Raw genomic sequence first — 144,179 nt, forward strand, 5'->3', positions numbered from 1 at the left:
TTGCATTTATCTTCAGATAGAGCAGGAGGGAGAAAGGAAGGAAGAGAGAAACATTGATGTGAGAGTGACACATTGAGTGGCTGCCACCCACACGACCCTAACCAGGGCCGGGGGACAAACTGCAACCGAGGTAGGTGCCCTTTGGCGGGAACCGAACCCGGGACTCTCTGGTCCGCAGGCTGACATGCTAACTGCTGAGCCAAGCCAGGTGGGGGGGGGGGGGGCGGAGGTAGCCCTTTTGCAAGGCAGTCGTCATCTTCTGCTGTGGTCTTCAAACTTGGCTGCACATTGGAATCACCTGGGGATACCCACTCCCTGAAAATTGATTTAATGATCAGCCTGGGCATTGGGATTGTTTTTTCCCTGAAGATTTTATTTTTTTAGAGCAGTTTTAGATTCACAGCAACATCGGGAGGCAAGTACAGAGATTTCCCACATCCTGCCCCCGCCACCCCCGACCTCCACACATGCATAGCCTTCTCCCTTGCCAACCTCTCCTATTTGAGGCGTACATTTGTTACAATTGATGAGCCTCTGTTGACTCGTCATAATCAGCCCAAGCCCATCGCTGACGTCACAGTAATGTGTGCCTTGGTTTCCATCTGCATTTCCCTATGACGTGATGTGGAGCGTCTTCTCAGATGCTTACTCGCCATCTGTGTATCTTCTCTGGTGAGGTGTCTGGTGAGATCTTTGGCTCATTTTTTAATTGAGTTGTTTGTTAGTGTTGAGTTTTAAGAGTTCTTTGAATATTTTGGACAACGGCCTTTTTCAGAGATGTCATTTGCAAATATTTTCTCCCTGTCTCTGGTTTATCTAATTCTCTTCAGGCAGGGGGATTTAAAATCTTCCCAAGTGGTTGTAATAGCCACTGAGTTTGCGAGTCAAGGGGCTAAAATATCAAGGGCACCTGAAGGAGCCAAGGAGGAGGGTGGGTGAGGCCGGGAGGGAAAGGCCCAGTCACCGCCCTGAGGCGCAGGCTCTGCACAGCTGGTCCCCAGCCGCCGTCACTGAGGGCCTGCTCTCCTCCCCAGAGCAAGACCTGCACTGGGTCCTTCTCAGCATCTTGTCCCATGGGACAGAGTTGGCCTCCCATCTCTGGGGCAGCCTTCCCACCTTGCCCTGGGGACTAGGAAGCTGACAGTAAGTAAATGACTTGCAGGTCTTTCTCATATTTTTTCATCCTCACCCGAGGATATGTTTTTACTGATTTTAGAGAGAAAGGAAGGGAGAGAGAGAGAGAGAAATATCGATGCGTTGCCTCCCATACATGCCCCCATGGAGATCGAACTGGTAACTTTTCAGTGCAAGGGAAGATGCTCCAACCAACTGAGCCACACCGGCCAGGGCCTTTCCAATTTTAATCAATACAAGCCATGGCTTTTTTTAAAAAAGGGTTCAAAAGAGGCTTATAATCAAGAGCTACTATCCCGGTCCCATCCATGACCCCAAACTTTCAAGCATTTTTTTTAGTTGTTTTGTTGGTTAGTTCCATATCTCTAAATATTATGTTACCTGCTTATTAGTGCTTTTTGTTGTTTTTTGTTGTAGCTGTTAAGAAAAAAAAGAACAAGAGAGAGAAGAGTCACTTAAATAGAAAGGGCAGGTCTTTCTATGTTGCCTACCCGTTAAACATGTATTATGTCATGTGTTTATTTTTTTGACTCCTTAATGCTTCCCTCACTAGGATGTAAAGCATCATTATTTATTTTAATAGTATTTATTACTTTTTAAAGAGCTTATATTTATTATCCTTTAGCCTCAAGTGCTTATATTCATTCTTTAACTTTCTCGTTCCATCAACTTTCAGCAGTAGCTCTCGACTCTATGAGAATATTTCTTCTCATTCCCTCTTCTTTCCCTGCCCCCTCCCCAACGGTTTTTTCTACCGAATCTTTTCTTTTACATTTCAAAGTAGATGCTGTTTACATTTTGTTTGTGACATATCTACAGATCGAATCTAAAACTACTAAATAGCATTTACTTTATGAATTTGTAAATAAACAACCCAAAGTGAAAAACTTGCCCCTGCTCACTAACTCATCCATCCCTTGTTCTCCATCGCAACTCTCAACATGTCCTTTCAGAACCTGGGGTTTAAGAAGAGATGTAAGCGTTTGAGAACTTGGGTTGAAAAAGAGGATGCAGAGGGGAGGGAGGCAGAAACTCTGCTTTTATACGTGCAGAAGCTGCGGCGGTGGGGAAGGGCGTCCGGGGGTTTCACATGCAAACCCTCAAGTAATTCCCTCCCACGTGCCTGTTGACTCACCCTGGAGCCTCTCCTGGTGTCCTGAACCCATGAGCACCCTCAGCTGCCCCGATCCCGCCCCACCCCTCACCGTGCGTTCCCGGCTGAGGCTTCCAACTTCTCGACCTTTCAGTCAAGTGTTGAAATCCTTTGTCTTCCGGTCGTTTCCATCCTGTTCTCTTCATTGCCGTGGGTTTATGTTGATGCAAAGCCCCCTATCACTGTGAAGCCTGCTTGGTCCACACTTCAGTGCAGCACCTGAACTGTCTCCCTTCCCTCCGGCAGCTGCGTCCCCGTAGCACTTGATTGCAAGAAGATTGGGGATTTCTGCATTGCAGAGGAGACCTTGCTTAGCTAACTTTTCATGCGGGTTGGTGGGGAGAGGGAAGGGAGGAGCAGAATGTGATAGTGTAAAATAATGTCCACGTGCGGTTGTCTGGGTAACAGCCCTTCTCTGTCAATAACACCTGGGGAGGTTGAGGGATCAGAGAGCTATTGTCAGCTGGTCTGGCAGGGGGTTGATGGGAAAAGGGGAGGTAATCACCAGATTGGAACCCCTCAGTGCTAGGACCAGCTAGGTGGCTGGGAACAAAGTGACACCTGCCAGCGGTATCCGTAGGGTCCCAAACCTGTTCAGTCACGCAAGCAAAGACTCGGGAGTTATTTGAGCCAAGAGAACAGGCAGCAGCTACATCATCCTTTACCCCCCATTAGAGGGGCTCCTTGACCCTCTCTTCTCCTTTTCTCGGCATCCCAGGAAATGACCCCCATGTTGTCAGTCTACGGCTACCTAAAATAGCCAAGGTAGCCCTGGCCGGTTTGGCTCAGCGGTTAGAGCGTCGGCCTGCGGTCCGGAGAGACCCGGGTTCGGTTCCCGCTAAGGGCATGTACCTCGGTTGCAGTTTGTCCCCGGCCCTGGTTGGTCGTGTGGGTGGCAGCCACTCGATGTGTCCCTTTCACATCGATGTTTCTCTCTCTCTCTCTGTTCCTCTCTCTCCCTCCTACTCTACCTGAACAAAAAAATGGGAAAATGTCCTCGGGTGAGGATAAAAACAAAAACAAAAACAAAAAAAATAAAAATAAAAAATAAAATAGCCCAGGTAATGCCTCCCCTTTTCTAACCGGGACATGGGTTTTCATTCCATGTTAGAGATAAAGCTTAAGTCCAGATCCCGAGAGAGGGCGGAGCCTGGTGTCGTGGCCCAGGAGTGAGTTGCTGGGAGGTAGATCCGGACATGGGTGCTCGGGGGAAGAGTGGGCGTGATGGAAGAGGCAGGAGGGGACCCTGCAGAGAAAGGAAAGGAACAGAATGGGACCTTGAAACCATCGAGATAGGTGTTCCTTCACCATTTGTCTATGCTTGGCTGTTCTGAAGGGATAGTCCGAGTTCCAGTGGAGAGAAAGGGATGATTTGAGGATTAGCAGTAGAACCACCTGGAGAGGGTAGACGGGGGCACCGGGAGACAAGGGTGCCCATGGGCAAAATGGGAGAGAGAGGATGGAAGTTGGGATACAGAGAGAATGAGAGAAAGGAAGGGAGAAGGAGAAAGAAATCTGGAAGGTAAGGGAGCTTCCTGCAGAGCATTTAAAGACATGGGATGAGAGACGAGGATGAATGCGGATGTGCCACCCAGCATGGCCCTAGAACTCTGCGGAGCACACGCACCTTCAGAGGTGGCAGAAGAACCTGCTGTTTGGGGTTGAAGGAGAGATGCACCTGTGCAAGTCCACGCAGAACCCTGCCGCCGTGTGGTTATTAAACACCACACACGTGCAGGCACTTGGTACTAGCAGCGGGAGCCAGTTATCTTTCTGGGGGTTTCCTACAAGGAACCCATTAATTTGATTGCTCTCCCAGGACAGAGAAGGAAACAGAAGCAAGAGAAAGACAACCCCTGTCAAGGGGCACATGGCAAGCCAATGACAACTGAGTGGTGTCACTCAGCACACCGGCTCCACAGTCTGATTACTAGGACAGCTCTTAGCATGAAGTATCCTGGGGCACTTAATTCACCGAGGCAAGCCTGAGGGTAAGGGGCGGGGGGCTGGGGGCAGACGGCTGGGGTTTGAAGCCCAGCTCTGGCACGCTCAGCTGGGTAGACGGGCAAGTCTCTTCGGCAGTCTCTGCCTCCACTTCCCATTGTAAGATGAGGTAATACTGGTAAGTTCCCAGGAAGATCACCGAAGTTACATGACATCAGGCAACACTTGGGAGAAGGCAACCCTGGAGCCCCATCCTCATCATAGAACAGATGAGGACAGCACCTCCTGTTCAAGTAGAGGGAATGAAAGGTGCTCCCCATCCAGCCTCACCTTCCTCTCTGGCCTCATTTTCCTCCCTGCCACCTATGGCCCCGCAGATCCCTCCCCCGGCTGTCTCTGTTCCTCCAACCTCAGACTTCTCTAGGCTCTCATCGTTCTGACCCACCCTGTCCAGAGGGGTCTCCATCTCCCCACCCCACCTCCTGAGTAGCCTCTACACACTCTCATGTCTCCACTTAAATGTCACTTCTTCAGGGGAATCTGCCATTTTTTCCCAAAGTGTTTCTTTGTCATCCCCTGCTCATAGCATCCTGTACTTTCTCCATCATACACTTATCACAATTGTCAGCGTACATAAGTGCTCTTTGTGCCATTGTTTGTGTCACATGTGCCCCTTCACCCACAATGGTAAGTTGAATGGGGCCAGGGACTGTGTCTGGGTTCCCATGGCCTGGGGTCCCCATGGCCTGGTACGTAGTGATGCTCAGGAAAGCGTTTAATACTAAATAACACTGCGTGCAAGTGCTTCGGCCAGTGGAAAGGTGCTCTGCAGATGAGTTTTCACCTTCATTTTATTGCTGTCCACGGGGCTACCAAATAATAAAGGAACTGTCTGTGGCAGCTGGTGCTTCCGGAAGAGTCAGGCGACACGGGTCGTCAGGAGAAGTCTCAGCTACATGGGATCTTGCAGTGTGGCTGTTTCTGAAGGAAGGACAGAGACAAGTGACCCCGAAGAGGTAGCTTGTACTCAGTCTTGATAAACAACCTGAATTTAGCATCCTGAGATTGTCAGTGTGATGATCTGAAAGCCAGGAGGTGAAGAAAAAACAAAAAAAAGGAATGAACACCCTAGGGAATGGCTTGCAATCAGTCTCTGGGTTTATTTTTGCTTAAGCTAGTCGGTTGCTACGGTGTTGATGACACCCTGCCTTCGGTGTGTGCTCAAGAGGGTGTGCAGTTCCCAGGATCCTACCAGAAAAAGCCCTTCTCTGACCCCAGTTTCTTTCAGTTCTGTGGGACTCTTTCCAACACTCCTGTTCCCACACCTCCGCTCGGCTCCCCCTGACCTCACCATCATCCACACCTTTGCCACAATCCTGAGCGCTGTCCCTCTGTCCTCTGTAAGCCCAGCCTGGTCTCCAGTGCCCATCCATTCAGCTGCTTCCCAGGTCCTCCCACCTGACCATCCTGCCTGTCCTAGTAGGTCACCCTCCAGGGGATGCACCTTATGGATCACTTCCTCAAGCACTCTTCCAAACATCACTTTATTGGGCACTTACTGTTCGCCAGGGACTGTATAAAGCTGGGGCTGTAAAGCGAATCAGCCACTGTGCGTTTGCTCTCAGGTTTCCCAGTTGAGTGGGGAAAGGACCCACAGAGAGGGACGGTTCCACGCGATCACTGCTGTGGTGTGTGCATGGTGCTCCGTGAGCTCGGCCAAGAGTTCACTCAATGTGGCAGGGTGATATTTGGGCACAGCATGGGTAGGGTTGCTCCAGGAACACAAAGGGGACAGTATTACCAGCAGATGAGCTGTATGTGGTGAACTGGGTGATCACCCCAACCTGTGAGGCTGCGGGATGGGGTGCAGTTTCTGGGAGTGGATGGACATGAGGTGGGAAGACAGATGTAGGTCTGATGTGGGGGCTGTATGACGACCTTGGGCTTTAATCTTTGGGCAGTGGAGAGCTATTAAAAAATGTCTTTAAGACAGGAGAATAAAATGATCAGATGTATTTTAGAAATGCCAGGAGAAGGATGGATTAGAGAAGATGTAGGAAGGTGGCAGAGAGGGTATTTGGGGGCTGTTGGGACTTCATTCATTCACTCATTCATTCGTTCAAGCATGTTCAGTGAGCGATGCCACAGATGCCGTGGCTCCCTCCCCTGCTGCTGCAGTGGGGTAGGAGGAGGCAGACTCGGGGCACATAGGGATACCCAGGACCTAAGCTAAGGTCATGTGGGTGAAGAAGAGGGGGACTGCAATATTTCCAGGACAGTCTTACCTTTCTCCTGTGCACCACCTTGACGCTGGTCCCAGCCTTCACCATGTTTCCCATGGGACCTGATCGCATAGCGAGGCCTTGGAAGGGGGTGAAAGAGAAAGAACAAGTCCAGCCTTAGAGAACCTCCTGAGCACAGGCACAAGGGTGGAAGTCACCAAGATTTTCCCAGGCCTCAGTCCCAATCACGTTTTCTGGCAGTGCAAAGGCAATCCGAGCAAATCTTGGACCTGTGAGCACAGTGGAAGCTGGCCCTTCCCCCTTTCTGCAGCTTTGTCAGAGAAAGCGCAAACTGATCCATAGAGTCAAAAGATCCCTAGCAAAGCCTGTGCTTGGTTTTGCTTCTTGTTTTGTCTCAAAGAAATACTTGTCTTATAAAACTAAACAAGGACGGGGGTAGGCCGTGGGCGCAGACCCTCCACCTCAGTTCTGGCTGATCAGAATTTTTGCAGGAACTCTTGGCTCAATCCTAATGAGACCTACATTGTATTTCTCTTCAGGCTTTCTGAGGCCAAGCCTCCTAAATTGTCCCAAGACTTTCTGTCTGCCCATACCTGGGATCCTCATTTACAACTGAGGTGCTTGAAACAGATCCAGAGCTTAAAACAATTTACATGACAACTTGCAAAAAGAAAATGATTTTGTCATTGGTAATATAAAGCCTTGCTCTAAAAGCAACCTTCTTGCCCTGGCCAGTTTGGCTCAGTGGTTAGAACGTCAGCCCATGGACCAGAGAGTCCCGGGTTCGGTTCCTGCTAAGGGCACGTACCTCTGTTGCAGTTTGTCCCCAGCCCTGGTTGGGCTCTTGTGGGTGGCAGCCACTCGATGTGTCTCTCTCACATCGATGTTTCTCTCTCTCTCTCTCTCTCTCTCTCTCTCTCTCTCTCTCTCTCTCTTCCTCCCTCTCTCTCTCCCGCTCTATCCGAAGATATATGCAAAAGTGTCCTCAGGTGAGGATAAAAATAAATAAATAAATAAATAAATAAAAGCAACTTTCTTCCCACCAAGAAGGTTTTCCCTGTAAGGAGAGGGGTTCTATCGCCTCCCACACCCTCGGTGAGCAGTGATCAATCTCTCTCAGTTTACCCCAAGCAGGAGGAGGCAGCTCCTTACTATCCCAGCCTTGACCTCTTCCTTCATGGTCCTGGGCAGCTCTATCCAGGATGCATAGCCAATCAACTGCCTTGCCTACTCCTTTGAGCCCCAATGTGCCCTGACCCGGTGACATTGACAGGTATTGATGGCACTGTCTATCAAGTAGCCTGGGTGACTTGGAGACTGGGTCTACTATAAGCCCGAGAACGGCTGGGACCTTCCCCAGGCAGCCCTCTGCTCAGACCCGCTGACCTCCCACTTCCAGGCCCGTGGGAACTCCAGGTCATAACAAGGAGACAGAGCCTGGTCTGGGCTGGTTTTTCAGAACTCATTAAACCCGAGGTCCTTTCATCTGGACGGCGTAGAGAAAGGGAGAGGCAGAGGAATGCTTGACTGCGTCACGGTCCAGCCTCAGCACTCACACCGCGTTGGCTGGGGTGCCAGCCCTGGTCTGGGTTTCCATCTAACTACTCTGTGCAGGTAAAATCCAGTTCCTGGCCCAGGACTCCCCAGACCTGGGGGACTGTGGTGTTCTTGGCTGCTGGCACGATTGCATTTGTCAAGCGAATGCACTGTATTGTGTTGGTCATGTGGCTGCTGCTGTCAAGGTGCCAGCACTTCCCGCGGTGAGGACTTTATTGGTGTGTGTGGCTAAGGCTCATGGGCGGTGAGCATGGCCTCTGTGTGCCAGGTGCTGACAGTAGCTGAGCCACTCGGAAGGAAGGCAGGCGTGCCTCTGGGGATGAAGGTGAGGGCCCTCTTCCTTCCCATGACTCTCCTGTTCTCTTTCCTCATTCCTCCTCCCTGATCTCTCTCTCCACCCCCCCCCCCCCCAGTTCCTCCTCTTCAACCTTGCTCCCCCGGCTGGAGCCCAGACCTTGCCTTGTATCATTAGCATTCTGGATGGTTTCCCACCAATGCGCAAGCATAAGACTGCCCACATCTCTGTGATTCATTTGCTGTCGTTACACCTGAATGGACAGAGGTGTCTCTGGCCTCTGGCCTTATGGGGAGCCCGCTCTCCTCAGACTAAATGAAATCAGAGCTCTCCTTATGCAGCAAACACTGGCTCAACCCCTTGGAGGCTGGGCACTGAACTAGGCACCAGCTCCACCCATCCTCGGTGGGGACCGGGACTGGTTCGCAATCCCCTCCTTCCTCCAACCCCCAAGGCAGCCTGGCCCCCAGCTCTGCTCGCAGTGAAGGGACAGGATTCCAGTAGGGAAGGCCGGCAGCTGCCGCATGGTCCATCTGCGACTTTCTTTGTTCCTGATACAGAGTAATTACCTAATCACTCGAGGGGGAGAGCTGCTCCTTCGCCAGCCAGGCCCTGGCTTGCACAACTTCGCCGGCTGGGGCAGGATCCCCTTGCCCATTTGATAGAGTGAGGCTCAGTGATCGCTCCACAAGGTCACCTAGAAGGGCCTGGTCTCAAACACAAAACAAACAAACCACGGTAGCTGGGCACTCCGCAAAGCCCGGTCCCTGCCTGAGTGACCTTAGAAGAGTCATTTCCATTTTCTGGGCCTCAGTTTCCTCATCTGGCGGTGGAGGGAGTGTATGAACTGACCTGGGACTGATCTGACACCCGCAGGCCAGGATGGTCATCTTTCTCCAAACAGAATCAAAACCAGCTGAGACTGCACATGCAGCTGGTGGGAAACCCAGGGTCTGTCTCCACGCAGGCTCTGGTTCTCATTTATCTAAGACCCCAGGTGGGGGAGGGGCCGCTCATCAGTCCATGGCCCAGCTCCCTGGTTCCTCTTCCTCTCCTGCTTCCATTGCTTCCTTTCCCAGTCTTCCTGCTCTTCCTTCCCAGGCAGGGGAGCCGTCTGTCACCTTCTCCAGGGAGCTCACAAGCTGAGGGCTGATCACCTCCCTCCTCCCCCTTCCGTGTCCAGTGGGATTTGTGGCCGCCCACAGGGCCCTGAGCATCAAGACAGGAGACTTACTGGCGCGTGGAACCCCTCACAGGCTTGCCTGGGATTCAGAGACACGCCCTGTGTTTCTCCTGCTGGAGCGGGAAGGCAAGAGGAGAGGCAAGCACCCACAGCGTGCGTGGCCGCTCCGGGGGGTTTCCTATGATGGCACCTCGATAGCACGTGGTTCTGACTCTCAGCGTCTCATCACCTTTGGGTGAAGGAGGTGCTCACAGGGACAAGAGAAGAGAGAAAGCTTTGGACACGCAGCGTCGGAGTTCAGGAAGTTAGATCAGGGCGATGGCCTCGCCGTAGTGGACTTCATTAGTGTCTCAGTTTGGGCTGTTCTAAAGGAGTAGACTGGGGGGCATAGAGATCACGGAAATTTACTCCTTATGGTTCTGGAGGCTGGAAAGTCCAAGATCAGGGTGCCAGCGTGGTCAGGTTCCGGGGAAAACCCTCTTCTGAGTTGCAGATGGCCAGCTTCTCCTTGTGTCCCCACATGGCGGAAAGAGGCTGAGAGCTGTGGAGGGTCCCTATTATCAGGGCTCTAGTCTCATCCAGGAAGGCTCCAGCCTCATTGCCTAAATAGACAGGGATAATTTAAAGTTCCATCAGTCCTCCCCCCACCCCATACTCACAACACATGTGTAATGGCTGGTGGGCCAGTACTCACATTCCGGGTGGAGGCCACTCGCTGCTGGAGGAATGTGAAGGGATGAGCCTGAGAGATGAGAAAGGGTGACCATTTCAAACCCTAGAGCCCAGCTAATGTCCCTATGTAAATTTTTGTTTAGTTTAGTTTTGTTTTTTGGTACGTGCCCCTAGTGGGAACCGAACCCAGGACTCTGGTCCACAGGCCAATGCTCCAATCACTGAACCAAACGGCCAGGGTCCACTATGTAAATTTTTTTAAAAATATTTTTTACTGACCTTTAGAGAGAGAGAAAGGGAGAGGGAGGGAGAGAAACATCAATGTGAGAGCAGAGCATGGATCAGCTGCCCCCCACTGGGGACGGAGCTCACCACCCAGGCATATGCCCTGACCGGGAATCAAACCGGCAACCCTTCGGCGCCTGGGACAACACTCAACCAACTGAGCCACACCGGCCAGGGCACTATGTTAATTTTAAAGTTGTTAATTTTAGTGTAATTGGATTGTGGTCAGGCCTTACTTCCAATCTGATCTTCATACTTTTGAAAGGGTATCCATATTCCCAGCCTCCGTCTGTTCTTATCCCCGTGGGTGACTCCCAGATCTGAAACTCCTTGCCCGAGGGCTCGCAGGCAGCGCAGAACTAGAGCCCAGGCCTCCTGGCTCCCAGCCCGTGGCTTTCCTCCTCGACTGTGACAGCCCTATGGGGTCCAGGGATTATTCCTGCACCTGAGCTGTTGGAATACCACTTCTGTCATTTGTGAACGGGGAGATGCCGTCACCAGGGAGGGGCATTTTTCTCTGCCCTGCGAATGACTTTTTTATACCTCTGAGCACAACCTCTGTAAATGATTAGCCTCCATGGGAATAGAAGGAGGTAGCCGTGCGTACATTCCCTGGATAATGGGCCAGGTGCCTGGATGAGAAACAGGGCCGGGGAAAGGAAGTCGGGGAGCCTGAAATTTAAAGAGACTGAACGCAGGATTCCAATCAGACAGGACCTGTGAAATTCGCACACCTGGTTGGCATCTCTCAAAGGGAGGAACTAAGCAAGTACTGTGCACTGCACATTTGAATTTGCGAACGGTGGTCTGGAGCGTGGTACTTCTGAACGTATTCGTCCTGCCCAAATGTTATTTATTTTTGACAGGGTTAGGAAGTTGGCTCTGGGTCTGTAGGGATGTAGATGATGAGGGAGTCCCCGCCCTCACTGGCGTCCCTTCCATGTCAGAGATGAAGACAGGCCATGGAAGCTGAAACAAAGAGGGAGAAAGGGGACATGACATGGGGGGGGGGGGAGGAGACACAGCCTGACAGGTAAGCTAGTCTGGGGAGGAAAAGATGCACCAAGGAAGGCTTCTTGGATGATGAGGCATTTAGACTCAGACCTAAGGGGAATAAGTAAGACTCAGGGGAAGAGGAGAGGGAACGGCGTGTGGAGGCCCAGAGGCAAGGAGAATGTAACATTCCCGGTGACTGAAAGATGTATTGTTAATGGCTGGTGAATAGAGTCGAGGCAACCATGAGATCAGGGGCTGGAGAAGTTTAGAAGGGATGTCAGTCCCCAAGATGACTTAAGGGAGCAAAGTAAATCCAAGGAACTGGGAAAACTGAAAAAACAAAAGCAGGCAGTCAAGTGAGAGGGACGGGTGGGGGTGGGGACCTGCAACAGGAACCCCACAGGAGGTGACGGAGTGCGAGTCAGCCGCGTTGGAACCAAGGCTGCATTAGGACCCAGGCTCTATCCCTTTCTGTGTGTGATCTTGAGGAAGTCACTTCAGTTCTGCAAAATGGAAGGACAAGGAGGAAGCAGGCGCCTCCTGTTCACAGGTGCTGTGTCTCTCCACATGGAGGAATAGCTACGCCTACCTCGCAGTGTTGTGAAACTAAGTCAAACACCGGTGAGCGTTTGTGACCATGCCCAGCACATCCCAGGCTCTCAGTAAATGCCAGCTGAGCCGGACTATGGGCCTGGGAACAAGGCTTGGGCTTGGTCCCTGGAGCAAGGAAGAGCCCAGTCTAGCAAGGGGAGTGGGAGGTCAGAGCAATGCTGAGGATGCAAATAGGCTCCGCCCCGAGTGCCAGCTCCAGGTGATTGGCAGCGGCTCTGGGGGTGCTGTTTGAGAAGGTTCTTGTTTTTACGTTCACCAGGAAAGAAATGGTGGAGATTGATGATCAATGTCTGTGCAAGACGGGTCAATAGTAGTACTTATGATACATATTTACCATTTCTGGTCTAAAAGCAAGGTAATTTACTGCTGTGTCCTTTAGCTACAAACCTGGGGTCAGTGTCCCTGGCATGGGCTCACCCTGCAGGTAGGGAGTAAGTGGCCCCCTGTAAGGACCCCAAAGTTTGACAGGAAAGGTCTGAACACTGAGCTCCTTGAGGGTCAGCGGCTGTGTGCTTTTCATGACAGCGTATTAAATCTGGGCTCACACAGAGGAATCTCTGAATTCAGGAAGGCCTGTGGGGCCTGTGGGGCCTGTGGGCGCTGTACTGGGGGGGGGGTGGTGGTTTAGAGATGCAGGCTCTGCTTTGCAGAGCTTAGCCCCTGGCTAGGGTCTCTGCCCTTGAGAACACAGTCCATACAAAGCAAGCCCCCAATGGGGCCTCACCTTATTTAGCCACTAAAGTCATAACTGTCCTGATTTAGATTTTGAAAGAGGCTGACATTTTCTGTAATCCCAGGTTTCCTTCCTTAAAAAAGAGAAAATGAGAAGTTTCCCCGTGACTCTACAAAGGTCAAACGGAGTTGTCTTCACTCAGAGGGATTGAAATGCTGGCTTGCACACACTCCTTTGCACACCTGTGATCGGGAGGTGGACACCCAGGCTGAGCCCTGGGCAGGTGTAGCCTCTGCAGCCAGGGCTTTCTGTGGTGACCAGCACCCACACTGCACACGCAGGGACCCAGACTGCCCTGTCTCCCCAGCTTTGTGTGGATGTGAGGCTGCCGGAATTTCTCTGTGCTTTTCGGTATTGTGAGGAGGCCTGGGAAGTCTTTGTTCTCCCTGGCTGCTTATGTAATTTTCAAGAAAAAAGGCAGAGCAAAGACTGAACTGAACGCTCCCAGAGTATGCTTTTTGGGGAGGAGTTAACACCCTCTCTCCGGGGCCTGATATTCCTTCTGCTCGTTTCCTTCTTGCCTTCAGTACCTCTCCTCTCCTCCCCTCACGGTGAGATCAAAGCAACAGGGTCCCCTCCTGTGTCTTACTCTGCAGTGTCCCCACCAGCAAGCTCCGGAGGAAATGTTCCAGGAAAACAAGCCAGGGTGGGTGGCATCGCTGCCCTGTAGAGGCATTAAGATGGTTGCTCGTCGTGGGGAGGATGCTCACTGGGGCACAGGGGATCATGCCTGTCAGTGAGACACTGATTTTTGGCCAAGCAGTGCCTTTGACTTGGGTCACTTGCTGTCCTGCCAGCTGGTGTGGGAAGGGTTACCAAGGACCCCGGCTGGGCACGAGAGACACGGGCCACCGGAAGAGCCACCTGAGCACATGAGGGACAGCCATCTGCTTGTGCACGTGGGTTTTCACAGCAAGAAAGGGCTTCCGGGCACTGGGCACAGGCAGGTGACTTCGCATGAGCTCCAGCCGGCTCCCCTCCTGGGAGGAGGGGATGGTACTTCCTTTCAAAACTAGCAGACCAGCAAGAGTTGTTTCTCCTGAATCCCGGGAGGGTGAAGTCCATGCTGAGAATCGGACACAACAGCTCCTTCCTTGGTGAGAACCACCTTTCACCCTGCGCTCTCGTGGGGCCTGCGTGACATTCTCGCTGGAAACCCCCTTCAGCCCCCGCCCACCCTGGGGGAGTCAAAAGCTTTCATTTCTGGACCGTGGGGACATATTTTAATTTCTCTTTTCGTTTGGTCATACTTTGTCAAAACCCAAACCTCACATGTGGCCCCTCTTGTGTCTGCTGGTATTTGTTTATTGAGTCTCTGCCCTATTCCAGGTACTGGGCTAGACCCTGGGGCTGCATCAGTGAGAAAAAGAGAGGTAGAGTGCCCCCCTCCCCGAGGTTCTGTCCGGCTCTGGACCCTGATGAGATCCACGCGAGGTGAGACCCAGGAGTCCGGCCCAATGACTGCCCAAGGTCTCAGTCCAAGCCTGCCACTTCGCCTTCCTGGGGCAGTCAGAACTACAGGGCTCTGGGCCCCTCCTCCCCGTTAGTCATCTGCTGCCGTGTAACAAACACCCCCAATTAGCGGCTGAAACAGCATTTATTGTCACCTAGTTTCTGTGAGTCAGGAATCTGGGCTCAGCTTAGCCAGGTGCCTGCGACCTAAGGTCTCCTGTGACTTGAGTTGGGCTGTGGCCTGGGCTGCCATCCTCACGCTCACCTCGGAGAGGGTCTGCTCCCTGACATGGTGCTGGGACCTCAGCAGATCCACCCCCAAGAACTCACCCGGTCTCCCCGTGGGGCCGCTGCGTGATGTGCCCACCAGCCTCCCGGAGAGCGGTCACCCAAGATGGAAGCCGCAGTCTTTCCATTACCCAGTTTCAGAAGTAACATCTCATGACATCTGCCGTGTTCTGTTCCTCAGAAGGGAGTCAGTATGTCCAGCACATTGCGAGGGGGAGGAACTTGCACGTGGCTGAAGCCAGCAGGGTGATCGCTGGTGGCCACCTTCCCACGCTCCAGGCACCTTCTCTGACCTGCCTCATCCTAAGTCCTGTTCCAGGTGCAGTGGGGATCATCAGAGCTCCTGAATACTCTTGTTTGTCACTTATTGTCGTGGTTCTTCTCTCCCTATGGGATACAGGCTCCTGGAGGTCAGGTGCCTTCTCTTTATTTCCCACTTAGACCAGTCATGTACTCGAGCTAGTTACTCTCATTAGATAAGTCAGCCTCAAGTTAAAAAAAAAAAATAGACAGTAAAAATGTCTTAACAATTGGGCTTAACAATCTTACTTGGCAAGAACGCTGGAGGTAGGCATTTCCAGGCTTGGCTCAGCTACGGACAATGTTAGCGAGGCCCCAGGCTCATCTGCCAGCTCCGGCGTGCTGGCCTGTGTGCCCGGGTTTGTCCCCACATGGTCTCAAGGTGGCAGCGGCGGCACAACACCACCTCCTCGCACAAGTGTATTCAAAGACAGGGCGTAGAGGAGGAAAACGTTTCCCCTGAGGCCTCCCACGGGAGGATCCTTTAAGGCTCACTGTCCAGAACTGGATCAAGTGACCACCCCCAAACCAACCGCTGCCAAAGGGGAATTGAATTACCACGACTGGCTCAGACTCATGCCCTCAGCAGAGATGGGTGTGGGAGGCACCGCTGCCTCTAGGGCTCGGGCAGTGTGTGAGGCCGTCACAGCAACCAGCAAGCGCTGTTGGCATTTCGTGGGTCAGGACCAGGGCTGCTTAAACTCTCCCTAGTGCACTGCGCGGCTACCCACAGCCAGTGGCTCTTCTGCTGGGAGGCTGGTACTGTCTCTGCTGATTTCCATCAGCGGTTGTCAGCCGAGGGCGGTGCCGTGCCTCCCCCCCGGGTGGCAGCTGTGAAAGATGAGAGACATTTTGGTTGTCACAACTAAGGGGTGCTGCTGACATCGGGCAGGTAGAGGCCAGGGAGGCTGCTAAACATCCTACAGCTAAGGATGATCTTGCTCAAACTGCCAGTCGTGCTGAGGCTGAAACACCCTGGTTTAGACCCATCACGAGTCATCCCTGATTTGGGCTCAGAAACTCGATGGCTGACCCGACCTGGTGTCTGTTCACTCTGAGGAGGGGGAATGATGGCTGGGTTGGTGGCTGGTGTCAGCTGCAGGGCCTCTGCGAGTCAGCCAGCTGGACGAATGCTCAGCTCAGCTCAGCTCTAGAATGGTCAGTCCCCGCAGCCACTGGCTCCTGTGTATCTGAGGTGTGTCGCTGGAGAAGTCAAGAAATGGTTACAAGGCAGGGTTATGGTTGTTTGAACTTGGTGCTATGTTTTGTTTTTCTCAACTCTTACTCTCATATCAATGTTCTCTCAGTTTCTTTCTGTAAAGTAAGCTTATTAACCATGGCCTCCACACTGGAGCCGAATACAGGCTAAACAGTGGCTGCTTCTTGCTTTAATTTGGGAAGTACCACAAGGTGTGCCTGCCCCAAACGTGTCCTTTGCTAGGCCTGGGAGTCACACTGGGCCTAGACAGTTCGTGGAGAGTCACTCACATGGGCTCCGACCTTGTGTTACGATGATGAGAAGGGTGGGCTTTGGAGTCAGACAGACCTGCGTTTATATCCAGCTGGTGGTATGACTTTGTGTAAGTCACCTCCACTGAAGGCTTCGTGGGAGAATGATCACCTCATAGGACTCTTGTGATACTCAACTGAAGCAATCAGGCAAAGCCCTTGGCCCGTGGTAAACCCTGAGTCAGTGTACTTACCCTTCTCCAGCATGTTGTCTTCGCCACCTCTCCAGAAAGCCTCTGTTGCGATCCAAATGCCGTTTAGGAGTGAAGTGCGTCACCGGTACGTAGACTTGCAGAACTGGAAGGTAGCTCGCGGAGAGCAGAGAGCTGGGCCCTGAGTGCATGCAGCCTACAGGTGAGCTTGACTAAGCCTGGGTCCAAGCTCAGGGAACCTCTCTGGGGGAACAGTCCTGGGATAGCGCCACCTTGAGGGGCAATAGGCGGACTGAGTCCAGGAGGGAGGAGACGGTGCAGCAAGAGCTGGAAAGGGGCCTGGGTTACAACACTCTTAGGTGCCTACTCAGGAACAAGCTAGAGGGAGTTCCCACATGATCTAGAGCAGGGGTTGGCAAGCTACAGCCCCCAGGCCAAATCCGGCCCTCCACCTATTTTTGTAAATAAAGTTTTATTAGAATGCAGCCATGCCCTTCATTTGGGTATTTTCTGTGGCTGCTTTTGTGCCACAAAGGCGGGGTTGAGTGGTTGGGTTGAATAGTGGAAAAAGACACTGTATGCCCTACAAAGCCTAAGATATTTATCCTCTGGCCCTTTATAGAAAGTGTGCTGGTCTCTGGTCTGGAGGACTTCATTCACACAGATTGTAGTGACCAGGATGACAAATCTTAGATCACACAGACTTGACTCTGATGTGAATGGCGCCATCAGAATTGTGCAGTGCACAGCCTGTTCGCCTGTAACTAAATGTCAGCCCTGTTCACCTGTAAATAAACATCAGCCCTATCTGAGAAGGATTTCCTGCAAGTTTTTGGGTGCTCAGGAGAGGGAAGAGAGCAGTGTCTGTGAAATGTCAGCACCTCCCTGGGGGCCACAGTTCCTGCTGGAAGTGAACAGCATGAGGTTTGGGAGGATCTGAGCAGGCAGAGGAGGTGAGTCTAAATTTAGACTTTCCAAAGCTGCTTTGTAAATCAGAGCCTCAGGAATCCCAGAAAGGGACAGTTGGCACACACCCTCTTGTCTCTGGTTTGCCTCTACATTAAAAGGTTGGATGCATGCAAGGACAATTAATTGGCTTCAAATAAGATATTTTTGGAGAGTCGGTGAGAAATCGGTGGAGAGGTGAGGCTCCACTGTTGGGAGTTCTGGGGCGGATAGTTCTACCCGTATGCTGATGACGTTCACCATGCAGTAGTGGAGCCTGGGCCACCCTTGAAAGAATTCCGTGTCTTCTTCTTGCTGGGTGTTATTCAAGCACAGCTGAGCTGATGACCTTTCTCTCAAGGTGAATGCCAAGTCCCTGGTTTGAAGTCACACTAGTGACTCAGGGCAGCTCTCAGCCACCGGCTCCAAATGGAGACGGATTGTGCTTCTTCCCAAAGTTGCATCATGCCAAGAGCTGCCATGCTCAATCCTCTGCCCAGATGGGCACATCCAGATGCCAGGTCTGCCCCTCTCTGGGACAGAGGGGCCCACACCTCTGGCTGTATCATACAAGCAATGAACCACTGATCCGAGACTTCTTAGGTGTTCTGTAATCAGTCCATCTGTGGAAAAAGACAGAGGGTTGACAGTAGACATTATAGAAGAATTATAGAAAAAAAGTAGAAAAGAAAGAGGTTTGAGAAGAGATGAAGATAGCAAACACAAATGGGAACGAAGAAATGGTCAGATGAGGGCTGCCTGGTTAGTGTTGAAGTTCTAAGAGAGGCAGCATCGAAGAGAAGATGATGCTCGGTGGGTTGAAGTTCGGAAATACTGGTTTGTCTGAGTGGTTGGGGCTTGTCGTGAGAAGAGTCCTGTTGAACAAGTTGCTTTGGAGCAGCAAGCACAGGGAAGGGAGGCTGATCATCTAGGAAACGTGGGTATCACAATTATGGAGGCATAACCGATGTTCCTTGGGTACTTCCAAATCCAGTTATTTTCTCAGTGCTACTTTGAGCCCTGGACTTAAGCTGAAAGTTTACTTGGGAGATGGACATGTATAAAAATTTAAATAACAGCCCAAATGAGTGTATAGTAAGTGTCAAATGCAGTACACACTCGAATGCTGCAGGAGTTTGAAAGGGGAGACGTGTCACTGGGGACTGGGTTGATGCATCACAGAGGAAATGAGACTTCATCTGGATTCTGGATGATGAGCAGGATTGCAACAAGTGGGGAGGAAGTAGGAGAACAGTTCAGGAACCAGGAAGGTGCAAGCAGAGGAGCAAGGCAGGACTTGAAATCGTATATTGCCAGGCCCTGGCTGGTGTGGCTCAGTTGGTTATGCATCATCCTGTGCACCCAAAGCTCACCGTTTTGATTCTCGGTCAGGGCACATACTCAATCTTAGGTTCCATCCCCGGGAGGCAGCTAATCAATGTTTCTCTCTCTCTCTTGTCCCCTCTCCCTCTAAAATAAAAATGAATAAAGAGTATATAGGCAGGCCCACAGGCCCATGAGGAAGGTGGAGAGGCTGTGCAAGGTGACATGGTAACTACCCACTGAAGCCTTGACAGTTTGTTGGGAAGACACACACACACACACACACACACACACACACACACAGTCCCTTCCCCTGTAAGAGGAAAAGGAAAGAGTTTTAAACATAAATAGAGCACCTCTTAATTATTCACAGATTATCTGCATTGCAGCTGACCTCAAACAAATCCTGCTTTCGGCTTGCTGGTGATGTCATCTCCTCTCTGCTTAGGCACTCATTCCCGTCTCTGTTTACAACCCTGCGAGGGCTGGAAAGGGAAGAAGGCTTAAGTCTCTCCTCATAAAGCAAAATATATAAATATAAATGCCTCTGTTTGCTGTGCCCTTGGGAACCAAACCAGGCACATGGGTAGAAAGTAAAAGAAGCTCCAATTAGGTTCTGTTACCTGCCTTGGGCAGCAGGCGTCAGAGGAGGGATGGAACGGGGCACTGGGGTGCCTCTTTGGTTCCCCTGAATTAGATATCCAGGTGGACTTCACCAGCACAGATGTTAGACCCTAGCTCTGTGGGTGGTCCCAGCACTGACTTGAATTGGCTAGGAATCCTCAAACAGAGTGAATGGTATTCATGTATCACTTCATCAGATGTTTATTGACCCTCTCTGTGCTAGCACTGAGCTGGTGTTCCCGGAGCCTCAACGCCCTCATGTGCAAAGTGAGCACTTTGTCTCTCAGTGGGGGTGCTGGCATGTGGGGGTGGGTATCAGTTATTCACCAATGAAGATGCTCAGCAGGATGGTAAGCAAATCTGGCCCTGCCCATTAAAGGCCAGTACCAACTCCTCAAATGAGTTAAGGAGGGCAGAACCATCCTCAGTTAGGGACCACTGGACCTGTTCCCTACAACTGTGTCCCAGTCTGAGATTCTGCAAGTCTATGATTATTTTGCTGCTGGGCCCAATAAAAACATGCAGAGTAGAATTGCTGAAGATTTGATGAAACACCAGAAGAGCAGGTGCATCTTACTTAAGTGTAAGGGAATTTGCAACAACAGCAACAATAGGTAACATCTACTGAGCAAGTACTAGGTCCCAGACCCCTGGCAAATTTCTTTCATGAGAAGTTTTTAGAGGGGATCTGATTATTCACTATTTCATATCATCTGTGTCCCCTAATTTGCCTTCTTAATTTCAGAGCATTGAATATTGTTGTGCTTCATTCCTCATTTGCAGAGTTGTGCAGAGTTCAGACATGAAAGTGTCCCTACAGGAGATGCTCTAGTGTGATGGGACTGAAGAAAGTAGATCTGCCCTGGCAGGTTTTGCTCAGTGGTTAGAGCATCAGCCTGTGGACCAGAGAGTCCCGGGCTCGGTTCCTGCTAAGGGCACGTACCTGGGTTGCAGTTTGTCCCCGGCCCCGGTTGGGGTCATGCGGGTGGCAGCCACTTGGTGTGGCTCTCTCACATCGATGTTTCTCTCTCTCTTCCTTCCTCTCTCCCTCTCGCTCTATCTGAAGACAAAAATGCAAAAAAAAAAAAGTAAATAAATTTAAAAAAAGAAAGTAGATCCACTCCTTTGTTCCGGATGCAGTGTTTGTTCATTGTGTCTGTGGACTTAATAAACTCATAAAACCTGCCACTTCCTGAGAAACTATGATATTACTTCCTTTACTTCAGGGGCCTGAATGTCTACAGCTAGTTTGCAGTCTTCCTCTCCCCACTTGGGTCCTATGCCTGTAATTGGAGTCAGCAGTCACCAGGGAGCAGTCAGGATTAGATCTGACCCATTGCTTTGAAGAGCTAGGTCCCCATCGTCAAAAAGAATACAGTTCCCCATGCCCGTGCCGGTGTCACCCTGAGAAGTCTGTGCCCTGGTTTGCTGGGCAGAGAGTCCCTTTATCAGGGTGGCAATACAATTTCCTTGTAATTTGGTATGTGTGTTTATTTGCCACCTACGTGGAAAGCAAGAGATACCATTGTAATTAAATTGCTAATTTGAACGTGAACTTATCAAAATATTCAAAGACATTTGTCAAAGGAGGAAGAAAAGGGGTCCAAGGGGAAAGACAAGATTATTGATCCTTTATTTCTGTTGGCTACTAGTTACTTTTTATTCCAACCAGCTAGTGCTGATGTGTGTGTTCGGAGAGCTTAAAGAATGAATTTTGCAAAGGTCAGAGCTGACCATTCCCTCCTACAGTTTGCGAGGGTTAACCTTCGGGGAGCCGGCATTTACATAAAAGGCACACCGTCTGATGATCTGAGCGAATCAATCCATCTTCTCTCTCTTCCAGGGGCCGCTGCACACAGCAGGAGGGGTGGCTGGGCCCTGAGAAGCTGGAATCCCCTGAGCAAGCAGTGTTTCAGCTGGCTGGACAGATCAAATAACACCAGCGCTGGTTAACAAAAGACGCGCTAGCGGGACGGTGTTGGAAGCCGGAGTGTGGAAATTTACCCAACGTTATTTCTTTGACAGGGAAGGAGACTCGGTCTGAGAGATGCCGCGTCCCTGCAGCCTCTCGGAGCCCAGCAGCGCACAGTCTCATCCGACGTGGCATGGGTGAGGGCGTGACAGAGAATGCTGCCCCCACGGAGGCCTCCAGAGGAGCCTGGCCTGGAAGCTGAGCTCCCCTCGGACTTGGGACTCCAGGTGTAACTTGGTGTAGCGCTCATGGAAGGTGCTGGGGTGTCTCCAGCTTCTTCACTGATGCTCCCCAGGCTGCTTTGGGTTGCAGAATCTAAGGTGAGCTGGTAGAAAGCGGAGCTGGCAAAGGTAAAAAGAAGCCCCTAGAAGCCTCCAGAATCCATTGTCGGGATCCCTTCATTCTGCCCGGGACACAGGGAACAGCCACCAAGCTGCCAGAGGCTGTGATCAACTGAGCTTCGGACCATCCGTCAGTAAAGGAACACAGCTCGACAAAAGCATTTCAGCCCGAAGGAACTTCTTTTAACAAAGGAGTCAAAGGGAGAGTTTCTGCATCTTTGTGGTCCATTATGACAGAAAACTTGACGCTCCCATAGATGATGAGACTAGTTTCTCTTTCCAAGATGCTACATTTGAAAGCAGCATGAGCCATTCTAAGTGTGGAGCAGGGCTCAGGAGATGCAGGAGTTGGTGGACAGCCCTCCCAGTGCAGGATAAGAAAACAGCATGAGCCTCCAACTTCTGCAGCTCAGCAAGCATGGACATGTGCCACTCTCGTCTCCAGGGAGCTGGTGGCAGTGACATCACCACGAGAAAAAGCATCCCTCAGCTTTGGAACTTGACAGAATGAGGTGTGCTGGGGAAGCCACTAGCTGGGACTTGGCCTTTCCTGACTGCCCCTTCATCACACGGGCATCCCCTGACCACCACTGAGCCAACAATGGCCGAGAAGGGGGACTGCATTGCCAGTGTCTACGGGTATGACCTCGGTGGGCGCTTCATTGACTTGCAACCCCTGGGCTTTGGCGTTAATGGGCTGGTGCTGTCGGCCACGGACAGCAGGACCTGCAGGAAGGTGGCCGTGAAGAAGATCACCCTGAGCGACGCCCGCAGCATGAAGCACGCACTCCGGGAGATCAAGATCATCCGTCGCCTGGACCACGACAACATCGTGAAGGTGCACGAGGTGCTGGGGCCCAAGGGCACCAACCTGCAGGGCGAGCTGTTCAAGTTCAGCGTGGCCTACATTGTGCAGGAGTACATGGAGACCGACCTGGCCCGCCTGCTGGAGCAGGGCACACTGACGGAGGAGCACGCGAAGCTCTTCATGTACCAGCTGCTCCGCGGGCTCAAGTACATCCACTCCGCCAATGTGCTGCACAGGGACCTGAAGCCCGCCAACATCTTCATCAGCACAGAGGACCTCGTGCTCAAGATAGGGGACTTCGGGTTGGCGAGGATCGTTGATCAGCATTATTCGCACAAGGTATGTGTGGCTGGAGTGGCTGTTGAGGGTGGCCCATGGAATCCTCAAGGATGCTCATGGTGTTCGAGAGTGTATTCCTAGCTCCATGGGAGCCAGGGGACTGGGGTTTGTGTCTGGAGGAGACTGGACGGTGCTAGAAAGACCACTGGCCTGAAAAGTTGTTGAGAGGGTGGTTCTGGTCTTGATCTTGACTCTGCCATATGGCCATGACCAATAACTCCAGGTTGTGTAAGAGGGGGTTGGACTAGATTATCTCTAAGATTTCTTCCAGCTCCAAACTCTGTGGCTTTAAAATTGTGCAATTTGTGGATTTGCCTCTAACATCCCCTAACCACTTACTTTCCCTACTGCCTGCTCAGGACTCCTAATGAGGCTCCCCACCGTACCAGCCTTATGCTCTGGTTCATCTTGCCTCTTCCTCTTCCCAACAAAGTTGACCCACTCCGTGTCCCATTCTCTCTGTCTGTGGACAAGTGGCACAAACTGTTCATCTGATCAACTCATCCTCAATGTCCATCCTCCAGCAAATGGCTCAGCTCTCCCAGGTCCCACAATGCCCTCGGCCCTGAGTGTGATATAGCTATGGGTGTGTGGATGGTACTGTTGGGACCCCATCTGGTGGGTGGCTACATGCTCCACCAGCTGCAGAGATCAGAGCTGACCCAGCCATACTGGTGGAGATACTGACACTCCTCCAGACCTCTTTTACCTGATCCACTGTTTCCTTCAGGAGCTGGAGGTCCTCTGAAATTCTATTCCCTTCACCCCTGGTTTCTGCCCCTTTGGGGGAGCCTCTGAGATGCTCAACCTGAGCACACATCACCAGGGACCCCTCACCAGAGCTGGGGGAGGGGGTGTCATTTCCAGCCTCCTGCCAAAACCTCTGTGCCACAAATTTTTCTTAGAATGAAAGCATTCCCTGGAAAGTAGGTGTACCATAAGCTGTTATCAGCCAAGGGGCTTGGGTGGGTCATGAAAGAGAAGGGCAGCTCTGACCTTGAACATGCTTCAGCACCCTAATTGCCTGCAGCCAGAAGGTCACAGATGCACAGAAAGGCACTGACCTGTCTGGTGCAGCTGCAGTGGGAGGGTGGCAGGGGAGGGGAAGAGGGCTCCAGCCCAGATTTCAGAGCCCAAATCAGTTCAGCTGGCTCTCGTTCCTTGGTGCCACCTTAACCATGAGACTGCCCTCAGCTCCCCTCCTCCAGCCAGGCCATCTGTCAGAATGGACAGCCGACTCCACGGGCAGGAACGTCCATGGTAAAAAAGAAAGAGTGAGCCCTGGCTGGTTTGGCTCAGCGGCCAGAGCGTCGGCCTGCGGTCCAGAGAGACCCGGGTTCGGTTCCCGCTAAGGGCATGTACCTCGGCTGTACTTTGTCCCCAGCCCTGGTTCGGTCGTGTGGGTGGCAGCCACTCGATGTGTCCCTTTCACGTCAATGTTTCTCTCTCTTTCTCTCTCCCTCCCACTCTATCTGAACAAAAAATGAAAAAATGCCCTCGGGTGAGGATAAAAAAAAAGAAAGAAAAAGAAAAATAAGTCTTCCTGTCGTCTTAATGCCCTGTGCTGTGTCTAACTTCTCTTTCCTCGAAGGAGCAATGACTCCAGGCAGCTGAACCAAAGATTTTAACTCAAATCAGTTTGTATGTGGTAATAAGAGAGTCTGTGACACTCTTATTTCTGGGATACAAAAAATCACCTTCTGAATTGGAAGAAACCAGTACACGAGGAATAATCACAGGCCCTTCCTTGATTACAGAGTCTGAGTAAGTGCAGTATTACAGGGAAAGTGTTCAGAACAGTCCTTCCTTCAGGAAAGGCAGGGATGGTGATTTGTTGGGGCAAAGATTGGCTGTAGTACTGTTTCCTAGGAGGTCCACCGTGTAAGGAAGTAATACTATGTGAGCAGGCAGGGACCTGGGCTCATTTCTGATGGTGCTAGCTTGAGACATGGATGCCCCCCATCTGGGAGCCTCAGTTTCCCCTTCTTTGACAGGGAAGATAATACATGCTCTGTCTGTCCCAGTGGCGTACAGTTATGAATCAAAAATGGAGCATAAACATCAAGCACCTTGGAGAATAGTGAGGACCCCATCCTTTCATGAGTGTTTTCTGAGTGCACACCAGGCCCAGTAACGGGGCTGTTACCCCATTACTCAGGGCAGGAAGCCACGTCTCCAAATGGAACTTTCACGTTCCTGATAGAGGAGAATTTAAATGCTCTGACTTACTCTTCTTGGGCTCTCGTCAATAAAATGAGCTAGTGGAGGTTTTAAAAAAAATCACTGGAGCCTGTTTCAAGCCCAGTAGGTGTTCACATCAGCCCTGTGCTTGGCAGGCACCGCCTGTCCTCAACCACTTCCTCCACCACATACCTTCTGCTTTTAGCTTCTTCCCTTCTCTTCCCTGAGTGACGGCGGAAGGCTTTGTGTTTGGCGCTTTTATTTATCCAAAGTGCATTTAAGTCAGTTCTCATTTAATCCTCATAATGCTGGGAGGCACTAAGGAAAAGAGTCTATTTTATTTTATTTTATTTATTTTTTTATCCTCAACCGAGGACATTTTTTTCCATTTTTGGTTCAGACAGAGTGGGAGGGAGAGAGAGAGAGAGAAACATCGATGTGAAAGGGACACATCAAGTGGTTGCCACCCGCACAACCCAACCAGGGCCGGGGACAAACTACAACTGAGGTACGTGCCCTTAGCAGGAACCGAACCCGGGTCTCTCTAGACCGCAGGCCGACGCTCCAACCGCTGAGCCAAACCAGCCAGGGCAAGAGTCCATTTTAAAACAGAAACCTGACTTTCTCAAGATTCCTTGGCCAACAGTGGCCGAAGGGGCACTGGAACTGGGGCCTTCCTGTTTGGATGGGTAGCCTGTCCATGTGCTGTCTCCTTCATGAAGTCTTTCTGGGTACCCGGTTGGAACTGACCTTTCCTTCCTTTGAATTTCCATGTCACCTTTTCCCATCCCATAGCCCGGGTCTCTAGCACCGATGCCATTCTCTGCTCTGTCTCATAGGCATCTGGTCTTTTGTGCTCTCCTAGGCTGAGGGCCCCTTGGTTCCTTGCCGGCTGTCTCAGGTTCATCTTGGTTTCCTCCGAGAAGTCTGATCACTGTGCCTGAGACATGGCTAGTTGATTTGGTCGGCTGTCTTGAACAGATGAATGACTCGTCATTTACTAGCACATTACTGACAGGAAGCTAGCTGAGTTCATTGATTTCACACCCACTGATTTTTCTGAACCTCTCTTCTCAATGGTCTTTTCTGCCAAATGGGGTCATCGCTCCCATTCTAATCATTTCATAGGGATCTTGTGAGAGTCATTCGAAAGTGTGGATATCAGAGTGCTTTCAGATGTAAGCTAAATCACTAACAGAACTATTTGCCCAGTAAATGCCACTGAAATGGAACCAACTCCTGACATGATGACCAAAGTCATGAGGCCCTTCCTGAAGGGTGGCTTCCCAGCCTGTGGTCCTGATAGGAACCCCTTACTGCCCACCCCCGTGGCGGGCCTGCTAATTAGTTCCTTAGTTTATGTCGAGAAAGGGAGGATGAAGGATCAGAGCATGTTTTCCTTTGAATTTATCCTATTAGGAAGTAGATGATGTCAAAAGAGAGGGAAAAAATGTTGTTTAAGACTTCTGAGCTCTGTGTAAATTCTAAGAAATGTCAGGAGACCCAGGGAAACAGCAGAGGGCCCAGCAGCGCATGGACAGCTTGATCAGCTGTGTGAACACTCCCCTTCAGGAAGGCCTGTGCTGGCCAGGGGAGGGAGCTGCCTTTTGTCCTCGCTAGGGCTGCCAGGGGACTACCAGCAGACTTGCCTTTCCTGGGGGCAGTAGACAGAAAATACCCGGGGAAGAAAGCAAGATAGGAGCCCCATCAGAATTTGGGTAACCAGAGGCTCTTGTATTTTGGGGGATCGTTTGAGAAAGTGTGGCCTGCCTTTGGGTCCTGACCCCTCTCTACCTCGGAGCCCTCTGTTTTCTTACACCGGTCACAATCAGAATGCTTTCCCACTTTGCCTCCGTATCGCATGAAGATTCCTTAGAAATCAGCTAGCGCGGGGGTTCTCAAAGTGGGTGTTGGACCAAAGGCATCAGCTCCACCTGGAAACTTGTTCAAGATGCAAATTCTCAGGTTCCATCTCAGACCTACTGAATCAGGAACTCAGGGTGGGGCCCAGAAAGCTGTGTTCTAACAAGCCTCCAGGTGATTCTGATGCTTAATTTTTCAGAACTTACTGATCTGAAGACATGGAGTAGCTTGTGTGTGGACAGACAGCCGGTGCTCCTGGTGTGTTTGCTGATGCTTAAAGCTGTGATTCTCAAACACCAGTGCAATGAAGAAGGCTAAGAACACCTCCCAGATAACAGGTGTATTTGAAGCAGGTACTAAAAGGGGTAGTTAATAGTGGGGCTATCAGGTACTGTGACAGGGAACTGTGAAGATTGTTTTAGGAAGGATGACTTTTAGGTCCTCAATCACATGATTGCAAACTGCACGGTTGGTCAACCATCACTCAAGTTTGGCGGAAAGCTACACAAACCAGGGAATGTTGGTTCTGTTTGGGTTTGATTTTAACAATAGTTAGGTGATATAAACCATGATTTTAGAAAAGATACACTATTAACTCAGGTGTAAACTGCTTCACTAGATGTTGTTTAAAAACAGGGACATTGGTTTTCACAGTTCAGTGAGACTGAGTGTTTGATTGAGGGCTCACCAAGTTATTGTAGTTTGTTAAGGCATGTGGTTCAAGTCAGGGTCCCAAAGGGGGCAAAGAAGTACATGATGCTGAACACACACAGCCAGCTTCCAAAGACTTGGTGTGGAGTTTTGGTGGGCAGCGTTTGTGCTGGTTTAATTATGTTGATCAACCTCACTTCCTCCCTCTCCTGGCCACTCTGTCTTCCTTTGATGCCTTCTCTGTCTAGGCCATGATAACCTCCTCTGTCCACCAGGGAAGACACACAGAACGCTCCCCCAAAGCACACATTCCCTTGAAACTGAACCTGGGGGGAGGAATGTTCCTCTCTGGGCTGAAACAGGGTCTTTGCTCATGATCAAGGCAGTGTCCATTTGGTCTTCTATGTGCTTACATGCTGGATGGTCTCCACATTGCAAGTGGAAAACCTCAAAGTGTGAAGAGTAAGAAAGGGCTTCCCAGGATCCCAGAATAGAACTGGAGCCCACCGTGCTGGCACTGAAAGAGGCCCAGCCACACTCAGAGCCCAGGGTTTCATGAGAAAGTGGACTTGTGGAAGGACAACTTGCTGAGAGCCCAACTAGAAGTTCTTAAGCTGCTAAGCATGTTATTCCAAATCAGTGGAGCTGAAAAGATTTATTTAAAAGACTATGAAATATCCCTTTTTTAAAAGAGAAAATTTGACCTCAGGGATTAGAACGGAGGTTGTACTCGAGATCCAGTGTCCCCGAACACTCAGGCAGACTTGGAAAGCTAATTTGGTTGGCTTTCAGCACCTCCCTACCCCTCACTGCAGCCTCGTTCCCAGGAGTGAGGTCTTCATGCTATCCCTGGGCTTCCGGGGGTCCACTTCTATTCACTCCCCGAACACTACATCCAGGCTTCCCTTCCTTGGGAGCAACCTCACTTAGCTTTAACAACTGGCATGGCCCAGGCACCAACCAATCAGAAGGAAGTCTAGCCGGAGTCCCAAAGCAGAGTCCTGGAGGTGCCCTGCTTGCCAGGAATTGACCCTTTATTACTGGATCATGGGGAGGTCTGGGAGTATGTGGGAATAAGGCCAAGGTGATGAGTGAGAAAATCAAGGGTTTGGAGCAGTGGCTATTTTCCAACCAGTTTGCAGGTATTTCATTATTCTAACAACGGGCCTAGTTATACCAGTGCATACCAGCCATGTTTTGCTGCCTTCCTCTTCATATCAAAGCTTGCCCTCTTGCATGTGCCTGTGGGTTTGGTTCTCTGCTGGGAGTGAGTGGTTGATTAAATAGATCTTTAACTTGAGCAGCTTGATTGTGCTGTGCCCAGGTGTGGGTTTTGTTGTATGTGCCAACTTTGGGGTTCATTGAATTTCTTGGATCTGTAAGTTGATTTTTTTCTTCATCAAATTACAATGTAAACACGGGAATATCTGTCTATAGAGTAAGACAGTGTCATATTCCTGAGATATTTACTGGGAGTACCCAGGTAAAGAAACCGAGTCAAGGACACATTTTTTTTTCTGACCCACTTTCTTTCTTATTCTCTGGGCTCTGATTACATGTATGTTTTCTCAGCTGGGTATTGCCACAGAAGATCATCCAATCTTTTTTCTCTCCTTTTTCCAGAATGAATTAATTTTATGCCTCTGTCTTCAATTTCACTGATCCTTTCTTCTTCCATCTCTAATTTGCTCCCATTTGGTGAATTTTTCACTTTGGACAATGTAGTTTTCCCTCCTAGAATTTCTATTTGGTTCTTTGTTTTGCAGTTTAAAAATTTTTTTTATTGAATTTATAGGGGTCACACCGATTAATAAAATTATATAGGTTTCAGGTGTACAACATTGTATTGTGTATTCACCATCCAAAGTCAAGTTTTCATCACCATTTATCCCCCCTTAACCTTCTTCTACCTCCCACCACCCCCTTTCCCTCTTGTAATCACCATACTGTTGTTTGTGTCTATGATGTGTTGTTTTCTTTTTTTTAATCCTCACCCGAGAATATTTTTCCATTGATTTTTTATATAGAGAGTGGGGTGGGGGGGTAGAGAACCATTGATGTGAGAGACACATTGATTGGTTGCCTTCTGCATAACCCTGACCAGGGCCAGGGATCGAACCCACAACTGAGGTATATGCCCTTGACTGAGAATAGAAACCATGACTCTGGTCCGCAGGCCAGTGCTGTAACCACTGAGCAAAACCAGCCAGGGCTATGATACACGTATATATATTTTTTATCTTCACCCAACGACATTTTTGCATTTATCTTCAGATAGAGTGGGAAGGAGAGAGGGAGGGGTAGAGAGAGAAACATCAATGTGAGAAAGACACATCAACTGGCTGCCACCCACACAACCCCATGGGGTTGGGGGCAAACTGCGACCAAGGTACTAGCCTCTAGCGGGAACCGAACCAGGGACTCTCTGGTCCATGGGCCGATGCTCTAACCACTGAACAAAACCAGCCAGGGCGATGTTTTTTTTCTTAATCCCGTCACCTTTTTCACCCAACTCCCTAATCTTCCTCCCCTCTGACAGCTGTCAGTTTTCTGTATCTATGAGTTTATTTCTATTTTGTTTGTTTGTTTATTTTGGTCATTAGATTCCACATGTAAGTGTAATCATATGGGTATTTGTCTTTCTCTGACTGGCTCATTTCACTTAGCATAATATTCTGCAGGTCTATCCATGCTGTTGCAAAAGGTAAGATTTTCTTCTTTTTTACTACTGAGTAGTATTCCACTTGTGTAGATATACTACAGTGTTTTTTTCCACTCATCTACTGATAGGCACTAGGGCTGCTTACTGTAAATAACACTGCAGTGTACATAGTGTTTTGGGTTTCTTCAGATATATTTCCAGAAATGGAATCACTGGATCCTAAGCCAATTCCATTTTTAACTTTTTGAGGAAACTCTATGCTTTTTTCCACAGTGGCTGTACCAATCTATGTTCCCACCAACAGTATACAAGGGTTCCCTTTTCTCCACATTCTTGCCAACACTTGTTGTTTATTGATTTATTGACGATAGCCATTCTGACGGATATGAGGTGATATTTCATTGTGGTTTTAATTTGCATTTCTCTGATGATTAGTGACATTGAGCATCTTTTCATGTCTATTGGTCATCTGTATGTCCTCTATTTAGTTCTTTTTTACAGTTTCCATTTATTTGCTGAGATTCCTCATCTCTTCACTCATTGAGGACATGTTTTCCATTAAATCTTTGAACATTATTTTTAATAGTTGCTTTAAAGTCTTTGCTAATTCCAACATCTGGGACACCTCAGAGTCAGTTTTTTCTATTGACTACTTTTTTCCTTGAATTTAGGTCACATTTTTTTGCTCCTCCACATTTCTAGCAATGTTTGGTTGTTTGTAGACACTGAAGCCGATACTCTAAAAGGAGCCTGAATGATATTGTCTTTCTTTAATGAGTGTTGAATTTCATTCTGGCAAGCAGTTAATTTACTGATGGTTCTCCTTGATCCTGCTAAGGTTTGGTTTTAGGCTTTGATAGGCCAGGCCTAGAGTAGCTCTTCTAGAGTATGGTCCTTACTCCTAGGGCATGGCCTTTCTGTTGTCTCACTTGAATGCCTGAAATGTTAACAAGGTTTTCCCCCTCTATCTGGGCTGGGACTTCTACAACTCCAATGCCTTTGCAACCTCTAAGATCCCAGTTCTGCTCTTAGTTCCAAAATAACTCTTCTTTGCTAGACCTTGCCAGAATTTTACTCTGTGTATGTGTAGCATAGTCCTCAGCCAGAGATCGGTGGAGGAACTTCCCCCACACCCTCCAATAAACTTCTGGGACAAAGCTCCTTCCTTTCCAGAATTCTCTCCTGCCAGTTCCAGATGCTTTAGCAGCCCCTAACTCCAATCTCTATTTCCTCAGCTCAGTAGACAATACTATTCTGCTTTGCTCCACCACCCTGAGCTATGGTTGGGAAGTCACCCCAGGAGAGTGCCAGGGTGAACACTAAGTTCACCTGATGCATTTCCTTCCTCTCTGCCAGGGATCCTGTGTAGCCTGTTGTCCAGTGCCTGGAAACATCTGCTCAGTATGACTGTCCAGTTTTACAGCTGTTTACAACAGGAGGCAAATCCAATACCAGTTACTCCATCATGACCAGAAATGGCCAACCTTAACATGTAATGATGTAGTGTTCTATGTAGCTAATTATCTCTTAATGCTAGATTTTAAGCTCCTTGAAGGAAGTGTTGCTAACTTATCTCTACATCTCCTGTTAGCTTGCTTAATGAATACTATTAAATGGAATTAAGTGGGAGAGTCCGGGGGATAAATGTTGAATAATGTGCTCCTCCTTCCCTTTGTACCAAGTTGGTTTGCTGCTAAGGGAACTCCCTGTTAGATAGTATCTCCAGTCTTGATGGGAAGAGAGTCCCAACCTCCAGTCTTTGCTTCATAGCCTCTCCACTTGGGCACCCCTAGGTTGTAAATGTCTCAGGAACATGATACAGTCTTACTCTACAGACAGATATTCCTGTGTTTATACAGAAGAAGGATGATTAGAAAATTGAGTCAAATCCTTTCCAATTTTCTCCTGAAATGTGATTTCTTTATTCAGCCTTTGCTGTGGTTGCCTGTTGAGAAGACGGAGCGTAGGAATAGAAGACTCAGCGGGGAGTATCAGATTACTCTGATTATCCTGACGGTACTGGCTACCTTCCACATCAGTACCACTTCTCTGAGCCGGGAGAGACCAGCTCTTCTCTCCAGCTTCATCTGCTGCCACCCCCCTCACCTTGTGCTGTAAAGTCACTGACTGTCACGCAGCTCTGGTCCCACACACTGTTCTCGCTGCTCCCACATAAATTCCTACTTATCCCTGAAGATCCTGCGCCAAAGCCCCACCTCTGCAAAGCTGCACCCAGCTCCCCAGGGGAGAGTTAATTACACCTTCCTCTGATGCCCAATGCAGTTGCTATTGTGATTATCTGTTTACATGCTTCTCCCCCAATAGACTTTGGGGCTCTTAGGAAAGAGTATAGCTCTCATCCGTCTCTGTATTCCTAGCAGCTAGCACAGTATCTGACCATAATACATCCTCATTAAATGCTCTTGATGAAGAAGCCAAGCCTATGCCTTTATACTGAATAGAACGTGGTCCTTAGGAGCTTCTCAGGATAAAGCTTTCAAATATTTGAAGCCATTTATCATGCCCTTTTCCATCTCTGCAGCCCAGAACCCTTTGTCGTCACACAATAATATTCAGGCACTGTTCTAAGTGCTCGACAGGTGTAATCTACCTAATCCTCATAGCAATCTAATGAAATGTGTTGTCCCCTTTTACAGATGAAGACACTGAGGCACAGAGAGGAACCACGGTCACCCAGCTTGTAAATGGCAGAGTTGGGTTTCAAAGCCCAGCAATACCTTCAGGGGTCATGGTTTTAGCCACTGAGCACACTGCCTCACTGGCTATTCAGATGACAGTCTTCCAGATCTCACACTCTCCTGACTTCCTTTCATTGACTTCCTTCTACTTGTCAGACCCTTTCTTAAAATGTGTCTCCCGGAACAGGTGCTGTGTGGTTCAGCCAGCGGAGGTGGTTGGGAGCATGGCGTCTCTGCTCTGTACAGGGCTCGCTGTTCATGCTGCAGGTGGTTTGGCAGCCATGTCACACTGTTCGCTCACACTGTGCTGGTGGCCAACTAACTCCTTTTAAGCTCAAGTGTTCTCTATTTTACATCTATATGGTTGGGTTTTTAGCCTAAGTACAAGGCTTCACGCTTATCCCTGATAGGTTTCATCTTACTGGCTAGGCAAACATTCCTACCTGAAGAGATCTTTTTGGATCTTGGTTTTAGTACATAATTTTATCCCTTACAGCTTCATAATTTTAAGTCTGTCTTCTAGGACTACACCCATATCACTGATTTAAAAATTGTATAAAGAGATTAAATAAGAGGCTTAGCCTCATAGTTACTAGACCTCCCTCCAGGGTGACACTGACCTTAAGCGAGCATTCTTTGGGTTTAATTGTCTAACCAGTTGTGAATTTACATAACTATATAGTTGTCTGGCCCATGTTTCTTCATTGTCCCCACAGATGTCCTACGAGATTTAGCTCAACGCCTTGCTGTATTGAGATTCAGGGACATTGTCTATAGAATGCTCTCATTCTACCTCAATACAATGTAAAAGTTGTCTTGCCCTGACTGGTTTGGCTCAGCGGCTAGAGCGGCAGCCCGCGGACCAATGAGTTGTGGGTTAGATTCCAGTCAAGGGCATGTACCTTGGTTGCAATTCGTCCCCGGCCCTGGTCGGGGTCCTCCGGGAGGCAACCAGTTGATGTGTCCCTTTCACATCAATGTTTCTCTCTCTCTCCCTCCCTCCCACTCTATCTGCAGATAAATAGAAAAATATTTTCAAGTGAGGATTAAAAAACAAAACAAAAAACTCACCTCAAGTTTAAAAAGCCCAATTCAAACTGCATGACCAGCTGTGAAACCTTAATTTCTAGATACATGGAACTCAGATGTTGGCAGACACCCCCACTTGACTTAGAGAAAACCTGATACATAAAAATCTGAACTTCACAAATTCATCGTGAAGGTTAGGTCATCATGGTTAAGTAAAACTGGTTCATCTACTAAATAGAATGTTATACAACTATTTTCAATGGTGGTTTTGAAGAGTTTACAACAACACAGAAAATGTGTATGTAATAATGATTAGTTTTAAAAAGCAAGACGCAGAATTGTATGGATAGTAGTATCAAAACAGTTTAAAACAAAGAGAAACAAAGGACATACAAAAACTAGATTAAGCCGTGGCCAATTTGGCTCAGTGGTTGGAGCGACAGCCTGCAGACCTAAGAGTCATGGGTTCGATTCTGGTTAAGGGCAGGTACTTGGGTTGCGTTTCAGTCCCCGGCCCTGGTCAGGTCATGCGGGGGGCAGCCAGTCGATGTGTCTCTCTCACATCAGTGTCTCTCTGTCTCTCTCCCTCCGTCCCTCCTTCCCTCCCACTCAAGATAAATGGAAAAATATCCTTGGGTGAGGGGGAAAAAATAGATTAGAAGGAAAAACTCCAAAATGTTAACAATGGTTGGACAATGCATGGCTCCCCCCCCCTTCTTTTAATTTTTCCATAATTCCTCAAAATGTGCAACAAGAACATGCAGTTTTATCACAGTGAGCTTTTCAGGCGGAAGTTTGGGGCAGTTGCTGTAAGAGAAAGTTTACCGAGAACATGTTGATTACAAAAACTGTGTTAAGCCCGAGTTATCAGGCTCCTGAAAGAGAAGGGTCAAGCACGCCAGCATCTGGACCAGCAGATGTACAGGATGACCCTGGACTGCAGTCTGCTCCGCGGTGTCCACTGTGTCACCTGTAAGTCTCACCTCCCACCCAGAGTGACAGTCCTGCCTCGGCGGCTGCCTCCAGGAAGACCAAGGGACAGGCTTGATGGGTGTGCCATGCCACCTCTTCTAGGTTAGGTGGGCAGGTGCTGACCAGGGTCACGTGGCCCCCAGGAAGTTACTGCCTTGGGCTGGCTCCAGTCCCCGCGGAATAGTAGATCCTACTTTCTAGGGCTGTGTGAGGAGGGGCGCAATGTGTGTGAGATGCTCAGCACTGTCGGGCTCTGGGAAGCACTCGGTAAAGATTGGCTCTTTTTTTTTCCCCCCACTATGATTCTTTTTTTTTTTTTTTTTTATCCTCACCTGAGGATATTTTTCCATTTTTTGTACAGATAGAGTGGGAGGGAGAGAGAGGAAGGGAGAGAGAGAGAGAAACATCGACGTGAAGGGACACATCGAGTGGCCGCCACCCGCATGACCAACCAGGGCCGGGGACAAACTGCAACCGAAGTATGTGCCCTTAGCGGGAACCGAACCCAGGTCTCTCCGGACCGCAGGCAGACGCTCTAACTGCTGAGCCAAACTGGCCAGGGCCCCACTATGATTCTTTTTTTTATCCTCACCCGAGGACATTTTTCCATTTTTTGTTCAGGTAGAGTGGGGGGGAGGGAGAGGAACAGAGAGAGAGAAACATCGACGTGAAAGGAACACATCGAGTGGCTGCCACCCGCGCGACCAACCAGGGCCGGGGACAAACTGCAACCGAGGTACATGCCCTTAGCGGGAACCGAACCCGGGTCTCTCCAGACCGCAGGCCGACGCTCTAACCGCTGAGCCAAACAGGCCAGGGCCCCACTATGATTCTTAATCACTACTGGGGGGAGTGCTTTGTTCTCAGGTACCTAAAATCCCACCGGTCACAGTAAATTTTGAGGCAGTTGATCATGCTCTTCTAAGGCATGAAGAAGAGTGGGAACAAATGAGAAAACCTTTATTTGAATTACACTTGTCAAAATGAATTCATCAGGGAGCACAGGGCTTACCCCCAAAGGAAACCAAAATAGGTAGCCCCCCTAAATTTTGACACTTTTGCCATTTGGCCAAAGACTAGTTCTGGTACTGAGGTTACACTATGGGTGATATTCAAAATATTTAACAATCGGTAAGCTTTGGGGCCAGCCAATCAGAATATACATCAGGTGACCAATCAGAATGGATCCCTGCTGTGAGCAGCACCTCCCCCTCCCCCTGCACAGACTGGAGAGCAGGGCCCCGTCTCCCCAGGGGTGCCCATTTAGACCTCCGCCAGCAATTTCCACATCCGGGCACAAGGAGCAGCACCCAGAGATATGCCCTGGCACAGCCGGTTTGGGAGGCAGGCCCTTGTCCACAGCTGCCCGGACACTCTCATTCTAGCTTCCTTCTCCCTGTCCATGGTAGGTTTGCCCTCAGCTGTCCTTCCCACACCTGACAAGACCCCCTTGTTGTCTGAGGCAGCGGGAAAAGAGGAGCCATCCTTCCATCCTTCTTCTCCCTACTGCACCGTGCTAGCCCCTGCTGAGTGCCCAGATGAGCAGGGCGGCAGGTTTCTGGGGTGCGGGGAGTCTAGGGTGTGGCCATGAAGATGTCATGGGTCTTCCATGCAGAACTACTGCCATCTGGAGAGACCACGTGTCCTCCCAGCAGGGAGCTCCGTTAAGCCATTGTGATCTGCAGGACTCATCTTCTTGGGGAGAAACTTTCCCACTTTTAATCCCCGTGCCTTTATTTTGGAACTGGAGTGCGGGAGGACAAGCCTGCAAGCACAGAATGAGCTGCCTGACGTCACGGGCCGGAGGGATCACTGGCTCAGGAGGATGTGCTCAGTAGCTCACAAGCTGAGCTCAGAGGAGCCCGAGGCAGGAGGACTGAGTTTTGCGTCTGGTTCTCTGAAGGCTTTTTGTCTTAGCTACGTTCTGTGGTCACCAGCTGCCCCCATCCCTGACCCCAACTGATTGACAAATGCTGCAGGGGTCAGAAGTTAATGAGAGAGCGTGAACAGCCAGTGATTCCTGTATCTGGGGGATCAACGCTATCATATCTACCCTGACACTTTCCCTTCAGCTCACAGGAACGCACCCGAGAGTCCTCCCCGCCCCTGCTGGCTCTGGATCCTCACACCAACCCTCTGAGGGATGCAGGGCAGGTTCCTTATTGTCCCCACTTGATAGCAGAGGACTAGGGAGCCCCTGGGGTTACAAGCTTGTCTCAGGCCCTGCTGCTAACGAGAGGGACCTGGAGCAGCTGACGCATCTTGGCTCAGCTCCAGGACTGGAGGACTCCCTGGAACCTTCTGTGATGAGCGGAGAAAGGAGTCGTGAGGAAAGTTGGAGAACAGAGCCGTCCTGTGACCTTCCCTGGCCCCCTGGAGCCAGGAAGGAAATTCTAATCCCTGTGTCCTGGGCCCTCTGTGGGGCCCCGCACAACCTCCCACCCTCCTGCAGTGCCCCCACCTTCCCGGGTCCCCCCTCCTGTCCTCTCTGTCACTCCTGCAGGCTCTCTCTGTCCAGTCTCCCCACTGGAAACTTACTGAGGCCCAGGGCCTGCTCTTAGGGACACGGTTCCTGCTGAGGGACCAAGGGGGCTGCCTCCGTGCACAGCCAGTTAGAAAACGCTACCAGCTCGGGGACTCCTTTCAGTAAAATAAGGCTTTATATTTGCCTGTAAACTCTTTTTGAAAAAACACACCATACAATTTACCTATTTCAAGTGTACAACCAGTAGCTTTCAGTACATTCACAGAGTTGTGTATCTATCACCAGCATCAATTTTAGGACATCTTCATCACCCCAAGCACAAAGCTTACCCCCGACTCAGCACCTCCCCAGAGTCTCCATCCCCGCCAACTGTAGGCAATCACTAATCTACTTAAGTCGTCTCTATATTTACCTATTCTGGACACGTCACATAAATGGACTCACATAATATGTGGTCCTTTGTGCCTGACTTCTTTTACTTAGTGTGTTTTCAAGGTTTATTCACATGGCAGCCAGTATCAGTACTTTATTTCTTTTTATTGCCAAATAGCATTCCATTTGTGGGCATACCACATTTTGTTTAATCTGTTCCGTAGCTGATGGACATTTGGGTTGCATGTCCTTTTTGGCTATTATGAATAATGCTGATCTGAACATTCATGTACAAGTTTCTGTGTGGACATAGGTTTTCATTTCTCTTGGGTTGAATTCCAAGAAAAGGAAATTTCAGGCTTCAGCCAGCAGGTGGAGGCAGTATTTTTCAAGCAACCTTCCTGTTGCTCCAGATATCACACCACCTGTCACCTAGGTCTTGGGTATTCTCACCTGGAGCCTCCGTGCAGAGCCTCCCCCAGGCCTGGAGGAAACCTTCCATTACTCTCCAGGGACTAACCAGGCCCGCGAGTCTCTGTTGCAGGCCACTGTGCCTTTTGTAGGAGAGAATCCGGACATCCTGACTCAGCAGGGGGCACCTTAGATTCATTATCAAGAGCCCAAGAGAAAGAACTTTGGAGAGCAGCAGTCAGGGTACAGCCCTGATCCTGTTCCTCAATAATTGTGTGACCTTACCTGGCTGGTGTGGCTCAGTGGTTGATCATCGATCCAGGCACCAAGAGGTCGCCAGTTCGATTCCTGGTCAGGGCACATGCCTAGGTTGTGGGCCAAATCCCCAGTGGGGGGCATGCAGGAAGAGGCCAATCAATGTTCGCTCTCATTGGTGTTTCTCTCTCTCTCTCCCTCTCTATCAATAAAGAAAAGAAAAATATTTTTTTAATTGTGTTACCTTGAGCAAGTTATTTATCCTGTCTAAGCTCAGTTTTCCTACCTGCATTAAGGCAATAACGGCACCTCTTTTATGGGGTTGTTCTAAGGACGGATGAGATAAAGAGTGCACAGTGCCTAGCACGATGCTTAGCAGGGCGGGAGCTCTCAGTAGGCGGGAGCTCTTCTTACTGGTGGCACAGAAGGGCATGTGGGAGGAGAGAGAAAAGGACCAAAGCCCGCTGGAAGCTGAGGTTAGAGAACGTGGGGCAAGGACACCTATTCTGTCAACTCAGCTCCCATCCAGTGTCTCCTCTGCCGTCCCACATGGGACAGCACCAAGGAGAGTTGGCTGGCGACTCACAAGTGGGTAGAAGCTTTGGACTCTGTGAGGACCCCAATCCCTCTGTTGTGCAGCCTCATCCATCTGAGCCACAGGCAAGACAGAGATGAAAAAGATCCTGAGCTGCTAAGCAGATGGTGGATAGCCCAAGCGTGACGGGTCTGTGTTTCACCTGAGCCAGTATACCTTCACTTTACACACGATTCTAATAAACTTCATTATCTCGTTGTCAGATCCACAGCGGGATGAGACAAGCCCCCTTAGGGCAGAGAGACGTGACGGCTGATCGCCTGATAAGTAAGAGACAGAGAAAACATAGAGGCAGACAACGGAATTAACAGAAATCCCTCTGGTTTCTGAGAGCTGTGCGCGCGATGACTCAGCATCGTGACGTTCAAAGCCTTGACCCTGCAGGATGTGAAATTACAATCAGGACATTTTAAGGAGCCCGTTGTGTGTATAATGGGAATGATAATAGAACCTTGGGCTGGGGAGAACTCTCAAGTGTGCTCATACTTCTCACGTGTTTGCTTTCCATGTATGGGACCGTATCATTTGATTCCGTGAAGTCCTGTGACGTAGGTAGGGCTTGTATTGTTGTCTCCATTTTATAGATGAGGAAACTAAGGCTTAGAGAGATTTGCCTAGGCTTATGTAACTAGCGAGTGGCGAACCTGGGCTTTATTCCAGGACTAAGGTCCAATGCTCTTTCCACCGCAGATGTTTTAAAATTGTGTTCCCTGGAGCTCCTGACCCCCGTGTACCCAAGGTCCTTGGGCCACTCAGGGCCACTGATGCCTTTTACAATCTCTGTCCCCTGGGCCAAGCATGTTGGCCCTCACCTCTGGTGTTCTGCTTCCTCAAAGTCCCAACGAGAAACAACCGGCTAACTCCTAAATGATACGCAACTTAAAAAAAACATATTTCATGTGGTGTCCTCTCTGCCCAACAGAGCCCTGTGGTAAGGTGGGCTCATGTCTGCATGTCTGCCCCCAACTGGGAACACGTCATACTCACTGAATGAGTGACAGCTGTCCTTCTGCATTTTAACAGTGGCCTCCTGCACACCCAGATTATTTCCCCACATAATTTACTCGGAAGGTGGGGCTATCGGCCCCACAACAGGCTCTCAGGAAGTTGTTTGTATAGAGATGGTTTTGGTGAGACCGTACAGATGGCCAGTAATTCGCTGAGGAAGATCTGGCCCCTCTTTCCTCATTGCCGACCCCCGGCTCTGCTCCCTCCTTCACCCTGCACCCACACACCCAACTGCGAGACGGGAAGAGTGCCAACGTGGCATCCAGATGTTAGTCATTAACATCGCCTCTGTCAGCAGTGCCAGACACACACTGAAAGTGAAAACTCTTTGCTGAGCATTGTGAGAGGGAAATGACACCTCTCCTTCTCCCAGGCACCCTAAGAAATTCGTCTGAATCCACATGTCTGACAAAGGACAGGGTTTACTATTCTGCTGCTCCCTGCCTGTCAGGAATGATCAGTCTGGAAGGCGAGAGCATGGACTAAGATTTCAGCAAAGCAGACGAGCTGACACGTACCTGGTGGGAATGGCTGATCCAGGTGGGTCTTCTGTCAAAACTTTCCTTTCCTTTCCTCCCTTTCTGGCCCCATTTCTCCTCTAGGTTAGAGGTCATTTGGAAAGAGGACACCCTGAAGAGGTGAGGCATGAAGTGAGCCCTGCGGGATGTTGGGATCTCGATAGGAAGGGAGGGAGGGGGCATTCAGGTGAGGCAAAGGTGGTGGACATGTCCTACACAGTCCAGTGGACTCCAGGAGAGAAGAGAGTGGGCAGTCTAGGAGCGAGAGGAGACAGGAAGAACCTGAGAAATCAGGCTGGCAAATTGGACATAATAATAAGCCAAAGGGAAGCATTAAAATCTCCATCAAAACCGAGATGGAGAAAGGGAGGGCAGAGTAGCATCTCTATGCAGAGCAAGGTGCTTCTTGTTTGTTTTCTGTTTAATTCTGACAGCAGCCTTATGAAGTGCAATCTCTGTTCTGCAGATGAGGAGCCTGGAGCTCGGGAAGGTTAGGAAAATTGCTTTACGTCACCAGGAAGTAAGTTGCTGGCCCACGATTTTAACCCAGGTCCAGAGCTCATGTTTTTAACACAGAGACACAACATCTGAGCAATTGTCTGGCCGGGGAGTGCAGGCTGCACCGGGGAAGACCGGAGCCAGGTCATCCGGCTAAGAAAACCCAACAGTATTTCAGTGCATCCCAAGAGCCAGGGCACCAGCAGAACACGGACACCCAAAAGTTTTGGAAAGAGTTTGATTTTGGCTATTTAACAGAAATCAAAGTAATCATTGTGGGGAGAAAACCAGACCTCTGTTGGGCTTTGTATTAGTTTGCTAGGGCCTTAAACCACAGAAACCTGTTGGAAACCTGTTTCTCTGTTCTGGAGGCTGAAGTTCAGGAGCAAGGGGTCACCAGGTTTGGTTTCTTCTGGGGGCTGTGAGGGAGAATGTGTTCCATGCCTCTCTCCAGGCTTCTGGTAGTTAGTTGGCCATCTTTGGTCCTTGTCTGGTAGGTGCATCACCCTGACTCTGCCTTCATCTTCACATGGTGTTCTCTATGTAGCAGGTCTGTGTTCAGATTTCCCCTTTTTATAGACACTAGTCATACTGCATTAAGGCCCACCCTAATGACCTCATAATGTTTTATATCTGCAATGACCCTATTTCCAAATAAAGTCACGTTCACAGGTACTGGGCGTTAAGACTTCAACATATGAATTTTGGAGAACACAATTTAAAACAGATGTCCTTGCACTTATTTTATGGTTTGTAAGGGTTTTATTTGAATTACATACAGGAGAGGGGCGCCATGAATGGTATCAGTCCTAAGGACTTCTAAAGCGCTTTGCCTGCCCTGTGGACCCACTGAGCAGAGCAGATTGGGGAATACAGGTAATGAGGTCCCAGCTGTGAGGCAGGATGGGGCTCAGACACCTGAGAGCCAGGAGAGCATTATGGGATGATGCTCCCTGACACTGAATCCCTCCATCCAACTGGAGGGGCTGTTTAAGGGGCAATTGTGGGGCTTCCTGGGGAGATGCAAGAGTTATTCAGCAGAACCTGTGGGTCTGAGTGAACATGACCCAGTGACACTCACCCTGGAAGACTGTGTTGAATGAACTCAGTCTCTAGTCCTCCAATGCTCTAATCACATGGTTGGTCTTGGGACACAACCAGACCCATCTCAAAACTATCGAGGGGCCCACCATGAATAACAAAGACACTCCTATCATTCAGGGAATTCCAAGGGTTGAGAGGCTCCCTCCCAGGAACCAGGAATAAAGACCAGCCAAATTCTTTATTATACAACAGATAGCTAGAAGTAAGTCTAACAAAAGAATACTTAGAACCTCTTCACAGACTCCGATTGTAACTACACTGGAATACTATACAGCTGTGAAAAGGGATAAATGATAGGTTCACACAACTGTTGCCCGCATCACATTTTTGAAAATCAAATTCACTAGTAGTGCTTTGTTATAAATAGTGAAGTGAAGAGAGCTCTCTTCCGCAGAACCATCTGCCAAGGGTGGCAAGACCCACCAAGCCAGATAGTTGAAAATTGTGAAGAAGGCAGACTATCTTTGGGGCCCACTCCCACCTCTCATGCTCCTTTTCTTCCTCAGAGCCCCACTTCCCTCTAAGTGTCCTGGGCTCTTGCATTCTCCTGCCTCCCTTAGTGCTCCAAACACTTTTAAGATGCATTGCTGAGAGTGGAGAAGAAAATCACTGTATATTCTCCTGGGTGGGGGAGGGCCAGGAATTTGCTTTTTCAGCTGTTCCTCTAAAAGTAAAACGAAGTACTTGGGCCCTTGGTAAAGGAATCTAAGGGAGCAAGATGGCAAAGGGAGGAGATCAGTGACCTTTTCTGGTGGCTCAAAATCATACCAGTTTGTCAGTGTGAGGACAGAAAGAAACATCCTTCAGAACCACGCTGGCTTCTCGGTGACCATCCCCTACACGCACCTTCCTCCCAGGGCCCCTTCACAAGCTCTCCAGACAAGTTTTCTCAAGTCTGTGAGAAGACAGGCCCCGCCGTGCTTTACTTCGAGGTTCCCAGAATGTGTCCTCGCTTTCCCAGATGTCTCCCTGTCTTCCTTGGCCAGTCACCTCTTCTTTGGCCTTTTTACTCCTGGAGAGCCGGGTTTACCATGCAGTTCATGAAGGCCAGCTCAGCGCCTCTCGCTTGCACGGCCCTCCCAAGGCCCCGGGAGGGACCCCGACAATGTGTTCACATGGTCACGTACTGCTGAACATTTACAAAATAAGATATTTTGGCAGCTATGTGGTTTGTTTCCACCCTGACTTCCCCTCCACCACACTTCTGCTCGTGGTGGTGGTGGTGGTTGGCTGGGCATTGGGAGGGTCTGCCTAAGCAGAGGTTGAGCTAAGGGTATGTTTAGTTTGGATTTAATGGGATATGTTTATATGGTTTGCAGTTACTTCTACATACTCTTAAGTTATTGCCAGCTGCCTCGGTATAGAAATAACTTCTATTAGTCCTTGTGTGGCCCACCCTACCACCATAGGACCACAGCTGGGACATCATGGACAGCCTGGCTAATGAGCATCATCAGTTCTTAGAATAAGTTTAGTCATCACATAAGAAAACAGGAAATTCCACCAAATCTTACAAGTCATATACAAAAGAATACTTGCTAGGGTTTTCCCCACATTTGACAATAATCCTGCAAATGTATGACATTACCAAGAACTAGTTTGAAAGGTGAGAGAAATTTCTAAAATAGCCACTGTACGAAAGTGTCAACCATATTGCAGGAAAGACTAAGTTATCTTTCAAAGGCTAGATTCGCTTTAAATTCTGTCTCTGAAAATTATCTTACAAAATTGTCACGGGAGAGATACTCCCTGCAGTTTGCCAAGAAACTGATTAGTAAAAATGTTATTTTTACAAGTTTTGGGATGTTTGTGGTGTTTGCCAGCTTTTTAAAATCTGCTGCAATTTTCTGATTGAAAGATAAATATCAAGGCAAGAGGGGAGTGGGGATGGGAAGAAGGGGGTCGATGGGGGGGAAAAAAAGAACATCTGTAATACTTTCAACAATAAAAATAAATAAATAAATATCACTTTTATACCTAATTTTATGTTCATAATTTTGTATTTTTTAAGAGCTCCCCCTCCCAAACCTGGGTCTACCCTGGCCCTCTCTCTTTTCATCTTCACATGGTGTCGGCTCCATTCTTCCTCCCTCACCCAATGTTGACAGTCCCCTGATTTAATGACTGACCTTGCAGTTGAACCAGCAAAGTCACTGCCCAGACTAGGTCATAGCCCCCTGAGGACAGTCCCCCAACTGAGAGCACCGTACACAGGGCCAGACCCACTGGAAACAATAACACCTGTCAACAAAGCCTCTGGAATTGGACCCACATCCCCTGGGGCAGAGGACCGGGCATTCTTTTAGCACAAGGGCAACCTCAAAGTGGGGCACACTCCGGGCCCCGCAGTTTTTCTAGGAAGAGAACTGTTTCCGCTGAGAGATGTGGTCCCTGGTGGAAAATGTGACTGGGGTAGGCTGCCTGGCCACCAAGGAGGAAGCCCCCTCTCAAGGTCAGGGTCAGACAGCTGTGTTTATACCCTGACAGAAACAGCCTTGGAGAGGGGCTGGAGTGGATCTCGGGGCCTCTCTGCCATCCTCCACTTCATCCCCACAGCCTTCCTCCACCCCCTGGTGCCTCTGCTTCCTCCCTGCAAGGGTGGGGTGCTCAGTGCTCCTCACCCAGGACACCTGTACTCCCCACATCTCTAATGGCTTTTGTAACATGCAGCCACCTGCCGTTAGGTCTCAGAAGGCACAGCAAGTCCCATGGTCCCTGCCACAGGGGTTCAGAGATCAGTGGGGCAGGCGGGTGAGTTTCCACTCGCATGGAGCCCATCCAGCAGGAGTCGTGATGTTGGTCGTTGCCAGTGTAATAGAGGACAGTGGGCTCACAGCTCAGTGTGTTTTCTCCTCCAGGTAAACATGTTAGCAAGGCCCTTACTCAGTATTTCCTGAGTGTCCTGAGAAAGACTGGTCCCCAAGAGGCACCTAGAAAAAAGTGGTCATGTGGACACAGAGGTGTGGGGAGTGTTGCATCCTAGACCCTCATCGAGGAGATCTGAGACTATGAGCAAACTTACTGGATGTTGTCAGCCTGTCCTAAGGGTGTTTGGCCACACACTTTTCTCTTCCCCCATTAGCATCCTTGGGATGTGAACCCATTTGGGGAAACACTGTTCTAACTAAAAGCAGTGACTATAAACGAGACTTTTCAACACCAGGACGGGCAGGTAGCCAAATCCAGAGGGAGCAGGGCTTGTCTGGCTCCTTCTACCATGGTCTGGAGGTAGCTACTTCCTTCCCACAGACAGGCCAGGCCCTGGTCAGCGTCTTTCTGCAGCAGGAGCCCCGCACGGACCTGGCTCCTTCCCTTGGCAGGACCCCGTGAGAGAGGATCTTCTAACACCTTCGGGGCGCAGCTCTTTGGGGCACAGTGCCAGGCCCTCCCCACAGTCATCCGTATATTAAGCCACCTGGAGGCTCTACAGTCTGCCACGCCCGTCTAAGCGCCACCTGATCCTGCATCAGTGGAAAAAAGCAAGACCACGACAACGTGTCTCTCACTTTTCTTAGTCTGTTAATTCCATCTTAGTTACTTTCAACAAAGGTGGTGGTTTAGACTCCAGAGCCTTTTGAGAAAGGGAAGCCCAAGGAAGCTCCCTTTATCCTTTGGGCACACTCTGCACGCCGAAGGGGAATTCCTGCCCTCCGGTGAGGGCAGGGTGTGCAGGCAGCCGGGGGGAAGAGCAGAAATGGGTGGCTGGTGGCCCGAGAGGAACGTGGGGACTGAACTGTCTGCTGGTGGACTGAGTGACCTTGGTACTGTGTCTTTGACCTCCTGTCTCAGCTTCCCCCACCCCACAGCCTTCCCTGGTGCAGGGACAGTAACTGTGCCCACCTTGTGAGAGTGTCAAGAGAGTCAAATGGAAGAACACTGAGTGAGCTCAGGGTGGCACCCGGCAAACATACGTTACTATTACACACATGACTCCGAAGCGCTTTGGGATTGATATTCTCTTTCTCTTTGAAAGTGGAGGTGGAATGGATGCAATAAAGTGCTGAGCCTGACCTCCGGGCTGCTCCCCTGGCATGATCAGCGGCCCAAGGGGCCCAGCCACTGCACCGTAGCATCAAGATAATGTCAACTAGAGAGCCACAGCCACACCCACCCGAGGGAGCGCCTAGATCTCCAAGGACCGAACTTGAACGTGGCAACTACCTTTGTCCTGTGATTTTAACATGGCCAACAAACTTCAAAATAATCTCCTCTTGACTGGTGGTCAATTCCTGAAATTCCACCATGGGCCTGTCAATCATTCTTTTAGCTTAAGGTTCTTATCCCATCTGCGCACCACATTTAAACTGAATGTCTACCCTGCACACCGCAGACGGAGCTGAAGCAGCTGTCCCTGCCTTCAGGGCCTCCCCTACTGCCGAGTTGCGGATTTGGAGAGGAGGGGGTCCAGGAACACAAGGCGCTCGCCAGCTAAGCCAAGCAGAGGGGAGGGACCGGCAATAATCTCCCCAGATTTAAAATGAAAAAATAAAGACCTATCTTACGGGTTGTCATGAGGTCAGCTGAGCTAATGCTGGCAAAATCTCTTGAGTATAATGCTCCACAAATATTAGATTCCTCCCCCTCTCTGAGCTGTTCTCAGTTATTTATACCTGGATGTTAATGAGGGATCTGAGGGGAAGGTTTGCCAGGTGTGAGGAGGAAGATGAGAGCCCTCATATGGCCACAGGGTGCTGGGGGGACAAAAGGAAGACTTGGGGCTCAGAGATCAACTTCTCTGATGTTCACCCCCATGTAGGTCTCTCTGTGATTCACTTGCTCACATGTCCCCTGATCACAGAGGCCTTCCAGCCACCCAGCCAGACTGTCACTCTGTCTCCTCGCCCCACTTTATTTTTGTTCCTGGCCCTATCTCCACCAGACATATTACACGTTTATCTGGTCGGCTGTCTTTCCTACTAAAATGTATGCTCCATGGCTACAGGGGCTTTGTTCTGCTCACTGCCAGGATCTAATCGCAGGCCTGCCAATTAGTGCCTCATTTGGCCTTGGTCAAGCTATTCACCTCTCTACTTTCTTCATAGGGTCATTTTGATAATTAAATGCATGAATAATAAAGCAGCACCCGGCACAGGGCCTGGCATATGGTAAGTGCTCAGTAAATGGCAGCTATTGTTATTACTGGTTATATTCCAGTACATTTTTACTTCCTGTGGGTCAGCCATCTGGGGAAGACCTCTGGCTACTCAAGGCTTTATCTCATCTTGAATGAAGCTAGAAACAGAAGCCTGCACTAATCGGGGAACTAGGAAAAGACTGCTTGCTTACCTTTCCAAAGCAGGTGAAGCCAAGATCTCTAGGACACTGGTTCTTAAATGTGACTGCACATTGGGATCACCTGGGGAGTTTCAAAAATGGTGCCTGGATGTGCCCCCAGAGATTCCAGTGTAACTGGTGCAGCAGGGGTCCTGGACATCAGAAGTTTCTCAAGTTCCCCAGGTGCTTCTAAGGGGTAGCAGGTTTGAGAGCTGCTGCTCCAGGGTACCACCAGCTTTCCCCTTACAAGTCAGCGAGACAGATGTCTGCTTATGGCAGTTAATGCATCTTCCTAAAAGGAGCCATTTGCTCACAGACCGACTGGCCCATTAAAACGTAATCACTTTAGCCCAGCGGGCCCATCACTTAAAGGTGGCTGTTGATTGTGATGCAGCTTCCTAGGACGCTCGTGCCCCACAGAGGAAAGCTGGGAGGCCAGCAGCACAAGCAGATGGGGAAACCGAGGCTGGAGCCGCTTCCCCTCCACCCACCTCTCTAACCAACCCGGCAGCTGGTCCTGGCGAGGACGGTGGGATTAAGAGCAGGCGATCCCGGTACAGCTCCAGAGAAACAGAACATTAGGCCATGCCTCTGAACTGTAATGGAAGTCAGAGTTCGTGATGTGGACCCCATCCGGGTAATGCCCAAGCTCGTGGAGCGCTAGCTGAGTTAGAGGACTACTGCATTTCAAGAAAGTGCTTCCCAACAACAAGCTCAGCTCCATGGCCCCCCCTTTCCTGCTGTTTGAAAGTAAAGGGAAGTACCTTATGCTGAGTGATATAAGCCTGCCACCCAAGGACAAACACTGTGATTCCACTTACATGAGGTACCTGGAGGAATCAAACTCATAGAGACAGAGAGAAGAGTGCTTGCCAGGGCCCGAGGGAAGGGGGCCTGGAGAGTGTTTCGTGGCTGCAGACTCAGTTTTGCGAGACGAAAGGAGTCTGCAGATGGACGGGTGCAGGGTTTCAGTTTGGGGAGCTGAAAATTCTGCAGCTGGATGGTGGTGATGGTTGCACAACAATGCGGACGTGCTTAACGCCTGAGCCGTACACCTGAGATGGTTAAGATGTAAATTGTACGTTATGTGTGTTTTACCATATTTAAAAATAAATTAGTTTTTAAAAAGCTGTTCTAGCCCTGGCTGGTTTGGCTCTGGTTGGAGCGTCGGCCTGCGGACCAGAGAGTCCTGGGTTCAGTTCCTGCTAAGGGCAAGTACCAAAAATAAAAAAAAGTAAAAAAAAATTCTAGCCCTGGCCGGTTGCTAAGTGGTTAGAGCATCAGCCCGAGGAGCAAAGAATCTCGGGTTCAATTCCGGTCAAGGGCACGTACCTCGGTTGCAGTTTGTCCCTGGCCCTGGTCGAGGTTGTGTGGGAGGCAGCCAGTCCATGTGTCTCTCTCACATCAATGTTTCTCTTTCTCCCTCCCTCCCTCCCACTCTCTCTGAAGATAAATGGAAAAAATATCCCCGGGTGAGGATGGATATGTGTGTGTGTGTGTATACATATATATATACACATTTAGCAATTCTATATTTTTTAAGTAAAATGAACGCATGGGGGCTGCAGGAACTTAACTGGGCTTTCGGTTGATTTCCATGGAAACCAGGGAAGAGCTGGTGAGTTGCAGTGGGCAGAATCCCCAGAGCCTGCAGTGAGAAGGGGGGAGCAGCAGATCACCGTTCAGGGCACCTTAGAAGTTAATGAAAACTCAGTGCAGCTGATTTAACTGTGCTGTTTCTTCGCCCATGTGTATTTTAGCTGCATAAACAGAATGTACCAGATGCCTTACAAATGACTGTGCTGGGCTTTTAAGATTGTGCGTTCCTCTCCTCGGCTTGAGAGAGTCCCTGCTGCATATTTTCATGGAGATGAGTTTAATAGAATGAATTTGGAGTCAGCAAGAAGAAAGGCTATTTGGCTGTGGTGTCTTTTCTTTTTCAAAGGCTTCTAACATGTGCCTGATACAGATATTAGCACAATAAGAATCAGGCCCTCAGAGGAGGAAGACCGTGGAGAGGGAGGCCGGATATTTCTGGTTAAACTGGGCCTCTGGGATGGTGGTGTTTTTCTAAGTGGTATTTGGATGAGTGTGTGTAGCACACAGAATCAACCCTGTTACAGATCTGGCGGCTGCTGGGTTGGAGAATCTGCCTGGCCCCTGAGCAAGGCAATCATGACTCCGTGGGGCAGGGCACTGAGACCGTCCAGGGCCCGCCGGTCCGAGTCCGTCACCTTGTTCACCGCATGAAACGAAATCTGCATTTAAGCCAAGACCCTGAGTATTCGCGTGCACCCCAAAGTTTGAGAAGCTGTGCTCCAGCATCCACCAGGAGGGTGGTGTTGGCATGCCTCCCCGTGAAGCTGTCCATTCTGTGATGGGACGTCTCTGCCTACTTAGGACCCAGTCCTTGGACAGCCCTGATGGCTTTAGAGGGCTCTGTGAAAAGGAATAGAACCCCGCATTCAGATCAAAGGTGCTATACCCATGTAGCCTGGGGATGAACCCCGCTGTGCCAGTGGATCCTGGTGTGATGGTGGATAGGTTGCTTGTCCCCTGTGCCTCCGTCTCCTCACTGTAAGATGACTATGGTGAGAGAGTGCCTACCTCATGGGTTGCTGCAAGGATGAAATGAGTTAATCCATATAAAGCAGTTACAGCAGTTTGAGAAGTTCAATAAATGTTAGCTATTAGTATTCTCCTGCATAGCTATCTGTCTCATACTTTACCTCGTGCCTGTCCCCAGAGCCTTCGAGGACAAGCTTTACTCCTTGTCAATATGACAGCCTTGCAAATGTCTAACGGCAGCTCTCCCGGCTCCCGCCCATGTTCTCCAGGGTGAAAGTGCCCACTTTTCACCACTCTTCGTGTGACCGCCTTTGCCCGCCACGCACACCCACCCGGCATGCTCCACGCACCGCGCCCGTGCAACAGCCCCTTAGGCTAAACGTTTTACTTCCCCATAGCTTGATGTCTTTTTTACCTGACTTAGCTTCTTTCTTTTTTTTAAATCCTCACGTGAGGATACTTTTTTCCATTTATCATAAGATGGGGGGGGCATCGACTGGTTGCCTCCTGCACGTCAGGGCCAGGGACGAACTGCAACCAAGGTACATGCCCTTAACCAGAATCAAACCCGTGACTCTTTTGTCCGCAGGCCAACGCTCTACGGTTGAGCCAAACCAGCCAGAGCTGACAAAGTTGTTTTTAGATCAGACAACTGTAGACATTCCTATCCCCTCCCAAGGAAGCATGGTGCCCAAGGGCGCTCCTCAGCCCCTGAGCCCCTGCTATCCAGAGAGCAGCATCGAGGCTGCAGCCAGGCTTGCAAGCTTCTCCAGGCTGTGAGTGCAGAGTCTGCAACGGCCTTGCTGCAGGAATACCCTTCCCCCTGGTAAGAAGGGGCAAGGGCCCTTAGAGCCTGGGCTGAACCCCCATCCTGCCCACCATCCCTGCTCTGCACCCTGCAGCCCTTCACACTCCCTCTGTTCTTGCCAGGGCTCTCAGACGGGGATGGGGCTCATTTAAGATGGAGATGAGTAGCTCTGGGCAGTCCGCACATTTCACAAGCAGTTCCCCTGATTCTGATGCAGGGGATCCTTGGAGACCAGATTCTGAGCCCCTGTTCCATGTCCCATTTGTTCAGATGTGTCTTTCTCCTGAGCACACTCCAGGTCTTCCCTCCCCATCACCTGGCCCCGCATCACCACCTCCAGTGTTCCCCAGCACAGCTATCTGAGGTGTCCCCATTCATCAAGACCAACTCAAATCTGTGAAGCCTTTGCTGACCCACCTGAGAGCAAAGATCAACCCTCTGCCCTCTGAGCATACCTCGAGCCCTTGCTGCTGATCATTGACCCTAACTAGTATCCACAGTGGTGAGGTCCCACAGCATACAGGTTGGAGCATGGGCTCTGGAGCCAGACACCCTGGCCCAGTCACATGACTCTGGGCGAGTTGTGTTCCTACCCCGTGAAGAGCCTGCGTCGAGAGGCTGATGGGAGGATCGCTGAGGGAATTCATGTAAAAGGCAAAAATTCATGTAAAATTCGTGTGCAGTACAGACCACGTCCTACATAAATGTTGACCGAGAGGACTTCCCGGTCCTTCCGATCATCTTCTCATATCAAACTTTTTATCTCTCTAATCACATTAGATGCTCTTTGAAGTCAAGGAGGATCTTAATCATCTTCATTTCTGGGTCACAGGGAGGGACACACGGCTTCCAGGGCACATGCTGGAAAGTGAGGCTCTCAGAGCCCCCCACCATCCTAGCCTGGAAGCAGCTATTCAGTATGAGGGGGGAACAACCCTCCCCACCCTGTCACCCCACCACGACATGGGAAGGGAGAGAGAGAGAGAGAGAGAGAGAGAGAGAGAGAGCGCGCTCACTAGTTGACTGGCTTTTATTCTTCGGAGAATGTTGTCCCTGTTTAAATTCTCCCCATCCTGTGCGAGGCCAGGAGGTACATTATCATGATGGATGAAGCCGGAGGCTCACTGGATCATGCCTTCTCCCCCAGCCTTCCAACCCCCAGACCCACGCGGTCAGGCTCCAGGTGATGGAGGCACAGAACCGGACCGACCCAGGCTGGCTTGCTGGGGCAGCAGAGGGGCGAGCCCGAGGGAAGCGGCCCTGCATCTCCTGGCAGGCCTCCGGGAGTGAACCCCACTGCCCTGCTTCTTCTGAAGGAGGAGCGCTCGGGGCCTCGGTGACACCTCCCCTCTGGATCTGGTGTGGCCCCAACTGCCCTCCTCTCAGGACAGCTGCTGCTACATTGTCATTTCTCAAACACCTGTGAAGCTTTCAAAGTCAAAGCCTCCCATTGGATAGGACTCTGAGAGGACAGCAAAAGCCGAAGAAACCCCAAAGGCCCCCGCGACAGGGTCAAGACAGGCCGTGTCCAACTGCCTCCCGGCTTCTCCGCAGGAGCAAGGGTCCAGGTGGCGGAAGGAACGGACAGGCCATTCGTTTCGCCCCTCGTCTACGAGAGGGGCCTGGAGAACCGCAGCGTTGGCTTCGAGTCCTCGGGGGGGTGATGTCTGACAGCTCGCAGGACAGTGTGCCCTGTGTGAGCTGTGGTCCCACCCAGCCCTCCTCAGTCAGCCTGCCCATGCCAGAGCCCCGAGACCAGGTCTGACCCGAGGACGGGCCCCACCACCAGGTGGAGCGGAAACCATCTTCTCTGAGGGCTCGGCAGGAAAGCCATTTAGGGAATTCTGGGAGCCAGTGTACTGATTTATGAGCCCTTCTGGTAAAATTGAGCCTCCGCGCCCTGGCCGGTTCGGCTCAGCGTTAGAGCGTCAGCCCGAGAACCAAAGAGTCACAGGTTCAATTCCGGGCAAGGGCACGGACCTTGGTTGCAGTTAGCCCCCCGGCCCTGGATGGGGCTGTGCAGGAGGCAACCAGTCCTTTCTCACATCAATGTTTTTCTCCCCCCCGCCCCTACTCCCTCCCACTCTGAAGATAAATGGGAAAATATCCTTGGATGAGGATTTAAAAATTAATTAAGCCTCCACTCCTGGGTATTCTTTAAAGAATATTTTTTTCTAGAAAATTCTGTCTTTCACCCCATCTACTCAAATGAAACTCCTCACCTGAATTTAGACCACCAGTATCGTGTTGCAGACCTCAGCACCTCTCCTGCTCAGACTCCGGGGGCTCACCCTCCCGGGGCTCACCCCAGCCTCTTGCGTCTGTCCCACCCACCCAGGAAGAGAGCCCCTCGTTCACTCCCATCCCCCTTCCCCAGGATCCCACTGCTTCAGAACCGGCAAAGGCACAATACCTTCCCGAATTCCCCTCTGTCCCGAGGCTTCTGAAACACCGGGAAATCCCCTTTCCAAAGGGACAAGTAACCATAGGGAAGGAGCAGTAGTTCACAGAAATCCAGCAGGCTCTTGATTTTCATTCAAAGGTAAGGGAGAGCCAGGGGGGAGCTTTCTCCACTCCTATCAAGGCCCTGCCCATAATTCTGGCCCAGGGACAGCCTTGCCCAAATGACCATCTTTCTTTCCCTTTCAGAGGAGGGGTTTCAGAAGGAAGGCTGCCCCCCTCCACATCCCCTCTTCTCTTCAGCCCCAGACGCGGGCAGATAGGCAGGTGTCAATTATGGGGGATTCCATTCCCTAAACGACTGTTTATTTACATATCAAGGAAAAATTAAGTCACCCTCTGGGTCATCCTCTGACCATGTCAGCCTCTGCCTGGAAAATAAAATCAGACCATCCTTTATTTTTAACCCACCCACCCAGAAGTGACCTTCTACAGATGGTTTGGCTGGTCTCTGTAATTTTTAGAGTCAAACTTCAGCCCCTAGCAACATGGAGGAGTCTAAATGCATTATGCTAAATGAGGAATTTAGGCTCAAAAGGCTTCATGCTGCGATCCATTTACATGACATTCTGAATGAGGCAAAACTGGCCTGACCAGAAGGGGACACAGGGAACTGTTTGAGATGATGGATTTGTTCTATTATCTTGATTGTGATGGTGGTTAGGTGCTTCTATGCTTTTGTCAAAACTCAAGGCACTGTATGCTAAAAAGGGCAAATTTTACTATATGTAAGTTACCCTCAACACACCTGACTTACAAAACGGACTTACATTTGCCGGTTCTTTCTGGAACAAGGCAAGGCATCAATGGCTGTCAAATTCTGGGAACTCATCCACCTCTGAAAGTGGGAACTGGAACTCTCTGGAAAAGCAGGTATGTCCAAGAAGAGGGTCAGTGGTCTCTGCAAAAGGTGCCTCATTTTGAAAGGAGTTCAGACCACAGGAGACATTCCTTGTTGGTTCATTCATTTGTTCATTCTCTCATCCAGCAGTGTTTATTGATCACGTCCTAAGAGGCAGACTTGGGGCTAGGCAATGCAGAAATGGCTGAGGATGGATATACCGCTGTCCACGAGAGGGGTCAAGTCCAGTGGTCTGGGGAGCGAGGCCCTTCATAGAAGTAAAGAAACAGTAGCGAAACAGGGGCCATGGAGTTCCGGGGAGGGGCACCCGACCTCATCCCCGCGGATCGGGAAGCTTCTGAGAGGAAGCAGCCTGAGTGAGTCAGCCAGGCAGGGCAGTGGGTGTGAGGACCTCCTGCCCCCGGATGCACACATGTAGATGCCCAAAGGACGGAGAAAGGGCTACATTTAAAAACTGTAAAGAGTTCATTTGGGGGGAGCTTTGAGGCCGAAGAAGGGCTTTGCTGCAGTCATTTCTGGCTCGGGGTTTCCTCCTGTTCCTCCTTGCTCGCACCAGCTGAGGCCCCACTCTGAGGCAGTGTGTGCCACAGGAGAGAGAAAACCGCTGTCCTAATGCAGGGCTCTCGGAATGCTTGTAAACAATACATCTTGGCTCAAAAAAATGGGTACTTGGGCTTCTGAACTTTTCATACGTTTTAACCTGCGTAATATTTTTACATCAGTAAAAAGGGAAATTCAAATGCCAAACAGGGGATTACGTCAGCAAATAACAAAACCATCTCCAGAATCTCGCTCGGAGCCCCTTGATCTGAATTGTCTCCCCTTGAATCCCAAATGGGTCTATTTTCTCACTTTAGAGAGATCGTTCAGCTCATTGGAATGGACATTTCCCGGGTTTTACTGCTGGGTGAGCGTTCGGAATTACGTAAAGAACAATCTCCAAATTGCCTGGCTATCTTTTCTTGTCTGTGCTAAAACACCTATGTGGTCACTGTATCGTGTAAGGTGGGATCCCACCCCAGACCACAGGTCATTGAGCAGTGGCTGAAATCAAAAGCCGCGTGCCCTTTGCCACCGTGTGCTGTTACCGCCCTGCGCCTGCACCTGCGCCTTAGGAAGCTGGCCTTACCATTCTCCGCGGGGGCTGGGCTCTGGCATCGCAGCGCAGGCATTCTGACCCTCAGCACCAAAGCAACTGGCTTGATTTCAGATGTATGGCTATGTCTGAGATTCAGCCACTGCATAAATTAAATGCCAGTATCTTGTCATTATTCTGCTGATGGCGACAATGAACTTGAGTACGGCTCTTACTTGTCCATCTTCTTACTAGATGAGGGCAGATTTGTTTCGCATAGTTACATCAAGCCAGTGCAGGATATCACTTCTTCTAAAATATTGATAGTCTGAATCCCTTTCTACACAGGAGAACCCCAGGGCTTCTTGAGATTCCCCCACCAAAGCCTTTGAGCCCCACGAACTAATCTGATCCCCTATAATCAGACCGCGGTTCACTAATGCCCCTTCCAGATCAGCAGGAAAGGGTTGAGGGTGAAGGGATCCTGAAGGGGGTCCTGTTTCCAGGTGATAAGAAAGGAGAAGGGGGAGGGAGGGAATCGGCACCACGGATGGATGGAACTGGGGACGTTGTCTTCCAGGGTTACCTGTCGGAAGGCTTGGTAACGAAGTGGTACCGGTCACCACGCCTGCTCCTCTCCCCGAACAACTACACCAAAGCCATCGACATGTGGGCTGCTGGCTGCATCCTGGCCGAGATGCTCACCGGGAGGATGCTCTTTGCAGGTAAGCTGCTAACCACGCGCCTGCCTTCACTGCTGGTGTCACTGTAGAAAAAGGGAGAACAAAGTACACAAAACGTGCCAGACGTTCTCTCTGAAATAACCTCTGTGGCTTTTATGGCACTACTTGGAGGCACCTGCTATCATTTCAGGCAAAATGCTTGAAAGACTAAAAGTAATCTTTGAGGGCAGACCTTTCAAAATCAGGTAACCGCTTGTATTCAAACACCTTGAGATTGACCGCTGAAAACATCCACCCTACGTTTTCAGCCTCTTCCTGCTCCCTCCCTGCCACTCTGAGCACTTGGTCTAGAGTGCTCACTGGGAGAGGGGACCCCACAAGGGGTTCCCAGAGTCCCTGAACTGACTGTCCAGAGCCCACTGCGGGGAGAGGCCAAAGGGGCTCCTTGAAAGCAGACCCTGACGCTATAGGCACCACTTTCTGGGTTGGCATTCACAGCATTTATATATGCTTAGTGCCACACAGGGCATTGTGGGGCACACGGAAGAGCCATGCCCAGGCCACCAGCTCCGGCAGACGGGAACCCCATAGGTGGTGAGGGAGGCCCTCTGTGCAGCTGCACGAGTCAGGGCACTCCTGGAGGACAGAGGGGCTTGATCGAGGATTCACCCGGGCAGAGGAAGTGGAAAGGCTCCTCCTGCAAAGAGAGAACATGTAAGTAATGGAAGTAAGAGCAGCCTGGAGGTCAGAGCGGGACAGCAAGGAGACAGACTTGACCCACACCAGCAGCGCCAGGGCTCTGATACAGGGCTCAGTGTGGCCTGGGTCTGGAAGCTGAATTGAGTTTCAGAGACGCATAAAGGCTGATGCTTCTTACAGATGAGAAAGGTACTTGTTCATAGCATCCAGCATGATGCCTGGCAGGGAGAAGGTGCTCAACAAGTAACTCCTTGTTGAATGAATGAACGCCTGACTCCATCCTGATCCACAGACCCGGCACAGAGGCTGTGTGCTGAGGACACACCCCAAGCCCAATTTATTATTCCTGATTTTCCCCACTTCTAATTGGAATCCTCCTAATTGGAAACCAAGGGGCAAGGCTCCTTCCTAGCCGTGAAATCATTTCCTTCCCCAGCCTGGTAAAGAACATGCAGAGAGGCACATGGGGAGGAGCACTTGGAAAGCCTTGGGCCAGGCTGTTCCCGTCACGTAGGGCTGGCTGACTCAGTCTATAGCAGACTGCTCCACTGCAGAGGCAGAGACATTTGCAAAGCCAAGCCCCAGAGAGGGCAAGCAATCTGCTCAGAGTTATATAGCAAGTTAGCAGCAAAGTGAAGACCAGAGCCCAGGGCCCCTGACCCCCAGCCCAGTGCTGTCCCTCTGTCCTGTGTTGCCCCTCCCAGGCCTCCTGGAGCCACGTTGGGGCTTCCACACACCCGGTCACGTTGGCAGCACACTTAACCATGTGGCATCTGCCTTCCCAGGGGCTCACGAGCTGGAGCAGATGCAGCTCATACTAGAGACCATCCCTGTGATCCGGGAGGAGGACAAGGACGAGCTGCTCAAGGTGATGCCTTCCTTCATCAGCAGCACCTGGGAGGTGAAGCGGCCCCTACGCAAGCTGCTCCCTGAAGTGAACAGTGAAGGTACTGAGCCCGAAGGCCCAGCCAGCACCTGGAGGCCGCACTCTGGCATCACCTGTGGGCGGGGGCAGGTGGTCTCCTTCCGACAGGACCAAGCACAGACCCTAGCCACAGAGGCGAGGCCCTCCCTGGCAGCCGGCATTTGCCGGGGCCACTCCCAGGCTGAGGACTGGCCCCTGGAGTCTGGCCAGCAGGCCACCCTCAAGGCAGCCATCAGTGGTCCTTATTCCACCCCTGACTTGCTTCCTTTTCGTTCTCGTCTTTCTCACTTGCCTTCCTCCTTCTCTTCCTTGATCCCCTTTACCTTTTCCTTCTTGGAAGGCATGGTGCCGAGAGCGTGAGCTTTTTCAGCTTGAGAGCCAAAGCCAGGTTCAACTCCTAGTTCCACCAGGGACAAGCTGTTTGGCCCTGGGCAAGCTACTTAACTTCTCTACATCTCAGTTTCCTTAACTGCAAAATGGGTGTAATAATACATATCACACAGGGCCGTTGTGACAAGCGAGTAAAATAGAATTTGTAAAGCCCTGGGCACCGGACAGTGGCTCTGTCATCTTAGATATCACGTTATCGCTGGGCCTCATGCCTGTCAGAGGCTTCCTTAGGAAGCTTCTATATAAGTAGGATATAGGTTCCGCCAACTGTAAGAGAGACTCGCATTCTCAATGGCTCAAATTTAATTCTTACTTAAGAAAAAAGAAACTAAGACATTTTATATAATATATATAAATAATATAATCTTATATAATAATCTTATATAATAATTGAAAAGCAGGCATCCAAGGCCAATATGGTGGACCTGCTCTATAGGACCCAGGGGCCCAAGGCCCTTCTGTCTTGTTCTGCCACCTTAAGGTGTTGCCCTTACTACCTGGAAGAAGGTGAGGAAGGAGAGCAGGTCCCCTTGCCCTTCAGGTCATGAGGCAGAATTTGGACACCTCACCTCCACTCATGTCCTGTCACCAGAACTTAGTCTCATGGCCCCGCCTCACTGCAGTGGAGGCTGTGAATTGGATACTTCTTTCCATGACACTTTGTGTCTATTGTTATGAAAGAGAACAGACACGGGGCACAAACTAGCAGTCTCTGCCACACTCCTCCATCAAGAAACCAAGACCGTGGACTAACCGTGTCTTTGGCCATGACCCCATTCAGGCGGTAAACTGCCTCAGTTTCTCCATCATTCAAAAGGAGGAGGGGTTATTTGATTCACCACAAATTAAGACTCAGCATCCGTATTTATTTTAATTCCTAGGCCTTGGTAGAAGCCATCATGTGACAAGAGGTATGTTCACCTCTCAGGAATTCTGGATCAAGCATGTGTCTCCCATGTCCTCTCCCCCAAGCAACCACCCAGCAGCCGCCCCTGGGTGACTTGGTTCTGAGAGGGTGGGCCTGGCCTCAGCACAGTCAGAACTGTGCCTGATGTAAGAGAAAGTCCCGCGGATAGACGCATCAGCCACCTGTTATCCCTCCATGGCTAGAGAACCGTGCGAGGAATAGAAATTCAAAGAGGCAGAAGAGCTGGGAAGACAGGGAATACCCACCAGAGATGAGAACGAAGGTTCAGGGACATGTTCTAAGAGGCCAGTGAGCCCTCTGGGCACTTGGGGAGGGGGAAGGAGCCACCAAGAGCTGAGAGGGCCAGGCTGGCCCAGAGGAGCGGTGAGGGCTAGATCAGCGGGATGAATCACAACCCGAGTGCAGGGCATGAAGCTGAAGCGGGAAGAAGGGCAGAGAGGCTGCAGGGCTTAAATGCCCAGCTGATGACGTCGGACTCAGTCCTTAGCTGAACAGATGTTCACTGAAGCCAGGCTTGCCACACTGTCCCAACATACCAACTTCCTCCCAAATTCTCCCATCTGGGGCCTTGAGCAGTACCCTCATGCAGCCTCTGGCCTTAGGGTAACGAGGTATCTAAAGTGGAGTATCGGGGAGAAAGGGCATTCAAGCCCACCTGCCTAGGAGAGCCAGTTGGTGACCCCCGTTCACTCCCCCTGCTATGCTTTTGAGGCCCCACAGACCTGGGAAGCAGCAGGGGGTCTCAAAGGACACAGTCTAGGTGACCATGCCCTACAGCAGCTGGCACAGCCATCATACCACAGATGCAGGACAGGGAGGCAGGCCTGCGACCACAGTTCTGAGCTCCATTTACTATAAGAAGTAAATGCACCACCGGTGACAAATCAGATGAGGAAACCTAATATACAAAACAGATCAAAGGGGAGCTGGGGGAATCAGGGCCTCAGAGCCCTGTCCCTCCCCCTCCAGAGAGGCCCCTGAGAATCCTTCCAGAGCCTCTGGGATTCTGAGAATTCCAGCTGAGAATCCACTGGACCACGGGAAGGTGACAGGATGGTGCAGGTGACAGGATGGTGCAGGAGCCTCGTTATGTTAGAAACACCTTAACACCTGGGGAAGTTGAGTCCAGAACAAAAAGGCGTTGGGGAGGGGTGTGGTGGTTCCTGCATTAAGGTAAAGCCGGAGCTGTAGCAGACACACCTGAAATCCCTGTGGCTCACCCTGCAGCAGTGTTCTCACTGCGACCTCAAGGCCACAGAGTTGGGGAGCCTGACTCTCTGCCGGGGCCCAGGCCGTCAGAGCGCCTGCCAACTGCAACACATAGCTTTCAATGTCCCCAGGGCACCAAGTTCCCGCTGGAGCCAAGGGAAGAGAGAGCAGAGACTCTTGCAGGGGGTGTTACGGGCCAGGCCTGGAATTGGGGTACACACATCATTTGCACCCGCATTCCATGGCCGCTGTCACACTGCCACATCTAACTGCAGGGGCAGCTGGGAGACATAGCCAGGGTGTGCCAGGCAGAGAGGGGCTTCTGTGGGATTCGGTTGCCGTCCGGCAGCAGGAGAGGGGCAGGCCCGAGGAAGAGGGAACCCGCTGATGTGGGGGACCGTGGAGGGCAGAACCGGGCTCAGTGTGGAGGTTAAAGGGGACAGATGTAGGCTTGACAAAGGAAGGATTCTGACATTCGGCCTTCCCAGAAGCGTCGGGCACCTGTTAGAGGACAGCTGTCAGGGCGAGGAAAGAGGAGACGGGCACCGTACTCGCCAGGGGAGGGGCCCTCGGGTCAGTGCTGTCCAGCTTCAGGGTTTGCTGAGTCTTCATAAATAATGCCAATAACAGTGATGGCACCTGATGCTTAAGGCTTTAGCTTTCCAGTTCCTTGTCAAAAGGTCCAGTGTCAGAGGGTGGAGCCCAGGGAGGGACGAGAGGCCCAAAGAGGGAGATTTGCCCTGCCCAGAGCTGGGCTGAGGTCTGCTGTGCCCCGTCCTTCCCCGTCCCGGGGCCCTGGGAGACGGATCCCCTTTCAGGTCTGCAGCCCTGGCCCAGGAGCAGCCCCACCGCCCCAGAGCGTTTGGGGGCGATCAGAGTTACTACTACTTCACTGATCTCTCAGTCTAAGGTTACTGGGTCCTCCTGGGAGGCCACTGACCTTCAGAATCCATTGATTTCCTGAATCATTGATGAATCTTCCTGCAAAGAGATCCAGGGCTGGTGTGAGGGGCAGGGTCATGGTGCGGCTGAGGCCCACGCGGGAGCTCCTCTGCGGGGACGGCAGCCTGGGCCTCGAGCTCAGCTGCATCCCTCCGTTACTTGAGCTGTAACATGATTAGCCAAGTCATGATTTAAGTGGTGCCTCCAGGCCAGACCTTGCCCTGAGATAACGCAGCACCGAGTGCAGAGCACAGATGGGTGCCCCGACCCTACGTAGGAAAGAGCATCAGTATCTGTGCCCAGAGCCAATGTTCAGCCTGTGCACACCCAGAACACCTTACTGAAACCTGAATATACTTCCAGGCAAATACTGCTGACTGCTCAAGGCTTCTGAGTGTCCCTTCCTGTCTCCGAGTTCCAGATGCCAGGACCTCCCCCTTGGTCTAGCCAGTAAGGGTTTCTGCCAGGCACAGCCTGGGGCTTCAGCCTGGTGGTGAATTATTTTGAAGGTCTAGCCTTTGTCAAACCTCCCAGGGCAACATATGGTAGGAAGAGCTCTGGACTTAAACTAGGAGCTCTGGGCCACCCACCTGCCTCCACTGATCTTTCTCACTGAAGCTTTTTACTGCTGGCACCTGATGAAAGCAGGCTCCCCCACCCACCCCAGCAGCACTCAACCCAAGTCAAACGGGAGCAGGTGTAGAAATACCCCAGCACGACCCCTAAGTGAAGCTGCCTCTCAGGTGTGTCCCGCACAGTCTCCTGGAGGACCCCAGTGGAACTGAGCCCCAGGTGCCCCAGGGGGAACCCGTTCATAGGCACATCCTCAACTGGCTCCCTCCCCCCACTCCTCCCAGTACACTTTTGGGGATCACCACCACATAACTACCTACACCCCAATCCTTGTCTCTGGAGAAATCCAGCCTAAGGCAGAATTCTAGCCCTGGACCTCCTGTAGCCAATCATGACCTTGAGCATGTCCCTTTTCCCCAACCATGACCTTGAGCCTCTATTACTTAGATTTGTGAGAGCAAAAAAAGGTAGCATGCGCTCCAAATTTGTCACTGGATTGTGGTGAGAATCATTAGAAAAAAAATGGCTAAAAACCTTTCAACAAACGGAAAAGTACAAGCACCTGGGAACGTCACCATGCTGAGGGGTCTCCGTCTCAGGGTGGCAGTGGCAATAAATGACCTTCATGTCCTGCTCTGCTCCCCTAGCCATCGACTTTCTGGAGAAGATCCTGACCTTTAACCCCATGGATCGCCTAACAGCTGAGATGGGGCTGCAGCACCCCTACATGAGCCCATACTCATGCCCTGAGGATGAGCCCACCTCACAGCACCCCTTCCGCATTGAGGATGAGATTGACGACATCCTGCTGATGGCTGCCAACCAGAGCCAGCTCTCCAACTGGGACAGGTGTGGTTCCAGAAGGTGCCAGCCCTGAGTACAGAGCCCACATTCCTGTCCTCCCACGTCTGTTTTGCCTGATTCTTTGTGACCTTTCCCTCTGTCTCCCACATTGTATAGCCCAGGGGCGCTTTCCCCAGCTTACCTTCCTGCCTTTCTCCTGTCCCCTGACACTCCCAGTATAGGGCCAGCCTGTCTTCCACGTGTGGGTCAGGGGCCCTCCTTTGGGCACACAGCGACCACCAGCTTCCCTCCCACCCTCCTGCACTGGGCTCATGCGATGTTCCTCAAGCACTGAATGAGTACCCCCTGGAGGGGCTGACTTCCAGCAGGCTGGGAATTTGCCCTGGAAAAGTAAACTGCGGCAACACACAGCAAGAAAAGAGTGCAGCACATCATTTGTACTTCCGTAGGGAGCCATTAGGGGAGGTGCCATTGTTGGTATTGCCCACGGGCACATGAGGAAGCTACAGCTCAGAGAGGTTAGAGATTGGCATCGTGCCGCCCATCCAATATTTAGCCCTTCTGGGGTCCTCCCTAATCTGCATCCACTGCTAAGCAATCACAGGACTCTTTCCTGCTAAACTGAGCTGAGCATTAGAATCCTTCTCAACACAGTGTGCCCTGATGTCACTACCAATGAATCAGAGTTGAGTAGAAGATACTTTTTTAAAAAGATACTTTTAACAATCTCCAGGTAGGTAAGGCCGATAATGGTCTCTTAGGTCTTCCTATTCTGAAGTTCTTAGATCACACAACTAAACATTTGGGCATCACCACCTGCTAGTCCTGGGAGGGACAGCTGACAGCCGCTCAACTTAGTAATAAAGTCAAGGGCTTAGCAGCTAGGACTCCGAGGGGCCTAAGTGGGAGCCCCACTGTGGTGGGAATGTGACAGCTAGTTACATAAGTGACAGATGAGCAGTTCCTCCTTTTCAGTCACTTGACAGATAATGGGTTTCAGATTAAGGAGGCACCAGGGGAAGGTGCCACATTGCTATTTTGGACAGGTTTATTGGTTTGCCTACGTCAATTGTTGTTATCAAGAGTTGCCAGCAAATAGAGATTAATGAAGACTTTCTTCTGTTACCCACTGTGCTTGGCCTGCCCTTGACTGTGGTCCCTGCAGCACCCCCTCCCCCACTTCATAGCATTTGGGGTCTCAGCGAGGTTCACCCTGTGCTAAGCATGGCTATGGCATGGGGTTGGTGCCAAGAAAAACCGTAGCAGGGTTTTTTTGGCCGCTGCCCATCAACTCTGACCACTTCCAAACCTGGGGCACCCGGACTCCCAACCTTCCTCATCATACCCGTGTGAGGGAGGCAGGCGACAAAGGTGATGGCAAACACCTTCCTATAGGCCCTGCTGCTTTGGGCAAACTACTTAACCTCTGGACACCAGTGTCCTCATCTGAGCAGGTGATAACACTGAGTCCACAGGGCTGCTATGAAGCCTACAACTTACGCTTGGCCCTTGGTATGTAGCAGCCAAGGGTTAGGCTCTTCACAAGTTCTTCCTCCTAAAAATATTTGCAATTTTGAGGACCCCGGTGGGGGGGGCAGTGTTCACCTCTGGGAGTGACCCCTGCCCTAAAGCATCACTGGGAGGGCAGGCAGTACTGGGGCCTTCCCAGGCCTCACAAACCATGTCATGTGGGCTGCTGTCCTTGGTGTGTTGGTGTTTCCTGGGTGTGCATTAGGTGAGCAGCAGGCTGCTGGCTGTCGCCTCCTCTGCACTCCCTGCTTTACCTGCCCATCCCCCCAAAGGTTCTGCATAGAGCACCTGGCCCAGGGAAGGGAGGGCTCAGCCCGAGCTGAGGGCTGGCCCTCCCTCCTTCCTTCCTTCCTGCCTGCCTGCCCTTCATTTCCTCTTGGCTAGCTGACTGCTTTCTACGGCTGCAGGCCGTTGACAGAGGGCAGAATACCCAGGATCTCTGGCCTCTCCTGCAGGGTCCATAATCTTCCTGTAGGCCCCACCTGCTCTGCATCCATGCACTGTGCGGTGCTGCAGGGCATCCAACCAGACCCATGAGGGCAGGAGTTCTCCGCCCTGGCTGTACCTTAGAATCACTTGGTGAGGTTTTAAAACCATGCTGATGCAGGACCCCGCCCTAGACCTACTGAATTGGAACTGGGGTGTAGGGCAGGCATGGGATTTTTTTTTTTAAATTCCCTCGGGCGATTTTCATGTGAGCCAGGGCTGAGAAGCACTCATTAGGGCCGTTATTCAGTGTGGTCCCTGGATCAGCAGCAGCAGCGTCAGGTGGGAGCCAATTACAACTGCAGAACTCAAGACCCCAGCTCAGGTCTGCTGCACGGAGAGTTTATTTAAGCAGCTGATTTGTGTGTACGTCCCAGTTTAAGGAGCCCTGCATAGCTGCATCCACTGGAAAGTGACCTTCCTGAGGACAGCGATTTTGTTCTGTTTACTGCTGTTTCCAGTAATGCCTAGAACAGCTCCTGGTACAGAGTAGGTGCTCAAGAAATATTTGTAGGTTATTGAATGAATACAAAAGAATCCAAGGGTTAAGTCAAACAGTCCCTCTACCTGAGCACTGGAGGCTCACCATTACTTTGTCCCAACACCCTCCCCCCTTGGAGCAGGGTGGGCAGGAGTCGGAGGGACTGGACTGGGGATCCCATCACCATTCCGTCTGTACCCTTGCAGGTACCCTGTGAGCCTGTCATCCGACCTGGAGTGGCGGCCTGACCGGGGCCAGGACGCGAGCGAGGCCCAGCGGGACCCGCGCGCGGGCTCGGCGCCGCTGGCCGAGGACGTGCAGGTGGACCCGCGCAAGGACTCGCAGAGCAGCTCGGAGCGCTTCCTGGAGCAGTCGCACTCGTCCATGGAGCGCGCCTTCGAGACCGACTACGGCCGCTCCTGCGACTACAAGGTGGGCTCGCCGTCCTACCTGGACAAACTGCTGTGGCGCGACAACAAGCCGCACCACTACTCGGAGCCCAAGCTCATCCTGGACCTGTCGCACTGGAAACAGGCGGCCGGCGCGCCCCCGACCGCCGCCGTGGGCGCGGGAGCCGGGGCGCGCGACGACGAGCCGGCCAGCCTCTTCCTGGAGATCGCGCAGTGGGTCAAGAGCACGCAGGGCGGCCCGGAGCGCGCCAGCCCGCCCCCGGCGGTGCCCGAGGGCCGCCTGCCTGCCTCCCCACCTGGCCTCCCCGCCGCCCACGACAGCGGCGCCAGCCCCCAGTTCGACCTGGACGTGTTCATCTCCCGCGCCCTGAAGCTTTGCACCAAGCCCGAAGACCTGCCAGACAACAAACTGGGCGACCTCAATGGCACGTGCATCTCCGAGCACCCTGGAGAGCTCGTGCAGACGGAGGCCTTCTCCAAAGAAAGATGGTGAGGGCGGAGGGGGCGCCCCGGCACCCCCCACCCTCTGCAGGAGGCCACCCAGGAGGGCCAGGCCTGGCAGGAGGCGGGAGCCTCCCTGGCACCTCCACCACCCCGGGGGTTAGCAGGACACAGGAAGGATCGGAGGAGCGAGAGGAATGTCCATTTCTTAATCTGCCTTAATAACTAGCCTTTAACCTCTGGGAGCGGGATTAAATGGGAGCCTAGTTTGGGGGTTGATCACTTTCCCAGGGAAGAGGAGGACCTTGCGTTTTATAAGTAGTGGCTGCAGGAAGAAACGTGTCTTGGACGGCAGTCCCAGGCCCTGCCTCGGTGGGTAGAGGCAGAGGAATCTTGCAGGCATGGTGTTGAAACCAAGTAGCCCCAATAGCCTCATCTGACAGATGAGGAAAGGGAACCAGAGAAGCAAAGCCCAGCCAGCGTCAGGGCGAGCCTTGACTCCGTCTCCCGCCCCGGCCAGTGTCTGTCCACCAGACAGTCTTCCTCTGCTGGGGTCCCACTGGCTTTTCAGTCGGAAAAGTTAGTCAAGATGTATCTTCCCTGTCCATTACCATCTGACCCATGTTACGTTCTTTTATTCAGAGCGATGTTTCTTGTATTCCAAAATTGGAAACTGAGTCCGTTTCTTTTCCCTAGTCAAGCATATTTTTTTCTGGTGCCTCAAGTCCATAAATTTTCTCATTTGCCACGGCCTGGATTTGCCTCGCTCCTGCATGATCTGAAATCCTTGTTTAGATCAGATCAGTTTGGGGTCTGGGGGTAAAATAACTCATTCTCCCGGGCCTGTGCACACACCTCCTCCAGAACTCCTTATGCACTTTCTTGACACATGCGTAGACACAGACACAGCCCTCGTTCCCAAGGGATGTCATATATGGGTGAATTTGAAGATAGCAAGTCCATGAATCCCTCCAGAGCCCCCCGCCCCCCTCAATGAGGTACTCGCCATAGAGCAAATAGGTTAGGAGAGAAGATGTCAGATGGGTCCTCTCAGGCTTCATGAATACTGCCCTTCATTTTGATCATCCATTTAGCCCTGGCAAAGAGCAGGCCCTAAAGAAGTGCACTGGAAGGCAAGTGGCCTGGGGACAAGGAATCGAGAAAGGTAGGAAGGTGTGAAAGGTGGGGCGTCAACAGTGAGGGCACTCAGGGGTCAGGCAGCAGCATGGAGACCTCAGGACAAAGGAAGGGACCCCCAGCAACCACGCCCCTCCTAGCTTAGGCCAGGATGAGTTTGGAGCATGCAAACCCAGAGGTGCACCGGCACACAGAGCCTCGGTGATGGTGTGTGGGCACAGCAGCCCCTCTGTAGAAGCATAGTCCAGGCCCCTGGAATGCTGTGCCATTTCCATCACTGGTGTTCAGCTCCCCCCACCCTCTCCCCTCAACATGCCCAAAGATACCCACAGGAAGTCTAGCCACTCTAAGCAGAGGATCCTTCATCTTGGTCTTGGCTGTGTTCACCTTCACCTCAACAGCACCTTAAATCTAATGAGCTAACTAGCATTTGTACATTGAAACCTGCAACATAGTAGACACTTATATTTAAAAACAGAATTAATCACACTGACCAATTTTTAAATGGAAACTATGTAAATATGAAGTATTTGGTTTTGTCTTTATTTTAAAGAAAAGGACATGTATACTGCTCATGTGCCGTTTGTCCTCAGATGGCGGCTTTACATTTTTGGTAAAGGAACAAGCTGCTGACCTTGACCGAAGTTCATATATAATTGTTATTACAGAGGAATTGTTATTACTACTCATGTTTTAAAAAAAATCTATTAAGCATTATTAAACTTGATCAGGATGGGCCAAATAAAGTTTTATTGGAACATGGATTCATTTGTTCATTTACATGTTATCTCATTCATTTATGTATTATCTGATCTTGTCTTTGGTGGTGGGTGATTCATCAGCCTGGCTGATCTCTCCCCGTACCCATGAAGGCCAGTGTTTTGAGCCACTGCAGTTGGAGGGGAGGGGAGATGACAACCTACACAGATTGGTCGTCAGGAAAGTGATTTCAGACACACCTGGATCTGGCCTGGTGTTTATATTGTAGATTTCAAACCATATCTAGGAGCCAATTCCAAACCTTCTGACCAAGACTCATCCCTTCCACCAGTGACAAAAGGTGCCAACTTCATGAGATTTGGGGGAGCTCCAAAATACCTGCCTGAGCCACACCCTATAGAGACCCAAGATTCCACCCACCTGAAGTTCACATTTTTGTAATACCTGTGTCAAAGCGTTAGCCCAAACCTCATTCGTTATTCAACAAAGATAAATGCAGACAATAGAGAGGATTTTAAAACTTGGTTCTGTTTATTTTGACTTCCCTGAAAGACCTTTGATTAAATGAACTTTCTACTGTGGAAATGCATCTGAGCCGAGAGGAGCACCCTGTTAAGCCAACTGGGATTCTCTCCAAAGTGTCAGCTTAGAGGAACTAACTCCCAGCTGGGCAGATGCAAATAAAGAGAGTGGCCCAGAGCCAGGGCAGAGTCCTGGTTGAAATCTTATATTTGAGAAGGCTTGCAGTCTGCTAGAAAATGGGGTTTGAGGCAGGAGTGGAGAAGCCCCAATAGCCAACAGTGCCCCAAAGTGTCTCCTCCCAAAAGAGCTGCACGGGACATACTTAATTCTCCCAGCAGCAATATGTGACAACACGTGTTAAGCATTATCACCCAGGGAACCTCACCTGAGCCCTGGTGTCCAGAGTTTTTATTAGAGACCAGCCATGTGGGACTCTGCAGCTGATCAGAATTTCTCAGTCTCCAGTCCCTCAGAGATCAAACTGATACAGCATGGTCCAGGGCCTCAGACTTGCAAAAACACTCTTAGCAGGCAGGATATTACAGGTGCTCAGAGGTTATCTCCTAGGAGACAGTGAGGGTCAGTCCTCTGAAGATCCGCCTTCCTTTAGAATGTACCAGGTTTGAGAGACTGGGAGCTGCTGAGTTAACCCTCTACTGACTTTGAATATAGCTTTGTCTCCTGTGATTCCAAAGTTGTGCAGAGTGTGTCTTGTGAACATTACAGCAAAGCTGAGGCAACCCAGCTATCTTATTTGGTGGAATATGCCTACACATTTTTAAGAATGTGCAGTATTATTAAAATATAATAATAATAACAACATGCATGCTGAAGCGGGTGTTAGGCAATCTAACACCTGAGATGCCTTTTCTTATCGAATCACGGTCTGTCCGTGAAAGCCAGGCTAGCTTGTCAACAGATTTACAAGCTAGCTCACTGATTCTGTCACTGTGGTTATTACCACCAGGGCAATACTGGCACGTGAATGATGGATTGCTTTAGGAAGCTGTGATTTCCAGCTACCCCGAGCTGTACTGGAACACCAAGCCGAGGGCTCCAGGTTCTGTGGCTGAGGGAGCTCTGGTGTGCAGCTGCCTGAGGGATGGCCACAGGAACCCAGACAGAACTGCAGTGCCAACCACCAGGCCGAGCCATGCCCTGCTGCAACCCTCAGAAGATGGCTTTCTGGGGGCTCTGGAGGTGGGAAGAAAGAAGAGGTTAGACTCCTTTTTTATGGGCTCCAACCAGTTATGATTAGAAGGTGTGATGATTAATTTTATGGACCAACTTGATTGGGCCTAGGTGCCTTGATATTTGATCAAACTAATGTTTGATCTGCATGTTTCTGTGAGTCTGTTTGGATGAGACTAACATTTAAAGCAGTGGGCTTTGAGTAAAGCAGATTGCCCTTCACAATACGGGTGGGCCTCACCCCATCAGCTGAAGTCCTGAATAGAACAGAAAACTGACCTCCCCTGAGCAAGAAGGAATTTTGCCAGCAGATGACCTTCAGACTTCAACTGCAACATCAGCTCTTCCCTCCCATCTACAGATTTCAAGTTTGCCAGCCTCCGTAATTGTGTTAGCCAATTCTTTAAAAATAAATCTCTCTCTCTCTCTGCCTCTCTCTCTGCCTCTCTCTCTCTCCATATACACACACACACACACACACACATATACATATATACATATATGTGTGTATATATACATACATATATACGTGTGTGTGTGTGTATATTAATTTATAGTTGTTTTGGTTTGGGGTGTATGTGTGTCTGGAGAACCCTGACTAATACAGAGGGGCAGGCCTTTATATGTGCCATCTATTTTAATCTAACAACTGAAGAGGCAGATGTCATTACACCCATTTCCCAAATAAGAAAACTGAGGCTCAGAGAAGTTAAATAACATATCCAAGGTCAGCATAACATAGGGATTCAGGGCAAAGAAATAGACCAACCCAGACAGCCTGGGCTGAAATTCCATTTCTCCCACTTACTAGCTGTGTGACCTAGGACAAGTTACTTAACTTTTCTATGCCTGTTTCCTCATATGCAAAATGGGGGTAATAGTAACAATACCACCTATCTCATAGAATCATTATGAGGGTTACTAAATTAAAATATGTAAAGCACTTTGACCAATACAGTATTTGGCATGCAGAAAATGCTATCCTATAAGGTCTGATAAATAATTAAAACAAACAAGATTATACCAATAGTAAACAATGAACCCAGAATTCAGACCTATTGACACTCCCAATATTGTGTGTTCTCTGGGGTTTTTATATTACATCAATCCTCTTCCCAAATCAACCACAGAAACAGCAGCCTTTGGAGTACTTGCCCAGCCCACACCCTCTCTTCTCTGAGAAGCACGTTCTCTCACCCACAGAGAGGCCCCTGCCCCCAGGTGTGTACCAGGGTGACCTTCCTCCTGCACAGCGCTCACCCCCACCATAGTGGCTGGACCAGGGCGGACACCTGACCCAGGTTAGGCTGATCATATTCTCTCTCCTGGGAATTCAGATCTATGACGCAGAGATGCTTGTCGGCCTTCGCTATTGCTTGAACTGAGGATAAGCCAACTTTGGAACTGTGGGGTGACCAAGTTTATCATGTGTCCTTAATCACAGAGGGAGCAGAATAAAGGAGAGAGAGAGAGACAGAGGGAAGGAAACCGCCCTAGTGCTGCTGGTCAGGTTTCTTCCTGCTTTCATCTGTTGCTGTGACCAGACTGCACCTCCCCCCGAGTTCCCATCAGACACCCCACGGCCTTAGTATAACTCCCCTTTGTGTGCATCTCCCTTGAGTGGACTCTGTTACTTGCAACTGAGAAGAGCCGAGACTCGGCTGCCTTCCTTTGGCCTTGCCTTGGAGCAGGAACCCCATACTGAGCACCCTTCCCTGACCTGGGTGTGGGGGAGCTTTACCCTCAGCATCCATGGACATTTGGGCATAGATAGCCCATCACAGCAGCCCCCTGTGAGCAGGGCTCTGAGAAAAGGGAGGAAGCTGAGTAGTTCCACAAGGTGAAGGGCTGTTGGAAGAATTTAGACAAAGGCCACATCTGGGCCAGTATTGGATGGAGCCAACCACGGGAGGGTAATGAATGCCAGGTGGGAGGGAAAGATGTGGAGGGACCTCAGAGGGACGACCTCACCTCCTCCACAATTCTGCTTGAGGTTGACCCGATCTGGGCAGGAAAGAGGTCAGTCAATGCCAAGAGAAGTCCCTTTAGCTTAGCACATACACGGGTTCTGACATTCTCACTAGGAACAGACATCCAGAGACCAAGGACATCAGGTCATTGGTGTATTTAAACTTCCATCAAAATCTGTGAGCATGAGAGTTTATCTGGCCAACAAATATCCCTGACCATAGGACAGAGAAGAGCCACAGCTGTTTTTACCAAATGGATCACATTAAATTAATTACATTACTACTGGACAGCTCATGCAATGCCCTCAAGGATTTAAATAAAATCAGAGATGTTAGAGCAAAAAGAGACATTCTAATGCATCCAACCGTTCACCCTAGAAATCAGGTTGTAAGTTCAGAGAGGCCAGGTGACAGGGACAAGGTCACATATGAAGCTGGTGACTCCTGGCCTATAATCTACTTCTTTTCTGCAGCAGGATGCCTTACCGTGGGACCAGCGGCATTCACTGTGATCGGCTATTCAAAAGCCATTTCCAACAACTTGTCTACCTCCCTCCCGAGAGGCTGAAAACCGGATGACTTGTGACTGGTCAGAATGGAGATGCCCTGTGTCAAACACACACCCGATCGCAGAGACTTAGTACCCCCCGAAAGAATGTAAAATAGCTTATTCATCATTATGTATATCGATTACATATTTAAAATTATAACATTTTTATATCTTGTATTAATAATATAAATGGAAACTTTAACCACGGAGCTACACTGGCTAGGGCTGGGTAGAGCATTGGCCTGTACACGGAAGGGTCCGGGTTTGATTCCCAGTCAAGGGCATGTACCTGGGTTTTAGGTTCAACCTCCCCCCCAGTTGGGGTGCGTGTGTGGGAGTCAACCAATCAATATGTCTCTCTCACATCAATGTTCCTCTCCCTCCCCCACTCTATCTAAAAATCAATGCAAAAGATATCCTTGGGTGAGGATTAACAACAACAAAAACCAAAGAATTAACTTCACCCATCTCATTTTACTTTGTTTAGTGTGGCTGGCTATTACAAAGGTTTTAAATTACATGGATGACTCGAATTATACTTCTATTTAACAGCATAGTTCTAGAATGCTATGAGCTGATTAAGGCCTTAATCCTTTTACAATAATATTTCATTTCAGCGAGGTCTTCATCCTCTCGTACTGAAGGAGTGATCCTCACAGGAGAACTCAGGCTCATGCAGTCTTTGTGGGCAGGTCTCTTTCAAATCAAATTGATTTATAAAAACATTGGTCTCTTGTCTTAAAGATTGTTTGCAAACCCACTCAAACTGCCCTAAACAAAAAAAAAGAAGTGTTTATTAAACAGATACAATAGTGTCTCTCAATCGGAAGGCAAGAAGCAGAATTGAGCCTCACAAGGGCCTAAACACGAGCCCTTGAGAAGCCAGGAATCAAAGTTCTTCCCTTCACCTCCCTTTGCAAGGGGTTTTGTTATCTCATCTTGGCCAACCACTTTCATTTCACCCGAAGCCCTAAACCTGAACATCCTTCTGCTTCATCCGAGGTTAGCAAAATCAATCACTGAAGTCACCAGAACAGAGCAGAGGATCGAGATGACTTGCTTACCTGATTACAGGTAATTTATTTTATCTCCGATGGTGCCAGACGTTGCATTTTACATTTGGGTCCTGTGGCTCTGAGCTGTGATTTATTTATTAGACTTGACAGTGAAATGAGTCTGCCTTGTGCATGCAGAGGAAATTTCCGTCTCAATCTGAAAGGGGAAGAAACTGCTCCCAAGAATGGCCACTGATTTAATGCGAGGTGGGCCTCCTCACCCCCAGGCAGCTCAGCTCTCTGCTTGCAAAATTAGGTAAAAAGAAAAAAAAAAAAAGGAACACCCTTGTGATAACTCATAATTACAAAGATCTGCTGATATGGAGGATTGTGGAAATAAAATTTCACCCCTTAAAAAAACCTAACAGAACCTGGTCAGATAAAAAAAGCAACCAGGGCCAGGCCTCTCCTAACAGTGGCAGATGTCCCCAGGTGGAGTGAACAAAGCTCCACAGAGAAGACCCCTCACCCACTCTCCTCCTCCAGTCTGTCCCCGAGTGCCAGCACCTCTCATCACAACCATTCCATTATTGAACGCAGCCTGGAAGGAACCACCCCTTGCACTGGCAGCTTAGCTAGATGGAGAGCAAAGCCCAAGGGCAAGGGACAGAAGTCATGGATGTTTAAAAGAGATGGGCAGGAAAGATGTGGGCCTGCACAGAATGAAGGGCAGCAGAATATGCCACCCCCATGTAAGCCACTTTAGCATAAAAGTTATTCTGAGCTGAAGGCAATTAAGGAACAACAAATGCAGGGAGCACTCTCTCTGCCTTTTCTTTTTAACGGCGGGATAGAAATTCTCCTCTTACTGGAGACAGACTCTTACCAGCCCAGAGACAGCACCAGAGACATCTGCGAACAAACCATACTCTTTAGTTTCCTCCTCCATTTACCCTCCCACAGTTCGCCTGAACCTGCTTTCCTCTGCCCGGTCGTTTTTCTGCAGATGTCCTGCCCTTTGTTGAAATTACGCCAGAGTTCTAAGCCACCACTTTGAGTTACTCTTCGTATTAGGTTTCTACCTTATGGGGTGCTGCACATGTTCATAAAGTGTTTTTCTCTTGTTAATCTGTCTCTCTTTTTTTGGTGAGTCTAAGTAGGATTTTATTTACACAGACACTCAATTACAGATAAGGCACTTGCCAGGATCCATATGCCTTCCCTGGAGCTACTTGGTTTCAGGTTTCCTGTCTCCAGCTTCAAGCTGGAGACTCTCAGGGGGCTGGCGATAGGCAGGGAAAGCCTCCCATGGACTATGCAGCTCAGACCTGCAGAACTCGGGCCAACTCCACTGGCTCAGCCACCGCCCGCTTCACCTCATCATCACAGCGTAACTCAACGCAGCCAGACAGGGGGGAGTCTTTCCAGAAAGGATGTCCCTCAAAGCCACAGTCTGTCAGGATCCTTCTTAGGTCAGGGTGGTTAGCAAAGAAGACTCCAAACACGTCCCCGATCTCCCTCTCATACCAGTTGGCTGCTTTATACATGGAGACAGTGGACTCGGTGGGTGTCAGCTCATCTGTGTAGGTCTTCACACGGATCCGGGAGTTGAAGTGCAGAGACAGCAGGTTGTAAACAATCTCAACACGGCTCTGCGGGGTCGGGATGTCCACTGCCGTCAGGTCAGCCAAGGATTTGAACTGTGCGTTGGTGTGATCCCCGAGGAAAGTCAGTGCTGGAATGACCCCATCAGGATGGATACAGATCTCTAGCTCACTGAAGCAGGACACCTGAACTTGTTGGACATCCTTGGGCAGGATTTCAGCCACATACTCTCCAAAAGCTGAGAGCTGTTTGTGGGCCACATCATTCCGTGGTCTGACAGTGGGGCACGTGGCAGCCACGGTGCTTTCCCTCCTCACCAGCAGCAGCAGCAGCGCTGAGGGCCACCCGGCCACCTGGGCAGTGCCACGGCCCCCACGAGCCCCCGCCACCAGGCCCTCGCGGCCACTCCCATGTTCCCCGGTGCAGCTTGTTAACCGGGCTTATTGTTAGAGTCCCAACTGAAAACTTGAGATGACTAGAGGTCAAGTTGTGCCTTTCCTATGAGAACCTTCAAAGGAAGAGGGATGGAAACCAGGTAGAAGAATCACTGAGCGCTTAGTGAAGGAGTTGGAGGTTGAGCTGGACTGGGAATAAAAGGGAGACATCCCACAGGAAAAGGTAGAGAAAGGCCCTCTGGGAAGATTTTTTCTGGACGGAGAATCTGAAATGCCCCCTCTAGGAGGGAGAACCAGGTCAGCTCAGGAGCAGGCCCTGCCCTGGGGCGGAACCTCACAGGAGGTAGAGAATATGAATAGGTGGGGTTGAGGAAGGAGGAGCATTCAGACCAGGAACCCCAAGAACCATGGATCCCAGAGCTTGCCCTTCACTTTGCCACAGTGGGAGCATTTAGCAGCGTAGTTGTTGCCTCCCTAGGTTGGCCTGGTTACTAATCTGAAGCCCTGTTGTGGATCTTTCCTTGGTAGTGAAGCCTGAGTTGATCATTTCTCCTTCTAAAAACTGTATTACCACATTGCCTACGCCAGGTAGCCTGAAAGCTAAGCTCACCTTGTGGTAGCAAGAACAATAGGGACAACATTTCTTTGTCTCTTCTCTAGCCCGATAGTGCAGGACTTCCAGCCTCAGCCAGTTTCTCCCCTACATCTGCACCAAGGAAACCACCTTGGCCACCTGCCACACCTACCCTGTCCTCCCTCTTCAGCTCAGGCGCTGAACGGCTATGTTTACTGTTAAGATCGAAGGGACCTGATGGCCTAGTGGCAGCTGCCAGGGCAGCAGAAGCTTTGGGGAAGTTACGAGGAAGCCCTACTAAGCCCCTTCCTGTGGCTTCCAGAGGCACTCATAAACCCTATAAATACAACCAGTTTACCTTTTCCTGCCTCTTCTTCCTACTTCAAGACTCCCTTCCCTTAGAGGGAGGGAGGGGCGCTGGGGAGGGCTCAGTGCCCTGACGCATGGCTCCTAGCAGATCCCTTCCCACCAGCCTCTGAGCAGGTGCAGACCTGCCTCCCTCCCTCAGGCTCTGCAGCTCTGCTGTGCAAGTGACAAGCAGGTCAGTGGCTCCCTGGCTCCTCTCTGCTGGAAGGAACGTCTATGGCTTATAAGAGGGAGGGGGACGAATGCTGGGGTTATAGGACTAGGCTCTGCGAAGCCACTATTAAACTTTTATGAACACAGCCTGGCTGTGAGGTTGATTATCCTGCAGCCCACCAGCTGTGTTCCCGCCAGCTCCAGCCCCCTCCACGCCACTTAGCTTCGGAAAGCCAAGCAGGAGTCTGGCCTCCGTGCCCAGCGCAGTACCCAGCAGAGAACCCGCACTGGTAACAACCCCCAGTTGCTTTGTACTGATTTTGTGCTTCCTTTTTCACACCCTCTGTGGGGCCCCTGGCCCACACCGATCCCTTCAGTTCTATCACTTACTCTCTCACCTGCTTCCGCCCAGCCTGGGAGGACGTCTTGTTCTCACAAACCAGCAGGGATGGTTGGCTAGCAATATTCTTGGTCTGAAATCTCAGGAATGGACTTTTCTAGGGGGATGATTGTCAGTGGGCTGGGCTGACAGATGAGAATCCAGCCCAGCTGTGCTGACTTAGTCCCATCTCCTGTCAAACGGGTCTCATCCACCAAGCCTGGCTGGTGCCCAGGTGTGCCCAACGTGCCCAGGAATGCCGGGGCTGCCACTGCTGACTTCGTACCAGGTTACCAACAAGATCAAGGATCAAGGAGGACTACGACAGGGATGTGTGTGTGGCGAGATCAGAATCCAGGCACCCTGAAGGGATTTCCACCTGAGAGAACTTATTATCAGGTCACTAGTCCTGGAGCAATCCCACCACACAGTTTCACCTCCTAGGCCTCTGATTTGCACTGTGAATGGTCTTTCTTGAACCAACGGCAAGAATGATGGTGACAGAGAAAAGAACTGGAATCCAGAGATTGCTCACTGCCCCCATATCTCACTGTCCCCAAGGCCACCACCCCCTTCACTATGGAAAGAGCAGCCCGTGACCTTCCCCACAAAATGCGACACTTCCTTTTATGTCTGTTCACATGACTCGCAGCACTACAGAGGTTTAATGAGAACCAAACAGGTGATGGGTTAAAGACAACCAGAGTGGATTTGGTGACAAACTTGTGCTTGTCAGGAGCCTCGATGTTAATAGCGGTACTTCCAGTGCAGGGATGCTGGGGAAACCGCGACTGTGAGTATGGGTCGGTGTGCGAAAAGATTATAAAGCAGAAAGGCTCTTTGTATTATATATAAATCCACCTATGTAAACCACCAAAGATGGAAGTTAAATACATTCACTTTGGGAGCTGAGATAATGGGCAGAGGAAAACTGTGCTCTTCTAAGTTAAAACTGTCTGCAGTAGTTTCAGAAAATATAAGGGTGGGGTGTCTCTACAGGAAGGGGGTCTGGGAAAGGACTCCCACTCCAGACCAAAGATAGAACAGCTGATACCAGAGTCAAGGCCCCCGGCTGTCACTCTCCACACGATGACATGCAACGGTTAGGAAGGGAAAATTTTTCCTTTCCTCTCTTAGGTTCTGTACCTGGGGCCTGTGAATTAAACTAACAAATGAAAGATTAATGGGAGAAAATGTTTATTTGTATACACATGGAAGCCAACAAAATAAGTCTCTGGCTTGTTAAATAGTTGAAGTTAGATGATGATGTTCCTAACTTAGTAGAGAAAAGGGAGGGAAAATAATAGGCTCTTATGAGCTTTAGGAAAAATAATGGGTTGTTAGAACAATCAAGAAAGTTTGTGATAATGTTCGTCTATACAAACACGAGTGAACTTTCCATCTCCTTCGGGGCCTGGAGAAGGGGCCGGGTTGATTTTATTCACATTCTCCCTGCTGAGCTAAGTCTTTCCTGAAGCAGGAATGTATGCAGCCTCATTTCCCATAATTGGCTGCTTTGGGTCAGAATAGGAAAGCCCCAAGAAGGTTCCTTTCTATATCATTTGATTCTCAGTCGCCTTCAGCTCCAAATAATCTTTATGCCAAAGTGTATTTTAGGATGGTGTATTCTGATCTTCACAAATGAGAGGGAAGTTTTCAGCAAACAAGCCCAGGATGAAACAGCTCTGCAGGACAGTCACTCCAGGTTTCTACCAGGGGCGCCTCGTCCCCACTCAGCTGCCCGGAGGACCCTTGGCCTGCCTGTACCTCCCCCTCCCCCACAAGACTCCCAGCTCCCTTCTGGAGGGAAAGCGGGAGAAACATTGACCACTGTTAAAGGAACCACAAGCCTCTACCTGAGCTGCTGTTTTGTTCCTAACCAGCCTGGAGGTGGGTGGGGGTGATGAGAAGACCTCCGGGCCAGGAGGCAGCAGTTCTGGGTCCCCACCTGCATGATGGGGAGTGTGGACCCTGCCCTGTCTGCGTCACACGACTGAGATGATCTGGTCGATGGCTCCGCTAGTTTCTGCACTATGTAGTCCTGTACACACATACAGTAGTCTGAAGGTTACTCAAAAAGGAGGAGTTAGGTAACACACACCTGGATGGATGGCTCTGGCTCCCACAAGAGCGTCCTTTTGGGCAAATCTCCATAGCTACAAGAGCCCCCACAGGGGCGGACATGGTTAACACCACACCCGTGCTCAGCGCTGGGAAGGCAGCATGAACAAAACCCACCTCACAGCCGGGCAAGGGGAGCTGGGCTGCTTCTCTGCTTCTAGCATCTCCCATCTGACTCAGGCAAAGTCCCAAGCCAACTTCTCACTTGGGGACTCATGCAGTCCATCTGCCACTCCCAGGAAGCTGCGGACCCAAAATTGAATCAAATGCTTGGTGATGGAATTACCAGGAAGTGCAAGCAGCAGCGAGTGTTGGGGTGTGGGGAGGGGGAGGAACGTGGGCAGCAGGCAGGGAGGGGAAGCGTTGAGGAGCAAGCCGCCAGCAGCAGCTGCAGAGGCCTGGAGGAGAGGGTAATGAGATCTGACGCCACTGTGCGGAGACAAAGGAATGGGCAGGAGGAACAGCAGCCTGTGTGCTGTCTGCTGACCGCCTGCTCCGGGCCGGAAGGGGACAGTGAGTGTCCTAGAGGCCCACAACACCAGCCAGACTGACTCCGGACCCAGGTGACCCTGTCCCTTCCTTTCCCACCTCCCCTGCTAGCCTTGCAGGTCTATGCTATGATTTCAAGGACTCCAAAGTAGAACCAAACACAAAAAACACCCGCTGGGGTCAGGGAGGAAGTTCCTCTATTGGAGACACTTTCCTCTTTGGGGAGGGGGTTTTGAGATGCTTGTCCCCTGTCGAAAGACCGACATAGAACCCTTGCGAATCAACAGATCTCATGCCTTATCGGTCACTGGCACCTCACTGTTCATTTGTCTGGATATAAGATGTCCCCAGGTGATGGAGAGAGAGCAAGGAGGGAGGCGTAGTCTGAGATTAAAGGAGTGGGGCGAGAGGCGAGAAGCGGTGACAGAGAGAAGAGACACGAGAGGAAGGGGGGAGGAAGGGGAGGGAGAGATGCGGGCCTGCACAATGACATCATGTTTTCCCACTTACCTCATCTGGCACAAGCTCCCCAGGGGCTTGTTTTCATATGGATTAGAATGTTACTCAGTTTGGTTTTTGTATATTTACCTTCGTGAGCTATTTGTTCTAATGAGCGTCTCTAACAGCTCACAGCCCACCAGCTCCCCTCACTTACAACCTGCCCTTCTGGAGACCAAGAACAGACATGTATCTGGACATGCGCAGAACACTCCCACCGAGCAGGAAACCGAGGGGGCACGAGAGGTGGGGGGCGACTCTTTCATGCCCTTGGCGCTAGGCTGCTGCAGGAGACATCTGCGCCCACCATCTCCCACATGAGCACTTTCTCCAGCAGGCTGGGCTCTGGCCTTCCCTGCGCAGCGAGGCCAGGAACATCCGCTGTGCCCCCAAGGCCCCGACTGCAGACCCAGCGCTTGGAGCCAAACTTCCGCCAGAATCAGGGAAGAAATTAAGTGAGCAGGAACTGATTGGGTTTAGGAGAGAGAGGTGCTGGTTTATAAAGGTTGCACTCTGTCTCTGCCATGGTTTGAATTTGATCCACAGGGCCTCGTTGTTCCAGCTGACGTGGACAGTAAGAAATGAGGACATCTGGAGGCCAAGAGACCACTGGCGATTCAGCAAGTGTCAGTCTGAAACGTTCCCCGTCACCCAGAGCTCAGGTCAGGCCTCTCATCCTCTTGTGCCTGTTTCCTGACCTGCAAAACCAGGACGGTTAAAAATTGCGTCAATTAGTCCCTCGATGAACAAACACGGTGGGAGGATTACTATATCCCTGGGAAACTGATAAATGCGACAGCCCTTGAACAAGTAAAGGCTGAGCTTGTTGGTTCACCCACCTCCAAACCCAGGATCCCTGAGAGATGAGCTCCCTCACAAGGCCTCGGCGGAGCAGGTCGATGGTCAACGGCTAAAGAATAAGCCATCTACCCCAGGATGCCCGAAAGACAGTGGTAAAGAGAACAGGATCACTGCAATACAAACCCACATCTGGAAAAAGGGAGAACGGGGGTCACTGGAATAGAAACAGCAAGGACTCCGTTCGCTGGTGGAGCCCAGAAACGGTTTTGCTCCCTGAAGGGATTTCCCGTGAAGCTTGTCTGCCGCGGCCACTTATCAGGTGGGCATTGGAAAGCGTGTCTTTTCTTGGCATCCTACAGGCTTAGCAGCCCAATCTCTGCGAGCAACTTGAGGACTGGCCTAGTACTGTCTGCCAGCTCTGGATTTCTTTGGCGCTTTCTTAAAATGTAACAGACTTCTAGCCAATCCCACATGCTAGTAACTCAGAACTGGGTCTTGGCTAGTTTTAGTGTTGTGGTCTAGAACTGGGCCTGGTCTTGACCTTGGAATTCTGTCCACCCGCTGTCCCTCAGTTTAACAGCATCCCACCTTTGTAAGTCAAACCTAGAAGCTGGGGTGATAGCACTAGGAAATTAGGGTTCTCCCCTCGAGGCTGCGTCTCAGATACATGTCCATGAGAAAAGAGACTTTATCCTTCCCTTGGGATATCGCCTTTGTGAGGGGTATGTAGTTAGAGTATCTAAGTCCCCATTTCAGAAAGAGAAATATAAAGTCAGTTGCATGGGTCTTTTTAAAATGGGATAAAGCTTTTCCTTGAAAGAGAAACTATGAAGCAAATCATTCGGACCTGAAAGTACTTTGTTAGAAGCTAGAGAATATTTACAGCCCAGGGAGCCGAAAGCAAAAACACTTTGCTTGCTAATCAGATTGACGTGAGGTCTCAAGAAAGACAATTTAATTATACTCTGTTCAAACCACACACATTCAAAACAAAGAGATAAGAACTCCTGCTAGCAACTTGCTTCATTCCAGAATCAGTGTTCATCCATCTGAAATATAAGCCTAAGTGTGTAGCAATGTCAAGATTCATAAAACACAATTTAGATAACTGGAATCAAAATATGGCTCATTCGGGGACTAGCGAATTAGTTTTCCATTTAACAAATGACCACAAATTTAACAGATTAAAAACCATCCGTTTATTATCACACAGTCTCGATGGGTCAGGAGTCAGGGTTTAGTCACAGCTGAGTTGGGTCCTCTGCTTAAGGCCACAAGGCTGTATGTAGTCAGGGTAGTCTCTGGGCTGCATTCTCAGAGAGGCTTGGCTGGGGAAGAATTTGTTTCCAAATTCATTTGGCTGTTGACAGAATTAGTCTCCTTGAACTGTATAACTGAAGTCCCCTGATGTTTGCTTGCAATCGGATGAAGACCACCCTCAGGTTCTAGAGACCCCTTGCTTCTTCAACATGGCCTTTATTTCATCAAGCCAGCAACAACAGTCTCTCTACCACCTTTGCCATGTTCTATTGGTTAAAAACAAATCACACGCCCCACCCACTCTCAAAGGGAAGTGGACATCAATCCGAAAGACTATGGAGCACTAAGCATTCAGAAAACCAGTTGCATTCCAGCTGAAGCACTTTCTAGCTGTGTGATCTTGGACCAGGAGCTGAATCTCTCCTAATCTAGTTTACTTATGTATAACATGGACTGATCATCCTCAAACATGATTTAGGATGTTTTTAACTGCACGCAAATGAAGACCAGTGAAAAAGTAATAACGAGAGATTTATTTTCTTACAACGAGAAATCTAGAGATGGGGAGGTTTCAGGGTTAGTTCATTTTACCCTTCCATATCTTCAAAGTCAGGATTTTATTTTATTTTTTATTCTGTTCATTTCAGGGTGTTGGATGTTGTTCTGACTTATGTCTTCATGGTGCCTAACCAGTACAGCTGTTCTCAGACTTCTACCCCTACGTAAACAGCATTAAATAAACATAAAGGGGACTAAGGCACGGATACTCCAGGTCACCCTTTTTGGGGGGTGTTGAGGTTTTTACATTTTTTAAAAATTACTAGACTATTTCTTAGAGCAATTTTAAGTTGACAGAGGAACTGAAGTTCCCATATCCTCCTGCTCTCCACTCTGTCTCCCCTGCTATTAACATCTTGCATTGGTGTGGCACATTTTTTTTAAATGAATGAACCAATATTAATACATTATTATTAACTAAAGTCCATAGTTTACATTAGGTTCAGTCTTTGGTTTGTACAGTTCTCTGGATTTTGACAAATGTATAGTGACCCATATCTACCAGTACAGTATCATACAGAATAGCTTCGCTGCCCTAAAATCCCCCAGGCTCCCCTGTTCACCTCCCCTCACGCCCCTGACCGTATGACCGCCTCCATGTGTGTGCCTTCCCCAGAATGTCAGAGTTGGGATCACGTGGCTTTTTAGATTGGCTCTTTCACTTAGTAATAGGTTTGCATGGCTTCGTTGCTCATTTCTCTTTATTGCTGTTGTTTATTCATTCCTTTCCTTTTGGGGCGATGAAGTTCTGGAACTAGATAGGTGCTGAGTGCATAACATTCGTACACTTTCAAATGATTAAAATGGTGAGTTTTATGTTATATGAATTTTGCCACCACCACCCCCAAAAGAGAGAGGTTCTGGGAGCATGAGGAGGAAATTGGCCAGCCCCAGGAAACAGGCAGGGGCGCTTCCCCTGGGACAGTCCCGGACAAGGTGAGTGGCCAGAGGTGCACCTGTGGCGGTCACATAACAAGGCAGTTACCCTTAGGCGGTTACCAGCTAAGCACATCAAAGCCTTCGTCAAATTTCTATTGAAAGGCCAGAGACAGGAGTGAGGGCAATGCCGCTGTTTAAGAGTGTTCCTGGGCTGCAGCAGAATAAAGCCTTCTCACCGTGAGAATTCCATGTGTGGCCCGGAAATCCTCAACCGTTCTTTGCCCCGCCCGCTTAGAAGGTGAAAGACAGGATGTTGTCGCCCTCCTCTGGTCACCAAGCAGCTTCGGTTTTCTCCCTCTGGCTAAAGCAAGTATCACCTGCTGGCTGGGCAGATGGGGGCTTGAGATGTTCAGGAGTGAGGTACCAGGGTCATGAAGGTAGCACGCCCTTTACTGTCCCTCCCACCTTCACACACACACACACACACACACACACACACACACAGTGGTGTCCTCCACTCTCCACCCTTGCCGAGGGCTCCTGGTCCCAGCCGGCCCTCTCTTCCATGTGATCCTGCCGACACCCAACACCCACACCTCTCTGCTCACTGCTTGAAAGACAAGTTCATGCCCTTCTGTGTAAGAGGTTCATTGCTGATTCCTACCAAGAATCTGCAGAAATTACTCCCCGTTTATAATGTCCTTCCTTTTCAGGGGGAAAATAGGGCTTCTACCCCAGCTTTCACTCCTGGGGAGGAAACTTTCCAACATCCTCTCCCACAATTTTCTCAGACACAGTGAGGGCCAGAGGGACTCCTCATCAAGAGGGCCCCTCTTCCCAGACGAGTAAAAAGATCTGACTGGGGCACAGGTGTCCCTGTGCCTCAGGTAGTTGGATTTCATTTATGACATCTCAGTGGGGTGCTGCCCAGTCCACCAGAACTTCCGCCCTAATGTATGAATCTGAGATGGCCTGGCCTTTTATGTAGATGAAGAGCTGCCCGCTTGGGGTGACGGCTGAGATCATGGATAGCCTGCCCACCCAAAGTATTTCCCTGACCAGGTGACCCCTTTGCCTTGATGTACCCATACACCATCATAAAGGTGCTCAGTTTCACAAGTGATGAGAAATGCAACATAAAACTGCAATGAGATGCCATTTTTAAGTGCTAGATTGGCAGAGATCGGGAAGTCTAGTGATTCACCCTGTTGGGGAGCAAGTGGGCAAGCCCAGGCACTGTCCCACTGATTGCACACTGGGGTGCAACTTGGTGCCGCCTCTACGGAGAGCAAGTTGGCAATAACCTACCAACATTTTAAAAGCACAGATGATTTCACCCAATAACTCAACTTCTAAGTATTTATCCCGCGGATGGACTTCGGCATGGATGAAATGACAAGGGTGTTTCTCTCACATCTCTCTCTCTCCCTCCCTCTCCTGTCTTTCTCCCTTCATCTCTCTCTAAAATCAATAAAAATATTGATGAGCATTAACAAAAAGGTAGCATTTAGAACAGTATGTTTCCATTTAAGTGAAAAAACACATATATTCGTAAGTGTGTGTAAATGCTGAGAATATGTCCCCCTCTCCCTCCCCGGACCCTGACAACCCCTATGAGTTTGACTACACTAGGTACCTCAAATAAGTTGAATCATATAGTATTTGTCCTTTTGTTTCTGGCTTATATCATTTGCATAATGTCTTCATCAGTACCCTTTTATATCTTTTAAATGTAGCTGGAGAGTTTGTTTTTTGAATACTGATGCCTGGGTCTTACCTCTAGGAAGTCTGATGTCAGAGGTCTGCGGAGCAGCGGGCACCTGGGTTAAGACCCTCCAGGTGACCCTCCAGCTCAGTCAGCTGAGCACACTCCCAAACCAGACTGCACACCAGACTCACGTGAGACGCCCCCAGACTCCCATGTCCTGCCTTTGACCTGCTCAGTCAGAACTTGCAGGAATATGCCATTTACCCAGCACTCTGAGGACCCCTAAGCGGCCAGCCTGGCCGTGAGAAGCCCCTGGGAAGCAGTGTACCACATCAGGGCTGGCCTGGGACGCTGGGAACTCAGCGTGCAGCCTGTACCCAGCTGCACTGATGGACACGAGGTGGGGGCTGTCCCCAGCGGGAACCGTGGAAACAGCGTAGGAAAAAACTGCTATTTAAGGAGAGAGGCCAGAGAGAAGTGCCCGTGTTTTTTATAGTAATAATGCCCATTTGCACACTTACCTAAAATAGTTTAGATTCTAGAATGTCAGCTACTGAGGGAGGCAAGCTGCAGGGGCAGACATCCAGTCTCTTGTGACCTCACACGAAGGAGTGGGGGGGCTGTGGGAACCTCGGCAGATCTAAGCAGCCTGGTGAGAGCCTCCCCACACCCCTCACCCCACCTGTGCCCCTCAATCATTCCAGGGTCAGCGCAGCTGAGGAAGACGAGGGGGTGGTCTCAGTCCTTGGGTCCCCCACTAATCCTCTCCCATGAAAGACTTTTGGTAGCAACCTGGTTTGTAGTCCAAGCTCAGCTCCTGGAGGCAAGGTGACCAACAGCCCCAGTTTATCCGGACTGTCCCGGTTTAGCCCTGAAAGGCCTTTGTCCCGGGACAACCCTTAGTCCCAAGCAAACTGGGGCCGTTGGTCACTCTGCCTGGAGGGAACACAACCAAGAGTGTTAAACTTATGAGGGGTGAGAGAGTAATGAATGCAGAATCAGAGAGGGTCCTGTAGGAACACCTCCCTGATTTATGATCAACAAAATGAGGTCCAGTGACTCCTTCAAGGTCACAGAGTTATTGCCAGGGGCACTAGTGCCCTAGCCTGGTTCTTTTGTCCCGGATACCAAAATGACGTAGTTGGTATTTCCCCAGAGGCAGAGGGACAAAGTAATTGACCTTTCTAGCCTCTCCTTGCCCTTCCAGCTTGTGCTCCCAGCTGGCGAGACACCATAAGCCAGGAAGGACTACCACTGTCCCATCCAGGTTCAGGAGTTCTTGCCCTGCCAATGGCTAGCTTTCTCTTGTACCTACCCCTCGCTCCCTCCTTGCTCAGCTCCTTGCTCACCTCCATGCAGGGGACTGCTGAGTTAGCTCGGTGCCCATCAGAGGAACCCTTATCCTCAGAGGGAGCAAGTGAGCATCACAAAACTGTGCTTTCTGGGGGATCCCTGGCCCAAAGGCCCTCCCACCTGCCTGGCTTTTTCAGCAGATACTAGAACAGCACTGTCCACGAGAAGTAGGATGTGAGCCACATATAACATTTTAAATGTCCTAGAAGCCAAACTAAGTAACAGTAAAAATAGCTCTGGCCAGTTGACTCAGTTGGTTGTAGCATTGTCCTTACACCAAAGGGTTGTGGCTTTGGTTCCTGGTCAGGGCACATACATAGGTTTGTGGGTTTGATTCCCAGTCGGGACCCATACAAGAGGCAACCAATTGATGTTTTTCTCTCACATCAATGTCTCTCTCTCTCTCTCTCTCTCTCTCTCTCTCTCTCTCATCAATAAAAATGTATCCTTGGGTGAGGATTTTTTAAAAAGAAACAATAAAAATAGGCAGATGAGCCCTGGCCAGTTGCTCAGTGGTTAGAGCATTGGCCAGCAGACCGAAGAATCACTCGTGTGATTACCATCAAGGACACGTACATTGGTTGCAGTTTGGTCCCTGGCGCTGGTCGGGGTCGTGCAAGAGGCAACCAATCAATGAGTCTCTCTCACATCGATGTTTCTCTCTCTCTCTCTCTCTCTCTCTCTCTCTCTTCCTCCCTCCCTCCCTCCCACTCTGTCTGAAAATAAATGGAGAAATATCCTTGGGTGAGGATTAAAAAAAAAAAGGCAGATAAAATTTATTTTGATTATCTTTTTCTTAACCCAATATATCTAAAATATTTACTTTTCAAAATGAAATTGATATAAAACATTTTATTTTTTATTTTTATCCTCACCCGAGGACATTTTTCCATTTTCTGTTCAGGTAGAGTGGGAGGGAGAGAGAGGAAGAGAGAGAGAGAGAAACATCGACATGAAAGGGACACATCGAGTGGCTGCCACCCGCATGACCAACCAGGGCCGGGGACAAACTGCAACCGAGGTACGCGCCCCTAGCGGGAACCAAACCCAGGTCTCTCTGGACTGCAGGCCGACGTTCTAACCGCTGAACCAAACCAGCCAGGGCAATATATAAAACATTATTGAGAAGATATTTTACATTCTTTTTCTTGTGCTAGGTATGCAAAAATCCGGTTTGTATTTTATCCTTTCAGGACATCTTCCCTTAGACCTGCCATCTTTAAAGTAGTCAATAGTCACATGTGGCTGGTGGCTAGAATATGGGACAGCACATACGAGAGGCCCGGGGTCCAATGCAAACATCCTGAGAAGGGTCCCACTGCACATCACTGTTCGTGTATAATAATCCAACAGCCCTGTCTCCTCGGAGGTCAGAGGGGACAGGGCCCTTAAGAAATAGGAAATGGAATTATTTATGGATTATAGAAGAAAAGTCAAGGCCAGGCCACACGAGCAGGGTCCCACACTAAAAGCTCTCTGCCCCGAGTCATGGTCTAGCTCAGCAGGCCAACGGGTGCAAGGGCTTTCGCTCCGGGGCTGAGGCCCCGCGTGACCCGGGCTCTCAGGCAGTGGGAGGCGTGTTCAGAGCCTGCAGAGCACGAGAGTGCCTCACGCATGCTCCACCCCATCCCCTGAGCCCCGGCGACAACACCATCAATCCCCGACGGCACACAGAACACCTCGCTTCCAGGGAACACCCCACAACAGCCAAAGGAGCCGAGACATGAGCTCCTGCCAGACTAGCCACGTGAGCAGAATCCTTCAGCCAGCATTTCCAATGGGGGTCCCAGGAAAAAATCAGCAGTTCTTAATCTGGAATGCCTTCTTGAAGAGATCAAAAGAATTTAGAGGCTCTGGTTGTCCTCTAAGGGCCCTGAATTTTTAAGAATGTAGTGATGGATCAGTAAAGGGACTTATCCCTAGAGCTCAAAAGGGAGTTGCCTCAAGAGAAAGAGACAGAGAGAGAGAGAGAGAGAAGGAACCCCAGCTAGGTTGGGCTATTTACTGTGATAGGGTAGAGATGGTTTGAAAGCAGCTCCCCTGAATTTTCTAACACTTTTTTTTTTTCCACTTAAATCCTTACCAGAGGATATTTTTCCATTGGTTTTTGGATGGAGTGGAAGAGAGTTGAGGGAGAGAGAGAGAGAGAGAAACATTGATGTGAAAGAGACACATTGACTGGTTTCCTCCCACATGGCCCCAGTCAGGGATCAAACCTGCTACCCAGGCACATGCCCTAGACTGGGAATCAAACCCTTGACCCTTCGGTCCACAGGTTGACACTCTAACCTCTAACAAAACCAGCCAGGGCCTAATACTCTTTGAAATAAAGTTTCCTTGATAAATAGTGAGTATTTGGAAGGGTTTTCTCTATGCAGTTACCCAAACATCATACTTTGTACACACACATACACCATACATTTTTGGAATCAGTGGCACGCAACAGTGTTGAAGAAGTCAATCAAAAAATGTGCTTAGCCCTGGCCAGTTTGGCTCAGCAGTTAGAGCATCGGCCTGTGGTCCAGAGAGACCCGGGGTTCGGTTCCCGCTAAGGGCATGTACTTCGGTTGCAGTTTGTCCCCAGCCCTGGTTGGGTCGTGCAGGTGGCAGCTACTCGATGTGTCCCTTTCACGTCGATGTCTCTCTCTCTCTCTCTCTCTTCTTCTCCTCCCTCCCACTCTATCGGAATTTTAAAAATGTCCTCGGGTAAAGATAAAAAAAAAAAGTGCTTAAATTTGGTAAGAAATGACAGTCTGATGGCAGGAGGGGGCGGGCGTACAGCAATCCTAGTTGACCACGTTGTCTTCCTTGCAGATTCTGGGTCTGTGTTAATACTCATGCTGTTGAAAGTTCTGGAAAGGGCAGGGCAGCATGAGGGGTTGGGGCTTCCTCGGGCACCCTTCAAACCTGCTGAACCAGGCCACGGCGCAGAGTGACTAGCCCAGCAGAAGACCGAGAGGACTAAACCGAAGAATAAAGGTTCACTAACAGCTTACCTCAAGGGGAAGGATTATATTCAAAAGAACAAGAAAATATGCCAGATGAGCCCCCAGGGAGGGAGGAGGCTACGTTGAAAATGGGGCGGGAGGAATTAAGTGTGAAGACAGAAATAATTTCCACCACCCCACCACACATACCACTTTAACCCAACCCTCCCTTATGATAAGTCACGGGTGGTGTTTTGCCCACCGCCCCTTTCTGCATGGTGTCACTTGTCACATCAGTTGTATTTGTTGCACCCAGGGGAGCCAGGGGAGGGCCAGAAGGAGGAGACTGGAGGCATGAGCTAGGAGAGGCTGGGGGTTGGCCAGCTTGTTGATTGCTTGTTTTTAGTGGTTGTTTTATGCCCCTGTCCCCCATGAAAACATATCTATTGACTGTTGCTTTCATTCGTTGAGAGATCACCATGAACTGCCCTCTTATCTAAAGAATTTTGAAAGTAGAAGAAGCTTGACACACAACCCTCCGCCATGGACTCGCAGCCATTTGCCACACCATGGGCTCCAGCTGTAGAAACACTTAGAAACAGGGGGGGCGGGGGTCAGGAACCCAACTCTGCACACTGACTAAAACAAGCAGAAAAAGGAATTTACTGCAAGGCTTCCGACCTGCAAGTTGGGAAACTCCAGGCTACGGGACCAACGAGTTACAAGTTGCTCACAGATTAAGGGATTTTTATGGGATAAACGAGAAAGTTGTTGGGGCTTTTTTAGCTCATTTGTTGCCTAATAGTCTTCTTATTTGGATCAGGGTGGCTGAGTCAGGGAGACAAGGAAGTCCAGAGATGGCATGAACAGACTTGGTATTGGGGGATTAGCTGGTGTCCTCTGCTGATTTCTGAGAATGGCTATGCTTTTGTGTCAGGTCAGGTTCAGTTTCCTTAATGTGTGCGTGTTGACTGCCTCCATTTTTTCCTTGACATAAGTGACTCAGTTTTAGTTTGATTCTAGAAGGGTAAGATTTGGAGGCCCCATAAGAGGGTATAACCGAGTCTTCTCCCTCAGACACTTCATTCTGCACCCTGAGAAGCGCATTCTCTGGAGCCTGAAGGCGACAGTCTTACATCAATGTTGGGGAAGCCAGACGTTACAGGCTTTGATTTCTCAGGCAAACTTCATTTATTGACATGTAAGTTTAAATTATCTTTAATAAAAAGCCTTTTGAAATCCAAAATGCTAGGCCAGTCATTCCTTTTCTTGGGAAAGGTAAGAGCAGGGAGGTTAATCAATATGTTGTTAGGTCCAGGTATAAGCACAGATCCAGGTAGGTCAGAGGTCTTGGAAGATTAATCAGATTTAATTATGCGTATTTCATTATCTTCATAATAAAATTCTTTCTTTGTTTACTGATAGTTAATGAGAAGCAACACAAATAACATAGACTAGCCATCTCAACCAGTAAACAGTGTTTAATATAAGAAATTGTGTTTGGGCCTGACCAGTGCGGCTCGGTGAATTGTGTGTCGTCCCATGGACTAAGAGGTCCCGGTTCGATTACCAGTCAAAGCACATGCCTGGGGTTTCAGGCTCGATCCCCAGTAGGGGGCGTGCAGGAGGCAGCTGATCAATGTTTCTCTCTTGAATCAATGTTTCTCTCTCTCTCTCCCTTCCTCTCTCTCTAAAAGATAAATAAAAACACATTTTTTTAAAAAAAATTTTTGTTTGTATCCTTAAATCATAAAATTTTTGTTTAGGAAACTGAATGTGCTGGCTAAAGTTGTAAAATGATCTCAGTAGTTTTGAATGAACTGAACCCGGCACTCTGCACGTTGTGCGGATTCCCTGGTCTACTCTTCTCCGGCTTCTAAGGGCCTAGTAAATAAACGGTCATTCTAGCGGTTCTAAAGCCAAACACACGAAAACTTTCACTTTTCCCTAACAAAGTCAGAAATAGTTTCCGTTAAATTTGAATTCAATATTAGAGCAATCCAAAGGAAGGGTGCCAGGTTTTCCACAATTCCTCAATGTTACTCTTCCTATCACATCGGACAAGTTTGGGTATAACTAAATTGTACAAAATAGATACCCGTTACACGTGTAAACGGACTCCTATTTCACATTGTTACAGGGGAACTTGTTTTCTAGAGCAGCATCCTGATGTAAAACAATGTATTATACCTAAAAAATATAAAAACAGCAGAATAAGATTCTTACATATTGACTGTTGCGTTTAAATTGGAGTCTGTGTCGATTGGAGTCTGTGTCAATATTGCATTATATCCTTTTCACTCTTCCCCTTTACAAACAGGCTCCAGTAATGAGTGGCTCCCATGTAAATAAGAACATCTCATTTCTTGGGATAACATTTTACAGTTTTCACAGTCTGTCTCATTTGATCATCAGAATATCTTGTGTGGTATGTTTCCCTCCCATTCTGCAGATGGAACAACTGAAGGTCTGAGAGGCTGTGTGACTTGCGGAAGATAATCAGCAAGTGAAAAGATAATGTCAGGGCACAAAGCCAGGTTTTCTCCGCCAAATCATGTGTCCTTCTAGCACACATGATGTCACGTTTGGGAACTGAGCTTCTCCCCTCCAGGGAAGCTGTATCTGCTAAGGCAGTCAATGCAAGATGCTGAAAAGCTTTGAATTTTGGACCAGTTTTTGTTAGGGCAGAGGCATGTGCCCCTAGCAGTGTGGCTAAGGAAATCACATGTTAACTCTCTAATCTACATTTCCCCAAAACACTTTCTTATTACATACAGAGAGACACTTGGGCCATTACCTGGTTAACATCTGCACATTGCTGCTGGGAATTCATTAGCTTCAGAGGAACATGACCGTAGTCGTCACACTTGAACACAGAAGGTGGGGCATTAATTATTAACAAGAGATCGCCCAAAAGATACAGCACAGAATTATTAGCAGGGCTGTCGGGACTGTCAGGACAGAATGACTAGCGCTCACGGGCCATCTTGGGAACACGAAAGGCACTGAGTCTGCCCTGAGCATTCACAACACCCTACAAAAGCCCAGTGGGAAAGAACAACCTGCTATTCTCAGTCAGTTATGATTCTCATACTTATTTAGATGTATTGAGCCCTTCTAAAACCTACGAGGCGGCAGATTTACACTTGGTCAAGGCACCAGCATTTACTTGCAATCCAATACATTCAACCGATCTTTGTTAAACACCCATGGTGTGTAAGGTTCAAAGCTACACTCCTGGGGTCCTGGTGGAGCAGGATGCAGGATTGCCCTTGGTACGACAATCATTCACTGGGGAGAACCAAGATAATACTCAAATCTCCATCCTGCAAGCCAGAATGGACCTCTCCAAAGACCTGGCTGGCTCCACGAAGAGAAGAAACAATATCTGAAGAGCACAATGGAGGTGCGGAGCAAAATTAACATTTCCTGAGCACCTTCTATATGCCAAGTACTGTGCCAAGTGTTCAGTGTCACAGCAAATCTATGAGATGGGTTATTATGCCCATTTCACAGATAAGGAAACTGAGGCTTCTTGGGCTAACTTACCCAGAGTCCCACTGGTAAGTGGCAGAGCCAGATTTACACCTGGGGCCCCCCAGCTGTAAAGCAAGAAGAAAAAAAGCCCATTCTTTCATCTTCCGCATCCTCCTCTCCCTGCGACACACCTCCTCTTGTCTGTGTTACGGGGTCCTGTCTCTGCAGAGCTGGGACAGAAAAGTGAGTTCCTGGTTCTAAGTCTGACATCAAGATCCCTCTCTAGCATTCATGACCCTCTTGTGTTTCCCATTGTCAAAATGGACATAGTCAGTCCAGGGTGTGACCTGAATGCCAAGTGCAGTGGTAATAGAATTCCCAGAGGAGAAGCTCTAGGAGCAATCTGGTTGGAGGGAAAGTGGGAGGGACTAAAAGATTTTTCTAGAAACCTTTTATAAGAGTGCTGTGACTTCTCACATAACTAGGATTAATCACCAAAAAACTGACGTAATAGCTTATAGGTAATTAATAAAAATATATACTGAGCCCTGGCTGGTTTGGCTCAGTGGTTGGAGGTCAAGGGCATGTACCTCAGTTGCCGTTAGTTCCTGGCCCTGGTCCGGGTCGTACGGGAGGCAACCAGTTGATGTGTCTCTCTCACATCAACATCCCCCCCTCCCCGGTCCCTCCCACTCTATCTGAAGATAAATGGAAAAATATCCTCGGGTGAGGATAAAAATATATATATATTTAAATATATATATATACTGAGCTTACAAATTAAATGAATAAAAATGTCTGCTCAGTACATAAAAAAGCAAAGTTAACTGAGTTAAAGAGAAGAGCAGGAGCCGAGGAGTTTTTCTTTTTAATGTTTATTTTTTTACATTTCTAATCATCCATCAATTATTCCACAAGGCAGGACCGCACTGTGGCTACATGTTGGCACCAAAGGCCAGACCACATGGGTTTGAACTCTGGCTTCATTGTTTATTGGGTCATCTTGGGCAAGTTACTTAATTTCCCTGTGCCTTAGTGTCTATTAATGAGGATAATAACAATACCTCTCTCATAGGGTGGTTGTATTAAATACCTGCACAGCACTTAGCACTCAATAAATTATAAAGATTCTCAATAAATGTTACTACTTATTATTCCATGTGTTACCATCAGCCTGAGGTGTTTCAACACATGCATTATAGATTCTTTTCTCTTTCTTAATTTTTGTTTGGAATGATCTTGGAGGCAATGACTATTTAAGATTATGAGAAGCTGAAGATACCTCTCCAAACCAGCTTCTTGGTTGGTACCTTAACCAACTTTAAATAGGTCTGACTGAGAAAAGTTATCAGTAGCAAATAGCAAAGTTTCAATAGCAAATTTTTTAAAAATATGGTAATCGTTATTCTTCTAAGCCTCTGAAATTAAAATAAAAGAGGGAACAGCAGTGAACTTTAGGAAAAAGCTGGGGAAAAAAGCACAGAATCAACAAAGACTTTAAATACTTTAAAGAAAGTATGTACCTTCTCATCACATTTGCATGGGGAGAAACTGACATCTGTGAAAGCAATTTAGATTTACTTTGGATATAATTATACGATTCTGCAGTATTCTTTTTGCCATCCATTGCTCTCCCAACACCCCCTTTTCTATTGCAATCACAGGAGGCAGGCAGAAGCATCTGGGGAGTCAGAAGAGGGGGATATCAGCCCTCCTGCAATGTGTTCACGGAAGCATGTCCCTGCGGCTCTGCGTTTACAGAATTTTATTTGCGTAGAAGTACTGCAGGAGCTCTGGATGACAGTGGCTCTGAAAGAAATGAACAAAGGAACACGTGAGGGAGGGAGTGAGCAAACCTCCCACAGAGGGAGTACACGATTGTCCAGTGCAGAGCCTGAGGACAGGCGGGCTTCGGATTCTCAAGCTGGGGGCATCCTTGCCTGCGCCCATCAGATGACCTGGACTGGAACTGCTGATAGATTTTGTGTGTAATCTTCCAGGCGTTTTGTCACTTCTGTTACATTATGGGTCAATTGCAACTGAAATTTATGGGGACAAACTCCCCGGTGCGCCCAGCTACTTTCCACATCAACACCGGGCACCCTGGGAGGATCCTCTCCTACGCTCACTCACCAGCTGCCTGCAGAGCTTGCGGTTCCTTTGATCGTCGCTCGGGAAGCTGTGTTCCTTCCTTTGCCTCAGAAACGGAGCGCAGGCTCGAACCGTGGCTTTGCAAGCCTGAGGAGAAGAATATTCCCATCTTACTGTCCAAAAGCCTCGAGAATTCTTTTTTCAATTACAGCTTACATTCAGTGTTATTTTGTATTAGTTTCAGGTGTACAACATCGTGGTTAGACAACCATATACTTTTCTAGGGGATTCTTTCATCCCAACCAAGGAAGAGGATTGTACCCAATCTTCTGTTGTCTGGGGGCCACTGACAGTGTGAAAGTGACCTCCAGGAAGTCTGCAAACCTGAACCTCAAAGGATTTATGCTTATAAAACGACCATGTCTATAATTTGGGGCTGGTGGGAAGGGCATAGCTTTATAGTTTACCACAGGCTCTGTTATGGTCCCATCAAAGTGGTACTGGGTTCTTAAGTCTAATCTCTCTCTCTCTCCCTCCCTCCCCTCTCTCTCTTTCTCTCTCTCTAAATTAAAGACAAGTGGTTTGTGGAACCCTTTGTTCCCAATAGTTTTGAAACACTCACCCAGTTCAACTTCAAAGCAGCCCTGAGGCTGATCCAACCCTGTTAGGACACATTTCTCCAAGAATAAAACAAAAGCTCCACAGGGAATTGGGGAGCTGGTGGGGGGGGGGGATAGAAAGTCTATACTAAGTGCAATGACAAAAGCTCACAGGCATGAATAAATACCCTCATCATGAGGACGGCTGCCCACGGCTTAACCCTGAGCCTCTCTGCCCCTGCCTTCCATTTACCTGAACTCATCTAGCATCGACAGGTGCTGGATCGGGCAGGTGGAGCAGGAGCAAATGAAAAATAACTCTCACGTGGAGGGGGCACTTTTTCCAGGATTCACATGGATATGCCGCTACGTGTTTATAACTGAACTGGTGGGAGCTGAGAGTCTGGCATCTCAACTCAACGGGGCGGCATCAGGACTCCCTTACAACGGTCGGAGATTTCTTATGGCTGGCTGGAGGGTCACAGACTTACCTTGGCAACCTGGGGATTTCTATCCTGTAAGTGGATCAGGAGGGAATCTTGAGTCTGCTTAACTTGATTGGTAAAAAATTTCTTCCATTTCCGCCCAGCAAAGGCAGGCAATTGCCCGAACAAGACAAAGGCCAAGTATCTCAGGCTGTCGTTCTCCTGTGGGTTCCCCGTGAGCAAAACAACAAAACCCAGGTCAGTACTAAAGGTAACTGCACCAGAGAAAATCACAACATGTTACAGGGGGGCCATCAGATCCAGTGCACAGCGCTTAGCTGGCTGGGGTGGGGGGTGGGATGGAGAGGGGCTGAATCTTCAATGAACCTTTTTGCCAACAGACAAGAGGATTAGACTTGGGGATCACTAGTGCTACTTCCAACTTTCTGGCTTTTTTCTTCATTACTTATGTTTTAGAGATACAATTCATTTACATGGTTCAAAATTCAAAATAACCAGAAAGATTTATTTTAAAAAGTAAGGCTCGTCCGGCCGGTGTGGCTCAGTGGTTGAGCGTCGACCCATACACCAAGAGGTTGCCAGTTCGATTCCTGGTCAGGACACATGTCCAGGTTGTGAGCCCAATCCTCAGTGGATGGCATGCAGCATGCAGGAGGCGGCCAATCAATGTTCTCTTGTCGATGTTTCTATCTGTCTCTCCCTCTCACTTCCTCTTTCTCTAAAATCAATAAAGAGGAAAAAAAAAAAAAAAAAGTAAGGCGTAAGGCTCTCCCTGGCCAGGTGACTCAGTTGGGTGGAGCATTGTCTTATGCACCAAAAGGCTGCAGGTTCGATTCCCAGTCAGGGCACATACCCAGTTTGTGGGTTCAATCCCCGGTCGGGATGTGTACAGGGAGCAACCTATCGATGTCTCTCTCTCTCTTTCTCTCTCTCAAAATCAATAAAAAAACCTTTTCCTCGGGTGGGGATTAAAAAAACGGTCTCTTTTCTCTCTTTTCTACCTCTCTCCCCCTGCCATGAAATTTTCCTCCCCACAAGCTAACAATGGTATATGTTTTGCGTGTATCCCTCCAGAAAATTAAGAAAAAGCACACATTACATAGAGCTTTGCCACGTTTTTATATAAATGGAAGCATAACACCACTGTTCTGCCCTTGATGTTTCCAATGACAATATATCTGGGAGCTCTTTCTACGTCATACATACAGGATTTTTTTGGGGGGGGAGGGGGCTGCATCATAATTCATATGTCCATTCCCTTTTTATTACTCCCAGCATCTTTGCCAAGTCATCTGTCTTTAACTTTGGTCTGAGTTTCCCTATGCCTGGTGGAAATACCAGTTATGTTGACTCCCTGAGGCCCGGCCAACTAACTCTCCCTGCTTTTAGCCCTACTGGCTGGTTTGTCCCTGCGTGCACGTCAGTGGGTTCAGCCCTTTCCTCCTCTCCAAGGTGAGCTGTCTGGTTCAAGAATCTCCCTTCCCGGGTGAGGAGACCAAGGGCCAGAGTACCATCATCAGGTAACAGAGAACCAGGGTAGTAATCAAGTCTGCTGACTCTTGGTGCAGGACTTTTATATCGGTGCTTCCTGGTCCTGTCCAGCTCCGGGTGAACCAGATGGAACAGGGCTGGGATGGGGTTCCTCGGGCAAAAGGAACACCAGAACCGGGGGTCGCAGAGACTTGGCAAGACTGAACACCACTGATCATTTGGTGAAGCATTTTAAGATATGGTTCCATGTGGACATACAGAAATGGCTTCAGTGTTGCATTGTCTTCACTGCTGTGTGTGTGTGTGTGTGTGTGTGTGTGTGAGAGAGAGAGAGAGAGAGAGAGAGAGAGAGAGAAACCTCAGCAGGCTAACATTAGTTTAAAAGGAAGGCATCTTAGCATACAGTGGAGTAAAGACAGCCTCTTTAATAAATGGTGTTGGGAAAATTGGACAGCTACATGCAAAAAAATGAAACTAGACCATCAACTTACACCATACACAAAAATAAACTCAAAATGGATAAAAGACTTAAATGTGACCCGTGAATCGATAAAAATTCTAGAAGAAAATGTAGGCAACAAACTTTCGGACATCATACGGAGCAGAATTTTCACTGATACATCACCTAAGGCAACAGAAATAAAGGAGAAAATGAACACATGGGACTACATCAAACTAAAAAGCTTCTGCACAGCAAAAGAAACAATCATCAAAATGGAAAGGCAACCCACTGTATGGGAGAACATCATTGCCAATGATGTATCAGATAAGGGGTTAATTTCCAATGTATATAGAGTGCTCATACAACTCCACAAAAGGAAGACAAAGAACCCAATTAAAAAATGGGCAGAGGAGCTGAATAGACACCTCTCCAAACAGGACATACAAATGGCCCAAAGACATATGAAGAAATGCTCAACATCACTAATCATCAGAGAGATGCAAATTAAAACAACAATGAGGTATCACCTCACACCTGTCAGAACGGCCGCCATCAACAAATCATCAAACAACAAGTGTTGGCGAGGATGTGGAGAAAAGGGGACTCTAATACACTGCTGGTGGGAATGCAGACTGGTGCAGCCGCTATGGAAAACAATATGGTGCTACCTCAAAAAATTAAAAATTGAACTTCCATTTGACCCAGTGATCCCACTTCTAGGAATATACCCTAAGAAGCCTGAAACACCAATCAGGAAGAATATATGTACCCCCATGTTCATAGCAGCACTATTTACAATAGCTAAGATCTGGAAACAGCCCAAGTGTCCACCAGTAGACGAATGGATAAAAAAGCTGTGGTACATATACACAATGGAGTACTATGCAGCTGTAAGAAAGAAAGATCTCTTATCCTTTGAGATGACATGGAGGGACCTGGAAAGTATTATCCTAAGTGAAAGAAGCCAAGCAGAAAAAGACAAATACCACATGATCTCACTTATATATGGAATATAATGAACATAACAGTCTGAGGAATACAGTAGACCCAGACACATGGAAGTAGGGCACAGACTGACATCCCTCAGAAGAGGGGATGGGGGGTGAGGGAATGGGGGGTGGGAGGGTGGGAAGAGATAAACCACAGAACTTATATGCATGTATGCATGACCAATGGACATGGACAACTAAGCCGGGGACAGGGTGGAGGGGGGGGGTAGGGTGGGGGGTGCCAATGGGGTAAAAAGGTAAAATATCTGTAACAAAAAAATAAATAAAAATTCATATAAAAAAATAAAAAATTAAAAAAATAAAAAAATAAAAATAAAATAAAAAAATAAAAATAAAATAAAAAAATAAAAATAAAAATAAAAGGAAGGCATCTTAGAGTTTTAACAGTTTCATCAGAGTACTTTTTGCTCAGCTTGTCTCGTCACCTGGCAGTTAAGAGTACAGGCCTTGTAGTCAGAGAGCCTGGTTTCACCACTTATTGGCTCTGTGAACCTTGGATAAGTTACCTAACCTATCTGTGCCTTGGTTTCCTCAGTGCCTACCTCATAGGGTTATTGTGAAGAAGATGTGATATAATCCATGTAAATTGCCTAGCACCATGCCTGGCACACAGTAAGGGCTTACTAGATGCTAACTATTGTTATTGTTACCTTTATAAGAGAGCACTGAACACATACTGGTATTGTTGCCATCATCATCACCATCATCATCATCATCATCACCATCAATGTACATATCTTCACTTCTCTATTACAATGATAACTTGAGGAGTAGTGTTGGGATAATCTCATTCTTCTTTATGTCTTCCACAACCCTCAACACAGTACTAATCTCTTAATGAGATTTGTTTGATATAGTCCCATTCATTTATTTTTGTCCTTACATCCCTTGCCTTTGGGGTCAGATTCATAAAATCTTCTCTAAGCTGAAGGTCCATAAGTTTAGTACCTATGTTTTCTTCTATGTAATTTATTGTTTCAGATCTTATATTTAGGTCTTTGATCCATTTTGAATTAATTTTTGTACCTGGAGACAAATTGTAATCTAGTTTGATTTTTTTGCATGTGGCTGTCCAATTTTTCCAGCACTGTTTATTGAAGAGGCTTTCTTTCTTTTTTTTTTTTTGACATTTTGTTCAGATAGAGTGGGAGAGAGAGAGAGAAACATCGACGTGAAAGGGATACATTGAGTGGTTGCCACCCTCACAACCCAACCAGGGCCGGGGGCAAACTGCAACTGAGGTACATGCCCTTAGCGGGAACCAAACCCAGGTCTTTCTAGACCGCAGGCTGACACTCTAACCGCTGAGCCAAACCGGCCAGGGCTGAAGAGGCTTTCTTTTCTCCATTTCACATTTTTGGCTCCTTTGTCAAAAATTGTTACCCCATATACATGTGGTTTTATTTCTGAACTCTCAATTCTATTCCATTGGTCTGTGTGTCTGTTTTTCTGCCAATATCATGCTGTTTTGATGATCATAGCTCTGTAGTATAATTTGAAGTCAGGTAGTGTGTTACCTCTAGTTTCATTTTTGTCTTTGTTTTCCTCAGGATTGCTTTTGCTATTTGGGGGTCTTTTGTGGTTTCATACAAATCTGACGGTTTTTGTTCTATTTCTTTAAAATACATCACTGGGATTTTGATGGGGATTGCATTAAATCTATATATTGCTTTAGGTAATATGGACATTTTAACTATGTTGATTCTTCCACTCCATGAACATGAAGCTTCTGCACAGCAAAAGAAGCCACCAACAAAGCAAAAAGGCAACCAAATGGGAGAAGATATTTGCAAACAACAGCTCTGACAAGGAGTTAATATCCAAAACATATAATGAACTCATACAACTCAACACCAACCAAACAATTCAATTAAAAAGTGGCAGAGGACCTGAACAGACACTTCTCCTAAGAAGACATACAAATGGTCAACAAATATATGAAAAGATGCTCAACTTCACTAGCTATTTGGGAGATATAAATCAAAACTACAATGAGATACCACCTCATACCTGCTACATCGGTTATTATGAACAAGACAAGTAATGACAAGTGTTGGCGAGGTTGTAGAGAAAAGGGAACCCTCATTCACTGCTGGTGGGAATGTAAACTGGTGCAGCCACTATGGAAAACAGTATGAAGGTTCCTCAAAAAATTAAGAATAGCTACCATATGACCCAGCAATCCCTCTTCTGGGTATCTACCCCCAAAATTTGAAAACATGTATTTACAAAGATATATGCACCCCTATGTTCATTACAGCATTATTCACAGTGGCCAAGGCATGGAAACAACCAGTGTCCTTCGATAGAGGATTGGGTAAAGGAGATGTGGTACATATATACAATGAAATATTACTCAGCCATAAGAAAGGATGAAATACTGCCATTTGTGACAACATGGATAGACCTTGAGAATATTAAGCTAAGTGAAATAAGTCAGCCAGAAAAAACTAAAAAACATATGATTTCACTCATATGTGGGATATAAAAGTGAAACTCATAGACACAGACAACAGTATAGTGGTTACCAGAGGGAAGGGAGGTGAGGGGTAGTAAAAGGTAAAAGAAGCCAAGTATAAGGTGATGGAAGAAGATTTGATTTTGGGTGGTGAGAACACAATGCGATATACAGATGATGTATCATAGAATTGTACACTTGTAACCTATATAATCTTATAAACCAATGTCATCCCAATAAATTTAATTTAAAAAAGATGTGTTAATAAATATGTGAATAAGAGATCTTATTCCCTGAGCAACACACCACCCAGGTCTCACATTTCTAACTTCACTCTGATTTCCACTTTTTCTGAGTTGTCCCACTTACGTCATCTAGTAGTGTCCTGGTCTGAAGAGTGATATCTACGAAGAAGGAGCCCAGACCTTTTCCTTGGATCTTGCCCAGGATGATGGTCAGAATCTTCATACTCTCGTGGATGACTTCGGAACTCATGGGATCATACAATCCATGCACCAGCAGGTCTAGGACAATTTTCTTATACTTTCTCACCTGTTATCAAGGTTTAAAAACCATTAGTAGCACAGAAATTCCTCCCCATGAGTTGAAAAGTAGCTCCATTTCTAATTGCCCAACAACCTTGCACTTGAACCAAGAGATTATAGTTTTATTCAGGATCTGTCACAACTCTCATCAAAATGCTTCCATTAACCTGACCCAAGAGCCCAAGTCAGTCTTTGAAGGCGAGCAGAGAGTGATCTGGAGAGAGGCCCATGGGTGGATGAGGCTAGGCAGGGCATGTCAAGGTGTACTGGATAATCTAGTTTTCTGAGACATACTGGGGACAGGATGAAATAGTCACTAAAGTTGACAGATGCTAAAGGAGGAGGTAGGAAAAATATTCTTTACTAAACAAGCATAAATTATTAGAAAATAAACTGAATTCACCAAAGAGGTGATGTCCAGCTGTATGCTAACCCTGCCTGCAACTCCATTCCCCAAGCCTGATAATACTGAGGTGTGATGACCCTAAAATGACCCCAACTCAGTCATGTCCTTGTATAATCTCTTTTCCTATGAGTGTGGAAGGAACCAGTGACTGACTTCTAGCCTATTGAATATGACAACACTCATGAGGTGTCATTCCCATGGTTACTTACATTATGTAAGACTCCTTAGCAGAGAGGAGTGAGTGACACTATTCTGCTGACCCCGAAGAAGTAAGCTACCACGTGAGTGGGCGCTGCTAAGAGCTAAGGGTGGCCCCTGGCTGACAGCAATCAAGGAAACAGGGACCTTGGTCCTACAACTGGAAGGAACTGAATTCTTGCAACAGCCATATAAGCTAGGAAAAGGACCCTGAGCTTCAGAAAGGAATGTGATCTAGCCCACACCTTGACTGCAGCCTTGTGAGACCCTGGACAGAGGACTCAGCTAAGCTGTGTCTGGACTCCTGACTCCAGAACTGCAAGCTAATAAATGCCAGGTCTGTGGTGCTCTGTTACAGAGCAGAAATAACTAGTACACGAGGTGCCATATGCCAGTCCTGGGGACTCCAGGCCACCTTCTCTTCCTACCTTGTCAGGGTTCTCACAGACCATGGTCCCTACGCCTCTCATCGCCATGTGACGCTTTTTAGCACTGGGGTCCCGGGCTCTTTCTGCCAAGATGAAAAACACATTCTTCAGGGGCTCCCACTTCTGGAACCTCAGTTTCCAAGAGACCTGGGGGGTGAATCAAAATGTGTTGATTCAGGAGTGTCCAGAGTCATACCCAACCCAACCCCAATCCCTCCCTCTAGGCAAAATCCTATGTTGCCAGCTCAATTTTACACCTTCTTTCTCCATCTAAAGACACATGATTTTTTTTTTTTTTTTTTTGCTGGAACTACAGGGTGGGGAAAAAGAAGGTTTACAGATGTTCATATGGAAAATAACACAGTAATTAATAAAAATACAAGAATAAACTGTGCTTTGAGTACTCACAACTATAAACCTACTTTTGCTCCACCCTCTATATTTATGTAGTTTGATCTACATAATGAAGAAATTGGTGGAGGAAGAAGAAAGGAGTAAAGAAAAATAATGCAGACCTGGTGCTGGCGGAGGTCTGGGGGTTGTGGACAGGCCAGCTGAGGTTTGGAAGATCGGAGAAGAAAGGGGTATTTGGAAGAGCTGGTTGAGCTGAGAAGAGGGGCCCCTTTCACAGGACAGGGCTCTCTGTATTCCTCTCCTCTCAAAGAAAAGAGCTTCCTGAACCCTTCTTCCTCCACCAGTTTCTCTGCTCTACTGTGTAACCAAACACATCGAAAGACATGCCTGTACTTGCTTTCTCCACTTCCTCTCCACTCTCCCTTGAGCCTTCTGCAATCAGGTTGATGGCCTCCCTCACCTGTCCCCAGTGTGGCTAAATCTAAGGGTCAGTTCTCAGTCCTCATGTTCCTCAACTTCTCAACAGCATTTGATGCAATAGCAAAGCACATCTACACATATTTCAGGGCACCCGAAGGATGTCCCACCCCAGAATACATGCATCTGAGCAATAAAGATTAGAAAAAGAAATGCATTTAAAAAATGAAAAATTGGGCAATTATGTGTGGCTGGTGCAGAAACCTGCACTTCAAAGGACTGAACTGTAAGTGACACTGGGGCAAGAGATGGGTTACCTCCACAGGGGGCTTATGAGCCCTGATACCAGGAAGGCCTCGGGGGTCCGCACAGCACAGACCATGGCAACATGTACTGGTGCCAGGACCAGGACAATACAAGATGCAGACAAGATCCAAGAAGAAGCCTCCTCTTCGCCATCCTTAGTAATGGGGTGGGGTGGGGAGCTGGAGACTGGATCGACAGCCCTATTTGGTGTTTGGGTGATCACCAAGTCCCGTCATTATCTCTGAATATTCCTTGCAGTTCACTCTATATTTTCATCATTAATTTCAGAGCAAGCTAAATTTGTTTCAACTTGTCTCCTTGCTATTCTATAAACATTCTGTCCATGTTTAAGGAACTATCATTAGACACTTTCCAGAAGAAGGAACCTCAGTGGAGCCAGCTGAACTAATGCAGACCAGGCAAGCACACAGGTTACAAAGCGGCTGCTGGGAAGGGACATTCATTCGTAATAGTTTGTGTCAGACCTTGGAAAAGAAAGATATCACTGATGTCCTTTTCCTCTTGGGCTGGCCGGTGGGGATGGAAAGGGGCTTTCCCAGAACTTTTCTCTGCATTTGGTCCATGGAACTATAAAAAAAATATATGAGCTACTAACACTTTTCAAAGCCTCATTGTCAACAAGCATCATCATACAAAGCTCTGTGTCGAGTAAGAATATAAGGAAGCAACACCTCTGAGGACTGTCCTTATGAACCTGTCACCTTGGTAAGGAGATTAAACAGTCACATAAAAAGATAAAGAGCAATTTGAGGCAGACCAAAAGGAATCACAGTACAGAGTTCAAGATGGTCTACCCCTGGTTCCCAGCCCACCCCACAGTCTTCTTGTGTGAGAATCACCATAGAAATAAAACACAGATTCTGGGTCCCACCCATAGAGAGTTGAAGTAAAAAGTAGCCTGAAACATTCTTCAAGGCTCCCCAAGGAACTAAATTGGTTCTGCTTTTTAGAGGAGATTTTTATATCTCTTACAATTTTTAAAATGCACATATCTTGCAGCAAATCTTTCATACATTAACACATCATATGCTCAAAGACATTCACAAAGGATAGGCACCAGAGTCTGTAATAAACAACAAAATGTCCTTTAATAGTGTACTATAAAGAAATTACACATATACACCACAGCTATACAACTACAGGATGGCTACCATTAAAAAAAATATTGTGCAAGTCTATGTGAGCTAAAATGATCTCCAAAATATACTGTTGAGTGAAAAGTGCAGGTCAGCCTGTAAGTGTGCTACCCCATCTGTGTGAACACAAATTGAGGTAGGGAAATCAACATATGCTTGCATATGCACAGAACGGGGAAGGATATCCAAGAAATTTGAACAAAAATTGCCTGTAGGGTAGAACTCTGAGCAACTGAGGTAGGAAGGAGACTTACTTTTCCACTACTTTAAAATATATAGTTTGTCATTTAACCACGTGTCTCTATTATTTAAAATGAATATTATTAGTAAGTACAGCTCACAAAGTGATGCTGACCTACAGCCTAATTTGAGGCCAACTAGTATAAACCTGTGCTACTCAGACTAGAACGTGCACGCGAATCACCAGAGGATCTTGTTAAAATGCTGGTTTGGACTCCACTGAGTCTGGGGTGGGGGCACCGGTTTCTGCCTTTCTGATAAACTCCCAGGGGACACCAATGCTGCTGGTCCCAGGACCACCTTTGAGTATGAGTATAAGGTTAAGAGCTACAAGAATCAAGAGAACACTGTGGCTGGAGCGGCTGGCAGAGAGCACCCAAGGCATGTGGGTGAGCTTTCAAAGAGGGGCAGAGCGTGTCTGACATGTTGGGTTTTCACTGGGATCCCATGAACAGGTAGTTAGTATCACAGTAGTGGTTAAAATGGGAGAGTGGTAGAAGATAAGGCGACAGGAAGTCAAGATCAGCTGTGAAGGACTTTGACCACTGAAGAGTTTAGTTTCAATTGTATTGCAGATAAGAGTAAACCATTAAATTTTTTATTGAGGTGAAGTCTAGATAACATACAATCAACTATTTTAACAGTGTTGTACAACCACCACCTCTATTTAGTCTTAAATATTTTCATCACCCAACAAGGAAACCCATACCTATTAAGAAGTGTCCCTCCATTCTGCCCTCACCCCAGCCACTGGCAACCATTAATCTGCTTTCTATCTCTATGAATTTATCTGTTCTGGATATTCTATATAAATGGAATAATTCAATATCGTGACCTTTTGTATCTGGCTTCTTTCTCTTTGCATAATGTTTTTGAGGTTCATCCATGTTGGAGCACATATTGGTACTTCATTCCTTTTCATGTCTGGGCAATATTCCATTACATGGATATACCACATTTTGTTTATCCATTCATCTGCTGACCAACACTTAGGTTGTTTTCACGTTCTGGTTTTTGTGAGTAGTGCTGCTATGAACATTGGCATTTGTTTGAGTATCTTCTTTCAATTCTTTTGGGTATATTCCTAGGGGTAGAATTGCTGATTCAGGTGGTATTTTTTCAGGAACCACCAAACTGTTTTCCACAGTGGCTGTACCATTTTACACTTCTACCAGCAATGCGCAAAGATTATAATTTCTCCATATCACCAACAATTGTTATTTTTCAGCTTTTTAAAAAAATCCTTACAGGAGGACATGTTTTTCACTGATTTGAGAGAGAGAGAGAGAGAGAGAGAGAGAGAGAGAGAGAGAAACATAAGTGTGAAAAGAGAAACATCAATTGGTTGCCTCTTGTATGCACCCTGACCAGAGATTGAACCTGCAACCTAGGTATGTGCCCTGACTGGAAATTGAACCTGCAACCTTTTGGTGCACAGGATAATGTTCCAACCAACTGAGCCACACTGTCCAGAGCTTTAAATTATTATTATATCCATCCTAGCAGGTATGAAATGTTATGTTATGGGTTTGATTTGTACTTCCACGGTGACTAATGGCATCTTTTCATGTGCTTGTTGGTGATTTGTGAGTTTGTTTGTTTTTTATAAGACATGTCTATTCAAATCCTTTGCCCATTTTCTTAGTGAGTTGTTGATCTTTTTGCTTGTGAGTTGTACAGTTCTTTATATAGTCTGGATAATAGACCCTTTTAGACATATGATTTACAAATCTTATTCCCTCTGTAGGTTGTCTTTTTACTTTCTTAACAATGTCTTTTAATATACAACAGTTTTTAATTTTGATGAAGTCTAATTTATCTATTTTCAGTGTTGTTGCTCATGCTTTTAGTGTTATAGCTAAGAATCCATTGCCAAATCCAAGGTCCTAAAGGTTTATCCCTATGTTTTCTTCTAAGATTTTTATAGTTTTATGTTTAGGTTGTTGACTCATTTTTGGTCAGTTTCTGTATATGGTGTGTGAGTAGTGCTACTATGAACATTGGCATTTGTTTGAGTATCTACTTTCAATTATTTTGGGTATATACCTAGGGGTAGAATACCTATGGTGTGTCCAACTTCATCAGAACCACTGCCTTGTTTGTTTTGGCTTAAAATATTTTCAGTAGCAGAAATGACAGACAAATGGCTGCAGTGGTTCTCAGCCCTGGTGGCACCAGAGTTCCTAAGGGACTTCTACTCCGCCTAACACCCGGGCTGCACCTAAATGACGTCCATCGCCTCTGCAGGGGGGCTCAGGCAGCAGTCACTTTTAAAGCTCACCATGTAATTCCAATGGACAGTCACTGAATTAGGTGACTAGTGACCTTGGTTTGCCTGAGCCTGAGGGGTTTCCTGGACAAACCGGAATAACTGGCCACCCCACTGATTATTGTTGAGTCTTCAACTTATTTAAATGCAGGTAGCTGGTAGAACCCAGTCCTGTTAAACGCTCGTGCTTTGGGACATTTGACTCTGATTGACCTGGAGGTGCTGGGGATTTGGTTTCTCCACCATCTTTGCCCCCCTGGTGGTTTGGGTAATGTTCTCTTTGTCAGAAGACACCGCAGACGTCCATGGAAATACCTCTTCTCCCGTAGCCCCCGCCTCGAGTTCCCCTTCAGCTCTGGCCAGCAGATTTCCTCTCACCACTACAATGAGGGGCCCAAATAGAACCCCCGAGAATTGCACCCCCACCGATTAATGAGATTTTTTGTTTGTTTGAGTAAAGACATGCCCCTAAGCTTTACATTCAGCCAGCCGTTCTCACATCTGAGTGTGCATCGAATCACCTGGAGGACTCGTTAACACACGGCTCCCAGGCCTGGTCCCCAGAGCTGGGGGTGCTGCACATCTGAAGCAGGGCCTCACACTGCGTTTCTACCCAGTCCCGGGGGCACCGGGAGGCTGCTTCCGGTGCATGAAGAGAATGAAACCACAGCATTGCAATGCCATTTCTCTCCAGAATCAAGGGGTTTAAAATTCATACAGAGGCAAACAAAACAAAACAAAAATACAACAACAACAATAAAACCTATGCTTGGAGGTTTCTTTCTGGGGGTTTTCTGCACACAAGCTTCTGTTTCAACAGAACCTGCCTCTCCTGAGGTCGAATGCTCCGGGTCAGAGCTGGCGATGCCTGACGATGGATGTGGGAGTTTAAAGGAAGCAAAGCTCCCTCAGGCTGAGAGCCACTCACCAAGGAGAGCACAGGCCTCTTCATCAACAGTTGGCGTCTCTGTTCTGAGGCATGAGAAAGTCATGCGTGAAGCTTCTCCTCCATCGAGAGGAAAGCAAACCTGGTTCCCTGTCCTTTACACTCCACGCCTCTTGTAGCATCAGCAGAGCCGGGGAGGGCTGCAGCCATCCAAGGCAGCTTTCCATGCTTCCGAAGCCAAGAATCCAGGGAGCAAGATTCTGCGGGCTCCAGTATGGCAGCCATCCCCCGGATTCCTGCCAGCCGCCCAGATGTACTTGGAGACCAGCATGGGGGTCACTGTGCTGGAACGCCACTGGATGCGTGCTCCAAAGACCTGGAAGGACTTTGCTGAGATGGCTTGTCGAGCTTACTACAATGACACCAAATTCCACAGAATCATCAAATAATTATGATCCAGGGAGGTGACCCCACAGGGAGGTCAAGATGGTGCATCTATTTGTGGCAAGCAATTTGAAGATGAACTTCATCCAGTCTTGAAGTTCACAGGGGTTGGATTCTTGCAATGGCCAAAGCAGGGCCAGATACCAACAGGGGCCAGTTCTTTGTGACCCTACCTCCCACCCAGTGGCTTGACAGCAAACACACCATTTTAGGACAGGTGTGCCATGGTATAGGAATGGTGAACCGAGTAGGAATGGTGGAAACAGACTCCCAGGACTGCCCTGTGGATGATGTGAAGATCTCCAAGGCATAGCTTTCTGCCTTGATGCTCTCTTGGGCACACCAGGTCCTCTAGATGGCGCAGTGAACCAGCTTCCAGATGAACCAGAATGACACATAACGCTGAGCTTCATTTTGGCCTTGTAAATCATGGAGCTAAGAAGGCCTGACATCTTGGGTGAGTTAGAGATGGAAATGTATTTTATTTTATTATTTTGTTGTTGTTAATCCTCACCTGAGGATATTTTTCCATTGATTGTGTTGTGATTTTTTTTTCTTTTTTTTAGAGAGAATGAAAAGGAGGGAGGGAGGAAGAGAGAGAGAGAGAGACATTGATATGAGAGAGACACACCAATTAGTTGTTTCCTGCACGACTCTGACCGGGGCCAGAGATCGAATCTGCAACTCAAGCACGTGCCCTTGACCAGGAATCAAATCCAAGATACTCAGCCTTTGGGACAACACTAACCACTGAGCAAAACCAGCCAGGGTTGGAAAAGTATTTTAATAGGATGCTTCTTTTCACTTCTCCCTGAGCCTAGGTTGACGGAGCATTTGCAGAACTGCCCGTACATGACCATACACAGGTTACTGCTCACTGCAGACGACCCATACTGCTCCTCCTTGCGTGTACCCACTCTGATACACTTGGGACAAAATGAAGCCAATTCCATCCTTTCGCAGTGTCCAACCAAACTTCTTTCTGCGAAGATTTGTATTCTGGCTACACTGCAGTCTTTGGTGGTTGACAGCCACAGAATTCAAAACCAGATAGTGTCTGTCAGCCTTCTGAACTCTGTGCACACCCTAGTTGGGTCTCCAACACCTCTTCTTCCCGGGAATGTCTGCATCCCCATATATATTTACCCACTGCTGTTTCTGACACTCAGACATCCCACACAAAGCCACATTGGATTTTGCCAAATGAAGACTGCATCCAACAATCAAGTTTCTAAGAAGGTGTGAAGTGCGGAATGATAATGCGTAATAATCAAGAAATGAACTTACTAAAAGGAAGCATAAACATTGACCATACTTTCCCCCAGGAAGGAGTGGAAATCTGTAATGAGCATAAGGACAGACTATAAATTCGCCTTGAAAAGCAGACTTCTCATAAAGGAGAAGTACCACTTATGTTTTTTTTAAACCTAAGACTTTAGGTTTTGTTGTTGTTGACAACCCTCACCCAAGGATATTTTTCCGTTGATTTTTTTTTTTTTAGATAGTGCAGAAGGCAGGGAGAGAGAGAAACATTGATGTGAGAGAGACACTTTGATTGGTTGCCTCCTGCATGACCCTGACCAGGGCTGGGGATCAAACCCGCAACCCAGGTATATACCCTTGACTGGGAATTGAACCCGTGACCATTCGGTCCACAGGCCAATGCTCTAACCACTGAGCAAAACCGGCGAGGACTGTTAAATTTCTTAAAATCTTTTTTATTATTTGGGGGGGGGTGATGATGAGAGAAACAAAGTTAATACCTATGTAATAGATAAAAAACTTCTTAAATAAAATGTCATTGATGGTTGGGGGGAAAAAAGAAGCCAAGCATTCAGCCCTGTCACTTCTTAGTGACACATCTAGAATTTAATGCCATGGAAGGCTTTCAAGCAGGGCAAAGAAAACAAGAGCTGAGCACTCTGCATGGGAGAGTCAGCAAGTGGTTAGACACACACACAAGGGTTCACCTCTAGCTCGCCACCTCTGCTAGTGAACACTTCCCGCCCCCCCCCCCACCTCCCCGCCTCCCCGCCTCCAGATTAAATCTGTGATCCAATTCAATCTCACAGGTTGTCAGGCTCATCTTCATCTTTGCTGCAGAAAAAACAGTTCTCACAGTTGGCTGGACCTTCTGTATCAGACTCCCTGGGGTGCTTGTTATAAACTCCAGGCCTCCCCGTAATTATCAGATCTGAGTCCCAGGGAGCACAGGGTCTGCAAGCTGCATGTTTTTACAAGGTGCCTCGTGATGCTACACACACGCTGGTATATAAAAACCTCTGCACTGGGGATGGAGTGAGCCCAGAATTGGCATACCCCGTTAACCTGAGGCCGTGCATGGGGGAGGCCCTGGAGTCAGAGGGGCAGCCAAGGCCCAGGGGAAGTGGGGGGGGGGGCATCAGGGTCTTTGCAGAGAACAAGGTTGAAGGCATATGACTGTGCAGTACATTGAATTTTACTTTCAAAATAAAATGAAAATCACATTGAGCTGTACAGACTACAATGGGTGTACTCTTCTTGGATGCTATTCTTAAATAAAAAGTGTCTTTTAAAAAGTCCAACAAAATGGCTTCTAGTCAAGATGGTGGTATAGGTAAACGCAGTACTCACTTCCTCCTAAATCCACATCGGAATTACACCTCGACCACAGAACAACCACCATGCAGAACAGCCTGAAATCTAGCTGAGCAGAGTCCTACAATTAAGGATAGACAGAAGCCACATGGAGACTGGCAGACACATGCACGGGCTGGTCTCACACCCACATGTGGTGGTTAAATGTCAGGAGGGATATCTCGGCTGCAGAGGTCCCCCTTGAGGAGTAAGGGGTCCCAGCCCCAGACAAGGCCCCCTGCCCAGGGTTCCAGTGCCAAGAAGAGAAGTCCCCATAACCTTTGACTGAAAACCAGCAGGGATTGTGGCTGAGACCGAGGGCTGAGTTCCAGGTGATCTTCTTAAAGGGTTCACACAGGAACTAACTCAGACTCACTCCCTCTGAGCTCCAGCACTGAGGCAGCAGCTCGAAAGACACCAGGGACATACAGGGAGGGACTGAGCTGTCCGGTTTCAGGGTGAGGGCTGGAGGGGCAGCTTTCTCCAGACAGAAGTGCCGGCAGAGGCCATTGCTCCTTCGCTGAGCCCTCTACAGAGCTCCACCAACCTGGCGATCACTGTTCACCCCACCCTGGTGATTCCCTGAGACCCCACCCTATGCAACTTGTCTGCCTATTTCCAGTGACTTTTCTATACAAATGTCTTGTCTTGTTTCATGCTTTGGACTTTCCTAAAATATCTCAAACAAGTAGCATCTGGCCTCAGCATGCCCTGTACCTCTTGTTAAATGGCCCCAGGGCTGGCACTAGTGGCAGCCTGCAGCTTGGCATCTCCTGGGCACCTCCAAACCCAGTACAAGGAAAAGCCATCTGGAGGTTGCTCTGTAGCTCATACCAGTTGGCCCTGGGAAGGGCACAGGCAGAGGCTGACCTTGGCCTGCACCTCCTGGGAGACCCCAGAGCCAGAACATCTGGAAGACAGCTTCAGACCACATCAAAGCACCACCCAGCCATCTCCATGAGCAACACATTTAGCAGGCACCAGAGTCTCCTTGAAGCAAGTCCTGCTCCATGGGGCCAGCCTCTGCACAGCAGATCCCCCACGGTGGTCATGGCCAGTCCTTGCAGCCAATTGGACTGGGGGTAAATCCCTCCCGTTGACATGTCAACAGCAATCAAGACCCAACTACAACAGGAGGGTGCACACAACCCACGCAAGGAGCACCTGGAGCAGCCAGCAGACCAGGAAGGCTGTGCCACTGGGTCCCTACAGTACACCTACTACCTAAGGCCACACTACCAAGGCTGGGAGATGAAGCAGCTACACCTAATACGCAGAAACAAATATAGGGAGGCAGCCGAAATGAGGAGACAAAGAAATATACCTCAAATAAAAGAACAGAACAAAACTCCAGAAAAAAAATAAACAAAAGAGAGATAAGCAATCTACCAGATGTAGAGTTCAAAATACTAGTTATAAGAATGCTCAATGAACTTAGGGAAAAATTAGATAAACTCAGTGAGAACTTCAACAAAGAGATAGAAAACAGCCCTGGCCGGTTTGGCTCAGCGGTTAGAGCGCCCACCTGCGGTCCGGAGATAGAAAACATAAAAATGGAGATAGAAAACAAAAAAGAAGCTGTCAGATATGGAGAATACAATAACTAAAATGAAGAATACATTACAGAGAATCAACAGTAGAGTAGATGAAGCAGAGAATCAAATAGATGATTTGGGAGATAAGGAAGCAGAAAACACCCAATCAGAATGCAAAAAGAAAATAGAATAAAAAGAATAAGGATAGTATAAGGAGCCTCTGGGACAACATCAAGCATGCTAACATTCACATCATAGGGATGCCAGAAGAAGAGAGAGAGAGAAAGAGAGAGAGCAAAAAATTGAATAAATAATGACTGAAATCTTTCCTAACCTGGTGAAGAAAACAGACATACAAGTCCAGGAAGCACAGAGAGTCCCAAACAAAATGAACTCAAAGAGGCCCACACCAAGACACATCGTAATTAAAATGCCAAAGTTTAAAGACAAAGAGTAGTAAAAGAAAAGCAGTGATTAACAACAAGGGAGCTCCCATAAGACTGTCAGCTGCTTTCTCAACAGAAACTTTGCTGGGCAAAAGGGAGTGTCAAGAAATATTCAAAATGATGACAAACAAGGACTTCCTCCTAGTTTTTTTTCTGATGAGTTGCTCTGGTCATCACAGGTGCATAGTTTGGTGTGACCGAGGCTGGAAGGCCACCTGGCCACCTTTAACCCAAAGGCTTAGCTCTGCTTGTAGTTTCATGTATCCCTGTGCACATTTTTCAATGAATTCTTCCTGTAGTTATTATTTCCTGAGTATGCCAATGCCTTGTCCCCCATTCTCACCACCCCCAGACCCTGGAGCTTGGCCTCCTTGCCTCATTGAGGTTCTACCTGGCCTTCCTGAACAGACATGGGTTTGGGGTCACTTAGAAGACTGTTTGGGGCTTTATGCTGACTCCTAGGTGCGTTTGCAGATTTAAATCCTTCTGAATCAAAATATTAGGTTTATGGTCAATAATCCTTTTATTTACGGAAGCCAAAAGACATACTAGAAAGGTTAAAATTACAAAACACTTTGATCTTATCTATAAAATGAGGGGAAGAAACTATTTAATTTCTAACAATCCTTTCAACCCTGCACTTATTGATGATAATAATAACATTAATAGCACTATTTATTGAACACATGTATATACTAGATACTACATTTAGCACTTTATATTCACTGCAGGACAAGCTGCTTTAGCTGACATCTGCTTAACCAACTTTCCAGTTTCCAGGCCCTCTGTGAACTGTACCAACCAATGCTGTGACTGCGAGTATTCACCCCCAACTTCTGCTGCACTAGTCTTTGCACGCTAACCAAGAATCAGTGTATGCCAGCTGGACTTGTCATTGCAACTGTGTAGTTTAAATATTACACAAACTCATGCAATATAAGAATACAAAGAAAGTCGTTTCTCTGAAAGCAAGGTCAAATGTTTTGGAAAGATTCAACAATGGGAAGCTGTTAAAAATTGCTATCAAATGAGGTGTGGGCAGTATAAGTTTGGAAAACGTTTCAATAATCTGGAATGAATATTATAATTAGAATGAATGCTTCTGCAGAAAGTGACTTTATAAGCATCTTCCTAGATGTCTTTACATTCTCACTACATTGAAAGAAACCAAAACGAGAACTCACAAGCGAAGATTATGTGTGTGGCTTATTCAAGAAAGACAATTCAAAAAAAAACAAAACACTAACTAGTGAACACACATGCAAAGAAAAGGCTGTGGTCCTATGTAAAAGATTAGGAAATTCTATACTTTAGAGTAAAATAAACTATTTGAGCTAAGTATCATCTTTATAATTCTCTGCTTTAACCAGCTTCTTTCATTAACTCTCGAAAATCCAGTCTCAATCTCTCAAATAAGAGGCCTTTGTATTTCATGCAATCTTCACAATAATCTTGAGAATTAGGTTTAATTATGTCCATTTTAGAGAAGGGGAGTGGGGGCCCTGGCCAGTTTGGCTCAGCGGTTAGAGCAACGACCTGCGGTCCTGAGAGACCCGGGTTCGGTTCCGGCTAAGGGCACGTACTTCGGTTGCAGTTTGTCCCCGGCCCTGGTTGGTCGTGCGGGTGGCAGCCACTCGATGTGTCCCTTCACGTCGATGTTTCCCTCTCTCTCTCCTTCCTCTCTCTCCCTCCCACTCTATCTGTACAAAAAATGGAAAAATACCCTCGGGTGAGTATAAAAAAAAAAAAAAGAAGGGGAGTGGGGGCCTAGAGTAATGTAAACAACTCGCCTGAAGTCCAATAACCAGTAGTGGCAAAGCAGAGTCCCAGCCTAAACTCTGTCCTTTCCATCACTATATTCTAGGACATGCCCAGCTCGTAGACAATGTCCTCCGTGCTGACCGGCTACAGAGACCCTTCAGTGTGAAACATTAGTATCTTCCCTTCAGTCCCCTCCACCCGAAGCTCTTAGCCGACTTAATATAATGTTCTACAATCTATGTTTTGATCATAGGTGGACTGATAAGATTGGATTGACATACTTTGTGAAAAGGAAAAGCCAGGGGAGCGGGGCGGGGAGGCTACATGGTCCACATGGCCCACTTCAGTTTTGCAAAGAGAACATCAACTCGCTCAGATGTCAGTGACCGGAATGAGGTCGGGAAAGCAGCGGGGAGCCCCGCGGACCGAGGCTCTGCGCGCCGCCGCCTGGGCTGTCCCTTACCTGCGGCTGTCACGTGGCGAGGCGCTGGCGCCAGCCGCCGGAGCCCGGGTCCAGGGGCTGCTGTTCCTGGGGTGCCAGCCAGTTGGGATGACTCGGCTCAATTTTCCCAGCCCTGAATTCCTAACACGGAAGAAGGGAATGAAGAAGGTGAAGCAGAGTCTGTTCAGGACAACGGGTCAGCACAGAGTGTTGGAAAGTGAAAGGGAAAAAAATCAAAGTTTTGATGGTATTGAGGTGGGGGAGGGAATGGTCCTCTGATACCGACAAGGGTGTTCCGGTGACACGTGTGCCCTTTACTTCCCCGAACTGTGCTGAGGTGTTTCTCCTCCTTCCCCTTGCTGAGCTTTCCCCCTTGTCCTGCCCTCGTTCCGGATCTTACCCACACTTTCTAAAGAAAGGACTGCGTTCCGAGGCTCTTCTGCGCCACGAGAACCGGCTCTGCCCTGTACCGGTCCCCCGTGCCGCCACTAGATGGCGGCATCTCTCAATGGACGGGCTCCGGGCAGCCTCAGCACAAAGCCGCAGCTGTGCCGCTTCCTCCCTTAATTCTGTTAGAGCCGCATTTAATCTAAGGATGGGACTCTGTGTTCCAGGCCAAGCAGCCTCATTGTGACTGACTGGTGCACAACCAACTATTGCTTTAACTGTTGATTTCCCTTCCTGCTCAACAAACACCGCAGGTCCTGAAAGGACTGATTTAAACTCTCAACAATTTAAATGATTTATTGCTAAAACAAACCAAAAACCTGGAGGTAACAGGCAGAATTTGGGAGCCTCCTAGCCCCTCATCATTCCTCCTTCTCTGGATTCTCCAACCACGTGCATAAATACATTTATCAGTAATTACTTATTATCTGGCCCTGTTTTGGATAAGTGAGCATTATGTCCAAAAAGAAAAAAAGATTATATATCCAAAGCTCTAGAAGCACATTGTTATGCTAATAGATAATATTTATTAAATATTTCTGATCCAAACATTGGAGTATATATTACCTAGACTATCTTGTTTGATTCTTACAACAAACCTGAGGTGAGTACTTTTATTATGATTCTCATTTTAAGAATGGGGAAACACACGGAGAGATGACTTTGCCCAAGGCCATGCATTTAATTAGTGGCAGAGTTAGAATTTATCCACATGCAGTGAGCAAGTCTGGGACCTCCAAGTAGGGGATAAGCAGACAAGTACATCAGAAGGGAAGGTCGAAAGAAAAAAAAGTGGACAGAAAGAAAACCGATGCTCCTGAGAAAACAAGAATGAAGCTAAAACAATACCCTCTTTGGACTGTCCACTCGGCAGCCCTGTGAGCTCCGTGAGTGCACTTTAAACGGCGACGGAGGAAGGAAGCTAGCAAATCTAAGGGGCTGTGTTAAAAGAGGAAATTGAGATGTGTTGAAAAAGGAAAGCAGTAAATAGACTCGAAGAGACAGCCAGGTCAAGCTCAAGTTCTCCATTTTCCTTGTGCACTTTTCAAATAGAGTAAAGTCTGGGCATATCAGAAAACTGTCGCAAAGCTTGGGCATATCAGAAAACCGTTGCAAGGAAGCCAGTAGTGAAGGGTGGAATAGGAAGACGCCAAGGGCTGGGTGGAGGGGCCTGGGAAGGAGTTAGCTCTGGAGAGGAGGAAGAGAGATGTCTTCCCTCTTGTCTGAAACTGGGAGACAAGCACAGAGATAGAGACACCTCAACAGAAAATGAGAAGGATGAGTAAGTTCAAGTTATCAAAGATAACCCGAATCTTTCCAGTAAAACCTGAGGTGGGTTATCAGCCAAGAGTGGGAATAACACATTTATGATGAATGACCCCTATGTCTGAAGTTTGTTTGTATTCTGGTGTTGAGATATTTGACAGAAAAATAGTGTCTTTCTCATTTGTCAACTTAGGAAACTAAAGTATATACACATTTTCCTGTTTGCCTTAAAGCCACACACACAAAAAACCAGGGGCAGAACCAGAGTCAGGACTCAGAAGCCTTTCTGACCCTTTCTGTTAACACTTCCTATGAAACCCGTGTATACAGCTCGTGGCCCCAGAGAGTCCCGGACACAGCTCCCACTTGGGAAGCATTTGAACCCGGACAACATGGCCAAGGGAACAAAACTTCTCACATGGCCCGAGGGAATTCTTCTGGGAATTAGAGGGAAGTTTCTTGGATGATTTGATTGCAACATAGTGGTATACGGATGACATGATGTCCTTCACACACCATAATGATGTACTTTGTTGTTGAACAGCTCTTTTCGTTCTCAATATTTCCTCATCGTCAGAAGTGCAGTGGGGCCCTGGCCAGTTTGGCTCAGCGGTTAGAGCGTCGGCCTGCGGTCCGGAGAGACCCGGGTTCGGTTCCCACTAAGGGCACGTACTTCGGTTGCAGTTTGTCCCCGGCCCTGGTTGGTCGTGCGGGTGGCAGCCACTCGATGTGTCCCTTCACATTGATGTTTCTCTCTCTCTCTCTCCCTTCCTCTCTCTCCCTTCCACTCTATCTGTACAAAAAACGGAAAAATATCCTCGGGTGAGGATAAAAAAAAGAAGAAGTGCACTGGAGCTAATGCGACTGGGAAAGTCATAAGGGGTCATTATTTAGTCTGCATTCCTCATGAAAATGGCAGAAGTCAACCGATCAATAATTCTCTTTCAATTTAGACTTGGGAAAGGAAGACAAATCACAGTCACCCATCAGAATGGTTTCTGTTCGGCGTCAGGACTTTCCGAAGACCCTCCTTCCGTGACTGTGCATTGTCTAATGGGGAAACTTGTCTGGAAGGGATAGTTTTTCATTTTTCCCTCTCATCTTCTTTCTGGATATACCCCCTGGCCAGACTAAACCTTCTCTTGATTTTTACTTCCAAAAAGAAATAAAATCAGCTGCCACCTCGGCCACCAGTTAGGAATACCAACTTCTCATCCATTCACTCTTCACTCTTCCAGTGTCTGTTGAGATCCAGCTTGCAGTAAGCAGAGTGCAAGGGGGCACAATGCCCAGACTGTGGCCTCGGAGCCCTGGCTAGGAGAGGAGCTGAGACATGGTCTCATGTGTCCACAGGAGAGGAGGTGACGGAGTGTGGGGTCAGCAGGTGGTCCATCAGGAAACCCTTCATAAAGGAAAGAGCATCTGTACCTGGGCTTACCAGAAACAGAGCTTAGCAGGGAGAGAGAGAAGAAAGTTATTCCAAGGGGGGGAGGCACAAGACAGGTGTGGGGCCCAGCTGGGTGACCCCAGGTGAGCCAGGTAACCTCAGGTTCCCCAAACTCTTCCCCAAGACACTGCACTGGTGGCAGAGCTCAGAGCTGCCTGAATGAGCAGACATCCCTGTCCTCAAACTTGGATCCCATTTCCTTCCCACTCTACTACACACCTGGTTTACTTTCATATAAAAGCAGTTGTTTTTGGCCTCAAATCTTCGAATAAAGTAGATGCCACATGGAGAAGCACCCGGTTTATCCCCCAGCTTCAAATACCCTCTGGCACAGGGGAGCGGAGGCCTCCTGTAGACTCACTCCTGATGAGAAAGCGGATCCAGTTCTGCAAACTATGAACAAAAAGCTTCTCTTAGCCATGTCCTTGACCAATGCACCATCCGGCTGTCCTGCCTTCTACTTCTATTTTCCTGACTTTATTACTTGACAGTCACTCTTAACACCGGAATGCAAAATGAGTTCCAGTTCTTTTCACAAGTCGCCTGAAGTGATCTCTGGAAGTGGTTTGCTACTCACTTGACCCCGAAAAACCCACAAAATCATACAAATCAAGAGGTTCAAGTCTCCATGTTTACTTTATGAACGCCCGTGAAACTGCCCAGACCATCAGAGGTATGCAAATCTGAGAAGCCACCGTGTCTCTGAAAGATGTCACTTTACAGAAGCAAGTCCTGCCACTTCATCATTAAATGGCGGGGTGCCCAAGCCAAACAGTGGGACAGGACACAGGGCCAATGGCCCCAAAGAGTGCTAAGTCTTTGCCGCACGTGTTTAAAAATGCAGAGTAAAACGCCCTGGCCGGTTTGGCTCAGTGGTTAGAGCGTCGGCCTGCGATCCTGAGAGACCCGGGTTCGGTTCCCGCTAAGGGCGCATACCTCGGTTGCAGTTTGTCCCCGGCCCTGGTCGGTTGTGTGGGTGGCAGCCACTTGATGTGTCCCTTTCATGTCGATGTTTCTCTCTCTCTCTCTGTTCCTCTCTCTCCCTCCCACTCTACCTGAACAAAGAATGGAAAAATGTCCTCGGGTGAGGATAAAAAAAAAAAAAAAAAATGCAGAGTAATGATGAGCTTAAGAGTTTACACATCGGTCCTCAAGCCACTGAGCTCATCCAGGTGAGCAAAGCCCCCAAGATGCGCCTCCAGACTTACAGAGCTTGTGGTCGGAGTAACCCCTACACAAACCCCTGCGGCCACAGCGAGATAAGCTTACTGCAAAAGAACAGATTGTTGCCCAGAAGACAAAGATATCCCAGAAGAAACTGAAGAAACAAAAGCATATGGCCTGGGAATAAATTCAGCATAAAATAAATGCAAATAAAAGTTATTTTAAAAAAGAAGTTCAAGCTTAAACACCTTTCCTGAGACATCAGTTACTGCCACGCCATCCCTAATAACCCTACTTCCAAAAAAAAAACCAAAAAAAAAAATCATAAACTTATGTAAACATTTTGAGTCCCACTACAGCAACCAATGAACTGCGTTGAACTACAGCGTTTAATAGAATGGGCTGGACCCAGAAAATGCTCTGTGCTGTCTTACCTGAGCTGGGCAGTGAGGAGTGCAGCCCGCGGGCTTCTGCCTGGGAACTCATTCTATCAAAGGCACACGTGACTCATCACAGGAACATCACCGTCCTTTAAACAAGACGGGGCGGGTTGTAAGCTGCATTTTGTCCTTGAAGATGAAACGTAGAACAGATGAGCGTTTCATCCCAAGAGGAAATACATAATAAGACCTTTTCAGGCTATCTGCCCCTGATAATTACCAGAGGAACGTTACATGGCCAACTCTGAGGATTCTCACGTTGGTTTCCTCTTTCTGCCGGGGCCCAGGGAGAAAGCTCTTCACCTCTCAATTCTTGCTTCTAATATCTAACAAATACTAAGTTCATGTATCTGTTAGACAATTAATATATTTAATTGTAGAACAGGGGTATCATCAATCTTGCTTTCTTCTATCAATGCAGTTCTAGGTGAGTGTAAAGTCAGTGCACCCAGAGTTGCTGTCGTTTAGAAACTCCGGAACCTGTTAGAAAGCTACTGATTGTGTGGCTCCTTCCTTTCTGGGTCTAAGTGGGTGTAGAAGAAAAAGATTAGCTGGCTTTCTCTCTTTGATTTTGGTCCCTAGAGAAAGGAGAATTCTAGCTTTTTATTTGTTCCTAAAATTTAAAGCTCTGTAAGAATAAAAGTAAAACTAAAGTCGTTATTACATATTTTATGCTAATAATTCACTTTCCCAAATGGACATTTATTTAGGCTACACATACATTATTTTTTTAAAAAGTCAAAGAAAAAAGAAAAATTTTTCTTGGATGAGCAGAAATGACATTTAATATAATTAAGTAACATAGCAACCCTAAATCTAGAAATAGAATGACATTGATATCTTTTTAAAAAAAATAATCATTTGTATTTCTTTTTTTTTTTTTTTTTTAAGTCCCTTCAGGAAAGGATGTAGGAGGAGAGTATTCTCAATGTCATAAATTTTACAGAATGTTTTTCTCCTTTGGAGTTTTACATTTTGAATCATGCCTTTGTTCTAGGGTCAAGGGTATCAGACCTTGACTTTGATTACAAGTTATACATGTTTTCATTATGTTACATGCATCCCATTCTGCTACACATTGCAAAATAGATTCTAAATACTGAACTCATTCTTCTCACCACACATTAATGTAGCAAGTGCTCTTTTAACCTTGCTGAATTTGGTGACTAAATGTTAAGAGCCCCAGTATTTATTTGCTTACCACATTTGCCTTGGTTGCCCTGACTGTGTGTTTAAACAAATATTTATTCACTCAATAAACATTTATTGAGTCTTCTCAGCGTCAGGCTCTTTGACCAATGCTCGGGTGTAGGGAACATAAAGATAAATACACAGATAAAAACTATATGCTCCCTGCCCTCAGAGAGGTCACAGGCTGGCAGGCTGTGGGCTCTTCCGTCACATGCCCACTATCTTTCCTCTGTACAGGCAGGGCCAGGGCTAAAATAAGACAAGAGAGACACCTAGGACACAATTCTAGGAGCTACTGTCAGCGGTGTGCGATATGGGTGGGCACCAGAGAGAGGGTCTCAGGAAATGCTGAGCTCTCCGCTCCTAGCCTAGCCCTCCTGCTGGCCCTGAGGACAGTACTTTTCATTGGCAGGCAAAGCGAGATCGTTTAGTGTCATTTTACATGTGACAAAACAGAGACTCAGAGAAACTTAACCAGGACTACATGGGTATCCAATGGCAGAAACAGGGCCTAAGCCTGACGCTGGCTCCCAGGTTCTTTAGTGATGCTACATGTATTAGTCAGGGTTCCCAGAGAAGCAGAACTAACGGGGGGGTGGGGGGGGAGGTGGGGTGTGTGCTGCTGAATCCAAAATCTGATGGGGTTGGCTGGCAGACTGGAGGCTTAGGGGAGAGTTGAAGCCCAAAGTCAGTCTTCCAGCAGGATTCCTTGCTCAGGAGAAGTCAGTCCTTGTTCTATCAAGACCTTCAATTGTCCACCCACACTTTGGAGGTCAATCAGCCTTACTCCAAGTACACAGATTCAAAGTTTAATCTCATGCAAAAAAACACCTTCCCGGAAACATCCAGGATAATGTTTGACCATATACATGGGCACTGTGGCCCAGCCAAGTTGACACATGAAATTAGCCATCACAATATAAAATGCATTAGCATCTCCATCATGTGTATTTGAAGACAGTCATTCTGTTTTTAAAAAGTATCTTTATTATTGAAAGTATTACAGATGTCCCTCCTTTTTTTCCCCATTGACAGCCTCCTCCCCACTCCCCACCCCCTGCCTTCAGCACACTGGTGTCTGTGTCCATTGGTTATGCATATAAGTTCTTTGGTTTACCGCTTCCCACCTCCCCACACCCCTTCCCTCTGAGATTTGTAGTCTGTTCCCTATTTCCATGTCTCTGGATCTAATTTGTTCGAGGACAGTCATTCTTAATTGTTCATTTTTGCATGTTGATTTTTCATATTCCTCTTCCATCGTGACTTGAATCTGTTTCCCGCCCGACCTCTGTTCCAGCGGTGGCTGGCCCTTATGCAATCCCTGCAGAAGCTTCCCAAATGATCTTTTTTCACGAGCCAGCCAACATGCCATTTCTGGGGCCATCTTTCAGGAGTGTAGTGGCTTCTCATTACTACAGAATTAATATCGTCTAGGTCGGAGGCACTCTGACTTATGCCCGTGCGGGGTGGACACATGAGCGTGAGGGCCTCTGTGAATGTTGAGCTATAGGGCTCCTAGATTCACCTTCTTCCTGGCTAGCCAGTATCCTAACCTGGCCACCTTGTTGCCCAACCTCTCCACATGGCATCCTCTTCCCTTCTGCTGCCTTTCTCCCAACTCACAAACACACTCTATCTATCAGCCTCTTCCACTTCTCCAAAAATGTCTACACTCAGCGTCTATTTTTCATGCCTGGGAGTATGTAACCCTCCTTGTAATCACTTCTTTGAGGCCTCCTTCAGAACCCACAATGAAAGTTCTCCTCAGACCTAACAACCTTATCAGTGTCTCCCAGTGTACTTTGCACTCCTACAACGGCCTTTCTCAGTAGCCAATGTGTATGCAAATGATTACAGTGGAAATCTCCCCAACCCTGGGCTATGAGTCTGAAAACACCATCTGTGTCAGTTTCTGGGACCTCCCTCCAAACCTGACACCCAGCACAGTGCCCTGCGCATGGTGGATGTCTTAGTCTTTCGGGCCACCACAGACTGGGTGGCCTAACAATGAGCATTTATTTCCCACAGCTCTGGAGGCTGGAACTTCCAAGGTCGAAACCAAGTTCCCTGACTTCACTCTCTGTGCAGTTCATATGACCCCACCATCTTCTATGCTAAGATCCCACCATCTTCTAATCTTCCAACGGATCTAAAATTTTAAGAACTTCATATGGATCCTCAAAACTTTCCAGGCCCTGCCCCATTTGACCTCTCTCCCCTGGTCGGAAGTGAAGTTTGACACGTACTCCATCACCCCCCAAAACTACCCTAGCCCCAGGCAGCTCAGACATCCTCCTTTCCCTCCAAGGGTCATGTTTGGTTCAGCTTCCCTGTTGTCGCTCAAAATAGACTGCCACAGTGGCACTAGCCAGCAAAGGCTTTATTTAAGAGAACATAAATAAAGAGCGGCGATTTTCAACCAGCATGCCACAAGAATTTCTAAAACATGCAATACCTGATTAGTTACTTAGGGGCACTGACCTCTTTTCTTTTAGATTGTCAAATAAAAAAATTTTAAAAAAATGACAATAGCCAACATAACAATAGCCATACAGTGTGAATGATTCAAAATTATACCTTTTTTCTTTACCAGATTGACAGAAATATATACTTTTGGTGTGCCATAGAATTTTAGTGATTAGTTTATGTGTGCCATGAGACGAAAAGGGTTGAAAATCACTATTCTGGAGAATGAAAACCTATTTTTGAAATCTCCTGTGGGGCCTGAGCTAATTATCTTCCATGGCCTCACTTTAGATTTACGCATCTTTATGTAAATAATAACTTCTTATATGTAGTGTGGACAAAAATAAAAAGGGTTCTATAACACAAGGTGATCTCATCATAAATTCCTAAGTAGGCAGATGATGGTGGGTAGAATGCCCCAGGCATATAACTTTATAGTAAAAGGCTTATATTTGCTTTAAGCAAGTCCTGTCGGTGTTTTTGTGTATCTAGGTTCATGCACCTTTGAAATACCCCCTTTCATACCCCTCAAGAGAACACATAATCTTAATTATCCTATAATCCCATCCCCAAGAGAGCCTCCCGCCTCCACATACTCTTCCTAACATTCCCTCCTTAATCTCAAATGCACAAAAGAAGCTGCAGAACTGTTCTTCTCTGGAGCATTTGAGATCTTGCTCCCTGGCATACGTCATCAGTATGGCTCCAATAAACTTTTATAAAAGTTCCCTACTGGTTTGGATGTTTCTTATGTCGACAGTAGTACAACTTAATTGATTCTCATAATTTGGAATTTATGCAGACAAAGGTTAATTTGAACTTTGACTTTTCTAATGAATAAATAGCAGCAATTAATATATAAAAAATTTTAATGGGGAAAGATTTAAATATTTTAAAAGATCAAATATTTTTTAAATTGGTTTGTAGAGAGAGGGGAAGAGAGAAGGAGAGAGAGAAAGTGGAACAACAAATCAATGTTTCTCTCATTGAGTTGCATTTATTGGTTGATTCTTGTATGTGCCCTGACTGGGGATAGAACCCGCAATCTTGATATACTGAGACGACACTCTAACCAACTAAGCAACTCAGCCAGAGCCAAAGATCAAATATGTTTTGAGCAGCTTCAAGTGTTTTAGGAATATCCTTTGCACAAAAAAGAAAATAACTGGGGTACTAATTAGAAACAAATCTTATGTATTTATTAAAGCAGGAATTATAAGGTAATCCACTAAGATTTTTATTAATTGAGATACTATGCATACTTCAAAGTAATCAAAACCCATTTCCTTTACATATTACATAATTTAACTTTTTCTTTAATTTAGCTCCACTTCAATTTAGTGCAAATGAATTCATTTCATAATAATGAACACATTATTCATTTGAAGATTTTATTCATTTAGAGATCATTAACATAATTTTCTATGCCTATGCTCCAACCAACTGAGCCACACCAACCAGGGCTACTGTACACAATTCTTATATGAGTGTGAGAATATCTTGTATTATGCCCTTATCTGGATCTTTTTCAAGTTATGATCAATTAGAATATTTTTTCAGGTTATTTTTCCTCCATAAATTAACTAATCTGTACTTTTCTCTATCAATACCTTTCCAACCAATTTGAACCAATAACATTCAATTACTTTACAAACATTTACAAAGCACTTGCTTTGTCATAGGTGTAATGAAAGAAATTATATAGGTGAAGGGGAGAGAAAGACAGGAATGGTCAGTTCTTAATAATGTAAGAATTCTAAGAATCTGAGTCATTAACATCAGAGACCTTCACCAGAACTAACTTTTTCTGGATGGATGGTATTTTTAGATACTTTGTTCAGAGGTGTTTTGCCTTTGTTAAAAATTGCATATGTTATAAACTCTTTCATTATAGATTTGTTGTTAGGGGAAAGTCTTTGGGTTTTCAATGATGACAGATTTTATCATTGCCTATCATGATGATCTCTAGTTTATGGGAAGATAGCCAAAGGGGGGGAAATTGACTTCTCAGTTTCAGGTTGATGGAAAATCACTCTTTTTTTTTTTTGCCTTTTTGCCACAACTTGGCTCCACTGACATACATTTGTACATGACACTAGGGAGTGAGTAGACATCTTCTTGTGATCACCAGCTTTTGAATTTATACTCAACTTTTAGCTAAATAAAGATTAAATTAGAAATCCAGTAACTTCACATATTAACTAGAGCTTTCCAAACTGCAGGTTGTGACAATTAACAGGTCATGAAATAAACTCAGTGAGACTTAATCAGCTTTTTTACCACATTAAACATAAATGGGTACCATCAGCTTTTGGTGAGTGGTACACATGTCCTCTCTGGCTGGTGTACACACATGTGTAACCTCATGATGTATACACATGTCCTAAGTGTCCATTTGTACCTTGGAGGTGTGCAGTTTATTATGTCATTTATATCCCAATAAAACAGTATTTTACACACACACACATTTTTTTTAAAGAAGTAAAATAGGAAAAAAATAGAAGAGAAAAATGGCAGCAGATTGAATGGAAGTTACGCTGACAATCTCCTATGACCAAACTGAATTAAAACTAAAATATAAAAAAGTCATCCAAAAGAACCAAATGAAGATCAGCTGGAGAGAATTCTTATAACCAAGAAGGTAAAGAGGAGCCCAAATTGACTCTGGTAGAAGGTTTGAAGGCATGAGAGGTCTGGCTGGGTCCCACAGGCAATAGCTGAGGGATGTCTCAGCTATAAGAAGTACCCCTTGAGAAGTCTGGGGTTTAAATTTCAACCTGGGCTCCCCAGCACAGAGTGGTGAAACTGGGAAAGGTGCCAACATAACATCTGGCTGTGAAAAACACCAGTGTGGAGGTTCTGTCAGGCGGGGAGAGGTGCTGGTAACACAGCATCCCCGTGAAGGGCCAGCAAACTAAACTTCAGCTATAGTCACTGATCTTGGGCTCCAGCAGAGGGAGGGATGAGTGGATTGGAGCAGCATGAGGAGAGTCAGGGGTTTATGGGGCTGGGGAGAAAGCTGAGAAGGAGGCCATCAAGAGTCCTACGCCAAGTCATTCCCCTTATGCTACAGAAACCATCTTTCTCAGGCAGAATTTTCCTCTCAAAGGAGCTATAGTTTGAGGGGTAGCAATTGACCCACCTGCTAGAAATCTTCTCACCCTGGCGGTCAGGGGTGGCAGGAGTTTATGTCCAGCTGAAGACTATAACCTGAGGTTTATTAAGTTACTGAAGCTAACAGTCAACCTGCAGGCAGAGGCAGATCTCTGGGAGACTTGAGTCTTTGCCTGGCCTGCAACTTTGCCTGGGAGAGTAAGACGAGACATTGGTGTTCAGCTTGGTCACTTCCATACACATCCAAACCCAACAGAGGAGCCACAAACTGTGGATCATTTGGCTGTCTTAGTAGGGTTTGGAGCCTGTTCAAATGTTGAAACAAAGAAACAAGTCCCAAATGAAAGAATAGGAGAATTCTCAAGAAGAAGGGCTAAGTGAAAAGGAGATAAGCAAGTTATCAAATATAGAGTTCAAAGTAATGATCATAAGGATGCTCAACAGCTTGAGAAAGATATAGAAACAATGAAAAACAACCAAGTGGAAATAAAGAATGACGTAACCCAAATAAAGAATATACTAGAAGGAATAAATAGTGGATTAGAGGGAGCTAAGGATATAATTAACAAATTAGAAGACAGGGTAGAAAAAAATCACTCAATCCAAGAACCAAAAAGAAAAAAATAATTTAAAAAACAGGAGGATAGTTTAAGATTTCTGTGGGACAATACAAAACAAAACAATATCCACATCATGGGAGTATCAGAAGTAGAAGAAAGTGAACAAGGAATAGAAAGCCTGCTTGATCCATTTCTGACAAAAATTCTCAGCAATGTGGGAATAGAGGGATCATATCTTGACATAATAAAGGCCATATATGAAAGACCTACAGCCAACATCATACTCAATGGGCAGAAACTAAAAAAATTTCCATTAAGAACAGGAACAAGACAGGGATGTCCACTTTTGCCACTCTTATTTAACATAGTATTGGAAGTCTTAGCCACAGCAATCAGACATGAGGAAAAAATAAAAGGGATCCAAATTGGAAAGGAGGAAGTGAAACTGTCATTATTTGCAGATGATATGATATTATACATAGAAAACCCTAAAGACTCCATCAAAAATTTACTAGACTTAATAAATGAATTTGGCAAAGTAGCAGGATACAAAATTAAGGTCAAGAAATCGACGGCGCTCTTGTACACCAATGATGAACTCACAGAAAGAGAAACTGAAAAAACAATCCCATTTACCATCGTGCCAAAAAAATTAAGATACCTAGGAATAAACTTAACCAAAGAAGTAAAGGACTTATTGGCAGAAAACTACAGGACATTGAAAAAAAGAAATAAAGGAAGATATAAAAAAGTGGAAGCACATACCCTGTTCATGGATTGGAAGAATTAACATCATTGAAATGTCCATACTACCCAAAGCAATCTATAGATTCAATACAATCCCCATAAAAATACCAATGACATATTTCACAGAACTAGAACAAATACTTCAAAAGTTCATATGGAACCAAAAAAGTCCCCAAATAGCCACAGCAATTTTGAAAAAGAAGGACAAAGTAGGTGGGATCACAATACCAGATATTAGGTTATACTACAAAGCGACTGTAATCAAAACAGCCTGGTACTGGCACAAGAACAGGCATATAGACCAGTGGAACAGAACTGAAAACCCAGAAATGGACCCAAGGCAATATGCTCAATTAATATTTGACAAAGGTAGCAAGAGCATACAGTGGAGTAAAGACAGCCTCTTTAATAAATGGTGTTGGGAAAATTGGACAGCTACATGCAAAAAAAATGAAACTAGACCATCAACTTACACCATACACAAAAATAAACTCAAAATGGATAAAAGACTTAAATGTGACCAGTGAATCCATAAAAATTCTAGAAGAAAATGTAGGCAACAAAGTTTTGGACATCATACGGAGCAGAATTTTCACTGATACATCAACTAAGGCAACAGAAACAAAGGAAAAAATGAACACATGGGACTACATCAAACTAAAAAGCTCCTGCACAGCAAAAGAAACAATCATCAAAATGGAAAGGCAACCCACTGTATGGGAGAACATCATTGCCAATGATGTATCAGATAAGGGGTTAATTTCCAATATATATAGAATGCTCTTACAACTCCACAAAAGGAAGACAAAGAACCCAATTAAAAAATGGGCAGAGGAGCTGAATAGACACCTCTCCAAACAGGACATACAAATGGCCAAGAGACATATGACGAAATGCTCAACATCACTAATCATCAGAGAGATGCAAATTAAAACAACAATGAGGTATTACCTCACACCTGTCAGAATGGCCGCCATCAACAAATTATCAAACAACAAGTGTTGGCGAGGGTGTGGAGAAAAGGGGACTCTAGTACACTGCTGGTGGGAATGCAGACTGGTGCAGCCACTATTGAAAACAATATGGTGTTACCTCAAAAAATTAAAAATTGAACTTCCATTTGACCCAGTGATCCCACTTCTAGGAATATACCCTAAGAAGCCTGAAACACCAATCAGAAAGAATATATGTACCCCCATGTTCATAGCAGCATTATTTACAATAGCTAAGATCTGGAAACAGCCCAAGTGTCCATCAGTAGAAGAATGGATAAAAAAGCTGTAGTACAGCCCTGGCCGGTTTGGTTCAGTGGATAGAGCGTCGGCCTGCGGTCCTGAGAGACCCGGATTCGGTTCCCGCTAAGGGCACGTACTTCGGTTGCAGTTTGTCCCCGGCCCTGGTTGGCTGTGCGGGTGGCAGCCACTCGATGTGTTCCTTCACATCGATGTTTCTCTCTCTCTCTCTGTTCCTCTCTCTCCCTCCCACTCTAACTGAACAAAAAATGGAAAAATGTCCTCGGGTGAGGATAAAAAAAATAAAATTAAATTAAAAAAAAAGCTGTAGTACATATATACAATGTAGTACTACGCAGCGGTAAGAAAGAAAGATCTCTTATCCTTTGAGACGACATGGAGGGACCTGGAAAGTATTATCCTAAGTGAAAGAAGCCAAGCAGAAAAAGACAAATACCACATGATCTCACTTATATACGGAATATAATGAACATAACAGTCTGAGGTATACGGTAGACCCAGAAACATGGGAGTAGGGCACAGACTGACATCCCTCAGAAGAGGGGGTTGGGGGGTGGGAAGAGATAAACCACAGAACTTATATGCATGTATGCATGACCAATGGACATGGACAACTAAGCCGGGGACAGGGCGGGGTGGGGTGGGGAGGGGGGTGCCAATGGGGTAAAAAAGGAGAAAAATCTGTAACAAAAAAAATAAAGAAAGAAAAAATTAAAAACAAACAAACAAACAAAAAAGAAAGCCTGCTTGAAGAAATAATGGCAGAAAAGTTTTCTAACTTGGTTAAGGAAAAAGTCACACAAATTCAGGAAGCACAGAGATTCCCAAACAAGAACACAAAGAGGCATACACCAAGACACATCATAATTAAAATGCCAAAAATTAAATACAAAAGAGAATCTTAAAGGTAGCAAGAGAAAAGCAATGGGTTACCTACAAAAAAGCTCCCATAAGGCTGTCCACTAATTTCTCAACAGAAACACTACAGGTCAGAAGGGAATGGCATGAAGTATTCAAGGTAATGAAAAAACAAGGATCTAAATCCAAAGCCACTCTATCCAGCAAGGCTGTCATTCAAAATAGATGGTGATCTCTGGCCAGTTTGATTCAGCGGTTAGAGCATTGGCCTGCAGACCAGAGTCCTGTGTTCGGTTCCTGCTAAGGGCACGTACATTGGTTGCGGTTTGTTCCCAGCCCCATTTGGGGTTGTGCAGGTGGCAGCCAGTCAATGTGTCTCTCTCACATTGATGTTTCTCTCTCTCTCTCCCTCCCACTTAAAAAAAGAAAAGAAAAAAGAAAGAAGGTAAAATAAAGAGCTCCCCAGACAAAAAAAAGGTTAAGGGAATATATTAACACCAAATCAGCACTGCAAGAAATGTTAAAAGGATTGCTGTAATTAGTACAAAAAATAGAAACACAGGCATAATGAATAAAAATGGTAATAAACAAGTACATATCAATAATAACCTTAAATGTAAATGGAATAAATGCTCCAATCAAAAGACACAGAGTAGCTGAATGGATAATAAAGCATGACCCATATATATGCTGTCTACAATAGACCCACCTCAGAACAAAAGACTCACATAGGATGAAAGTGAAGGGATAGATAAGGAGGCACATCTGTAATAAAAATAATAGTAATAAATTAAGTATTTAAAAAAGAAAGAAAGTGAAGTGATGGAAAAACAATTTTTAAGCAAATGGAAACAAACAAACAAAAAAGCTGGAGTGACAATACACATATCTGATAAAATAGACTTCAAAATAAAGGCCATAACAAGAGACAAAGAAGGTCACTGTATAATATTTAAAGGATCAATCCAATAAGAGGATTTAACCTTGGTAAACATATATGCACCTAATATAGGAGTACCAAAATATATTTATAAACTTCTGGAAGACTCTAAGGGACAGATTGACAGCAGTACAAAGTATGGGGACTTCAACACCCCACTGACATCACTGGATAGACAAAAAATTAACAAGGAAACAGAGACCCTAAACAATACACTAGATCAGATGGATTTAATTGATATTTACAGATAATTTCATTCCAAAATTGCAGAATATACATTCTTCTCAAGCGCACTGAGGACATTCTCAAAGTTAGAGCACATGTTAGGACACAATTTAAGTCTCTAGAAGTTCAAGAAGATTAAAATCATATCTTCTTAGATCACAATGGTATGAAACTAGAAATCAATTACAACAAAAAGACATTCAAACACATGGAGGCTAAATAGCATGTTACTAAATAATGAGTGAGTTATCAATGAGATCAAGGAAGAAATAAAAAACTTCCTGAGCCCTGGCCAGTTTGGCTCAGCGGTTAGAGCATCAGTCTATGGTCCAGAGGGACCCTGGTTCAGTTCCTGCTAAGTGCACGTACTTTGGTTGCAGTTTGTCCCTGGCCCTGGTTGGGTCATGTGGGTGGGGACCACTCAATGTGTCCCTTTCACATCCATGTTTCTCTCTCTCTCTTCCTCTCTCCCTCCCACTCTATATGAACAAAAAAATGGAAAAATGTCCTCAAGTGAGGATAACAAACAACAACAACAAAAAACTTCCTGGAAATTAATGAAAATGAACACACAATAACACAAAACCTATGGGACACAGTGAAAGTAGTCCTGAGAAGGAAGTTCATAGCATTACAGGCCTACCTAGAGAGACAAGAAAAATTTCTAGTTGAAAATCTAACCCTACAACTTAAAGAATTAGAAAGAGAACAAAAAGAAAAACCCAAAGTAAGTATAAGAAAGGAAATAATAAAGATCAGAGCAGAAATAAATGTCATAGAGACTAAAAACAAACAATACAAAAGAGCAATAAAACCAAGAGCTAGTTCTTTGGAAAGATAAACAAGATTGATGACCCTTTAGCCACACTCACCAAGCTACAAAACTAAAAAGCTTCTGCAGGACAAAAGAGACCAGCATCAAAATGAAAAGGGAACCCGCTCTATGGGAGAACGTATTTGCCAATGATACACTGGATAAGAGGTTAACATCCAAAATACACAAAGTACTCCTACAACTCAACAAAAGGAAGATAAAGAATCCAATTTAAAAATAGGCAGAGCCCTGGCCAGTTTTGCTCAGTGGTTAGAGCATTGGCCTACAGACCAAAGGGTCCCAGGTTTGATTGTTGGTCAAGGGCACATACCTGGGTTTCAGGTTTAATCCCTGGCCCTGGTCAGGGTCGCACAGGAGGCAACAAATCTATGTGTCTCTCTCACATCAATGTTTCTCTCTTTCTCTCTCTCTATCTCCCTCCTTTCCTTCCTCCCTCCCTCCCTTTCACTCTATCTAAAAATCAATGGAAAAATATCCTCAGGTGAGGGTCAATAAAAAAAATTTTTTTTAATGGATAGAGGCCCTGGCCAGATTGGCTCAGTGATTAGAGCACTGGCCTGCAAACTGAAGGGCCTCAGGTTCAATTCTCCATCAAGGGCATGTACGTAGGTTGCAGGTTCAATACCCATATGGTAGTCAACCAATTGATATGTCTCTTTCACATCGATGTTTCTCTCTCCCTCCCTTCCACTCTATGTATAAGATCAATGAAAAAATATCTTTAGGTGAGGATTAACAACAACAACAACAAAGCAGAAGATCTGAATAGACACTTCTCCAAAGAAGACATACAAATGGCCAAGAAACATATGAAAAAAATGCTCAGCATCACTGATCATCAAATAAATTAAAATTAAAACAACTACGAGGTATCACCTCACACCAGCCAGAATGGCTACCATCAATAAATCTTCAAAGAACAAGTGCTGGCGAGAATGTGGAGAAAAGGGGACTGTAGTATACTGCTGGTGGGAATGCAGACTGGTGTGGCCACTATGGAAAGCAATATGGTGTTTCCTCAAAAAATTAAAAATGGAACTGCCTTTTGACCCAGTGACTCCACTACTAGGAATATAGCCTAAGAAGCTGGAAACACCAATCAGAAAGAATATATGCACCCCTATAGCTAAGATCTGGAAACAGCCCAAATGTCTATCAGTAGATGAGTGGATAAAAAAAGCGACAGTACATATACACAATGGAATACTATGCAGCCATAAGAAAGAAAGATCTCTTATCCTTTGAGACAACATGGAGGGATTTGGAGAATCTTATGCTCAGCAAAATAAACCAGTCAGGGAAAGACAAGTATCACAGGACCTCACTTATTTGGAATATAATTAACACAATAAGCTGTCAAACAAAAATAGATCCAGAGACATGGAAGTAGGGAACAGACTGCCTAACCTCAGAGATGAGGCAGGTTCGGGGGTGGGAAAAGAAAAACCAAAGAACTTATATGCATATAGGCATAACCAATGGACACTGACAACAATGTGGTGAAGGCAAGGGGGAGGCAGGTACAGGGAGTAGGATGTCAATGGGGGGGAGGAAGGGAGGGACATCTGTAATACTTTCAACAATAAAGATATAGCAAAAAATTAAAAATTAAAAAAATAGAATAGAAAATATCTCCCTAGCCAGGTAGCTCAGTTGGTTGGAGTATCATCTCGTGCACCAAAAGGTGGCAGGTTCAATTCTGGGTCAGGGGACATACTTAGGTTGTGGGTCAGAGCACAAGAAGGAGCAACCAATTAATGCATAAATAAGTGGAACAACAAATCGACATTTCTCTCTCCCTCTAAAAAACAAAATTAATAAATAAAAATTTTAAGACATTTTTAAAAAGTTGGTGAAAGTGTGTTGCAGTTGTGTGTGTGTGTGTATTTCTGACTGTGTCACGGAGAGAAAGATAAACCACTGAACTAGACTCTAATCCCCAAGAAGGCACTGATTAGCCTTCTAGCAAATATTTGCTAGATTGAATGGATTTGATGTGTTTGTGGATTTATTCAGCAAATATTTACTAAGGCTCGCTGTGTACACTACATTGATCAGGGAGAATCCTCATTTAAATTTTGTAAAATCAAAGGACAGCCCTGGCCAGTTTGGCTCAGGGGTTAGAGCAATGACTCTCGGACCAAAGAGTGGCAGGTTTGATCTTGGGGGCTGTGCAGGAGGCAACCAATCAATCAATCGATGTCTCTCTCACACTGATGTTTCTCTCTCTCTCTCTCTCTCTCTCCCCTTCCCTCTCTCCCTTCTTCCCTCCTACTCTATCTTAAAACAATCAAAGAAAACATATCCTTGGATGAGGATTAAAAATAAATAAAAGAAAACACAGGAACCAGCCGGCTCTCAAAATCTTAATCAGATTCAGTAAATGTTCCTTTTTGGGAATAAATCATTCCATTTGCCGGGACGGCTGCATAATCTTCATCTGGCTTAACTCCACCTACTGTATAAAATAGACCCTAAGGTCTCTAAACAGTGTCCAGAAGTTATTTTTACGAAAGCCTGAGTTGCAATAGGTCAGCAAGAAGAGCCTTCAGATCCATTTCATTCCTATTCTGGTCCAAATCCCTCCCTCACAGCCAATCAGGGCAGATCTGCACAGCGTCCTTCCCTCCAGTGTAGATGATATCCCAGGTCCCAGTCCCCAGTGTTCCTTTTCTAGGGCTGTAATGACCCCCACCCCCACCCGCACTGTCACCAGAGGCTTTGCTCCTCCTAGAAGCCGCAAACATTCTCACTGTCCCCTGGGGGCAGAGCCCCCACTCTCCAGGGCCATCACTGTCCCCTGGGGGCAGAGCTCCCACTCTCCAGGGCCATCACAGCTCTTCCTGCCCGAGATGTGCTCCTGAGGTCCCCTGCTGTGCCCAGGAGACTGCCACTTGCCAGGCCTGGGCCCAGCCCAAAGCTGCCTCCACCATGTGCTCTTCCTTCCCCCTGCCTGCATGTGGCAGATCCTCCAACACAGTCCTGGGTTCTCTGCCTGTCCTGGCAAGCAGGCCAAGAGGTGGCGGGGGCATCAGGTTGACACTGCAGTGATCACTAATCCTCTGACCTACTTGCAGCCCGGTGGAGGTCACGGCACTGTGATGATCAGCAGATGTGTGAGCACCCGGCGTTGGGCAAGACTCCCCGAGGCCCCTCCTCTCTCATCCTCCCTACTCCGAAAAAGAATGCACACCTGGGCCCCATCAGTGGGGATCAGGACTCTGTGGGTTTTCACAGTGTGGGTGCCCGTGCTTCCCGAAGCAGGGGCGTATCACGTCTCGCCCCAGCCCCCGAAGGTGAGACGTGTTCACAGTGTCGAAGCCCCAAAGCTCAGGTGACCTCTGTGAGGGTCCAGCCCGTTCGGTGAGGCTCCAGACCACCTCTGCTGTGTTCCTCCTGAGCTTTCTGGACTCCAAACAGGCACCAGGTGAACCAGCAGAGTGTCAGCAATCGACATTCTGCAAGACATTGTTCCTCTGTCCTGCACTTATCTACCTTATGCTGAAGGTGAGTGGGTTTGTGGGTGTTTCTCAGCCTTGTTCCCAGTCAAACCTTTGGCTGTGGGCTGGTTCTCCTTCCTCCTCTCTGCCTGGACCTCTTGCCTCTGCTGCTTGCCTCTCTCGTGAGCTCCTTCCCACCCCGAGTCAGGAAAAGGCAGCCAGGGCCAAACTGTCTAAGGAAGCACAACTTGTCCTTTCTTCCATCCTTGCAAACTCTCTCCAGTGAACCTCGCCTGGTTTGTTTCGTAAACCCCAACCCTTCAAAGGCCTCTAGGTTCCTGTGGGGAGAGAGAGAGAGTGGAGAGCGGAAGTGGTTGGTGGGATGGAACACTACCCAGACAACTGGCAAAGGGCGTTGGTAGCCTTGATCCTAAAGCCAAACACCCCACAGCCAGGCGTCTGTCTCACAGAGCACACCGGAGTTCCAGGGCCTCGGTGTGGGCATCTCACAGACAGAGCACCTCAGAACTGTTCCAGATGACGTGGGGTCTCGAAACTCCCCTCAAGAGCGCCTCTTCAGAAACAAGAGAAACACTCGGTCCTTCCTGTGTGATCTGAAACGATCGATCACATTCCAGAACTTTCTTCTAATTAAAAAATCCAACAACCTACAAGGACTTTTTAGGCTGTCAGCTGTCTGGGTTTTTGGCACTGTAGAAATATGGTTAAAAACTTGTCTTTGGCCCTGGCCGGTTTGGCTCAGCGGTTAGAGCGTCGGCCTGCGGTCCAGAGAGACCTGGGTTCGGTTCCCGCTAAGGGCACGTACCTCGGTTGCAGTTTGTCCCCGGCCCTGGTCGGTCGTGCGGGTGGCAGCCACTCGATGTGTTCCTTTCATGTCGGTGTTTCTCTCTCTCTCTCTCTGTTCCTCTCTCTCCCTCCCACTCTACCTGAACAAAAAATGGAAAAATGTCCTCGGGTGAGGATAAAAAAAAACAAACAAAAAAAAACTTGTCTTTGGAATCAGATCAGGGATCAAATCCCAGCTTTGCCACCTAACATCACTTAACTCTCTGCGCCTCAGTCTCTCTGTCTATAGAATGGGGATAGTTCCACAGCCAGCCATTAGGCTGTTATGAGGATGGGTCGAGAGAGCCTATGTTAAGCACAGACTGTAGAACAACTGGCATAAAGGAAACAAATGCTAACTTGTTACTATTATTACTATTAGCAATTATGAGAATTGGTGAAGGTAGGATAAGGAAATTAAGACAAAACTAATGATAAATCCGAGTCTTTTCTTCAAAGTAAAAATTAAATGTATTACATTTCAATGTATTCCATTAGTTTGTCCACATGACAATACACTAGAGACACAAAACATAGTACAGCGGAAAGAACGTGGACTTCAGAGACAGACTGTGCTTATTTTCCCTTCCTTCTACTTCCTGAGATGTTTGGGCAAATTACTTAACCTCTCTGAACCTCAGTTTACTCATCTATAAAATGGAATAATAAAGATTTGCAGGATTTTAAAAACTTCTTCTCACCCCCCTCTCCCTCGGGGCCGGCAGCCCTTCCCATGTGCTAACCCTATGGGAGCCATTATTACACTGAACCATGTAGTCTCCCCGGCTATGGTTTAATTGTCTAGATTAAAATGAGTCTGTTTTGCTTGTTTTTCAATCTCTGGTATTTAGTGCAGTCCTTGGACATAGTTGGTGCACAGAATAAGCTCACCAGCTGCTTGAATGAAAGAATAACCGAAAATGGCAGAAAAACTGAGTTGGAAGGAAAAGTAAATTCCTTTATAATGCATATTCCAGAGAACAGCCTGAGGCGTTACATCATAATCTGTGTTGTAGGCTGAGATTTGTCCACTGTAGTAGATGTAATTCGATTTGTATTCCATTCGAATAAGTGGTATCACAATGCATCCCACCACAACCCTATGTCCTCTGGGCTCTCTGTTCTCCAAACTTGCTTCTAAACATTCCTCTGAATGAAATTTTTTTTCTTAAATTTTCATTACACAAATAGCATGTGGTCACAAAAAAATCACAAGTCTAAGCTAAATTAAATATAAACCTAAAATACTCTAAATGCTACCACCAAATAATTGTTATTAACATTCTGCAATAGAAAAGAGACTAATTTTATATAACTATACAATTACTTAAACAAAATATATACAGCACAGGAGATAGGGGATATAGGAGCATACTTATTAAATATTCCTATCAGGAACATAAACTAGAAATAGACTAAGATTCCTATTAACAATGAGGCATTTACAAAGGCAACACCATGTTTATAACAATATACGGTTACTGTCCTTCCCTGAGTTTTCATATATAGGAAAAGCGAGATGCTGGTGGTTTTAGCACATTCTTTTCATTCATAAGGTTTTCTCTCCAGTGTGTTTGCTCACACATATTGTTAATGTTTGGACATAGCCTTCTGTGTTTTTTTGTAAATAGCCTTATTGAGATATAATTCACATATCTTATTAGTTTTCTAGGGCAATATATATTATCAGGGTTTTCCAGAGATACTGAACCAATAGGGTATCTGTGTGTGCATATGTGTGTGTGGGGGGGGGAGTGTGCACTCGCACATGCATGTGTGTACATACAGGGGAGAGAAGGAGGATGGGAGGGAAGGGGAGAGAGAGAGAGAGACTTAAGAAATTGGGTCACACAATATTGGAGGTGCAAGTCCAAAATCTGCAGGGTGGGCAAACAACCTGGAGACCCAGGGAAAAGCCCAAAGCAGTCTTCTGGCAGGATTCCTTCTTGCTCGAGGAATGTCATTCTTTGTTCTATTTAGGCTTTACATTGACTGGATGAGACCTACTCACAGCAGAGAGGGTAAACAGCTTTACTCCAAATCCACCAATTTAAATGTTAATGTCGCCCTGGCCGGTTTGGCTCAGTGGTTGGAGCGTCAGCCTGCGCACCAGAGAGTCCCTGGTTTGGTTCCCTCTAGGGGCACGTACCAAAAAAAGTAATAATAAATAAATGTTAATCTCATCCCCGAGACACCAAAATAATGTTTAACCAAATATCTGGGCACTGTGGTCCAACCAAGTTGATACCTTAAAATAGCCAGTGCAGGCTCCCCTAAAAAGCACCACAGACTGGGTGCCTTAAACAACAGAAATGTATTTTCTCCCAGTTCTGGAGGCTGGAAGTCCAAGATCAAGATGCTGGCAGGGCTGGCTTCTTGTGAGGCTTCTCTTCTCGGCTTTTGTTTGTTTATTTATTTATTTGTTCATCCTCACCAGAGGATATTTTTACATGGATTTTTTAGACAGAGTAGGAGTGGGGAGGAGGGGGAGCGAGAGAGACACAGATATGAGAGAGGCACATTGATAGGTTGCCTCTGGCATGACCTTGAGCAGGGCCAGGGATAGAACCTGCAACCCAGGTATGTGCCCTCGACTGGAATAGAACAGGAAGCCTTTCAGTCCTCGGGCTGACGCTTGAACCGTTGAGCTCCTTGGCTTCTAGATGGGTGTCTTTTCCTGGTCTTCCCTCTGTGTGTCTGTATCTCCTTAAGGACACCAGTCCTATTGGAGTAGGGCCCACTCTAACCTTGTTTTAACTTAATCACCCCTTTAAAGACATTGTCTCCAAATATAGTCACATTCTGGATTACTGGGGGTTTAGAACCTCAACATATAAATGGTGAGGGGGACACAATTCAGTTTATTCATTTAAAGTATACACATACCATACAGTTTACTCATTTAAAGTGTATAATTCAATGTTGTTAACATATTCACAGTTGTACAGCCATCATCAAAATCAATTTAGAACATTTTCATCACTCCCAAAAGAAATCCCATAGCCATTCATAGTCACTCCCCATCCCAACAGCAAAGGGAGGATGATCTAAAGCTCTAGTCATAATCTAGGAAACTGAGGCCTGGAGATTAGTCCAGGGTATAGAATCCAGCAGAGAAAACCACAGGGCTTTCTCTAGGGAGGAACTTGAGATACTGCTAGATAGTCACTTTCTCAATTATACTAAATTTTTTTAAGTGTCAAAATAAAAATTAAGCCCTGGCCGGTTTGGCTCAGCGGTTAGAGCGTCGGCCTGCGGTCCGGAGAGACCCGGGTTCGGTTCCCGCTAAGGGCGTGTACTTCGGTTGCAGTTTGTCCCCGGCCCTGGTTGGTCGTGCGGGTGGCAGCCACTCGATGTGTCCCTTCACGTCAATGTTTCTCTCTCTCTCTCCCTTCCTCTCTCTCCCTCCCACTCTATCTGTACAAAAAATGGAAAAATATCCTCGGGTGAGGAATAACAAAACAAAACACGAGGAGTGGTAATTTCCTTTCTAGTTATGTGTGTCCCTAAGGTGCTGGATACTTTTGACTTGTAGTTACTTTTACTTACTAACATGACTTCAAGCACAGCACTGAGCAGCTACCTTCAAATTTCTAGCCTCCATAAATCTCAAGCATTATCACTGTGCAGTTTGACGATGCTCACCCAGGATACTACTATAAAATAAACACAACAAATATGCAAAATTACTCCAGGGTGGTAGCGTTTCCCATAAAAGGAAGCATTGCAAGAGACAAAAGTTACAAGAGATTGAAAACATTGTGCACAGCTTGTCATGGTGGGGTAGATGCTGGTAAAAATGAAAGCAGGCACCTGTCAACTGGACTAATATATTTTTTTGTGGAACCTAGTTTACTAAATTCAAGGGCCTCAAAAATTAGGACAATAGATTCTGCAATGTTATAAATGCAGCTATGTATTTTTGTCCTTTCTTTAACTATATCAGGACATAATAAGACACATCAAAGAATTGCAGAATTATCTAGTAAACTCAAAATCACCCATGATTTGAAGGCTGTATTCAAATTTGTAGCCCAGTTACCAGGGTCAAGTATATAGGCGTGAGATAGGCTTGTAGCTACACTTTGCTTTACTTTGCAGTGCAAGGAAGATACCCCAGGCCTGGAATCTGGGAACAGGCCCAATACTTTTTGAGCCAAAAGTCAGAACATAAAGTTATTGTTTTAGTCCTGTTTCAATTGATGCCCCTTCTGGCTTGATAAGCCAGTCCACACCCAAATTTCTAGCTCTGCAGGTTCAAGAACAGATCCAGAGATGTGAACCACCCTCATTCTAGAAAAAGATAGGGATGCTACAAAGGTATACACCTCTGCCCAGCCTGTATACCTTTTCTGCCAGCTGAAATAAACACAGACTTTGTCTAATCCCAGAGACAGCAATCAAAAAGGATAATCCAGAAGTTACATACATATTATATTTTTGCTTCTCTGTGAAGCAATCACCTATTAATAATAAAATAAGAAGATACCATTCATAGCATTAATTGGCTTTCAGATGAACTCACTGAACTATAGAATCTGAAAAGTACAGACAGATTCCTATCAATAGGAAAAGAAGCAAGAAGTACTAGGACTCAAACAATTCCTTCCCCTCAAATAGGGTAGAGGCTTCCTTCCCAACTCCTCTGGCCTTGTCTAATGCCATCATTAATTTCTCAATCACTTAAAATTCCAAAACTTGGAGGAGCATCTTTGACTCACTCTCCTTTTTTGTCTCCTTTATCACATTATTCATCAATTTCTAGGTTTTGTTTCCTTGAAAAGTCTCATGTCCTTCTTCCTTCTGTTCTCAGCCAAGGCAGGTCTTCAGTAACCACACATTTATTATTACAACTCTTCCTCTAGGCTTCTCTCCATCCCACCTGTTGGGCACAGATATCCCTAAAATGTCAACTCCTTTGAGACATTCCTCAGTGCAAACAGCCATTGGCACTTCCAACAACAGTCTATAATCCACTATAATTCAAGGCCCTTCACTGAGATTTCTCCATTAGACTTTTACCTCCTGGATGGCAGGACTGGTCTTGCTGATCCCCCACTGTAAGTCGGCACCATGTGTAACATGGAGTGGGCAGGGAGTAAATTCACACCAAGTGAACCAACAAACCTTGAAGCCCATGGAACAGGTCATATTGCCATCTGATTATAAGTACTGGAGCAGAGTAGTTAATGAGTGGTGGGGATGTTTTGCTTTTGTACAGGTAAGAAAACACAGGAAGGGCACTTTCATGGATCAGTGCTTTACTTGATCTTGTAAGGTCCTGAGATCCGTCTGTAGTAGGCAGTTAGACAGGCATGAGCAGAATAGGAATGATAGGCCAGGTATGGACAAGAGCAGAAAGCCCCATGTATCTAGCAATGGGCAAAACTTGGAAAACAAGCACCTTGCCTTCAGGGTGACCTTTCATCCCCTACCATAGCCATGGTCATGCAATTCAGACCCTCCCCTGACTTTTTCTCCCCTAGCATGTTGCTTGTCATGTAATAGACCACCAGGGAGGAGTAACAAGGGGGGGGGGGATGCAGGAAATAGCCTCATATGTCTCTCATACCAGCCCTTGTATGACCACTCTCTTAAGCATTAAGCTCTCAGGACAATATGGTTCTGATCAGCATCAAATAATCTTAGGAACAAAGCCTAGAGTCTGCTGACCACAGAGTCAGAGTGTTGGCCAAACTAGAGATGACATTTAGGCCTCAGTTGTGCTTTAGCTGCAGGCCCAGAAAGGCAGCAAAACCAGATGAAGCAATGCCATGACTGACATCAGGACCAAATGCAGTAACTAATAACTCCCTGCCCTGGTGCCCACCAATCAGTAGAGACCATGACCCAGAGGGCACACACCTGGAAAGCTGATGAATATTCGATTGATATCCTCCCTTGAGACTTCCAGATAAAAACCCTCAAGACAAAAGACTCAGCACTTGCTCTTTCTCTTAAGCACACTTGCCTTTCCTCACTCCCTTCTTGCCCCAGGGTGGGTGCTTGCTTGCTCTCTATCTAGAGTATGCAGCACCTTTCACCTTCGCTTTCCCCAAGGCTCATCTTTTCTGCCTTTCTTTTCCCTAAGCTCCCAGGGCCCTTCTTCTGCTTCTGTCATTCCTTTCTTGAGCCCATACAGCCCAGCTGGCTCACCTTTTCTAGCTCTGTGACCTTCTAAATAAACTCTCTCTTATAACTTGAGTTCCTTGGCTCTGAATTCTTTCTTAGCCTAACTCAAGTACTGAGGTTGCTGAACCAAGGTCCGGTAATATTCTGATGCCATTTTGCTGCTCAAACTTCTTGAGTGCAAAACAAAAAAACACAATTACTTTATGAGTACTTATAAATAGTAGTACAGACTTAGAAGCATTGATAAAAATCTTTCTTAAAGTTTGCTATGCATAATTTGAGGCTCTGATAAATGCCCTCTCTCATAAGAGCTCGTTGATTTTTTTAATCATATATGCTTACACACAAATCAGTAACACTATAAACAGGACCACTTGAAAATATAAATATAAAAGGACAAGTGACTTAGAGCAAGTGCTTGACATTTCTGGTCCTCAAATTCCTCCTCTGTAAAATGAGGAGGATGCACATACCAGATGATCTCTGTGTTCCCTTCAATTCTGACATTATTTTATTCTCTATGCAAAAATCCACCCTCTGCTCCTTAAATCAGAGAGTTTATTAGTTTGAGCATTTACTTATAAGCTTTCATAGGCCAGGTGACTTCTCTTATCTCCAATGTTCTTCTGTGAGCTCTTCATAGGGTTAGAAGCCTTTTATTTTGACAAGGAAAGAGGTTTTTTTGTTGTTGTTGTTGTTTTTTAATACCAGCATCCTACCAACCATTACCATTGTGTAATTTTTTTTAAATATATTTTTATTAATTTTAGAGAGAGAGGGAGGGAGAGGGGGAGAGAGAGAGAAACTTCTATCAATGCCTCCTGCACACACCCTGACTGAGGACTGAACCCGCAACCTGGGTATGTGCCTTGACCAGGAATCAAACTGGCAACCTTTCGGTGCAAGGGACAATGCTCAGCCAACTAAGCCCTACTGATCAGACACCATCATGTCATTTTAACAAGGCATTTTAAGACCAGAAATTTAATCTCTAAATAAAAGATAATCTTTATGTTTAATACATTTAGTTTAGTAAAAGAAATTATTGCAGCCATCTTATGTTTCTTATTCTATCACAGACCAGTGGAAACTTTGTCATAGACTGTTATCTGTGGTCATCCTGACATCCACTCTTTTTCCTCTGTGTGAACTACGATGTAGTAAACCCAGCTTCCTCATCTGCAACATAGGAATATGAGCAAATCTGTCCCTGGGCAGATCTCTGATTCTGCAGGTAGGAGTTGGCACAATAGCTGCTGGTTATGCTTAAAAATGCTTATTTTCCACTAGCTTACCTTTAACAAATGCCATATCAGTGCTTTATGCACTCTGAAATGAGACATGAGGGTGGTGAAATGTATACATTTGATGTAATACTGATATAATGCTCCATTTCTGCTTGTTTAAATAGTCTCCATTATTCAAGGCTCAATGCAAATGTCTCTCCTTTCAGGAAGTCTTTGCCTGTGAGACCATCCTTCC

The 144,179-nt window shown here is 47.4% G+C and overlaps 2 protein-coding genes and 2 pseudogenes across 2 annotated transcripts; 2 read left to right on the top strand and 2 right to left on the bottom strand.

Annotated features, from left to right (window-relative positions):
* The first annotated feature begins 21,272 nt into the window (after positions 1–21,272).
* On the top strand, positions 21,273–67,580 carry MAPK4 (mitogen-activated protein kinase 4). The gene is made up of 5 exons (XM_036246003.1): positions 21,273–22,860; positions 55,791–55,935; positions 57,378–57,539; positions 62,207–62,408; positions 65,067–67,580. The coding sequence occupies exons 1-5, from the start codon at positions 22,315–22,317 to the stop codon at positions 65,761–65,763; spliced, it is 1,752 nt and encodes a 583-aa protein (XP_036101896.1). The 5' UTR covers positions 21,273–22,314; the 3' UTR covers positions 65,764–67,580.
* A 6,444-nt stretch (positions 67,581–74,024) lies between these two features.
* Positions 74,025–74,813, bottom strand: LOC118619111 (annotated as a pseudogene).
* A 19,134-nt stretch (positions 74,814–93,947) lies between these two features.
* MRO (maestro) lies at positions 93,948–115,828 on the bottom strand. The gene is given in 9 exon segments (XM_036245465.1): positions 93,948–94,148; positions 94,473–94,577; positions 95,521–95,676; positions 101,246–101,428; positions 102,454–102,600; positions 104,016–104,118; positions 115,348–115,467; positions 115,727–115,797; positions 115,799–115,828. Coding segments are annotated over 9 exon segments (969 nt in total). The 3' UTR covers positions 93,948–94,094.
* LOC118618382 lies at positions 108,308–108,839 on the top strand (annotated as a pseudogene).
* Positions 115,829–144,179: the final 28,351 nt, after the last annotated feature.

Source organism: Molossus molossus, unplaced genomic scaffold, assembly GCF_014108415.1.
Source record: "Molossus molossus isolate mMolMol1 unplaced genomic scaffold, mMolMol1.p scaffold_m16_p_6, whole genome shotgun sequence".
NCBI lineage: Eukaryota > Metazoa > Chordata > Mammalia > Chiroptera > Molossidae > Molossus > Molossus molossus.

Bases quoted from the DNA above. Each gene is read 5' to 3' on its own strand.
- MAPK4 (XM_036246003.1), top strand. From the start codon at position 22,315: ATGGCCGAGAAGGGGGACTGCATTGCCAGTGTCTACGGGTATGACCTC. The intron at 22,861-55,790 runs GTATGTGTGGCT...GTTGTCTTCCAG, and splicing joins ATCAGCATTATTCGCACAAG to GGTTACCTGTCGGAAGGCTT. The intron at 55,936-57,377 runs GTAAGCTGCTAA...CTGCCTTCCCAG, and splicing joins CGGGAGGATGCTCTTTGCAG to GGGCTCACGAGCTGGAGCAG.